This window comes from Rousettus aegyptiacus, unplaced genomic scaffold, assembly GCF_014176215.1.
Source record: "Rousettus aegyptiacus isolate mRouAeg1 unplaced genomic scaffold, mRouAeg1.p scaffold_m13_p_19, whole genome shotgun sequence".
In the NCBI taxonomy this organism is placed as follows: Eukaryota; Metazoa; Chordata; class Mammalia; order Chiroptera; family Pteropodidae; genus Rousettus; species Rousettus aegyptiacus.
Genome location: NW_023416294.1, coordinates 4,629,863 through 4,767,348, shown reverse-complemented (window position 1 = coordinate 4,767,348; position 137,486 = coordinate 4,629,863). Strand labels below are relative to the sequence as shown.

The window sequence follows — 137,486 nt, the reverse complement described above, 5'->3', positions numbered from 1 at the left end:
GGGCCCCTCGCCCCTGCCCCTCTGCCCGGGGTCCAGGCCGCCTGAGGCCGCCACAACAACGCCACCAACCGCATGGCAGGAACGGGGGACCTTCGGGTCTCGCACGAGGACCTAGGGACCCTCCTGCCGATGGGTCCGTGTGGCCGGACTCGGCTCTGATTTCGGAACTGCTAGATCTTTCTCATCTTCGGGACGGAAGCAGAGTTTGGAAGAGGCGGCGTTCATGAGAATGAAAATCAGAACAAAAAAAAGAAGGTTGAAGAGATTCGTCACTCAGTCTCTAACCTCACACAGACCAGTGTCCTTGGAAAACCAGGAAGCTGGCGGAGAAGGGTCCTCATCGGAGAGGGGGGCCTCACATGGAGAGGGGGGTCCTCGCTCGGAGAGGGGGTCCTCGCTCGAAGAGGGGGTCCTCGCTCGGAGAGGGGGTCCTCGCTCGAAGAGGGGGTCCTCGCTCGGAGAGGGGGTCCTCGCACGCAGAGGGGGTCCTCACTCGGAGAGGGGGTCCTCACTCGGAGAGGGGGTCCTCGTCGGAGAGGGGGTCCTCGTCGGAGAAGGGGGCCTCGTCAGAGAGGGGTCCTCGTGGGAGAGGGGTCCTCGCTCGGAGAGGGGGTCCTCGCACGCAGAGGGGGTCCTCGCACGCAGAGGGGGTCCTCGCTCGGAGAAGGGGTCGTCGCTCGGAGAGGGGGGCCTCGTCAGAGAGGGGGTCCTCGTGGGAGAGGGGGTCCTCGCTCGGAGAGGGGGTCCTCGCACAGAAAGGGGGGCCTCTCGCAGAGATGGGGTCCTCACACGGAGAGGGGGTCCTCGTGGGAGAGGGGGTCCTCGTCGGAGAGAGGGTCCTCATGGGAGAGGGGGTCCTCGCTCGGAGAGGGGTCCTCGCTTGGAGAGGGGGTCCTCGTGGGAGAGGGGGTCCTCGCACAGAGACGGGGTCCTCGCACGGAGAGGGGGTCCTCGTGGGAGAGGGGTCCTCGTGGGAGAGGGGGTCCTCGCACGGAGAGGGGGTCCTCGTGGGAGAGGGGTCCTCGTGGGAGAGGGGGTCCTCGTGGGAGAGGGGTCCTCGTGGGAGAGGGGGTCCTCGTACGCACAGGGGGTCCTCGTGGGAGAGGGGTCCTCGTGGGAGAGGGGGTCCTCGTGGGAGAGGGGTCCTCATGGGAGAGGGGTCCTCGTGGGAGAGGGGGTCCTCGTGGGAGAGGGGGGCCTCGTGGGAGAGGGGGTCCTCGTGGGAGAGGGGGTCCTCGCACGCAGAGGGGGTCCTCGCATGCAGAGGGGGTCCTCATGGGAGAGGGGGTCCTCGTGGGAGAGGGGGTCCTCGTGGGAGAGGGGGTCCTCGCACGCACAGGGGGTCCTCGTGGGAGAGGGGTCCTCGTGGGAGAGGGGTCCTCGTGGGAGAGGGGTCCTCGTGGGAGAGGGGGTCCTCGCACGCACAGGGGGTCCTCGTGGGAGAGGGGTCCTCGTGGGAGAGGGGTCCTCGTGGGAGAGGGGTCCTCGTGGGAGAGGGGGTCCTCGCACGCACAGGGGGTCCTCGTGGGAGAGGGGTCCTCGTGGGAGAGGGGTCCTCGTGGGAGAGGGGTCCTCGTGGGAGAGGGGGTCCTCGCACGCACAGGGGGTCCTCGTGGGAGAGGGGGTCCTCGTGGGAGAGGGGTCCTCGTGGGAGAGGGGTCCTCGTGGGAGAGGGGGTCCTCGTGGGAGAGGGGTCCTCGTGGGAGAGGGGTCCTCGTGGGAGAGGGGTCCTCGTGGGAGAGGGGTCCTCGTGGGAGAGGGGGGCCTCGTGGGAGAGGGGTCCTCCCTCTGTCCCCGGCGGCGAGTGTCCAGGCTCTGCCTCCCCGCCCCTCATGACGATCGGCTTCTCACCGCCGCGTGAATGATCTGAGCCCGCCGCCCGGTCATCAGCGGCCCTTTTTCCCCTTTTTTCTTTTTTAATCGAATGCATAAATTATTCATCTGAGCTTATTTCCCATCCTGCCTGTTTTTACGGAGACAGATGAAAGCTAATTTACACAACGGGTCCGGCTCCACACGGCCGACTTCCCAAGGCTCTGCGTCTGGTCAGAGCGGCACGTGCGAGCTCGGCGTTTGCCTCCGTGGACGGAGTTCACGGCCGCTGCTTCGAAACGCTGTGTCTTCGGAAAAAGGAGGAGCGTCACAGGTGTGTTTCTGTCTGAGCCGAGACTCTCACTATGGCGGGGGTTGGTCCACCTCTTCTCTCCTTAAAGGATTTGAGGCACAGAGACGTCCCCCCCCAACCCCCCCCGACCCCCTCCCTCCCCATGCATGGGGAAGAGACAGCCGGCCCCCTTCCCCGGACAATAAACTGCAACATGTTATCATCCAAGGAGGTGCTGCTCGGAAGAGAAACATTTTGTAAAACAAGGTTCCGTTGCTCACGGGGACGCTGCGAAAATATTCTGACGCCCAGAAGGCTGCGTCCTGTGGGGTTCCTCTCCTTCTGTTCAAGAAAAAGGCCAAAAAAAAAAAAGGCGAGTCAGGCTTCGGACCCAGTATCGATTTAGAAACAGCTGCACACGCGCTCGGCTGGTTGGTCTCAGACGAAGCTGCCGGTGCGTCAGGTCCAAGCGAGACTCTCACTTCTGGTAAAAGACCGGACGGAAGGTGCTCCCCGGGGGGTGGAGGTGACGCCTGCAGTCCCATGGGCCTCCCTTGGGGGGCTCCGGACAGCTGGGTCCGGGGAGCAGACGTGTGCGGGAGGGGGGCCTCGGGACCGCGGGACCTCGGGACTCGGACTCTCCCGCACGCAGCGCGGGAGCGAGGAACAGGCCTGTCCGTCGGCCCTGTGCGTCTGGCGGCTCCTTCGCACGTGTGCAGCTGGGGTTCGGCATGTGCTCTTCCAGGGGGCCTTGGCGCCTGCCCCGAGGGGCCGCCGTCTTTGGCAGCAATGGCACGACAAACAGTGCTGGGGGGTCCAGGTGCCACCCTCAAACGGGGAAGAGGAGCCGGCAAGTGCAGGCAATTTTTTTCCCACTTCCTGTCGCCTCTAATTTTTCGAATTGTATCCGTGACCACGCTTTGCATGGAGTGCCCGTCTTTGAGTCACACGGGGCCCCACGTGCGTCCTGTCCCCATCGAGGGTTTGACGAGCAACCCCGCGGTTTGTTTACACGGGGACCCCCCCGGGGACCCCCCCACCCCCACCCCGCCACACACACACACTTCGTCAAGGAAAACCACGGCCCATGGTTTCGGCAGCGGCCCTGACGCGGGCCAATGTGCCCGCCTCCTTGCTGCCGGCGAGCTGTCCTTCTCCGTGACTCAGCGGGGGCCTCGCCACTCCAGGGACGAAGCCCCCAAACCGGCTTCTCTTCTCCGCAGTCCCCAGGAGTTGGGGGCGATGCCCTCTCTTCACCGTCATTGACAGCGGGATGCTGTGCTGCGTGCTGTGGTCACCCGTGAATTTTACGTCTCCCTCTGACGATTGATTTCACATGTGCCGAGGCCGGCCGGGGACAGGCGGCCGATTCCAGAAGCCGCGTTTCCCAGGGTCAGCATCAGAAACTCGACTTGCCTGCTGAGGATGTCCGCAGGCGGCCTCGCCCTGGGAAGCTGGCCACGTGGCCCCCACGGGGCCTGCACGTTTATTATCATTTTTGACACGGTTCTTGCTGTGTGGGGATGGTTTATGATCGTCCCCACACGGGGCTGCAGACGGCGGCGTCTCCACGGGGTTCACGAGCATGGGACGGACAGGTGCAACACCACGTGACTCCGTGCATTCTTTAAAAAGAAAAGAGTCCGGAGTGCGGGACAGGAGGACAGAGTGAGGGCGAAGCTAATTATAGCTCCTTCCGCTCTGCCGACCGGGCTCCGCCCCCGGCGCCTGCTTCTCCCCGGGGCGGGCCCGGCGTCCGGCCTTTGCTGCCCTCACCGCTTGGAGCCCGGCGAGCGACGGGCGAGTCTCCCGTGCGATGCGCTCGCGTCTTTTTCTAAAACTAGACGGGATGCGAGCACGTTTCTTCCTCCCGGTTTCTCCCTCGTTAATGCCCGGAGGAGTCGCTTCAGATGCTGGGGACCTCGGCCTCCGGCCCGGCCCGTGTGGCCTCTGCATTTTCTTCTTCTGGTCCGCTCCTCGCCGTGTTTTGCTCGTGTTTGACATGCTTCGTGGTTTAGGGGTTCCTGTTTCATTAGGGTGTACCCCTTCGAAGCCCCCTCTGCTTTGCCCAGAGAATCTGATGCCTCACGCACCTGCCGACGTGCGGCCGTGCGTGCAGCCCTGGGGCCGGGATGGGGTCGAGCGGCGCCCGCCCCCAGCCCGGGCGCCCCGCCCCCCGCGGCCGGCACCCCGTGTCTGGCTCGGTCTCAGGGCGGCTCCTCCTCTGTTCCAGCTGCAAGTTCCCATCGCGCCTTTTGTTTCCCGTTTGGGGCTGTGCCATGAAGTCCGTCTTTTCTTTCCTTTTTTTTTTTTTTTTATTTCTTCTTCTCTTTTTAATAGAAGAAGCTGCAGAGAACACAGAATTGGGAACGCGGTTGCCGCGGTATAAATATTTGACCTGAATCGATGCAAGGTACAGGGCGGCGGCGGGCGCGGGGGGTGCGGGGGGTGCGGGGGGCGGGGAGGAGTGTTTCTAATTTATTTTTACACTCGGGGAATTCTTTTTTTTTTTTTTTATTCCTTTCCCCCTACGGACGGCCGTGTGAGAAGGAAAAGCAGGAAATCACACGGGGCGCGCGCCGAGGGGGGCCGCGTCGGTTTCCGCCTCTCCGCGTCCGGCCCCCCCCTCCCGTGGAGTCCGGTGACGCTGGCAGGCTAGGTCGCTAGGTCGCCGCCGTGAATGAAGTCTGCGTCCGGGCACAGCGCGCGCTCGGCGGCAGCGGTGGGGCCCCGTCCGGCCCCGCCGTCGGGAGCCGCTGCGGCATGCACGTGCTCGCGGGGTTTCCGCCACGGGCTCTGAGGGGCGCCGCTGGGACGGTCCCCAGCCCTGAGGCCGGGTCCGCAGAGAGGACGCTGCAGAGGGCGGCCGCGTCGCGGTCTCCCGCCGCAGGCTGCCCGCGGCTCAGCACGCGCAGCCGGTGCACGCGGGGCCCGCCGGGTCGTCCTCGTGACTCACACAACGCGGCGAATGTCACACACTGTGGCCTTCACGGTCACGCCGCATCCGGCCCTAATTCAGCCCGGAAGCCACCGGGAAGCCAGCAGCGTGTCGCGTAAAATGAGACCTCGCCAACGTCTCCTGCGGGGACCCCCGCCCGGGCCGACGCGACCGGCATCTGAAGCCGAAGACTGGGCAGAGCCGCGCCCGGATTCGTGGTGTCGCCGATGCGTGTCGGGGGCGTCTCTAGCTTTGGGTGCCCTTTGTCACGCACCCACACATCGTTCAACACAACGGGACGGGTGCTCGGCAGGCAGACACGCGTCTTTGAAAACAATCTGGTTTCTTTTTTGACGTCTGTCACGGAAGTCCGCCGGGGCGCGCGGGCAGGAGCTGGGGGTGTTAGGTGCCCCAGATCACTCTGTGTGGCCGTGGAGAGTTCCACGTCCTCTTCTCTGCTGCATTAAGTCTCCCCCACCCCCCACCCCCAATAAAAAGGCTCCAAAACGTTTGAGCAGGGTGGGCCGTGTGCAACGCTGGCCGGCCCCATGGGCTGCCCTCCCGTATCGGGACACTTTCTGCTGAAAGTCGGTCACCGAAGGCCCAGGCGGAGCCTTAGGCCAAGTGCGTTCCCGTTTGGCCCGAGCGGGTCTCATGTGGTGGAGCCTCTTTCTGGATTTCGGGCCCCGGTTCTGCAGTGCACCTCCCCGGAGACGCGGGGGATGGGGGGCGCCGGTGGCCTGCCCCCCCACACACCCCCTTGCCCATGGACAGGCATGCCCCCGTCCTCTCCTCCCGGGGTGCGTGGGCCCCCCTCAGCCCCACACCCGGCAACACACAGATTTCTCTCTACAGCAGGGAAATTGAACTTGGCATCTCATTAACACTCACGGGGTGGGTTTTTCTTTCTTTTTTTTTTCCTCGGTGGTTGGTGGAAAAAAAGGTTATGAGATGAGGTGGTATATTTTGCAAGTGGAAAAACACCGCACGCACACGCACACGCGCACACACACGCACACACACAGCTCGGAGCTGCAAGCCCAGGTGTGAGGGGGTTTCGTGACGGGTCAGCACACATGGCTCGGTCCCTCTGGCTCCAGAGCACCCCACACTGCAGGTCGGGGGCCACCGAACGCCACCCCCACATGCGGCAGCTCCAAGCTGGGGACCGGGCACCAGCGGGCTGTCTGTGGCCCAGGCGCAAACAGCACCAGGCATAGGAGCCTATAACCCTCGATCCTCGATGTCTCTGCGGTGACCCTGGATGAGGGGGGCTGGAGGGGGCTCCCGGTGACTTCCTAGACATGGGTGGTGGGGGGGAGCAGCCGAGGGTGGGAGGGAGGGAGAAAGAGAGAGAAATAGAGGATGGATTGTGCATGGATATATGGATGGATGGATATTCAGATGCTTGGGCAGATGAATGGATGGATAGCTAACAGGTAGATGGATATGCAGAAGGGGAGAGAGAAAGGGAGGGAGGAAGGGAGGGTCAGGGAGGGACAGGGAGGGAGGGAGGGAGAGCTCCCAGGGCTGGGCAGTGTCTGCAGGAGTCAAGGTCACTCTGCGGCCGCCACGCGGTGGGAAGCGCCCCCTCAAGCTGGTCTTTGGCGCAGAGGCTCAATGTCCGCGGCTGCAGGCCGGACACCAGCACTGGACACTCACGGCGTCTGGCCCCGTGGGAGGGGCCGCAGGCCGGTCACCAAGCCCGCCCAGGGCAGGGCCCGCCAACTTCTTCCCCCGCGGGCTCGTGTGAGCCCCGACCCCCCCCCCGACTCCCCACGGCTGCTTCTGTGCCCCAGGCGCCCGCGCAGCCGCCCACGCTCCGGCCACACCCTTGGGGGCCGGGTCCAGCCAGGTTCTCTGGTCCTGTCCCCCGTGAGCCTGCAGCCAACCGCACCGCGCCATGCGCGGATCGCACGCCGCTCCACGCTGCCCGCCCGGTGCTGCACGGGGTGCTCATCCTCCGCGCCCAGCCACCCATCCCGCACGGGGTGACCCGGAGGGGACGCCAGCCCCAGCGTGGGAGCTCTGACGGGGCTGGACGGACGGAGGCGCATGCGCCCCGCAGGCCGGCGCGTGCGTGTGGCCGCGTTCACCCCTGCGTCTTCCAGCTGCGCCCCGAGGACCAGCGGCCGGCGCCTCCGCCTCGAAGCCAATTAATGGGGAGCAGAAGGCAATCTGCGCCTTGCCCGCAGAGCACCTGCCGCCTCATTCTCTCTCTCTCTCTCTCTCTCTCTCCCCCTCCCCCTCTCTGTCTATCTGTCTGTGTCTGTGTCTGTCTCTGTATCTTTGTCTGTCCGTCTCTCCCCCCTCCCCCCTCCCCCCTCTCCATGCCTGTCTATTGTCCGCTTCCGAAACTACTCCCTTACAATATCTTTCTCACGATTCTGGGTTTGTGGGGTGCCCATTCCGCTGGCGCAGCACCTTCTGCAAACAGATGCGTTTCATCGCATGGGCCCGGCTCACCAACGAGAATCAGCGTGCGCGCATTGCGCGGCCTCCGCGGGCTCCTTCACACACAGGGGATCAGGAAACGCCCACCAGCCGGGGTGCTCCCTGCGTCGTTTGCACCGTAGACATTCAAAAATCGTCCCCGTGCAGTGTTTGGGGCGCATGGCCGTCCTTCTTCTCCAAGCCAGGCTTCGAAAACTGTTTCTAACGCTCGATACATTTCATCAAACCGAAAGCCACGTTGTATCCACTCTCCTACCTTCTGAAAAAAAAATATTTTGGAATAAAAATTGTATTTGTACTCCAAATGTTTGCCCAGATGCATTCATTTTTAGCTGAAAGATTTTTTTTTTTTGGTAGGCCAAAAGAGAAAGAAATTGGACGCAGACCAATGCTCCCACGGGCTGCAGAAGCTCTGTTTTGCTTGATAAGGCGTCCAGGTGTTTGCTAAACATTTGCATTGTGCCAGCGATGGGGAAGCTGGTGACTGTCCCAGAGCGATATTTTTGCACATGGAACTTTTCCGAGCTGACAGCCGCGTGGACGGCGCCTCCGGCTTGAGATTCTCGCCATGCCAGGCCGGCCCCTATGTGGGTCCCCCTGAGAACAGGTGTCCGTCGCCTTCGTACGTTCCCTTTCTTCGTTTTTCCTTTCGGATGCATGCTCAACCCAGTGTCCCCTTCTCTGTTTGGGGGGGGGGGTGTCAGTTAGGACAGCTGTGTGAAGGGAAAGGCTTCCCATGTCACCTTCTGGAAAGGCAGACGCGGGGCTCGGCACTCAAGCCGGTTTCTGTGGTGTACACGGTCCCGCTGTGGTTGACTTCCAGCCGCGAGGCGACGTCATGGAACGTGGATTTGGGGCACAGGTGCAGGAAGCCCTGTGGGTTCACCCCGCCGTCCTCAACTCCACCCACGGGTGAAGGTGGGGACCGAGGCGGCTGGGGACCGAGGGTCTTCCGCAGAACCGCCTGGCCTGTGTGTGTCTCCCCGCCGCTCAGAGCTCCATCTGCAGACCCCGGACCCCGCTCACGGCTCCTTCCTGTGGGGCCGGCCGGGGCGGTGCAGGGACAGCGTCCTGGGTCTCACTGCGTGGCCCGCATCGTGCGTGATTCACGCATCAGTTTGCGGCCACTCCGCCTCGGGCAACTCCACCGCCTCCATCTCTTCTCCTTCATTCCCAGACAGCGTGGGCTACGTTTCGGGGATCCTCCCCCTAGTCCAAACGTCTTCATTTTTCTTCCAGTTGTTATGGTGGCATGTGGCCAGCGACCTTTGACCAATTACGTGTGAAGGGAAGAGTCAGCAGATGCAGCAAAATTCCCCGTCGTCTTATTTGACGACGTCGCCAAGGACACCCCAATCTTCACTGACCTGGTCCCCGATCTACCAGCAGCTGTCAACACCCGCAAAAAGATGATGAGTAGCTCGGGATCAGATGAGGGTTAGCATTTTCCAGCAAGAAGCATTTTTCGTTGAGGTATGTACATTGTACTTTTTTAAAAACACTATTGGACACGTAGTAGCTACAGCATCGTGAAAATGTAGCTTCTCCGTGCACTGAGAAACCAAAAAAAAAAAAAAAAAAAAAAACCACTGTGTGTGACTCTTTATTGCAGTATTTCTTTGTTGCCGTGGTCTGGACCCACAGAGTTCACAAGGTTTACCTGCAGAAGAGTGAAAGTTGGTGACAAGAAGTCTGACCCTCTGTTGTGACATTCAGCTGGCAGGTGTCATCCTATGACCTCAAGCCCTCTCCTCTGCACCCCCTCCCATTTTATTGCATTTTGGGGGCTACCCGGTTCTGTTTGCTGGTGGTGGGGTGCCTTCTTCCTGACGCAAAGGTGTGCTGGCTTCGAAAGGTTCCTGGCACAGACTAGCACGACTTGGGGACAGGAGGCTGGCCGCATTGCGCTTTGCGACAGCCAGAATCGCGTGGAGCCGCCCGTGTGCGAAGCCCCTTTGTCTCCGTAGACGCGCAGGGTGCAGACCGAGGCGTCCTGTCTCGTAGACGCAGGGCACACTCACCCCAGAGTCACCCAGCGCACGGAGCTGTTGCCGCCCCCACCCACGCGTGACCGTCGGCGCGACAGATCCCCTCACTTGCCCGTGGGGCTGAGTGAGAACCTGCAGAGGGTCATGGTCATCGTAGTGGACATGAGCGCGAGGTGGGCAACGGGGTTCCCTGGGCCGCGAGGGCCTCCCAACCCTGGGCTGGGCGGAGATGCCAGCCATGGTCACGACGGCCAGGTGCAGAGGGCACAGCTGGGCTGCGGCCACCTGTGTGCACAGAATACGCCGGAGATACGGGTGGGTGTGTGGAGCGGTAAGTTCCGCCAGGCGGAGGCGGCGGGGCGCCCTGCGCAGGTGGAGACCCCGCTGAGCACGTCTGCGTGGAAGGAAGACGCGTCCAGCTGCATCCCCGACGCAGACCCGGGCGGGGCACAGCGCCCCGCGAGCGGGGCGTCGCCAGCGCGCACGCGTCCTCCGCTCCCTGCGAGGCGCACGTGCAGCGCCCTTGGTCTCTAACGGCGACACCTGGTCGACCAGGTGAGCCGGGTGATTCCATGAGGCCGGCCTGGGAACACAGAGGCTCCTCGCCGTTGTTGGGTCCCACGAAGGCTGCGACCGAGATTTTCATTTATTTTTTTAAACAGCGTTTATTTCTATTGAGAGATGCAGAAACTCTGCCAGACTGCAGAAAAATAAATTCAGAACATCAACCGCGTTTCCAGGATCCCGGGAGACGCGGGTCATGTGCATTGAAGGAGTGTCGGTAAGGGCTGGCCGAGGGGCATGTATGAAAAAGAGAGGGTGTTTATCCATCCCAGGGGTGGACGGAGACGGATCTGACAGTTGTCACATGCGATTTTGTAAGTGAAAATGCAAAGTGACAGAACGCAGGCCGACGGGCCCCGCTGGCCCCGGGAGGCAGCGGACGGGGTGAGCTGCGGGGTCCATGGTGGGGGCTGGGGCAGCGGCGGCCACAGCCGTCGTCACCCCGAGTGTCGGCGCGTGGGGCGCTGCCTGCCTGCCACACGCGGCCCCAGCTTCAAGCTCGGTGCTCTCCAAACTCTGCTGAGCGATCCTTCCAAACGGAAATGACTCAGGACGCTGACCGTAGTGCCCGCAGGGAGCCCGGGCGTGGGGGGAGCTGCAGGGTCAGAGACCCGTGGGGAACCAGGGACCGTGAAGGGCGAGCTGTCCCCGTCGGCAAGATTTCTGAGTCCTTCTTTGCCAAAGGGCGGTTCAGCAGTGGGGGACGTCACTGAGGCGTCTTCCACAAATACAGCAGGTCCCGGAGTTAAAATGTAACATTCACATTATGCAGACACAGATACAGATGCGTTTCTATATGCACATTTATGTATACGTGTTTAAGATTCACATTACATGTACATATGTACGTCTCTACACATACATTTATATCTATGTATATAAGACTTGCATTCATACGCACTTGTATACACTTATATACATATGTAAATTTACGTTGTATACGTGTATACATTTATATATTATGTATATGCACGGATAAGCGTTACATTCCATGTGCATATCTGTAGATACGTGGATATCTACATTGTATCTGTGTATACATTTCTATCACGCACGGACCATCCAAGCAATTTTGGGCAAGAACGAGCTTTTCCCAGGCACATGGCAGTCTTCAGTGATTCACTGTCCTGGAGCATGAAGACCAGAGGCAACTGTGGAGGTCCTCGGAGACCCCGGGGTACAGCGCGGGGGGCGCTTTATAAAAGAGAAAAGCCACCCGGGCTGGAAAGGGTGGAGGATGGAAAGGTCGGACTCCCTGAGCCTGCACACGTGAGCAGCAGCTAACTGCACACGTCCAGGCACGTGACCCCCAAGGAAGACAGGGCGAACGCCCCACCTGCGTCAGCTCTAACGCAGCCCCATGACGAGAAACAAGCAATGGCGTGGCCTCGGGACAGGACGTGGGCACGGCTGCCTCGCCCTCCCCTGGGCTTGCCGTGTGGCTTGTCCCCGAGGCAGAAATGGCTCACGTGACCAAGGGTAGATTCGCTCAATCCAGGGGAGGAAAAATTACAAACAGGGCTTAGTAAATAACGGAGGGAAGAGGAACTTTTATAAAGTCAAAAAAAAAAAAAATTTTGTTTCTAAATAAATTAGTCATATGAACAAGAGCAAATAAAGATACAAAGGGATTCTTTTTTTTTATGATTATTGTTTTAGGATGGTCTCAGAGCTCATTGTTGAAAAAGGCAGACTCGGCGTGCGGTATTCCCTGCGGACGCTCTTGGGGGATGCTGATACCCCCCAGCGTCTAGATGTGAAAAGGCCGGCTCTCGCCGTCTTTCTAGCGGGCATCTGTCTGCCTCCGTGGAATGATTGATTTAATTCAGGATAATTGGCTCCTTAAACTCACATAGCTTGTCCTGGTCAAAGAGGCACCCAAGGGGACCTTCCAACAACAAAGACATGATGATACAAAGATGTCTTTCATTAAAAAAAAGAAAAGGAAAAAGACAAGACACAGGATCTTCTAGGTGTTATGAAAAGAGCAAGGCTCATAAAGTCTGCCGGCCTCGTTCCAATGTCCGCCGACGGGACCCACACGCGTCGTTCCGGATTTCAAGGGCGGAATGCACTGTCATTGCTGGAAACCGAGCTGAGATGAGACAGTGAGAGGCGTTCGGTATCGCAGCCCCGACTTCCAATTTCCTGAACCAGCAGGAGAATGTAAATGCCCTCATAACTGGCGGATCGGTATGACAATTAAACGTGGCCAGCATTTAATCTCTTCTATATAAAGTCGTGGAAACCTTGCAGTCTAGTTGTCTTTCTTTCTTCAATTCAGTCCTTGGTAAAACTAAGACGAGCCAGCTAAAGTGTCTGGCCAATAATCCTGACAGAGCCCATTCATTCATTCATGAGTGCATTCATTCCTTGAATGAATACCGATTGCCTAGGCTATGCCAGGTACTGAGATAGGCCTGTCCAGACATGGATATAAACATCTGATTTCAGATGGGTGGATAAATAGATGGATAGATGTCTGCATGGGTGGGCGGATGGATGGATAGATGAATGGGTGGATGGATAGATGAATGGATGATGGATAGGTGGGTGTATGGATGGGTAGTTGGGTGGATAGATGGATGGATAGATGAATGGATTGGTGGGCGAGTGGGTGCATGAGTGGATAAATGAATCGGTAGGTAGGTAGGTAGAGGGAGGGATAGATAGATAGTTGAGTACATAATTGGATTGATGGGTAGATGGATGGATGGATGGATGGATGGATTGGTAGGCAGGTGGGTGAATGGGTGGATAGATAGATGGATAAGTAGGAAGGTAGATGGAAGGGTAGATAAATAGTTGGGTACATAATTGGATCGATGGGTAGACGGATGAATGGATGGATGAATGGGTAGGTGGATAAGTGGGTGAGTGGATGGATGGATGAATAAATAGGTGCATGGATGAATGGATGGGTGGATGAATGGATAGGTGGGTGTATGGATGGGTAGTTGGGTGGATAGATGGATGGATAGATGGATGGGTGAATGGACTGGTGGGTGGGTGGGTGGACAGCTGGCTGGCTGGCTGGCTAGAGGGATGATAAATGGATGAATGGAAGGATGGATGGATGGATGATGGCTGGATGGATAGATAGGTGGATGGATGGCTGGATGGAGGGATGGATTGGCGGGTGGGTGGATAGATGGATGGATACATGCATAGATAGGAAGGTAGATGGAGGATTAGATAGATACTTTGGTACATAATTGGATTGATGGGTAGATGGATGAATGGATGAATGGGTAGGTGGATGAGTGGATGAGTGGATGGTTACATAGATGGATGGATGAATGGATAGGTGGGTGGATGAATGGATGGACAGACGGATGCATAGGTGGGTGTATGGGTAGTTGAGTGGATAGATGGATGGATATGTGGATGGGTGAATGGATTGGTGGGTGGGTGGGTGGATGGCTGGTTAGATGGATAGGTAGGTAGATGGAGGGATGGATAGATAGTTGAGTACATAATTGGATCAATGGGTAGATGGATGTATGGAAGGATGTATGTATATATGGATGGATGGATGGATGGATGGGTAGGTAGGTAGGTAGATGGAGGGATAGATAGGTCATTGAGTACGTAATTGGATCGATGGGTAGACGAATGGATGGACGGATAGGTGGGTGGACGAATGGACGGATGGACGGATGCAATGATGGATGGAAGATTCTCAGCTTCCTGGCTCGCCACCAACCTGTCTGCATCCTTCAGGCCGTTTGCTGGTCTCGGGGAGACAGAACAGGTGGTCCCATGCAGAGAGAAAGGGCAGGCATTTCGTGGTCAGACGCCCCAGGACTATTTTCCTCAGCGGCCACTCGACCTCTCTAGTCCTTTGCTGTCAGATCTTTGAAGCAGAGATGTCCATTGTGCCTGCCTCACAGGACTGTGGCGAGGATGTTGTGAGGAAATCGGCTCCCGGTGGCATATCGAGGGCTCAGTACCTGACACTACGATCGAGAACGACCCTTAAACACATCCCCTCAGAGGTGCTCGAGGACGTGACTCGAGTGGCTGAAAAGCAATGCATGCCGTTTTTCAACTGAAAACTCGGTAAATTAGCTTAAGGCTTTACACAAAATGACCCTAATTGTAAATTGACATCGCTTCCGAGATAAGAACCTGAGGTGCACCGTCGCGGGAACGAGCCGCGTCACAGAAACAAACACACGCCAACCGAAACGCGAGTCATCCGTGAGAGGCGCCGGGGAGCCGTGTCCAAGCACGAGCGGACGATGAGCCTTCTCTGCTCAGACCGACGAACAAAGCGAGAGTCAACGGCGGGGGCGGGGCCGGGGGGACGCGGGGTCCCGCGGTTGGACCCCCACGATGACGCCTGCCCCTGGCTCGTGCCGACCTGGGCCAGGGCCAGTGGGACGTGGGCAACGTGCGGGGGTGGGAAGAATTCGGCGCGTTCGTGTCCATCGGACGCTTTTATTTGCCTCCGGGTGACGACAGCCCCCGAGCTGGGCGGACGTCTGGGTGCCCGATTCCCGTCTCCCTTTCCTCTCTCTGAATGGAGTCCAGGAAGCGAATTTTTCCAACTTGTTATTTCTAAAGGAAGCGGTGATCTTATTAGCCTGTCTCCTCTTAGGGTTTCCCACCACGTGAGCTTTTTCGAAAGGTACTAGTATTTGTGATGTTAACCCCCCCCCGCCCCCCCCCCCCCCCCCCCCCCCTGCAAACTATCAATATGGGCACCAAATGCTCAACAGTAATCGACTTAACATTCCCGCACCTTTGGTCATTTCTGGACTTTTTGACAGGAACGCTGAGTGTGCTGTAGCCTAGGGGAGGCTGGGGTCCCCAACATGCAGCGTTATTCATTAGGGCTGCCTGTAGAGGAGCGTGGGGACTCTGGAACCCACCGCTCACCTGTGCAGGACTTGCCCTAGGTACAAAGCTATGCATTTTCTGTGTGTTTTCGTGTGAACCTCAAAGAGAACCATTGTCCCATCTTATCAGAGCTAGTGAAGCTCACACGACACCAGCCTCTGGCTGAGTCATTCCAATTTAAAAAGACAAACTCCCCTCTGCGATTCTGAGCCTGAGACAAAATTCAAGGTCTTTTCCTTTTTTTTTTTTTTAAACATAAGGTTGCAAAGAAGAGCCTACAGTCTTATCTTGTGAGCCAGCATCACAGGATACATTTACAGCCTGTGAGTGAATCAGACAACCCTGCCCTCCTCACTCAACGAGGTTGTCACTTGTGGTCACGTACATCCGATTTTTTTTTTCCAGCTTTGCCCCTGGGTGAACTTACCGTATTCAGAGCACCTGTGTCTGGCACGTGTTGAGGGCTTGTTCTGCGCGTAACTGTCAAACCCGTTCTATACATAGTAATGTGTTTATCACCATGGGAGGCATCTCTTTTCAAATTGGACACCCGAGGCTGTCCCACTGAGGAGACACCCAAAACCGGCTTTAGCCAAGGCAGCGTGACTCTAGACCCAGTTCTCCGCTGGAGAGGTCCTGACCCCCTCCAGCAAGGGGGCCGCCCGCCCTGTCCCAGACCGGGAAGTGGGGCGTCTGGTCGGTTTGCTGGCTCTGACGTGAGGGCGCACACTCAGGCCCTTGGTGCCATAAGGGGTCTCGGCGCCATGCACCCCTGTAAGAGCAGAGGGGGCTGGCTGCCTCTGGGGTCCTCCACTGGTTCCTGGGCCCTCAGTCTCTCACAAATCCATATGTCACCACCGGGGACCATCCTCCAGAGGCCCTGAGATAACGCCGGAGGGGGATCTGCCCCCCATCCAGCCCCTCCAAGCACCCAGTCTTTTTTGGAGGGTGTCGATGCTGAAAGGGTCCCTTGGCCCAGCTAGCTCTGTGACTCCTTTATTTTCCTTCTTTGATGTCATATTAAAATAAGTGCATTGTAAACACAAGACTAACTTTGTCCCCTTTTATCTAACTGAAATTGTGCTTATTAAATATGCCTTCTCCGACTCCGTGCCTTCCTCCTCCAACTGCATTCTGGGCCCGGCGGACAGAGTCGTCTCTGTCTCATGGTAGCCGTGCGCCTGCCTAGAGGGACAGCTCGGGAATGGGGCCCCGGCCAGGTGCCCACTGAGACCGGTGAGCCTGCAGCAGGCAGGGCTGGGACCTTCCGTTTGCTGAGACGCAGGGACACCAGACCCCACGTGGGAAGCTGACCTCGGAGCAGCCGTGGCGTGGAAACCGCCGTCAAGCCTCGGGGTTGCTTTTTGGTGTCGCGCGCTGTGGCACAGGTGGCCGGCGCCTCCCTCTGCTGAAGCACAGATAGACAGACGCCTTTCCGCCCGGCCTGTCTGCGGGTCCCCGGATCCCCCGCGTCCCTCCCGGGCTGCTCGGGTTGCAGCGCCTTAGCCTAGGGGGCGGGGGAGCGTCCCCACCGCAATGCAAAGAGCTGCATCCGAGCCATGCGGTTTCAAAAATATTTTATTTTCTGAAATAGCCATAATGTCTCAGCTCTGTCTTTGTTGCCTCTCTCCAGGTGGAGGGGCTGAAGCCATGACAGGACAACATGGAGGCGCCATACAGCACACCTGCGGGACAGGACGACGGCAGCGTTTATGAGTGTGGGTGAGAGGCGCACCTGGCTGACAGACAGGGCGGGTGGGCGTGGCCCGGCGATGTGGGCGTGGCTAGACAGATGGGTGGGCGTGGCTGGACAGGAAGGCTGCACGTGACCAGACAGTGGGCGGATGTAGCTCGACAGAGTGGGCGTGGCTGGACAGGGTGGGCGTAACTGGACAGATAGGTAGGCGTGGCCAGACCTGGGCAGCAGTGCAGGACAGGTGGATGGGACTGACCAGACAGGTTGAGTGGGCGTGGCCAGGCGGATGGGCGTAACCGGGCGAGACGGGTGGGCGTGGCTAGACCTGGGTAGGCGTGTCAGGGCAGGCGGGTGGGCGTGGCCGTATAAGACTGTTGGGTGCGGCTGGACACAGGTGGGCTTGACTAGACAGATGGTGGGCGAGGCCTGTAGGGTGGGCGTGGCTATACCTGCGTGGGGCGTGGATGGGTGGGCCTGGCGGTTCAAGCACTGCTCAGTAAGTTCATCCAGACATGCACACCCCACACTTCAGGGGGCACCCCTGAATTCCCCTCCTGCCCCCCTCAGATTTTAGGCAAAGCAGAGAGCCACACAAACAGCTCATAGGTCCTTCGTGGCTGCCGCACTGGGCAGTGAACGCGACTCTCACACGTGACGCAGCTGAGAACGTGCCCGATGCGTTGCTCGGAGTCCAGGTGTAACTAACGCTAGGTTTGTTTCTAGAATGTTCCGGGACGCTCTTCATCCAGGGACAAAGTCTCTCATGTGCGTGTTACACGGTCATTCCTTTCTTCCACAACACGTGTGTCCTTCTGGCCACAGACCAATAACAATGTTTGGGGTAAGTTGGCCACAGGGTGGATGGGGGTCCTCGTGTACCCCCTCCCAGGGGCAGGAGTGCACCGTAAAGCAGTGGGTGTGGGGGGTCACGGCGTGGGCTGCATCTGAGATGGAGTGACCAGGCCCAGGTGCAGCTCTCTCAACGGCGGTGCGATCCGAAGGTGCCGCTCTTGGCTCCTCCCGCCCGGAGCGAGAGTGAACACTTCCCACGGCCGCCCTACAGGGGTTGGAACCCCAGTGGTTCGCCACGAGGCTCACGGGGACAGCTCACGAAAAGTTCACAGCAGACAACCAGGCGGGCGGGCAGGGACGGCCGGACGGAGCCACGAGGGAGGATGGAGGTCACAGATGCCAGCATGGCCCCGGAGGTGACGCTGCCCACGAGTCCCGGACGCCTGGCGATGGCTTGGCAAGATGAGTGAGGGGCATGGCCTTAATCCTGATGGGTGGCCACACGCCCAGCACCCCCACAGTGCAGCTGGGGTGGCATGCTGGTCCGCAGCCTGCAGTTAGCAGCTGGCCAGGGCTGTCCGGGCGCCTGTGCGTCCGCGTTGGGGTCCTGGCCCGCAGCGGCCCACGCTGGGGATGTTCTCACGACCTCTCGGTGTGCGTCTGGACGAGGGGTGGACAAGGTCTGCACGGCCACCAGAGCACTGTGTCCGTTCGAGGGCCCTGAATTGGTATAAAAACGAAAACAGAAAATAGAACCGTAAGGCGCGGACGAATCGATGGTGAGGTGACGAAAAGTAAACCCTCTGAAACGCCGCGGACGACCCTTCGCCCAGCTCCCGGGGCGCCGTCCCCAACTCCGTGCGCACGTGAAAGGAACACGGGGCCCTCGGGAGGCGGGGCTGGTGCTGGGACGAGGCCTCGGGGGGCGGGGAGGGGGTGCCGCCCAGGCCCGGGGCACCGGGAGGTGCTGGCAACGAAGGAAAACGTCAAAACTCGAACGGCGGAGACCACGCGGGGCGGAGGCGGACGCCGAACTCAGCGCGGCCCCGCGGCCCACCGGTGTGAACCAGGGGGTAAGATCCTAACGGAAGGCGACCCCAGATTCGAGATGAATATTCATCAGTCCACACTGAGGAAAATACATAATTAGATCGATCAGTGCGGGAGGAGGGCGCAAAGGCATCGCCATGCGGGATGACTCCCCAATACGCAAAGGCATCATCCGACCCCAGCAAGGGGCAACTTACGGTCCCACTTCGTTAGTGTGGGCGGCAGGAGGTGACATCCTCCGGCGGAGTGTGGCGAGAAGGGGAAACTAGGTTGGCAATGGAGAAGTGTGACCAGTATCACCTCAGGCGGGGACCGAAGGCCAACAGCCAGAGTGACAAGTCACGAGACAGCACGTCCTCCGTGGAGGAGGCCATTCCCACCCTCCCGGGCCGCCCGACCCTCCGTCTTTGGCACAAAGCGACACGATGTGTCCCCAGTTACGATGTCGTGGGACCGAGGCAGACCCAGCACCGAGGGCCCCCCGCCTTTGTACCAGGCACGGCGGCTCGGAAGCGGACAGCTGGTAGCTCTGAACCCCAGGAGGGAGCCTGGGGGTGGGGGCAGAGCCCTCATCTTTCCTAGTACCTGTTTGCTGACAGGGGCTTTTCCTGCCTTTGCTTTCTCAAATTCCCGTCTGGACACGGCACGCAGCACCCCCCACGTGACCGCAGGTGGTTAGAGATCCGGCATGATCGTCACAAGGTACATGGTGGTTACGCTCTGTGGCACCCCAGGCTGTCAGGCAGGCTGATCGTGTGCAAGGCGTGGGTTTCAAGGTCGCCCTAGGACCTTGGTCTGGCCTGTCCTTCCCTTCCCCCCTCACGGACCCTCGAGGCAGAAGGCGGACGCGGGGGCTCACGAGGCACCCACAGTGGGCGTCTCAACGCAGTGGGGGTGACAGTGCCCAGGCAGAAGGGCCGACGAGTGGACCAGGCCCCTGGAAGCAGAAACCGCAGTGGGATCCGGGGGCACAGCATCGAGACGGAGGTTACGTCTCAGGCCACATGTGCACGTGACCCATAGGGCGCCCAGGGGTGCAGAAGTGTGCGTGCTCACGTGGGCGTGCGTGACTCTCTGCCCCGGACGCGCTGTCTCCCCATCTCAGAGCTCAGTCAAGCCCCCCGTCTCCTGTCACCCCTATCCTACGTGGGTCCGCGCTACGTGGAGACCAGGCCGGCTGTCCACCGGCTGTCCCGTGCCGGCCTGAGCAAACTTCGGTTACGGTGCGACTCGACATGTGTCCCTGTTATCAAATGACCTGGCGGGAGTCCCGCCTGAGAATTTACCAGGCGTGTCTGGCAGATGCTGCAGCTCCTGGGGCGTGAGGGGAGCTCAGAAAAGTGGGGTTCGAAGGGCGTCACGGGCTGAATTGTGTCCCCCGCGAAATTCATATGTTTGAGTGCTAACCCCGGGGCCTCAGCATGAGGCAGGAGGCGGAGATGGGGCTTTGCGGACCAGACGAAGGGACAGTGAGTTCACCAGGGTGGCCCTGACCCCACAGGGCTCTGTCCTTAGAACAAGAGGGGACGAGCCCACAGACACACAGAGGGACGAGCGCGTGAGGAACAGGAGGAGAGAGGCCGGGGGGGGTGGCCAGCCCTGCCCACACCTGGATCGTCCTGCAGCGTGTGACCTGAAACGGGTCTGTGTGGGGCCCTCGTCACGGCCGCCCTAGCGAACTGATCCGAGAAGCGAACATGTCGGCATTTAAGTTCACGTTCGAGCTGTGCAACATGACAGGCACTAGCCAGGTGGCTACTTGAGTCACAAGCAATTAAAAGTCAAAGCCGTGGAACGGCCGGTGGGCGGAGCGTGTCCGGCGTGTCACCGCCCAGCCGTGCTGGTCCCCCTGACACTCCTCTGCTGCCTGTCTCGTCCCCGCGGAGCCCGCGTCAGTGGGTACTCGCGCCCAGGCCCCTGGCTGCACCCCAGGGGCAGGAGAACCAGGCGCCCGTGGGAATCCCAGCCGGCGGCCGGCCACCCCGCGGGGCCCAGCACGTCCCTGCTTTGTCTGGCACAGCGACCCTCCGTCCCCCAGACACCTGCAGGGAGGGACCCCTTCTCTACTCGATGCTTCATTTTTCTGGATGCCATGTTGCTTCCTCTCATTTCCTCCCCTTTCCCGGGACGGCCTGGGTCCCCTGAATGTTTTCTGGGAAAGACCCGAGCCTGCTACCTGGGACCCGCTGCGTCAAATGCCTCGTCATGGCAGGGTGAGCCGCGAGGACTCCCTGACACGCAGCGTCCCTAATGATTGCCACGGCCCGGATGGTGGGGGCAGGGACAGAGCGTTCCGGGGTCTGGCCGAGCAGGGCTGGAACCCCATCGCGGCCCGTGCGCGCGCTCTGTTGGAGGCGACCCTTGGGTGTGGGCTCCCCCGTATGAAGACAGGATGTTGGCGGGACACCGGCCCCGGGTGAGCCTGTGATGTGTGGGACCTGTGAGTATGACCTCACCCGGCAGAAGGGGCCTTGCAGATGTGAGAAGGTTAAGGGTCCTGGCTGGACCCAATGTCATCAACAAGGGTCCTTGCAAGAGGACACAGTGTGGTCACAGAAGCAAGCATCAGAGCGACGTGTGGCCGTGCCCGCAGGGGACCGGCCACCCCCAGAAGCTGGAATCGGCAAGGAAGGTTCTCTCCTGGACATCCCATAAGGATGCGATGCTGCCAAAACGCAGACTTTACTCCCCCGAGACTCACTCTGAACTTGTGGCGTGAACTCCAGGACCGTAAGTGAGTCCGGCGGTGACGTTTCGGGCCAGCACTCCTGGGGCCGGACGTCCCCATCAGCCACAGAGAATAAGTGCTGATTATGTAACCCCAGAGCCGGGTCGGGCCCCGCCCCACGGTGGGCGGCGCCACCCAGACATGCGTTCATCAGTTGATCACCTTCGAGGCGGCGTCACCTCTGAGCCTCTCAGAATCAGAGCGGCCTTTACCACCCGGGCGAGATCTGCCTGCCAACAAGACCCGCCGTGCGGCCGAGAAACGGGCTCCCCGCGGCCCTGCCGGCCCCGCCTTGGGCCCCGGGACCCCAGGGCTGACACGCTGCGGTTCTGCCCCGCCGCGCACACTAGCGCGGCCGCCCTCCTTCCGCACGCGCCGGCCGCTGTTTCCTCCCAAAACGCGGCTCATTCTCCGAGGACACACCCCAGCGCACGTTCGCACACAGCTCCGCCCTGCTCGGCATCCCGCACGATGGGATGGGAGCGCCGAAGACCATGCCCGCGCCTTCCACTCACGCGTGGACCGTGTTCTCGCATTGCTCTCCGCGTGCGGTGCATTTGCCTTCAACGCTGCAAGCCGCAGAATTCCCAGGGCAGGAGGGGCGAAAACGCCCCGTCCGGAGTACGATGCCTTTGCCACAAAGCGGCACCCTACGATTTACTCCTCGAGCCTGTAACGTGACCGCTGGAGACAGACAACGCAGGAAATGCTCGGCGGGGCTCGAGGAAGCCGTTCTGGGATCTAGCTCACCCCGGAAGGTGACGTCCCAGACGATTTCCAGGGTGACCTCTGGGTCTCCCTTGCTTTTCTCTTCTTCCCAAAGAGAGATGCGGGTAGCTGGAAAAAAATAATAAGGAAGTCAAAGCACCGGGGGAAATGACAAGCCCCGAAACAGGTCACCTGACTGTGACCTTAATAGTCCACGGGACTAAGTAATACTTGCAGTGCCGACGAGCAGCCTGGGGACTGTTTTTTTTTTTCTTCTTCTTCTATTTTTTTTTTTAAATTCTAGGAGAAGAATAATTATTTCCTAAATAGCATTCTTTTGGGAAAAGACAGCCCCTCCCAATGGCCTGGAAACGGTCAAAGAGAAAGAGAGAAGAAAAAAAGACGGGAAAGAAAAAAAAAATACCAAACACCCCAGCCGCGTGGAATCTCTGGTTCGTCGCTCCTTTCTCGCACAATGACCTTTTTAGTTTTCCGACCAGCATGGGTATCCTCACCCCCCTCCCACCGGCCCGAAGGAAACACAGACAATTCAAATATAAGCGAGTACAGACAAAGACAGTGTTTAATGACAGTCGGTTCTGGGATCAGCAGAGGTATTTGTTTCTCCACATTGCCGTGCTGTGGCGATCCAGAAGGAAAACTGACGAGTTTACGGGGATGAGGGTCTCGGCACTGGGGAATGTGGTCTCTGACGCACAAAAAGAGAGAGAGAGAGAGAGAGAGAGAGAGAGAGAGACACCACCATGGCAGCACAGGTTTACGAGGAGTCAAAGGAGAAGGTACACACAAGTGCTGCGGTGAATGCGAGTTTAGCTGCAGAGGCGCGTCCGTGCAGCCGGGTACCGGAGGGGTGTTTGCGCGTGCGTATCTGTGGAGGGACGCACGGGTGTCTGCAACTGAACGGACAGCTCTAAGGGCGGCACTATTCACAGCAGCCGGGGTGTGGACGCGGCCGGGGTGCCCAGCAAGGGCGGACTGGATAGAGGAGACGTGGTACCTACACTCGGTGGAATACTCCTCGGCCCTGAAAAGGAAGGAAATCTCACCATCTGCAACAACATGGTGCCCCTGGAGGGTATTACGCTAAGTGAAATAAGTCAGACGGAAGGACAAGTATCTTGGGAGGCCCCTTTTACGTGGAATCTAAAGAATCATGTAAACAAACAAAACAGAGACAGACTCCTAGATGCAGAGGCCAAACACGTGTCACCAGATGGAAGGGGGGTGGGGGCGGGGTGAACAAGGCCACGAGATGCAAGACAAACCGGCAGTCACAGCCTCATTGGAGGGATGCGGAGCACAGCACAGGGAATTCATTTGGTTACATTGTAATAAATCCGTGCCAGGTGGGGACGCGCCTCACCGCGGCGGGGGGTCGGTAGGGGGCGGGGTCACTTCGTAAATGATGCAAACGTCTAACCACTCTGCTGTCCCCCTGACACTGTTATCAAAGAATGTGGAATGCCAACTATCATTGAAGAACAAAAACTTTTTTTAAAGAAACCGGAAGCGATGTGCGCATGCCTCGTTCCCGGGACGCGGGAGCTGGGGGTGCGGGCAGGCGCGTGAGCCGGGTGGGCGTACGGCTGCGCTTGGCGCTGGGCTCGGGGCGGCTCGGGGTGCCCTTCCCGGGGTCCGCGCAGCATTTCTCCCAGATGAAACCCAAACGAGGCCCTGTGCTCGCTTACCCGCCACCCAGAGGGTGGGAACGAACTCGTGTCCCCAAAGCCAGCCAGCGTGACGGCCGAGCGGACTGTCCCAGGACCCTTAGCGCGACTTGTCGCCGAGTTCGCCTCCTCCACGGGCTGTGCAAACGCCACTGCTACGTGTGTTTATTGCAACCTCCCCCCCCTACCCCCCCACCCCCCGAAAGGAGACGCGGCGCCGCGCCGCCGCGGGGACCATCTGCCGCCGCCCCTCTGTCGCGCCGTCTGTGCCGTCTCCGGCACTTGGCCTGCCTTTCTGTTTTCCTGTGTTTTAAAATCTTCTGCTGACAACACGGATCGCTCAGCTCGCACCTGCTGCGGAGCCGCGCGCGCGGCAGCGCCCCCCTCGCCGAGCCGAGATCCTCGCGGGTGACAACAAACGGCCTTGTTTTGTGCGTCATCGGATTCACGCCGCGCAAACCGGGCGCCCACGGAGCGGTGACGCGTCGCGTCGTGTGTGGGCCGCCCCGAGGGGGCGGGCTCCAAGGACGCGCCCCCCTCGTCACTCCGTGGCTCCTGACGTCCCTCCGGGGACCTTCTCGGGTGACAAGCTCAGGCTTCCGTAGCCGTATTTAGGCAAACGCCGTCGCTGCGTGGGGGGCTTGGTCACGGACGACACAGAGAGGAAGGGGCGGGTGGCACGGGAGGCTTAGTCTGGCGAGATGGTGAGTGACCACTGACCCTCGTGGCCTGGCCTTCAGGTCGCCGCTGTCTGACATCTCAGCCACGTGTCTGGACCCGGCTTCGTGCAGAAAACCGGCAGCGGCTCCCAGGGGTGCGTGGGAGTCAGGGGCACCACGTCAGCTCCAAGAGAGGGGCTTGGTCAATGCCGGCTCCTTCCTCGTGAGTCCCAAACGTGCCGCTCTCGAGGGACGCGTGGATGGAGGATGGACAGAGGCAGCCGTGCCCGGCCTCCCCGGCGCCCGAGGGCAGGGAGCCGGTCAGCCCCGAGGCCCCCCGATGCAGAGGACCCGGTCGCATCTCGCTGTTTTCCAAGCTGCCTCCCCGCGCCCCACAAGGCCTCACCTGATGCACGCGCTATTTCGAGCCACGAGCTGCGTTTATGACATTGGCATCCACACTCGTCCCCCGACTCGCTGCCCACGGAGGCTTCGCGACTCCCGGAAGCCCCGGCTTCTGCCCGCAAGGCCCCCGGCGCACCCAGGAGTCCCCGAGGGGGCGGGGACGGGCATGACGGGCTCCCAGGGAGCCACACGTCTGCTAGACAAGTGACGCGGCCGAGACCGCCGCCGGGGACACAAACCCGCGCCCCAGAGTCCCCAGGGGGGCGGTTGCCCCCCGGGACCACGGCGAACACTGCGCAGGCGCACGAGGTCCCCGAGCCTTTCCATGCCCGCATCCTGCGCGTGCCCGTCGCGAGTTGCTACAGTAACTTACGGGAAACGAAGTTTTCACACACGGAACGAGTCACGCGGCGCGGAAGGTGCTGAACTCGGTCCACGGAGCGGCTGGGCTCCGACAGCGTGCCGTGCGCGTCCCACAGCCCGCCGCGCCGGCGTGGGGACGCGGGGACGCGCAAGCCCGCAGCGCCGCCTCGCGTGCCCCGGCCAGTGCCACAGCCGCGTCCCACGTCCCTCTGCAAGGGGGATGGCGCTCGGGGAGGCTGCAGCGCGCGTCACAGAACGAGCGGGCAAGGCTGGGGGTCGGCGCACGCCGCCTGCCTCCTTCCTCTCCCTAAAAAGCTGCAGTTAGCTTTACGAGCAAGAATAGGGTCCCCACCCTGTCCTTCCTGCCCCCGCCCACACGTCTCTTGTGAGCCGAACCGCAGTGCCCAGGAGGCAGACGGGCACCTGCGCCCGGTCCCCAGCAGCCTGCCCGCGGGTCCCGGATTTCCCCTCGCCGTCCTTGGGGGCTTCTCTGCCCGTCCCACGCACTCACTGGCACCCCGTGTCCCGGTCTTCAGACAGATCTGGAGCCAACGCACAGTGCATTCTGGGCTTGGAAACATACTCTCAGGTTCACAGACAGCGACTCAGTCAGGAAAATGTCCCGAACTAAGTGTTCACCACACACGAGGGACATGGGACACCCCGGAAGACCCAAAACCGCTGCCTGGACTTCAGTTCTGAAAATGCACAGCACACGGTCAGCATGAACAAAGGCGTCCAAAGCTTTTCTTTATCAATTGACACCTGCGTGGACACGGCGTCAAAAAAATTTATATATTAAGCAGTTATTTTGTAATCCCTAGAAAAAGTATTCCACATTTAACATACAAAACTGCATTTTAAAAAGTTGTTTAATATCTCGTATCTAAGGAAAATAGTATTCCTCAACCCCAAGGGAGAGCTGATGTCAGAAATATGATTTGAAACTCTTTTTTGCAGTGAAAATGCAAGGGATGTGAGCCCCGAGGCACACGCATGCACACACTCGGCGCGCACACGCGTGTGCGTGCAGGTCTGGGGGTGACAGATGCTTCTTTCCTTGTGCTCCGGGGAAAGTTACGTAACCCTCCCGTGCCAGGCTCTCTTCTCCGTTCTGTGTACGTGGGGTAATGATCGTGTTCTTGCCGTCAGCAGCGTAGCATGCGAGGTAAATAAACTCGCTTTAACTCCGTGTCTGGCACTTAGTAACACGTGCAGCAAATACTAGATACGATTGTGATTTCTAGGGGACCAGGGTTCTTTCGGCAGTGATCTCACGCAGTCCGGGTCCTGTGTAGAAAAAGAGGGAAGTCACAGGACGGACATTTCTGCCTCATCACGCTTTCTGGCCTTTTGAGATTTTCCGTGAACCTTGCTCCAGGGCTCATCCACCGGGCCGCTGGCACTGGGTCTTAGTGGGTGGCACTGTTTTGAGGCCGCTCAGCTGTCCCTTTTCTAGAGATATGAAATGCCCGCAGAGTCAGCACGGCCTGACGGCGGCCTGGGCCAGCCGGCGGGTCCACGCATGCTTCCACGGGCAACAAGGGGAAGCCGGCAGTGACTTCAGAGAAGCAGACACAGGTCTCACGTGTAACAGAAATGTGCCCCGGAGCTTCAAGTGTGACTGTCATTCCCCCGTGACTACTCTGCACTAACCAGCTCTGTGACCTTGGCTAGGAAGCCACCTCTCAGGGGCCCTGGCTGTGCCCTGGCGTGCTGCGGTGTCTGTCTAGCGTGGTGTTTACGGAGTCCCAGAGAGTGCGTGAATTCTCTCCGCCGACTTCACGGGTGCCGTTTGAATCCTGGGTGTTGTTCTGGTTTGGTGACGGGAGACGTGGGAATGACTGTGAACTAGGGACAGCTAATGCCATTGTCCCCAGCACCCACAGACACGTGGCTGACCTCTGAGGGCTGGCAGGGTATCCTCTGGGGAAGCCAATAAACACCGCTCTCTCGGAACCGAAACCGCGTGTGTGACAAACACCCCGGGGAGAGGCCGAGAAGGCGCCTATGCAAGACATCGCCAGAGAGCGAGCAGGCCGTGTGCACGGCCGGCATCGTGAGCCGCGTGCAGGGACCCTCCGGCCAGGCGGGCGCGTCCTGGATGCTATCGGTTCAGTCACGCTGGCCTGTTCGTGGTTTCCTGTCCACCCCAGATACGGCCGCAGGGGAAACCGGGCGCGCATCTGCGTGTTCCGCCGGGCGATCCCCCGAGGACCAGGCACCTAGCCTGGCCGCCTTCCTCTCCCCCAGCGAATAGCCGGCCGGAAATGTACGTGGGATAATTCTGGGTCCTGATTCACACGCCCGGCGGGGGATGCGGGCGTCAGAACCTCCGGCGGCTTTTTTTCTTATTTTTTTTCCCCCTGTGTGGAAAATACTGTTTGAGGCAGAACAATTCGGAGCGTGAGCATCCAGCTCCTGCCTGGCGCCTGCCAAGCCGATTTCACCTGCTACCTGGGGCACCCGGCTCTGGAAACTGATCATGAGCACTAATCCCTTCCTGTCGCCAGGGTGTGTTTTATTTTTGGACTGAGTCAGGCCAATGGCAGGCTCTGGGGCAGGGGATGTCTGGGGGGACCGTGGGCTGGGGCAGGGTCTCTCCACATGGGGGGGTGTTTACTAGTGAGGCCCGCAGAATGCCTTCCGAATGCATTTCCACCGGGAATATTGCGGGGTGGGGGGCGGGTGGCTCCAGAAATGTTCCTGCATTCTCTCAAACAGTGCTTGTGATCTTAAGAATGAGGGTCCCCTTCCCTCCCTCACACGCTGCGTCCAGCACACACACCTTACACGCTGCAGGGTCACTACTGTCCCGTCCCCGATTTTAACCACAGGAAAACAACCGGAAAACAACCACACAGACTCGCCAGCCCTCATCACCCGGAAATCACAGAGCCTCGGGCCCCCTGAGTTTCTTAGGATTCCTGGAGACCCGGAGCCCCTGCCTCGTCTCCTGGCTCCTTAACCCTCCAGCGGCTGGAGACAGAGTCAAGGGCAAGGGGTGAAGGGACCTGGGTGACCCCAACGGGAGCTAGACCTGAGCGCAGGGGCGTCCCCCAGCCGGCCCCGGCGCCGTGCCGCCCTGCCCGGGTCAGAGACCGCGGCAGCCCCGCTGCGGGCAGACAGACGGTCCCGCCGGGGCCAGCCTACGGGAAGGCGGATGCTTCTCCGCCCGGGTGCTCTGCGCAGAAACGTTCGGCGCGGGCATTTTCCTGCTCGCACGGTTTGATTTAAGTCACAAACTTGCTCGGCACAGTTGGAAGACAGCAACGCGTGATTCTTGCTCCATCTGCGCCTCTCCTCTGGGGAGGAGGGGGAGGCAGGAGACCTTGGAGGAAGCCCCCTCCCCACCCCTCCCCACCACAGCCTTTGGGAGTGCGAAGACTGCGCACCAGCTCTTAGCCCTGATTTCCACTGCTCGCCAGAGGTGGCCCTTTGCGGCGGATGGCGGTCGCCGCCCACCCCCCTCCGCGGCGAGCTCGCTTGTCACACTTGTGCGGGGTTCCTGGGGGAGACGGCACCGCCGCGAGGGGTCCTCGGGCACGCAGGCAAGGGGCTGGGGACTGAGAAGGGCGCGGCACGCACCCAGCACCCGGCGCTTGTTCCCACTCGACCTCGGGCCGCTGCGCAGGTGGCGGCTGAAGGCGGGAACGGCTCGCGCCCTGGTCCCCAAAGCGCCTGGCGGGACTGGCCGGAGGGTGGCCGAGCAGGCCAGCTCCCAGCGCCCTGCACACCCACCTGCAGCCGCCCGCCAGCGCCTGCGTCCGGGCGAGGAGCCCAGGGCGCAGCGCCCACCCCGGGGACGGTCCCGCGCCTGGGTCCCGCGCCCTGAGCGAAGTTGTGCCTGCTCAGCCCGCCGCGCAGCACGGCCGCAGGAGAGCACTCACCCCCTCTCCGGTCCGTCCCTGAAGGTCAAGGCCAGGTGGCGGCGGCGGCGGCGGCGGGCGCGCGGCGGGGCCCAGGGCGGGGGGCGCCGGCGCGCCGCGCAGCCCCCATGCCCGGCGCCGGGGCGCGCTCAGCGCGGCGGCCGCCGGGGCCCTGGGCGCTCAGATGCCGTGGTCGCAGTCCACATCGCGGCAGATGTACCAGAGGATCACGTACAGGATGAGCAGGATGGCGAAGATGAACAGGGCCACCAGGATCGCCTTGGTCACCGGCGAGATGAGCGACTGCATGGCCCCGGCGGGGCGCGCGGGCTGGCGGGGGGCGCGCGGGGGCGCGGGGCGCGGCGCTCACGACCCCCGAGCGCGCCCGGAGCCCCGCGCCGGCCCCGCGCCGCATCCGCAATGCTCCGTGCCGGGGACGGGCGCCCGCGCTCGGCCTGCGCTCACCGCGCCCGGCGGCCGCGGGGCTGGGCGCGCGGCGCGGGGGGCGCGGGCGGCCGGCGGGCGGGGGCGGCGGCCATGGGCGAGGACGCGGGCGCGGGCGGGCAGCGAGGAGGCGGCGCGCCCGGCAAGTCTCCGCAAACTTGCGCGGCGGCGAGACGGCGGGCGCGCGGTGACAGGTGGAGGGCCGGCGCCCCGGGGCGCAGCGCGCAGCCGTCCGCGGGCGGCGGGCGGCGGGGGGCGCGGGGCGCGGGAGGGAGCCGCGGGGGCGAGCGCGGGCGGCGCGGCGGAGCAGGGGGGCTCCCTCCGCAGACCCGGCGGGGGCAGGGCGGGCGCGTGGCGCCACCCCCTGCGCCCCCGCGTGACCCTTCCCGCCTCTCCGCTGTGCTGGCCCCTTTCTCGTCGCCGCGGTGGCTGTGTCCACCCCCCCACGCGTCTCCCGCAGGCCCCCGCGTCTCGGGGTCCCCCGTCTTCCCTCTTTGCGGAGCCGCCAGCCCTTGGCTCGCCCTGGACCGCTGCGATTTAATTACAAAGGAGCGTAGGGGGTTGGGGGCGGTGACGGACGCTCTGCCTTCCCTCCGCTCTCCCGCGCGCAGTGGAAGCCGGGAGGGGGCCGCGCAGCGCGCCCCTCGGGCTGGAAGGGGGCGCGGGTGCAGTGGGGCGAGGCAGGGGGAGCTTCAGACCCGGGGTGCCCAGCGTCAGACTTACATACGGGGCGGGGGCCACGGTGCTGTGGAGCACGGGCAGAGATCGTTGGGGCGCCCAGCTCCAGAACTGGGGATCCAGGCTCTGCCCCCGAGACAGGAAGCCGCCCCCCAGCACACGTGTCTCCCACCCTACCTGGCCGGGCCGTGTGGAGGAGGACACGGAGCTGGCACCCCGAGTCCTTCCACGGGCACCTCTCCCGGGCACTGGGCAGTATTCAGGGCACATGGCTGGTGGGCGCCCCAACAAGGTGGGGAGGAAACAGAAGGCCCAGGGAGCCCCCTGAAGCCTTTCCAGGCTGGGACGGGAGTGGGGAGTGGGTGTCGCCCAGCGGGGTGTCCTGAGTGCACTGTGCCGGCGGGGGTGGGGGGGAGGGTGTTGGGGCCAGAAGCCCCCGTGTTGCAGGGACCAGACACCCCCCACCCCACCCGGCGCGCATGACCAGGCACTACACTCTGGTTCTCGTCCGCAGCATGCGCGGGCCTGACAGCGGTGACCCGGGTGTGCGCCAGGCCTGACGCGAGTCCGCGCTCCTGCGGGCACAGCGGGACACGGCGTAGATGCCAGCGAGCCCCCCAACGCTGGTTCCCGGGGCCTGGGCAGGCAGGAGGAGGCAGCGCTGGGGGGGTGGTCCTGGATCTCCCCGCTGCATGGGGCGTCCTTGACCTTCAGACGGCGGCACAGAGCACACACCCGCTGAGCCAGGTGGGAACAGCGTCTCCTCAGACTGCAGCTGAGCGAGGGTGCAGGGGCTTCTCAGGGCCTTGCACCCCCCGCCCCCGGGGTTGTGGGCTGGAGACCGGGTGCCCCCTTCGCGCGGGCGGCAGCGAGGGACCCCACAGCGCATGCTCCCAGCAGCCAGACGCGCACGCGCTGGCCGGGCCCTGAGTCTGTTGTCCGTGGAAGGGCCGGGGCCGCGGTCGGGGCTGCAGGTAGATCCTCACAGGTGACACAGCCCAGCTCAGTCATAGGGACTTGCAGTGGGGGGCCTTCTCGGTGCTGCTCGGGGCGGGGGGAGGACGACGACAGATTTATGCTGAGCACAAGGGCACAGTCCGGCGGTGGCGTCTTCCACGCGGCGTCTGATCCGCGCCAACGCTGCGAGCTTCTCCAGGGCGGCGGCGTCCGCGGCCGAAATGCTTCCTTCTTCCTTCCTTCCTTCCTTCCTTCCTTCCTTCCTTCCTTCCTTCCTTCCTTCCTTCCTTCCTTCCTTCTCTCTCTCTGTCTCTGTCTCTCTCTTTCTCCCTCAGACACACACACGCACACAGGTGTCCGGTTGTCAAGGCAGCCGGAGTCTCGCTGACATTGCTCACCGCCCTTGATTTTGCCCGTGCGACCTCCCAGCACACCCCCGTGCGGCTCGGAGCTGCGAGGCGCGGCAGGTGGGAAGGTCCGAGCGGGCGTCACCGCAGGGGCCGCTCCTTGCCTCCCCCGCCCAGCGGAGTCGCCGTCTGGCGCGCACGCGTGCGGTCAGTCCACGGACCACTGCCCGGCCCGGCGGCGCGAGCGCGGCTGCCTTCGCCACGGCCACCGTGCGTCATGTGCCGTATGCGCGTTTCCCTGAGCCGGACACGCAGAGTCGCCTTGGAAGCAGGGGCAGCTGTGCGTAGCAGGAGGGCCTCGGGGAGCCTCGTCCCTCAATCCGCCTCAAGCCCCCCCCCCCTTAAACACCGCCCGGCCCTGCTCCCAGCACCCGGCGTCATCGGAAGCCCTCTCACAGCGCCGACCTGACTGTCACCTGTGCGTCACGCCGGCAGTCGGTGAGAACATGCGCTTCATGGCCTTCTCACCGAGCCCTGGACCAGGGCTGCCAGGAAGGGGACGCCGCGGTGAGCTGGCTCTTCCCGGAGCGAATTCCCTCGGAGTCAGGTAAACGGCCTGTTCGCGAGTCGGACTCGCAAGGTGCTCCTCAGAGGCCCCTGTTGCATTTGGGCGCGGCGGCGCATGCGTGAGAGGCAGCCCCCCCGACGGATGGCAGTCTGCCGGTCCCCTCCTTCCGCCAAAGCCTTTTACTCCTTCTCAGGTATGAAAAGCCACCTGAACGCGTGTGAACTTGGAGAGGCGGCTCGCGGAAACGCCCGTGCCGCCCGCCGGACCGGCGCCGTCTCCGAAACCACGATCCCACGCCACGCGGAGACCACGGAGGCGCGTGAGTCTGTCGAGCGCGGGCGTGGGCTCGCCGGGGACGGCGCCCCTTGCGTCCAGGGCGTCAGAAGAAATCCACACCGTGAAGCTCAGGCGTGGAAGGGCACAGGGGTGAAGGGACTGGAGACCTACCTCCACCATGCTCGCTGCGGTTTGGCCGCGGGGCGAGAATAAATGTTCTCGAGCGAGCAGAACGCTCGAAGGACATTCTTTCCGTGAGAGCAGGTGCCGGGCGAGCTCGGCGGCCGGGTGTGCATCTCAGTTCCCGGGAGCGTTTAGAAGTTCGCAGACCACAAGATGCACACGCTCGGGTCAGGTGGAGGAGAGAGGGGGCGGCTCCCCAAGGACCTCAGTGCCCCCGTGACTCAGAGAAGCAGGAACACAAAATCCCCTCGTTTCGGACCGGCCCTGGTCAGAGAGACTGGCGTGGACCCCAGGGCAATCGTGGGCGCGAGGTCGGTCGGTCGGTCGCAGAAACGCCCGTGTTTTTCCTGAATGTGCTGCGCGTCTTTAGAGGAAGTTGGGCCAGGTCCAGCGTTTTATATAGAAGATGGAACCTCTTTCCAGAGAGGTTTTGGACCGCGTCTCTCTCTGGCTTGACTCAATTGCCGAAAGTAATCCAATAATGGCTTCTGCCTCTGCCTTGCTTCAAACGCAATATATATATATATATATATATATTTATAAATATATATATATTTCATAGGACACTTGCCCAAATGCTCCCCAGTGTCAACCTCCTGCAGACTATGGTGCTGCAGGCCACTATCCTGGAGCCTCGTCTCAGTCTTGGATCTCCAAGATGTATCAGCAGACGTTAAGCTCATGGAGACTCGACCGGGGGTCCTGGTGCTGGCGTCCTGAGATTCACTCTATGGGTAAACCATGGCTCTTCTCTCCGAATCTGTGGGTCGGCGGTGCATGGCGAAGTGTGCTTGTGCGTTGGAGGGTTGAAATTATGGTGACCTTTCCTTCTTGGTAGGTGTTTGTGATGATGATGATGATGGTGGTGGTGATGATGATGATGATGGTGATGACTGGTTAGCTTAAATTGACACGTCGACTTAGGTAGAAACAGACTTGCTAATTTAAGCATATTTTTGGCAAATGATAAAATCCACAAAAAGCCGATGAACTTAAAACTGCATGTCTTCCTAGTGGCTCGATGTCACCTAGAGGTCGAGGGACCATTCTGACCCCTCCGTTCACGGTTCCTGCTTTGTCTTAGTCTCTCGGCTTCGTCCTCTTTCCGCGATGCCCTTTTGCTGTGTGTTGATATCATTTCGAAGTTGACCCGGGGCGGGTGGTTGCCATGAGGTGTTATGAGATGCTCTTAATACACGTAAGCGCGTATCTTGGGTTTGCCACGTTCTCGTCTGTGAACGGAAACATTACGACTAGATCGACTTTCACATCAAGAAAAGCAGAAGCAACCCACGCGCCTTTTAGAACGGGCTCGTGTCATGAGGAACCCTCCCTCGATCCCTTGAGGTAACTGTGTTGTTCCGGGAGACAGATGCCTTAGGCTCCGTGTGCTGGCCAAGGATGCGTGACTCAGCAGACCGCGTGGCGCGTTTGGCCCTTAGCACATTTCTCTTCTTCTTTATCCCGGAGCTACGGGGCGCCGACATGACCCTGGGAAGTACAGGAAATAACAGAGCGGGTCCGTCGCCATGGCTCCCGGATGATGGACGTACCAGACGGGTGTGGGCAAACCTCACAGCATTTCTTCAGTGACAGTGACCCCGGGACCACTGTTGCAGATTCCAGACGGTCTACACGGCTATGTCTTTATGTTCGGCTTATTTTTCATTTTTATTTAGTTCGTGGGGGAGAAAAATCCAGACCTCGAGGATGCTGGGCCAAATGCACCGAGTGGGACCACGCATTGCAGGCAAGATGTTTCAGTTTAGAAGTCGAATCAGCGGCCCCCCCTTTCCCGTGTTTGCTTAACGGCTGGGGGATGTGTTTTGCAAGTGTGAGGTTCTTGAAACGGGCACCTCAAGCGAGTTCATGTTTCTCCCCGCCTCCGCGTCTCGGACCTAGAAAGGTTTTCCGTGTTGCAAAGGATGGATGAGCATCACCGATTCCGCACTGGGAATCGGAAAACACGGGTGATTTGATCACAGCCGTAAGGCACACCGTTGCCATTGGGTTATTCATCGGAGGAAAGGCTGAGGCTGAGAAGTCACGCTTTCTGAAGAACCATTATCAAGGTCGGTGCAATGATCCATCCTGTTTCTTTCGTGAGGATAACTCTTCCCAGAACATGGAATCTGTCATAAATCTGCACGCGGATCTCTAGTTGCTACATCAACGTTCGAAACGGTCCTCAGTGAAGGACCCACTTTCTGTCTGCGGTGTAGATGTGAGTCTTTGCTCCCCACACAGTGGGTGCTTCGTAGAAGCCCATGATCCGTTTCCGGGAGAAAGGAGGAGAGACAGCTCAGTCCGGGTGGGAGAAATCGCGGTACTTTCTACGAAGACCATGGAAAGTGGTTTTGCAGCATCCTGACACCCAGGAAACCTTGAGAAGTTGCGACCTCCCAGCCCTGAGACGGCTCGTAGACAGATGTGGAGTTGGAGAAGGCAAGTGAACGGTGCCCACTTTCGCGATGAGCTCGCCGCCTGCCGCCCCTCCAAGGAGACGGGAAACGCGGACGAACAGAGAGGAACCCCTGGGTTTGTCAGCCGCATGCTTAGCGAACAATTTCGGAGTTCACTCGTGGGCACGTTTTTCTTCCAGGCACTACGGGTTGCCGGCAGCATTGTAGGATGTAGGCGTCGTACCCCGTGATGTAGGAATGCACCCTTCGGCTCCAGGCTGAATGCGAATGTCCCAGTGTGGGGCGGTGCGGGACCTGAGGACTTTGGGGGCGCAGACGAGGGCGTGGATGAATGCGTCAGGCTTCCAGGGCGTTTCCTGCATTAGCATATACTTCCCGGAAAGCGGGTGCCTTTGACCGAGGTATCAGGGATTCCTTTTACGAACAAGAAGCTGAGGGCGGACAGTCAGAGTGAGGCTCGAACCCCGAAATCGCCTGGTGGACAAGCGGAGAGGTGATTCAGTGTGAACAGAGACTTGTTCTCTTTCTAAAAAGGTATAAGATACCGGTCAAACTGAAGGGTGATTTTCAAAGCCGCCGGCGTCCTCATCACAGACCCTCTGTTTCCAAGTATAAAGGAGAATTTGGGAAATCAGAAAACTCGATTTTGCAGAGTGCTTCTTTATGGTGTCCACGAGCGCGCTGTCAAATCTTAATTCTCTAGCCATGGTGGTATTTTTGCGGCGTGCAGACCTGCGGAGCTCTCAGGCCAGGGCCCGGCAGGTAGCGGCCAGTGCGCGGGCGGCCGCCCCGCCCGCACCGGCTGATTCCCTTGTCCGAGGGCGCCACCTAGTGGCCGCGCGGCTGCAGGTCGCCGGCCCGGCCGCTTTGCGGGGGCAGCTGCTGCCCGGCCGCCCCTCCGCCCCCCCTTGGGGCAGTGTCCACAGCTGCTGGGCGCCGAGGCCACGTGCCCTGGTCCTTCGGGTGTGGGATGAGTGCTCAGAGTGACAGTACCAGCTCGTTTCGGCGGTGCGGTTGCCAGACGTGGCCGGGCCCCGGAGGGCTCCCAGCTTAGCTCCCAAAACAAGCGAAGCTTTTCGGGTTCTTCAATGGGACGAAGGGCGCGGAGGGGCTGGCAGAGAGACGGGCTGGCGGGTGGCAGCCGGAGCTGATGACTTGGCCCCGGCAGCAGGCTGCGGGCATCGTGGTCATGGCCGGGCGGCCGTGCGGCCCACACCCAGGGGGGCCGGCTCCGTGGGCCCGAGCCCGGCCTCGGCCTGCATTCTGCAGCCCGGGGAGTGGCGGGTGCTGGCGGCAGGGGCCGGGGCCCGGGCGGAGCGCAGCTCTGCGTACAGACCGCGATGGGCCAGGGTCCAGCGTGACCCACATGCTCGTAGGACCCTGGGCATGCAGGAGCCGGGCGGGGTCGGAGCTGAGCGGGCATTCCCCGGGCGGGTCGCACCCGGGAGTCAGGTCTCCGTCTGCACATGGACGTGAACTGATGCAGACGCCTGCGCGCCGGGCGGTTTCCCCCCACGGCGAGCTGCGACTCCACCTCGGGACCCGGCAGCTCCGCTGGCCGGAGTGTGCCCAGGAGCAGAGAAGACTCCAGCGCCCTGGAACACACACACGCACGTGTGCACGCGGAATGGCCACGACCCGGCGTCTGCCGGCGGGGCGACGGGTGAAGGAGTGGGGTGCAGCCCCGCGGGGGAGCAGTGCCCGGCCGTGAGGCGCAGGGGGTGCCGACACGCGCTACCACGCGGCTGGGCCTTGGCCCCGCGACGCCCGGTGGCAGACGCCACACACGGAGGGTCACGCAGCGCGAGGTCCCACATTCGCAGGAGACGTCCGGGACACCCCCGGCCGCAGAAGGCGGGTCCGCGGCGGCCGGCGCAGTGGCCGTCCGGAGCTCGCTCACCTCGCATCGCCGAAAGGCTGCGCCCACGACCGGTGCTTCCCGCCCCCGGGGGCTGGCCACCGGCAGGCCGCGCTCCGTGGCCACGAGTCTGACTCTCTCAGGCAGGGCTTTCCTCCGTCTTACGGCCGAGGCGCGTTGCATCGTGTGCGTAGACGATCTTTCATTATCCACTTATCCACTGGCCGCCCTGCTGGGCTTTTCCAAATAGTGTGGGTTTAAGAACCTTTTCTACGGTTAATCCTGGTTTTGTTCCATCGTGACTACGGCTCATCTAGACGAGTCGTACGTCCAGGTGTGTGTGTGAGAGACGACGGAGCAGCCGGCATTGCAGGCGGGGAGTGAGCGCCAGGTGCCCAGCGGCGGGCGCTGCACCTCGTCTCCGGCCGCGTTCACGGCCGCCGAGCCTCCCTCGCCCTACAGCTGGCGTCCGGGGCATCAAGGACGCACTCAGCGCAGAGGGCACGTCGGGTCCCCAGCTGGAGGGTCGGACAGGGGGAGAGGCGGGCAGCTAAGGCTGCACCCGAGATGTGGAAGGACATGCTTGTCCTTCACGCTCACCTTCGGAGTGCACGAAAGACACTTGGTCAGGAAAGCGGATGGCTTGTCAGAGTCGCGCCCTGCTCGGACATGGCTGCGGCTCTCTGGGGACGTTCGTGGTGCCTGCTGATCATTTAGTTTTCAAGATGTGCTCTCACGGGGGTCACAGACAGGGCGGCCCTCCTCCAACGGTTGCGACCCGGGCGAGGCTTCGGATGAGGACGGCAGAGAGGTGTTTAGGCTCTGGCCGCGGCGGCGGCTGCAGTTAACGAGTAAGGGACAGTACGACCCCGAAGTCAGGGGCGTGGAGAGCCGGGCCACCCCAGGGCTCCGTGAGCGCACAGCTGAGTCCGGCGAGCAGGACGGTTATGTTCCCGTGCTCACTGGGGACAGGACCCAAGTTAGATGCCCAGGCCGGGTGGCCCTGGGCAGGTCCCAGCCTCATGTCCCTCTGTGCAAGATGGTCCCTTGAGGCTGCCGTATCACAATGCCACGCACTGGGGGCCTTACAATAGGCAGTCGAATTCATTGCTCACAGCTGCAGAGGCCGGAAGTCCGACTCGGAGGCGGCAGGAGCCTGGGCGTCTTCTCCTGAGGTTCACAGTTGGCGTCTTCCCCTTGTGGGTCCTCGCACAGCGGAGGCTGTGGGGGCTGCCCGGGGTCTCTTCTCACACGGCTGCTCTCATCTTGCCGCCTCCCGTTTGGGATGAGGGCGTCCGTTGGTGGATTCGGGGCAGACGCAGACGTCAGCCTTCATCACGGAGGTGAGGCAGCCCTCGGCCTCGCTCACGCAACGGGTCGGAGGAGCGTCCGAGCTGCCACCCTCCGGAGCGGGACCTTCCTTCCCGGTGTGTCCTTGCTTCGGCTCAGATAAACTCGGACTCGCCTGAAGCCTGTCCGCAGGGCGAACGTTCTCGTGTTCTCGGAGCTGTCTGTCATCACCACACGCTCTCGGGACGCTGCCCCCTGCCCTGGCCCCAGGTGTCCAGGTGACAGAGCTCGCCAGTGGGCAGGAGCCCAGCCGAGGAGGCTCGGGGCCGAACGCTCTCGATGGACGGGCTCGGGACTCGGGTGGCTGCCGACCGGACGCGGTGCTCGGACAAGCTGCACAAAACGGAAGGTTTTCCTAGGCGGAAACGGGCAGGGACGAAAAAAAATTCTTCGGCGAGAGCTGCTTCGGGCACCGGCAACCTCAGGGGTGGCGGGGGCAGGGGGGGGGGCGCTCGTCAGGCAGACGGTCATCTGCCTCACGCCTGCTGCGGGTCAGCACATTCCAGAACCATGGTGTAAGGTCACATTCCTGGGACGGTTGTCACCAAAATCGAGTCTCGTTTGTTGTCCTGGGCCAAAGGTCCTACTTGGAATGACTCACTTTGTTTCTTTGTTTTTCTTTCTTTGTTTCTTTGTTTCTTTGTTTCTCTCTCTCTCTCTCTCTCTTTCTTCCCCTCCCGCCCGCCTTCCTTCCTTCCTTCCTTCCTTCCTTCCTTCCTTCCTTCCTTCCTTCCTTCCTTTTCCTCTCTGTCTCTCTCTCTCTCTCCTTTTCTCGTTTTCTTTTTAAAAACGGAGAACACATCTCAGAGTCTTCCCACGCTCATGCACGCCTTCGGAGGCTGCCTGTCTTCCAAGGCGGTGGGTAGCCTCGCGGAGCAAGGATGTGGCCAGGCGGGCACGCTGCTCCCCGTCACCAGCAACCCTCGCAGGAGGGGCTGTGAGGGACCGCTGTCCTGGCCGCATCTTCTCGTATAATCTCCGCTATCCCGACACGTCCTGGCCTTACAGTGTGTCTGTCACTGGGCTTTCTTCCCTGCTCCCTAAAGGAATCAAAAGGAGTGACAGTCATTCTCTCGTTAGTGGATTCTCCAGAGCAGGTGCCGGAGGGAAGTGTATTCGCCGTATCTTTGCAAGGACAGGGATGCACGCGAGAGCCTGGCCGGGGACACGTCACTAAGTCTGTGCGCTGAGCGGCGAGGTCATTCGAATGCCGCGGGGTCCTTGCGGGCGCCTTGGGAGGGCCAAGTGCGAGAAGGGCGCGGGGAGCACCGTCTGCCGCCCCCGGCTGTGCTGACGGCATCGTCTGGGCTCTCGCCCAAAGTCTCCAAAGTAAAAATGCAGAACGCCGTCTCCCTGCCCTCTCTGTTCCTTGTCCCCCGCGGCCGCCACTGAGGGAAGAGAAGCTGACTCGTGAGAAGGTGAGCGCGGTCGGTTCCGGAAGGAGAGAGACAGAGGCGGCGAGGTCCGGAGCTGCGCCGTGCACTGTGCCGTGACCGCGACCTTCACGGTGCCCTCTGCGGGGCGTCCGCAAACCCCACGTGCAACCGAGCTCCGAGGCTTCTCGTGCAGGTGCCGAGGTGACCCCCTCCCTCTGCAGGCGGCGCCGGGCACGGAGCCCGGCAGGGACGCCATCGGCCGGTCTGCCGGGACCCCCCGGGAGCCTCGCGTCACGACACGGAGGCGACCTCCCCGTGTGCTCCCCGGGGGGGGGGGCACGTGGGCGGACAGCGGAGAGGAAGAAACACGCTGTTTCCTCGAACGCCCGAGTCGCGCCTCGGAGGGGCCGGCGGCGGAGGGCGCGGCTCGGGAAGGAGCGCGGGGCCGGGACGGGTGTGGACGCCCTCTGCGCCTTTCCGGAAAGGGTGCCACAGGGCGGCGTCTCCCAGAAGCAGACCCTGAGGGCGGGAGTCAGTGCGACTGTCTGCGTGTGTGTGTGTGTGTGTGTATACGCGCGCGCGCGCAAACACGTCCCTGGGTCGCCTAGTCCCCGTCCGCCGGTGACTCCGACCCGTTTTGACATCCGCAGGGTCTGAGGATGAGACGCGCAGGCGGCTCCAGCTGCGTTTTCAAGAGGCTCTGCGTGTCACTGTTGTTCATTTATTTTTGTTTTTTTGACAACATCAACAGGAACCCGCGGAGAGGTGGAGCTGGGAACGACACAGCTTCCCAGTGTTCGATTCTCTCGCCGACGTCAGCGTCACAACGTAGCTGGTGACGACGTGGCCGGGGCCTCCGGTGCCGGCAGGCGCCCCGAGTCCCCCGCGCCCCGCACGGACAGGACAGCGGCCCAGCCCCCGCCCCGCTCGGCTGCGCGAGGCCGGGTTCGAGCGTTTACTTAGTCCCCAGACAAGAGGAGGAGCACATGGTCCTTGCAGGGAGCATGAGGAGCAGGCGATGCCACTCAGCCGTGTGCCCCAGGGACCCGGGACGTTCGCGTCCATGTTAAATCATATAAAGCAGAAGCTCCTGACTCCTCACGAGCCCCCGACCGGATCCTGCTGATTGCCATTCTATCAAAAAAAAAAAAAAAGTGCCACCTTTCGTGACACAGCTACGCAGCGGTGAGTGACCGGGGAGGGGACGGGCTCGGCGCGCCTCTCGCCGGGACGGTGGCATCTGACCGCGGTCGGCTTTTGGAGTGTTCGACTACACGGGGAACCGAACGGCGACATTCGCGGGCCGTGTCAAGCACAGGGCAGTCCGTCGAGTGCACGCCGGCTCGGTGTTCTCCCCCGTGAAGGATGCGGTGGGCAGGGGTGGGGGGGCTCGCAAAGGGGCCTCCTGGGGCCCCCGCTTCCCGCCAGCCTAGACTCAGCTTTTCGCTGTGGCCCTTCGAGGATAAAAAGGGTGTGGAGAACGTGGCGCGAACGGCCACCTGCTCGCATCGGTGATTTAAGCAGCTCCTTCTGCCCTAAGGCTCCGCCGCCTCCCCGTCGGCCACGGGCACGTCCTGCTCCCCTCCGGCCCTCGGTCTCGGCTCGCTGCCCCGCAGGGCCGGCCCTGCGGCCCCTCCTCAGAGCAGACGGGGCCCTCCTTCCGGGGCGACAGACCCCCTTTCCTTTCCCGATGCCCACCTGCTGGGAACGACCCGAGATTCGCTCCCAGGAACTTTGTGAGTTAATGTCAACTCTGTGGTCTGTGCTCAGCATATTAACAAACACGGCTAGATGGTCCGATGGACAGTTCCACAGAGAGACGTAGAGATGGGTGGGTGGATAGTAGGTAAGTATATAGACAGATGAGAGAAAGATAAATATACAGATCGTCGGTTGTGTGGATGAATGAATGGATGGTCGATGAGTGGGATGATAGATAGATAGATAGATGGATAGATAGACAGACAGATAGATAGATAGATAGAGGAAGGAAGCAAGGAATGACAGAGGAAAGATATATAAATAGATAATACATGAATGGATAGAGATATGATGATGGAGGAAGGAAGGAAGGAGGATGTGTAGATAGATGATGGATGGATGGATGGATAGACAGATGGATGGATGGATAAGTGGACGGATACACAGACAACACAGGTAGATGATAGATGACAGACAAACACAGAGACAGATGGTAGACAGGTATCTACGTAGATAAACATGGTTAAAGTTAAGACACCTTGTGGATCGCGAGTCCCAGGGGAATTAAATGGCAAGCCTTGAGAAGACATTTTTCAGTGGAACATGTTTAAAAGTTCAGAGACCCGGGCGGCTGCCCCCGGCGGCGGCGAATGCACAAGCCGTTGGGATACGCACCCTGCCCGTGGCCCTCGCGAGCCCGTCGACATGGCCCGGCATCTTCGGGACTCGGGGACGTTCTGGGATGTTCCTTCGGGAAGCCGTCAGGACGATGTTGGCGCCCGGAGGAGGACGCGACGGATCTCGGCCGAGCAGCCCGACTTCGGGGACACACCGGCCGGAACGAGGCGGCCTTCAGCAAGGACGACCCCAGACCCCAGAGGTGGCCGGCTGGGACCCAAGAGCTGGACCAGGTCCTCGGCCGGGCAGGGCTCAACCAAGCGGCACCTCCCAGAAGCCTGGTGCGTGGCCCTCATGGGAAAAGCTCAGAGCCGGGGTTTCACACGACTCCGCTGAACCCTACGCACTCCCCGGGGCGTGGCCACGGCCCCTCCCCACGTCCCCGAGCCGTGCAAATTCATGGGGCCCATGAGCGGCTGGCAGCCGGCCATGCTGCCCTGGTTCCCGGGGACCGTGGGCGGAGAGAGCTGACCCCGGAGAGAGAGAGAGCCCGGGCAGCGGAGAGGACGTGCCCGCCCCGCCGCATGGGGTCACCCCGGGGTTCCGGCTGCTGTGCGTCGTTCTTTTATCCAGTCCGACCTCTACGCTCGTAAAAACGAAATCCCGACCGTGCACGATTTCCTCGGGTTGTTCGCAGAAGACACGGCGGCTCACTGGAAGTGCTTCGCAAACAGCTCTCGATGGCATCCTTCTGAGAGGGATCGCGCCCTCCTCCCCCGCAAAGCCATTCATCACAGCGGGCACACGTCTTAGGAACGCAGAGACGTGCCGAGAAAATGAGCTTTTTCTCCTGCGGCACGTGGAATATGAGTCGGATGAGTCGCCGGGCGAACGCTGCGCTTTCGAGGGCTGCGCAAGCGAAGAGGTTCACCTTCTCCCGGGCGGGTGGACCAGCCTGACACATAACGCTGCTCGCCAGAATTAAACGGGCACCGCGTTTTGGGGCGGGGGGAGGCGGGTGGAAGCTCTCAGCTCCCGTGAAGGAGGGCCTGACGTGCGTCCCGTGGCCGCCGGCCCACGCCCGGGCTCTCTGCTGCCGCTCGACTCTCCTCGCACTGCTGAGGGGCTCTGCACACGGAGCTCGCCCGGGCCTGGTCCCTCCCGGCCCTGCCTGCTCGACGCACTCGCCCTGGAAGCCTGAGCGTCACCAAAGCCGGCCCCCACCCCCCGCCCCGGCCCCGAGGGGCTCAGGCGCTTCGGGCGGCCTGTCGTCCCCGGGGGACAAGCGTGTGCATTTGGGCCTGAGACTCCGGTGACATGCAGCAGCCCGACCCGGTGGCGTCTGGGCGCGACAGCCGTGCACAACTGGCCGGCCACACGCTGCCCGACCGGGACCCGGACGGGCCTTTTGCCACGGAGCTGATGCGCCCAGCCGCGGACGGAGGGCAGAGGTGCGGAGGGCCGGTCGGGGACCTGGGCGCATTCCTGTCCCGCCGCTGCCGCCGCCGGCTGACACCAGATGCACACGGCCACCTTACCTCCCCGGAAGTCAGGACCGTGAGACGGGGGTGACGATCGAGGCGGCAGCCCCCCCTTGCACCGCGGCTGGGAGGGAGGGACCGGCCGCGGCTTTTCCGGCTCCTAAGAGCCACCCTGCCCCTTGACGTGCGGCCCCTCCCTTCCTCCATGTTGAAAACACGGCCTCGGCCTGCGCGTCCCTCGGCCACGCGGACGTCTGTCTGTCTCTTCTGGGGCCAAACGCCCCTCGTTCGAGGACCTTCTTCGGCTCTTCACAAGTGCAGGAAATGATGCAGACTCACCTGCTCCTGCTCACGCCCTCTGCTGAGCACCGCGCCTCGCCCGGGGAGGTGAGCCCCGTAGTCCCCCACGCAGGAGGCTGTGGGCATCTTCGGGGAGCACGGTTCAGGCCAGCATGTGGGGGCTGCACACTTCGCTGAGGGGACCCGGAGCGTGGGGAGGAGGCTGTGCCCGGGCGTTGGGGCCTCGGGGCCAAGCTGCTGGCTCAGGCGGTCCAGGAGGATGCTGTCTCCCGCGGAGATCAGGTTCCCAGACGTGAGGGGTCCGTGCGGGGCGTCAGCGGGCAGGTTTGGGGAGCAGCAGCCGGGGCCCCGAGCAAGAGAGAGTGGCCTCGACAGGCAAAGGGAAACCACGACTCGTGGGGAGTGGTGAAGACTCCAGGGATCGAGGCTGGTCCCAGGGACTCGGGCAGGAGCCCCGCAGGGCGAGAGGTGGCCGGGCGCGGGCGGGGTTCTCGGGGGGCTGGCAGAGGGAAGGGCAGGTGGATGATAGGAAGGGTGGGCCTAGGGGACACACGAGGCGTTTCCCGGACTGGGGACGCCCTGCGCCTCACGGTGCCACGTTCACCCAGCCGCACCCCACATCGCCTGCGGCACTCAGCCCCCCCCCCCCCGCGTCCTCCGCCCAGCCCGCCACAGGCCCTTGGCACGTGCAACTCCCACCTCCCGAGCTCCCCCACCCCCCAGACACGCACGCCTCGTCCTTCGCAGCCGCCCGCCCAGCCGCCCCTGCCGCTGCTGGGGAGCCCCCCGCCCCCCGCCGGGGCCCGGCAGCTCCCCTGGCGTCCGCGTTAGGAGCAGGACGCATCGAGGAGGTTTCAGCGTGGGCAGCTCGAGCAGACGTGCCCGGAGCGTGGGCAGCGGCCGAGATTGACCGCTGGTCTCTGGCCAGCGGGAAGGAGGGGACCAGTTTGCGGACAGGTCGTGAAAGATCAAGAATTCGAATGACTCTGGAAAAAATGTCCTGAAGTCAGCTGTGCCCCGGGGCGGAGGTGGGGGCCGGGGTCCGGCGTCTGCTCCCTGGGGAAGCCGAGAACAAGGGCCCCTGTGTCCGCAGCAGAGTCTGGGGCGGAGTCGCTCGCCTGGGGTGGGCGAGTGCGGGCCTCCGCGGCCGGGAGCTCTGTGAGGGTCCCACCCAGAGGACCCAGGCCCCCTGGGGGCGCCCGCCGATGGGCCCTTTTCCCCCTTTCCCCATCATCCTGGGGGCCGTCTGCGCTTCCCACGGGGTGGGCGGGGACATGCCCCCCTTGGAAGGCGGGTGGTGGCCCTGGCTGGCTGAGGTTCGGAGTAGTGGCCGCGGACCCCGTCGATTCCTGCACTTCCTAGCCGTGCTGGAGGCGCCCCGTGTCCGCCGGTGGTAAGGGGCCCTCCTCCTGGCCGTGTGGGAAAGAGCCTCAGCGTGCGAGGCTGGGGGCTCCTCACGTCTCGGCTTCCGTTGGCTCTCGTCCACACCCCCGCCTGCTGCCCGCGTGACCCGTGACAAGGTTGTTACGCAGGTAACGAACCTCCTGCGGATGTTATCGTAAGCGCTTTCTGCGTGGGACGGGCGGGCGGCCGGCAGGTGCCCCTTCTGCACGCCTCCCGCACCCCAACACGGTCGAAACTCCCCGTTTCTGAGGCCTGGCCGCGTATCAGGGGCGTCAGGGAGCCTCCGGGTGTCACGCACCGACGTGTCCATTAACCCGAAGGATCCGGACACAGGAGTCACAGCCGGGGTCGGTTCTCAGCGACGGTGACGATCGTCAGGGATATTTCCAGACACCCGCGCTGCGAAGGCGTCTCTGCTTCTCACTGCTGAAAATCCCCACAGGTGACACCGCCGTGGCTTGTTACCTGTGTCCCTACGGGTCCGCCACGTCCCCGTTACAGGTGAGCGAACGAACGCATCACGCATGTGCGTTCGCCCGCCCACGTGGGCGGAGCCCCCGACTTCCGTTCCCAGGCTCCCGGGCGTCTCCGTACGGGGCAGGGGTGCTGGGCGCCGGGCACTGAATGCAGACCCACCCCGAGGTCACAGCAGGCGGCGGGGGCCCCTCCGGTCCCGGCCTCCGGTCCGCAGGAACCTCCGAGTCTGAGCACGGAGCTTCTCTCTCGTGTTTGGGGCCCCCGCGTTGGCCCCCCGCGGATGGCTGCACCACGCTGCCGACAGCGGGAGTCGCTCGGCGTGCGCCCCGGCGAAGGACCAAGGACGCCTCTGGCTTCCCGCGCCGCCGCCGGCAGCGCCCCGGACGCACGCGCGCCCCGCCCTGGCTCGCCCGGAACCGGCCTCCCTCACAGCCCAGCGCGGCTCCTGCAGGAAGACTCGGTCCTCGCAGATGGCGAGATCACTGGCCCGGCTCGGAGCCGTCCGCCCAGCCGCACTTGTCCTGTGCCTTCCTCGTGACAGTCCCCCTGCTGCGGGCCAAGGGGGACATTCGAGATCAGAGGGCGGTGAGGGCCGAGATGCGCGCACCCCGGGGCGAGTGCGGGAGGCCCGCGGAAGAGGCCCCTCCAGTCCCGGGCCACCGTCCTGTTCCACATGGTGACACGGTCTGAATTTCCTCTCGTGCTCGCGACGCTGTGTGCTGGGATTCGCAACAAATACACCCCAACGGCTGCGGAAAAACGCACCACGCGTAAGGGCTCTTTCGAGACGTCTTCCGAGGTCCGTGGACAAGCGACTGTGAAGGCCGTGGACGTCACGCAGCTGCGGAGCTGCGGAGGGAGGCGGGCGGGGGCGGGGCGTGACCACGGCGTGACCACCTGGCGGATGGATGTGCGCGCGTGGGCAGCGCGGAGCCGGCATGTGCGCGCGTGATCCGCCCGCGTGCCTCTGCGAGCGTGTGCACGTGCGTGTGCATGCATGTGCGTGCCTGTGCACATGGATGCCCGTGTAGATGTGTGTGAGCATGCACGCACTGTGTGTGCGCGCGTGTGTGCACTGTGCGGGCCGTCCTCACGAGCGGGGCGCCGGGGCGAGGTCGCGGCCTCGCGGGCCGCGACTGTCTCCGGCTCGCGCTGGGTTGGGAGGCGCGTGAAGGGTCCGTCTTCACATCTGAAGGGCGTCTGCGCGTCCGAGGACCCCGCGCCGACAGACGGCCCAGGCTTCTCAGCCATCGCTGGCCCCTCTGCGTGGCCGCCTGCGGCCGGACACACACCCTGCTCTCCTTTGCGCAGGTGGTCTTACCTGCGGCTCCGCGCCCTGTGTTTAAAAACATCCAGTGCCTTCTGCCGAGGGCGGCCTTGCAGTTTTCCAAGCACTACATATGGAAGAGGCTTTCCTTTCTCCACGGCACGTTTTTGGCTTTTTGGTACAAACGCATTCGTGCAGATAAACCTGGGTTTACTTCTGGACTCTCGATGCTGCTCCACTGGTCCGTGCCTCTGTCTGTTTCGCTGCCGATACTGTGCCGTTTCGATGGCTGTCGCTTTGCAGTGTAATTTGAAGTCCGGCAGGGTGAGGCCCCCAGCCTCGTTCTTTTTCCTGGCGACGGCCTTGGCAATTCGGGGTCTTTTGTGCTTCCATACGAATCTGCTGATTTTTTTGTTGAATTCCTTTAGAAAAACACTCATCGCGGTATTGTGGTGGGGACCGTGTTAAATCTGCACAATGCTTTAGGTAACAAGGTCACTCTAACCACGTTGAACAGACTCGTGGCTACGGCAGGGTAGGTGGGGGGGAGGGGGGAGGCAGACGGGGTAAAGGGGGTCGGGTATGTGGTGACAGAAGGAAATGGAACCGGGGGAGGGGAACACACAAGGCCACGTGACTCCGCCTCGCTGTGAAAATGTACGGCTGAAACTTACCTGTTTCGTTAACCAACGTGACCATAAAAAAAAAGCTAATTAATTCCGAAAGTTAAATAAATCATTGCAATGGCAAACAGCACTTAAAACGCCAAGTCGCTCCCTCCACGAGCTAAACCTTTCATTTCCGTCACTTTTTTTTTTTTAAACAAAACAAAACAAAACAAAGCACATCTACAGCAGAGCAGAACTGAGGCGGTTCCCCAGAGCGTCATTCTGTCATTCTCGGTGGTTGGAGAAGCCTGCCCAGGCGGTCAGCGCGTCTCCATGGAGAAACAGCAAACAGAAGAGACACAGACAGGGGCCGGGGGAGGGGCCGCCCGCGGGAACCAGGAGCAGAGCCTAGCGACGGAGCTGGCTGGAGGCGCTGGCGGCAGAGGGGGCTCGGGAGGGGGCGCCCTGCAGGGCCCGCTGGTTTCCCAGTCAGTCCCGAAGCCCTGCCCTCTCGGATTGGAGAGTGGACTTTGGTCCCCTAAGGGACTGTGCGTTCGGGTCTTTCCGAGACAGGCCGTGAGGAAGACGGAGGGAGAGGGTGTTAGAAGCTGCACAGGGCCCGGCACGCTGGCTCGTGCATTCCAGCCCCCACCCCCCGGGGGGGGGGGGGCACCGGTGACTCAGGCCAGCTTGCAGGGAAGAGCATTTCCTCTGGGGCCGGGGGAGCTGTGCACACCCCAACACACGCACACACACACGCACACACGCACGTGCACAGCGGGGTTCTCCGCTGTGAGGAGAGGAAGTGTCTTGGGCTGGGCTCCCCAGAACCATATGCCGGGGCGTATCCCCAAGTGAGAGCGACTTGCGGGCTCTGAGCATGAGTCACTCCTCGCCGGGAACCCACAGGGCACACCTGCAGCAATCCATCCGCCAGCGACTCGGGGCCATCGTCACCACGGCTCGCAGGACCCCAGGGGCGTCCAGCCCGCCACCCAGAACGACTCCTGGGTTCCAGGAGGCCGGCCTTGCAGAACAGTCCCTCGGATCTGGGACCGCGGGGCCTACTGTGAGGCCTTCTGCTGTGACGCCTCTGCTCCTGTCCGCGGACTGCTACATACGCCTGTCGCCTCCAGGCCCACGGCCCCTGACCTGAACTCACGCCTCCCCCTCCCCCCCAGCTCAGCTCACCAGCTGCGGGAACCCGCTCAGTGGCCCCCACCCCTGGGTCCCCCGCCCTGGGTGGCCTCTCTTACTCCCGCCTGCCCCTCGGGGTGCCCGCCGAGCTGCCTTGTCCCCACCCGCGAGGTGACTGAGAGATGCACAGCGTCCCCCCTGGCCCGGCCCCTTGTCGGTGGCAGGGTCTGGCCTCCCGCGCGCACGCGCACGCTGGGCATGGTGCGCGCGCGGCCGATTCGAGCCGCCGATGTTTTGACATGCGCACTTGTTTTGCGATGCTGGTTCTAAGCAAAGCAGCCCGACGTGGAAGCCGTTGTCCGCGCGCAAGAATTCCTGGAAACACAGCCCAGGGACCCCCCGGCCTGAGCGCCGTGGTGAGACCAGACCCCTTCGCGTGAAGCTGGGAGGGCCGGTCCGTCCGCGGGAGTGACCGCGCGGCGCCAGGAACACGTGATACTTCTGCTGCGCGCGTCTCCCAGACCTGGGTTCGGGCGTAGTCGTCCACGAACACGTTTCGCTCGGCCCTAAGTGATGCGCATGCCCCGCGCAACGCTTCCTGCGCCGAGGGTCAGGGTTAGGGTGGTGCCTGGGGGAAACGTGCCAAGTTCAGGGGACTGCGCTCGGTGACCTTGCTCGCTTTCCTGCGGCCTGAGGTGTCACGATCAGGCCGCACCCCGGCTCTCCTGCCGAGCCACGGGGATCCAGAACGATGTCCCCAGGACCGTGAAACATCACCGGGCCCCGGGGCGCTGGTCTGGCATCCCGGCGGCTTTCTGTGACTCGATAATCACTCCAAAACGAAATGTTGTGTGTTGCTTTTTTTTTTTTTTAAGTCACGATTTGTCAAACTCCTCTAGAAAACAGCGACATTTCACGGTCTCTTTCCAGAGCTCCATCTCCTTCGGAATGTCGAAACAATGTGTCCGCACCTCAGAGAGAAACCGCCCCGCGCAGGTCTCAGCCATGGGTTCGGTGGGGTTCTCTGTGACGGGGAGGCGGGTTTCCCACGACAGGTGGCCAATGGCCTGGCTTACCTGAAGTCAGGCTGAGCCATATGCTAGAATCCGTCAAGAGAGTACAGTCACGGATGTGACTGTGCACGCGCATGCACACACATGCACGCGCACACACACATGCACACGTACGTGCACACACATGCGCACACACATGCACATGGACACGTACGCACGCACACACATGCACACACACGCATGCACACACATACACACACGTGCACACGCATATATACACGCACACACGTGTGCCAGCGGACGGGCACCATGTCACAGGGCCGTGCGGCTTATAGTCCGAGCGCGTGTTCACTGAGCCCTGTTGGTGTGTTCCTGCACACGTGTGCGGTCACTAGAAGAACATGCCCCGCACCTGGGGAGCACCTGTAAACCACACACCAGCGCGCTTGACCTTGACCTCCAGGAGATGGGTGGAGGGGGCAATGAAAGCCAGAGAGCCGAACTCAGACGCCTGGCGGCCTCGCCTTCCTGGAGAGCGGAAGGAATCGGAAGCTCCTTGAGGCCGACTTTCCTGAGAATCACCCCCCAGCGCACCCGAAGGCCCCGGGAGGAAGCCGCGGTCTCGATGCACCGTCGGTCTGGTCTGTTAGGTCGGTTACTCCCTCGGGGACAGCGGTGGTGCCCAGCAGGTGCCAGTGTGGGCAGCACGGTCCGCTCTGCCAACAGGACGAACCTGCACCTCTTGGCGTCTGAAACGATATCCTCCGAGGTCGCTCGTGACTCTGCGGCCGGGCCATGCGGGTCGCAGTCAGCGGGAGGCTGCTTCCACTGTCAGCTGGGCCCACCCACGACTCAGAGGCCAGCTGCCGAGCGGGTGGGGAAGTGCTTTTTGATGGCTCAGCTGGGACAGCTCCTGCCTGCGGCACGCGCCTCGTCGGCCTTCAGCGGGTCACCTCGGGCTGTGCACACCGGGGCACCGGCGGGGGGCTCAGCAGCTCAGAGGCGCGGCCATCACTTCTGCCTTCTGTATGGACTCCATAGGCCACGGCAAGGGACGATAGCCATCCAGAGGCGAGCGCGTGGATACCACCTGTCCCTGCAAGGAACCCCACGGTCGCCCTGCAGAAAACCGTGCGCACGTGTGCAAACCATCTTCACGGCGTGGAAGTGACCCCCCCAAATCCCCCGAGCCTGACGGACAAGGGCGGCGCGGGCGGCAACGCTCCCCGCTGTGGACCGGATGCGTGTGTGTCTCCCCAGATCCGTACGTTGAAGCCGAACCCCCGACGGGATGGTGGCATGAGCAGCTGGGATTGGGCTGTGAGGGTGGAGCCCTCACGAAGGGCATCAGGCTTCTCGTGAAGGGGACCCCAGAGAGCTCCGTCAGGCCTCCCGCCCGGTGACGATACGGCGAGCAGACATCGCACGTGAACCAGGAGGGGCTCCTCGCAGAACCTGCTGCTGCCTTGATCCGGGACTGTGACGCCTGCACGCACTGATAGACAGCCGGGCGAATGATAACGGGGAAGCACGCGATAAAGAGGTACAAACCGGCAGTTAGAGAACAGCCACGCTCAGCTCAGGAAGGTAGTAACAGTGTTGCGATGAGCACATGTCGCAATAACCGGGTGCCCAGGCGACTGGCGGAGGGGTCACTTTGTAACGTATATAAATGCCTAACCACTGTGCTGCACGCCTGAACCTTATGTGATACTGAATGTCAGCCGTAACTGGAAAATTAAAAAATGCTGTAAAAAAGCCAGGACGTGTCCTGCACGCCGCCCCTTCAGGCGGCTGCTGTGTGGGAGGAGGTTGGGGACAGTCAGCCTCTTAGGACACCGAGGTCCACAGACATCAGACGGCTCTGCCAGCTCGTGGTTTCAGGACACCCTGGGACCCCTGGGAGAGTTTAGGGTTGCTCCCCCCATCCCCCACCCATCCACTGAGTCGTTTGATAGAGAATCCGGGACATTCCGCAGCGTCCCCAGCAACCATGCTCCTTTCCTAAGGTGTGTCCCCATTCGAGAGTGGCTTCTGCCCCTCAGAAGGCCGCCTGCTCCAGGCTGGCGCCTGGACTGCAGGAATCGGCTCGGCGCGCCAGGCGGGCGCGAGATGAGACGGGCGGGCTCACTGCCAGCCATCGATCCACCTTTCGGGAAACTTTTCAAAAGCGTTCGCTCACCGTTTCTGCTTACATTAAGATTATCAAACAGAACTTAGTTTTTTCTTTTCTTTTTTTTTTTTACCCCCTGCTAACTGCCAGGGAGCCTGAGGGAACAGTGTTTTAGCTGGCATAGTGCCAACATCCATAAACTCAAAGTCCGTTTCTATGGAATAAGGTAGAAGGGAGGGGGGTGGGCGACCGGTCGTCTCCAATACACTGCAGACGGATGAGCAGCTGTACGGATAAACAGACAGACGGATGAGTGGATGGGCGCATGGGACGGGATGCATGTAAGCGTGGATGTGGACATTTACGTACATGAGCACTGTGTGTGCTTCACAGGGAGTACACCCTGCGTGCGTACACACTCATGCAGAGACACACACTCACGCACACACACACTTAACTGGCTTGCAGAGAAGGATACGAATCGCCCCAAATCAAGGGGATTACGCAGTAAGAATGGAGCAGCTCTGCAGAGCGGCCTCGGAGGCTGGGACGGACTTGCACAACGAGCCTGTGGGTCTGTGGGAAATGGTCAGAGGTCGGTCACGTCCTCAGGGTCAACCGGTGTCGGTGTCGTGCACGGGAAGCAAGGAGCCTGGGGGACGACCGGCTCCGGCCCCAACCCACGTGGCTCGCGGCGTGCCCAGACGTGTCCCATGCAGTCCGCCCACCACCCAGGAGGCGTCTTGCATTCATGTTTATTCCGGAAGTCGAACCTTCTGGTCGCCGAAGTGCTTGCGAAATCCTGTGGACGCTTTGTTTCATTCTGAGCCGAGAGGGCAGTGCTTTGTCGGTCGGGACATGGGACATGAATGAAGGCCGGGAAGCCCGGCACTCAGGGGGTGACCCCCTGGGTGATGAGACACTTCTCGCCCCCAGAATCTTCCAGACAAGGGAGAGGAGGGTCCGCCCTTGCCAGAGGCTGGAGGTGGGCCAGGTAGGGAAGCCTCTCACCGGTGACAGGGGTGACCTGGTGGGGGGGACCTACCTCCAGGTGCAAAACTGGCTGCCACAGCTCCAGCAGCCCCGTGCTCCCCAGGAAGCGCCCCCGAGGGGCCACATCCCGCACCCCTTGCCCTGGCTGAGCTTGGTCCCCAGACTGTGGCCACGGACGGGGACTAAGTGAAACGGCAGAGTGAAGGCTGTGTGGGGGAGGGGCGGAGACGGCCGGGAGAGGGTGCCCGGGCGGGGTGGGGTACTCTCTGGCCAAACGCAGGGTGTGGGCCTTAGCCTTGCAGGTCCCGCCACCTCCGGCCAGGTGTGTGTGAGACCCAGGGGTTCAGTCGGGCCTGAGTAGCAGCTTCGGGCCGCTGTGGGGAGGGACGGGGGAGGGGCCCTGACTCAGGCTGGCGGGAGGGGAGGGGAGAGGAGTGCGGGGAGGAGCGGGAGGGCCCGCGAGGCGGGGCGCGGGGTGGGTGACTCAGGGATATCCCCCAGCGCGCCGCCGCTCCGGACCCTGCAGGAACACAGAGAGAATGTAAAGCTAACACCTTAATTAAAAAAGCCGGCCTGGGGCACGGAACACGGCAGGGTGGCCCGTGTGGCTGTCCCCAGAGACGCCGACTAGGCCGCAGCAGCCTAGGGTGGCAGCGGGGAGACATACCCTGCCCCTCGCAGCCGCACCCCGGGCGGGGCAGCTGCCGGCCCCTGCAGGGGCCCCCGCGCTGCGGTGGGCAGAACCGCGGCCTCAGCGCCCCACACGCCCCCAGCGTGCTCCGGGGTCTCTGCGTCAAGGCAGGGCCCTGGGGGTGGTGCGTGGGGAGGTAGCGCCCCCCACTTTCCAAAGCAGGCTGTCGATTTCACTGTGCTCTAACACGCGCTCTTGTTGGGAGGGGGTCCCGTTGGGTCGGTACGGGGTGTGGAGACGAGGGGCCCCACACTTTCCTGGGTAAGCGGTGGTCTTCACTCTGCCACCGAGGGAGAGGCCACGCCGGGGGAGGGGGTCTTGGTGACAGGGTGGGGGCCGGGCGTATTGGGGGGAGGCCCCCCTCACTTTTTCTGAGCAGCGAGGACATTTTTTTTTGCCTTGAGGTTCCCGCTGGGAGGGAGGAGGGAACCGCCCCGCACTTTCCCGGGGCCGGGGTGGGGTGGGGGAGACTCTTCTCCCACGTCCGCGTGGCCCCCGGGCCCGTCCCGCCCGAGACCCGCGCGCCGCACCCCAGGCCTGAGCGCGGTGCTGCAGGCGGGGCGAAGGCGACACCTCCCCGCCCCGTCCCCCCCTCGTCTCCCCTTCTTCCCCCCGTCCCCGCCCCGGCCGCCCGCCCCGCCCCGCCCCCTGGGCACCCGTCCCGCCGCCCCGCCCGCGCGCGCCACTCCGGGGACCGTCTCTGCGCTGTCGCGGGCGCACCATGGCGCGACGGGCGCCTGTCGCGCTGCTGCTGCTGCTGCTGGCCCTGCTGAGCGCTCGGGCGCCCGCCCAGGGTGAGCGCGCGGCGCGGCGCGGCCGCTGGGGACCCCGGGCCGGGCCGGCACCCCGGGGCGGGCGGGGCGTGCGCGGAGCGGCCGCGCTGGGGACGCGGCGCCCACGGGCGGCCCGAGGAGGCGGCCGCGCGCGCCCCTCCAACTTTCCCCCAGGCGCCCGCGTCCCTCTCCCCAATCGGCGGCTCTGAAAGTTGCGGGGTCCCGGGGGGCAGCGGCGACATGCCATCCCTTCGCCCGGGGACCGCAGCCAGTCCTCGGGGTGGCGTTGGCTCCTCTCCCGCGCGGGCCCCCGGCGCGCGCGCCCCGTGGCTGGGCGCCTGGTGGCCTCTGCGGGCCACACCCTGCGCCCCGGCCTAAATTTGGACGCGGCTCAGGCGCCCGACAGCCTGGGGGCGGGGGAGGGGACGAGAGAAAGTCCGACAAAACTCGGCGCCCTGCGCCCCGAGTCGCCGCGCGCCCAGGCGGGCGGGGGCCAGAAACGCGTCCCGGCGCTGCGCCCCGGCAGATAACGCGGGACGCGCGGAGCGGGCGCCGGGGACTGGCGGAGGCGCGGCGACCCGCGCCGCCCACGCCGGCCCTCGCCCGGCAGGCCCGGCCCGCCCGGGGCGCCCCTTTGTTCTTAGCCGGGGACCGTTGGCGTCCCGCTGGGCGTGGCGTGCGGCGGCCTCGTCCCGCGCGCCCGGAGCGTTTCGTGCCGTCCTTAAACCAAGGCCGCGCTCTGGGGCGGCCGGCGGGCCGGCTGCTGCGGGGGCGGGGCTGCTGGGGGGGGGCGGGGGTGCGGGGCGAGTTTAGGGGGCAGGGGAAGCGGGTGGGTGCCCCGAAAATGCAGCCTGACGCATGGCTGGGATCGAGTTGTCTGCGGGGGGGGGGGGGGGCGGGGGCTGGAGAAGCGTTTCCGGTTTTTGTCTTTCTTTCCAAAATGTCCTTCTTTATCCTGGAGGCGTCAGCACAGCAAAATATTTCTTCGTAGGAGTGTGTGTGTGTGTGTGTGTGTGTGTGTGTGTGTGTGTGCACGTTTGCGCGCGCGCACGTGCATGTGTGTGTGCGCGTGCGTGTGCATGCAGCAGTGAAACCGCTCCGCTGAGTGTGCCTTCATTCCTGGGAGGGCGCCTACTGTGCGCTGGGCCCCGGGAAGTGCATCGGAAGTGGTTCCCGTAGCCCCATATTTACCGGCTGCCCGGGAAAGAGAAACATCTAACCAGGCAACTGGGACCCAGGGCCCCAAGTCTGGGGACAGCAGCAAAATTCCGAAACTTCGGGTGGCCAGGGCCCGTGAGGGCCGGCCCGGTCTGCGCGCGGAATCGCGTGCAGTTTGGCCTGCACCTTGGGGTGTGGGCAGACAAGTGAATTTGCATTTTGTGATGAGGAAAAAAAACCCTGTGCCTAGCAACCTCAAAACAGTTGCCGCCTTCAGGAAGCTGGGGGTGACAGTTGTTGGCGGTGGGGTGGGCATGGAGGCGCAGAGCACAGGGTGAGGGTGGTGGACGGAAAGGCACAAAGGAGCCGGGAAGCCCCAGCTTGCGGACCTGGAGGCCGTCCTCTGCTCCTCCAGGGGCTGGGGACAGGAACAGCCTGTTCCCAATATACGAACAGGTGTCACCAGGACGAGGCTTCGGTTTCGGGGGGTGGGGGCGGGAGGGGTGGTGTTGAGGAGACACTTCCCTTCAGAAGTAGGGTTCCTCTCCGTTCGGGGTGCAGCGGACCGGTCGGGTGGCTGCTCACAGCGCCGGCCGGTGCCAGGGCCCTGTGTTTACAGGTTTTGTTTTCAGAGATTCCCGTGGGAGCGTGACCATCTCGTGGGCGGAGACCAGGGTGCAGCTCAGTCCCCGGCGGTGCTCGGGGTGCCCCCACCCACGAGGAGTTCTCGGAACCCACATGTCGCGTCGAGGGTGGGAACCAGGAGTGGAGAGATCGGGAAAGGTCCGTGCCGGCTGGCCCGGTGCGTGCCACACCCCTGCCGCACGCAGACCCGGACAGAGCTGGCCGTCGGGGGCCCCGCGGGGTGCTGGGCGCACGGCCCCCCACGCCCGCATCACAAACGCGGCTCTGTTTTGGGTCTGTGCGTTTCAAAACTCTAACACCTACGTGAGCCCAGGTCTTCCGGCCGCCTGAGGCCTCTGCCGCACCCCGCTTGGCCGGCGGCCTCCTGGGGGGGCCCGCAGGAGCAGACCGCTCGCCGCCCCTCCCGGGGGGCTGTCTCCGAGAGAAAAGTTCCCTGCTTTGCCTTCGCTGCTTCCAAAGTTGTTTTTCGCTGGATCTCGGGATAGTAAAACACTTGCTTTTCCGGGGGGAGGTGGGGACGGCTTTCTTCTTCGGGGTCACCTGCTGCTTGCTCGCTGTCACTTTGGAAGCGAGGCAGCGTGTGGACTCACTTTGACCGGGTGCACACTGACCTGTCACGGCGGGATTTCGTGGACGATCAACTGGATGTGTGTGTGTGTGTGTGTGTGTGTGTGTGTGTGTGTATGTATTTCCAACGGATGTTTTGTTTCCCCAAAGGACAGGGACTAAAGGCCCCGTGACAGCCTGGGACTCCTTCCTGCTGAGGATTTCCAGTCACGGTGGCCTGCCGTAGCGGAAGGCATGATGTGCTCCTGTGACTTAGATACAGGATTGGAGGTGGCCAGACATCAGTCAGCACCCTGGTTCCCGTAGAATTGTTCAGCCACCCAGATATTTGAGGGGGGCCTGACAGGGCTCCCTGGCCTCGGTGGGGCTGGACAGGGCTCGAGACGGCTTCCTGCGTCCTCGCGTGCCCGGTGCTGGCGTCGGGGTCTCTGTCCCTAGCGCAGCCGCGGACACTGCCTTGGCCGAGTCTCGCCGTTGCTTGGCACTGTTTGCTTACAGAGGGACCTCCACACGGCCTTTTAGGGCAATCTGTGCTTTGGGAAATATTTTCTGCAGACAGAGGGGGATTTTCCAAACCCCGGGGAATGACGTGCACACACAAACCCGGAATGCTCTGTGCATCCTGAGACGGAGACCTCGGCCTGCTCTCCGCATGCACCTGCGTGGATTTCAGAGACGCTGGTGGGAAAGGCTTTACACAGACTGGAAGGATTTCCGAGAGGAGACAGGGGAGGAGGCAGGGAACAGAGACTGTCCTTTCTGATTTCACCTTCGCCCGTACACTACAGGAAAAGGTCCTTGTGACAGTCACGCACGTAGCAGTGGCGGTCACGGCTGAGGACTTTTTCGGTACAGCCGGGTCCTCCCGGGATCAGCGCCTGGCCGCGCAGGGCACACAGACTCCGGGTCCCACCGGATGCCACCGCCTTGGTTTTGAATTCCGTCTCACTGTGGTAGACGGTGCTGGGGGGCGGGCACGGAAGACGGGGGGCTCTTGCTTCGCGTGCTCTCCGGGCTGGAGGATGCCGCCTCAGCTGCGCCCCGTTTGCGGCCGCCGGCTGCTGGCCGCGTTCGCGCGTGCAGCGGGCCCCCGTGGGGCTCTCCGGCTGCATTTCCTGCCTTTATTTTTCGCTTAGCTCTTCTGAGGACGGTCTCGGGTGAGCACGGCCTGGGCGTGTTTCGGCTTCGCCTCGGAATGACTCACGGTGGCTGCCGTCCCTCGGGTGGCCTCGCCGGTCCTCTTATTTTTTAAAAAGCCCTTAAACAGGAAACCAGAGACTTCCTTTTTCCTTCTGTCAGAGTAAGGGGCAAGCCCTCCAACCAGGAGTTTTTCCGATGGTGGCTTGAGACCGACCGGCGGCTGCGAATTGACCTGCAGGGTCGGAAGCCGAGAAAAGGAAAGCGATTTCCGTAGGAAACCCACGGGGGGCTGTGCATGCGCCTCGCTTACAGGCTGCCCTGCCCTGGGGCGTTTGTCCCTGTGGCCCCCACAGTCTGCGTAAAGCAAGCTGTGATTTAAATGCGTTTGTTCACGTGGACGACCCTCCAGGAAGCCCCTGGACATCTGAACCCCTCTCAATGAGGTCACGTTCTCCAGGCGGGCGGTTTGGGTAGAATCCCTCTGTTTTTGGAGACGTGCCTTCAAGTCGCGGTGGATCGGCACCTTTGGAAAGAGCAAAGTAATTGTTCCAAGCAACGGTGTTTTTGAGAAAAAAAAATTATGTTAATCTGTGGCCGTAGCGTGCAGGTGCTCGTGGGCATGGTGCCTCGCGGGATGACGTAGCTGGCGCGCCACGAATTCAGCACGAAGTGGACGTCACCACGCACGGGGGCACGGCCAGGGATCCAGCGGGGAGAATCGTTAGGGGTTTGATGTGGCGAAATGCCGGGTGGGTGGATGGGCGGATGGGTGGATGGGCGGGTGGATGGATGGATGGATGGATGGGCGGGTGGGTGGGCGGATGGATGGATGGGTGGATGGATGGGTGGGTGGACGGATGGATGAGTGGGTGGATGGGTGGGCGGATGGATGGATGGGTGGACGGATGGATGGGTGGGTGGACGGATGGGTGGGTGGGTGGGCGAATGGGCGGGTGGGTGGATGGATGGATGGATGGATGGACGGATGGGTGGATGGATGGGTGGGAGGGTGGGTGGATGGATGGATTGATGAATGGGTGGGTGGATGGGTGGGTGGGTGGATGGATGGGCGGATGGATGGATGGATGGATGGCTGGGTGGATGGATGGGTGGATGGGTGGGCGGATGGATGGATGAGTGGATGGATGGGTGGGCGGATGGATGGGTGGATGGGCGGGTGGATGGATGGGCGGATGGATGGATGGATGGACGGATGGATGGACGGATGGATGGATGGTGGACGGGTGGATGGATGGGTGGATGGATGGATGGATGAGTGGCTGGATGGCTGGATGGATAGATGGATTGATGAATGGGTGGGTGGAAATATGGTTTGATGGCAAGTCCTGGGTGCTGGGGCTTCTGGGCCTGGGCAATGATGGCTGCACAGGTACGCAGTCCTGACTTAGCCAGGCAGGGACCGTAGCAGGCGGGACTCCTCCTCCAGCAGGAATGTGGCTTGACCTGGGAGGAGACGGTTCCGTATTTAGTGACTCTAAGCACAGATGAGAACTTGCTGAATCCCGGTAGCAAAGTGACGTGAGGCCCGTCGCTAAGGCCGCCGCCACTCCCGATGGCTTCCACCGTCCATCTGCCTATTGGCTCGTCTGCCCACCGTTTACGCGTTAGCCCGTTCCTCCACTCAGCCATCACCCATCCACCAGCCACCCACCCACCCACCCACCCACTCACCCATCCAACCGTGCTTCAGTCGTGAGGAACGCTGAAGGCTTCCAAGAGGAGGCATCGTCTCCTACGGGCTTTGAATCGTGAGGGGCAGATCTGCTGGTATGGAAAGGAAGCAGGATCAGCATTTATGGGCGAGTAGAGGTTACACGCAAAGTCCCCAGAGGGCAGAGTGACCCAAACCGTGTGACTTCCAGGGCTTCGCCGCTCGTTGACAAGGACCTGCTCTGATGAAGTGGTTCGTACCCACGCACAGTCCACCCTCGGCATTCAGACTCCACGTTTGAACAGGCGCCCGCCTGCTAACATTGATTCGCAACTCAAGTCACTGCCGTCCAAGTTCACACACACGGGAAACGACCGAAAAATGGAGTCGCCTCTCGGCTGGCAGGCCGCAAACAAGTGTCCTCCTTGCGGTCTAGCTGCCACGTTTTTTGAATTGTTGCGTTTCACGCTTGTGATGACGCTGTTTGAAACGGCCCCGGGCGTGCCGAGGGGCCGCCTAGGGTCCCGAAGCGCGAGGTGGCCGCCGTGTGCCACACGGAGGGAAGCCGTGTGTTGGCTGAGCTCCGTGCGGGCGCGAGTCCGTGTGGCCTTGCGTCCCGGGGGCTGGCGTGGTCTGTCGCGGGCACTTCGGACGCCGCCTGCAACTCACACAGTTGCCGGCCGCAGTTTTTTGCTCTAGAACGTTCCTTCTGGCTATGAATCCGTGTGTCTGTGGGTTGGGGACAGGCCCCGCTGTCCAAAACTCGGTGTCCGTCAGGCTGTCTCAGGCAGAGTGTCACATGACGGGTCCCTGGAACACGCCGGCGGGTGTCGGAAGCCATGCCTTCCCTCCTCCCTGCGGAAAGTTCAGGGCGTTTCTCTTGTTTTAAAATAAAACAAACCAAAACAAACGCCAGAGGCCGTTCTCTTGGTTCCTCTCTGCCTGGAGAATTTGGGGCTCCGCCGCCCCCTGGCCTCTGTGTCCGGGTCCTGGACTATGCACTACGGTTGTCCCTGACTTAAGCCTTCGCCCGCCTGGACCCCAGGTTTCCAGCGACAGGCCATGTGACGGGTGCTTTTTTCCGGAAGAGCTTTGCCTGGTGTCCGTCGACAGTGGACGTGCAGTGCACACCTGGCCACTGAGTCCTGTCCTTGTCTCTTTGTGGGGTGTTCTGCAATCTAGATTTTTGGGGGGCTCAGCAAGACCAAACTTCTGGTCTGCACCGGGCAGCAGGCAGCCGGGGCTCAGGGCCGGACCTCTCGCGACAGAGCAGGCGTGACCGCCCCACGCGGTGCAGGGCGGGCATGCAGGTATCTGCCGCTGGCCGCGGTGGCGGGGCCGGGGCGCGGCGTGGGGGTCCCTGCTTCTCCCCACCGTCCGGGCAGCGTCGTGCAGACCAGCCGTGTTATCTACAGAGCTGCGGGACCGCAGCCGGCACAGGAAGCTCAGCCCTGCCGACCCCACTACCGTCGGGTCATTACCGTGTGGTTCTTGTGATTCACGGCGCCGTCTGCAGTCTGAGGGGCCCTCGGACTCCCCGATCCCACTTCTCTTCTGACTTATTTCTGTGCCTTATTTCGGTTTTATTTATTTATACACATATTTATTTACATAATTTGTAGCTTTTGTAATATATTATAAGTTATTTCTATTCTAATTTTATCTCTATAATTCACTTCTTTTTGAATTATGCATTTATTTATAGAGGTTACAAGTTCTATACTTACCCTATATATAAATCATAAAATTTATAATTACATGTAATTATGTAATTTCTATAATTTATTATAAATATTCATATTTCACTCTAACTTATTTTATTTCTATTTATATAACTTATACATTCTATATACATAAATTACATATTTTGTAATTTCTATAATTTGCTGCTATACAGATTATACACATATTTCATTTGTATTGTTTTTACTTTTTATTTTATTTTGTTTATATTTTAGTTTTATATATTTATATAATTTATACACCCTATGTATAAGCAACATAATTTGTAATTTGTATAATTTATGTTGACTATATTTTTTCTACTCTAATTACAATTTTATAATTTGTTTCTATTTTGATTTTATATATTTATTTGTATACTTTATACATTCCGTGTGTAAATTATACACATTCATAACTTATACAACTTATATGTTTGTTTCATTCCAATCCTATGTTTACTTCTTAACCTATATTTTGTTTATATTTATTTACAGTAGCTCCACGTATCTTACGTAATTTATAATTTTTACACTCACGGCGAATGCTTCCGTCTGGTTCCTACCCTGCTTTGATTTCTATCACCTCTGTTTTACTCGTATTTTCTTATGCAAGCTGCATGGATGAATCCGGTCCTTTATAAGTTTTTGAGCTCATTACTACGTGTATTTCTGTCCTAACTTCTGTGCCTAAGCAGTGTGACTTCGGGGCAGAATCTAAGAGAATGGCCGTGGAGCCTGTGTCCAGTGCGGGAGGCTGAGTCACAGGCGCTTGTCCCGGTGCGGGAGGCTGTCACAGGCGCTTGTCCCAGTGCGGGAAGCTGTCACAGGCGCTTGTCCCGGCGTGGGAGGCTGTCACGGGCAGGGCTGCACACACCCTGAGCAGCTAGAATCCAGGGCGGGGTTCTTAGGGCCGCATGCCACCGGCTCCATCTGTGTTTCAGGGTGACTGGGCCCCGTGGAAAAGAGAAGATCGTTGGCATCAGAAGGGAGTGAGCTGGCCGCTGACTCACGGCCTGCTGGGCAGGGCGGTGGCCTGGCCTGTGTGAGTCACTCCGTGTCCCGATCACATCTGCGGCTTTGCGCGGCCAGCTGGCAGCCTCGGCCGGCCGGGCGGGCTTCCACCGAGGGACGGGCCGCCCGCACGTTAGCAGAGATGCTGACGCCTGCATGTCGTCCCCCGGGCTGCCCTCCGGTCCCCCGCCCCAGCCGGCAGTGTCGGAGCCGTGGGCCGAGGGGGTTCCTGCCCCGAGGCCCCTGCCCGTGTGCGTGACCCCACACAGGCCCAGCTGTGGGCGTGGCATGGGGCGGCCAGTGGCCGTGAACGAGCAGATGAGATTTGCAGATTAGAGACAGATCGGGAGGGTTCAGGACCCGCCCGAGCGTAGCCGCAAGGTGCTGAACCGTGCAGTCTCCGCCCACCACGGAGCGTGCGCGCAGGTGTGTGCGCACCTGGGAACGCTGGCCCAGGTGTCAGCAGGACCGGAAGCGCTGCGGCGCAGGTGCGCGATGGGGCCGAGGCCGCCCGCCCCTCGTGCAAGGCGCAGCCGGCCGCCTCCGCCCCCGAGAGTCCGTGGCGCTGTGTTTGGGACGCATCCCCAGGTGGAAGTCACCTGCCTTTTCCGTCACCTGAGCAGCAGGTGCTGAGGGTGGGGCTTGGTGTCCAGGGGCCACCGAGGGGCAGCTGGCGGGCGGGGGTGTCGGGCGTCCGGCCGCACCCCACTCGGGCCCGCTGTGCCTGGGTGTGCGCCAGGGCCGCGTGGGCCGCGGGACGGCAGGTGCGGCTGGGTCGGAGGGCAGCGTTTTGGGGTCACCGGATCCGCGTTGGTGGCAGTGGCAAAGGCCGGGCGCGGGCGGCAGACGGAGGAAGCCGGGGGGCAGGGGGCGCGGGGCGGGCTGCAGAGGCGCCTGGTCCCCAACACGGAGCCACGGGGCGCACAGACCGGCGCGCGCACATGCGCACAGGCTTGCGCGCCCAGGCCGCGTCCTTCCGTCCCGTTTCCTTGGCAACGGTCCCCGTGACCGGCATCTCCTCCGGGGGTGGCGCCGCTGGGATCCCGCCCGGACCGTCAGCTGCGTTTGGGAATCCCCGGGGCCCCCCGCCGCGCGTCCGAGGCCGTCTTTTCCCGACGACCGTGAGAAAACCTGGCCACACGTCGCCCCCACCCCCTTCTTTTATCCTCTTGATCTCCAAGTCGACTTCGATTTCCCTCCTTTCTAATGCTACTTTTTTTCTCCCTAGACGATTTCGATTTATCGGATGCCATTGGCGGTGAGTACCCTTAACGACATTTTTTTGAAAAAAGTACCGCGACTGTTTCGTTGTGAGATGCAGTCGCCACGTGTGAACGTGTGCGCGGTGACCCACGGACTCTCGTCGGGTGAGGGACATCGAGGCGGCCTCTGGGGTTAAGGCAGCCGTTCCCCGGGGGACGATGCGTGCCCTGTGACGGCCACACGCTCCGTCCGGTGGGCGGGGCCTGGGGAACCGGGGTCCCCCTGAGTACGCGGCCCTGGGGGGCCGCCAGCACCAGCATCCTCGGCTTGCGCCTCTGTCATTCCCCGGGTGCCTCTGCGTGCAAACTTTGTCCTTCTTGGGGCCCTGGACGTATAAAGAGCCATGCGGGTCCACCGTGACCTCTAGAATAACGTCAACCTCACCTGCAAAGACTCTCTTTCTAAACAAAGTCGCATTGCGAGGTTCAGGGTGGACGTGAAATTGGGGGCACGGTTGGACACCCTGGAGTCAAAACCCCGGGGACAGCACAGACCCCATCGCCGTGGTCGTGCTGCTGGGGTGCTTTGGGGCTGGTCACAAGAGGAGGGGCCGGAGGCCGCATTAGGGTGTCTGGACCTCAGTGTGTTCGCGTGTGGTTCCTGGGGGGCGGGGCGGCCTGCTAGGGGGCCCTGGGGAGCCGGGAGTGCGTCCCACGCGAGCCGCGTCCCCGGCAGTCCGAGCAGGGGTGCCCGGTCCCTCCGGGTCGTCCTGCCTGTGTGGGTGCTGACCGCCCGTCCTGCTGGTCCGTCAATGCCCCTGCTCCCCACAAAAACTACAGCTGACGTGTGCGGGTCACAGCAGGCTCAGGCCTCATCCGCCCTCTGCTCCTCGGCCGCCGGTGGCCTCAGCGTAGAAAAAGCGGTGCTCGAAACACGCCGGCGCGATTCTTTTTGTTGTTTTTAATGGGACATCCTCGCGACGTCCCCGTTTCTGAGCCACAAGTTTTAACAGCCGAAATCTCTTTTCCCCGTAGACCACGACCGGAAACCCACTGCGCCACCCCCGAGGAGACCGAACGCTGGTAATGTTTCCCGCGGGGCCCTCGTCGCACGGAGGCGCCTGGCATGGGCCCCACGCGCCCCGAGAGCCGGGGAGGCGCGGGCGAGCGGGCGCACGCGCGCTCCAGGGCTTCTGCACGTGGTCCGTGTGACACGCGACGCGCCCCGTGACATTGCACCCCCATCCCGTGCACCGACGACCGTGAGAACGGACGTCGACCCTTGCACGAGACGCTTCCGGGCGCTTTGACTCTATTTCCCCAGATCTTTTCCCTGAGCGTCTGTCACTGTTTGGGGATATTCATTTCTTGTGGGGGGAAATAATTCTAGGGGCCGAGATGTCCCGTGACCCATGAGCGAACTCCGATTTCGGCCTCCAGGACGGATGTGTATTGATTGTCCCGGATCCTTGCTAAGATAAGGCGGAAACTGGGTAGAAATAACGAGATTGCCGAAGGAAACAGTCCGATGTCGGTTGTTCATTCAGTCTGGAATCGATGCCCAAAGTTAAGGAGAGCCTGTGACCTATCCACCTCCCCCCCCAGTGATGATAATAATAATAATAATAATAATAATAATAATCGCTTAACTCTGGGGCTGCCCCGTGGAAGGTCACATCCCTGCGTGAGGGGATCCCAAGTCCTCACCGAGAGCCACGTCCCCGAGCTGAGCGGGCTCACAGAGGATGTCGGATAAATAACGGCGGTCCGGTCACAGATTTCATGCGGCCGTCAGCTTCTAGCGGCTGTCACGCTTCTTACCCATGAATCAATGCATCAGGGGGACTCACGAGCATCTCTGGACGTAGCTGGGATTTGGAAATAGTTCTTAGAACGAAGGAGGCAGCCCTTGAGACTGTCGGGAGTCTTCGGGTCGATCCGGCAGACGTGCCGGGCTCAGGGGAACCGCTTTCGAGGCGCCTTCTCCCCGCATCGGCGCACGGGGCCCCTGTTGGCGGTCCCGCTGGTGGGGAAAGCCGGTGGCGTGGCCAAGGGGCCGCACAGCGTTTTCGCAGGCCGGGCTGGAATTCCGGGACGGGCCGTGTGGCGCGTTCGGCGTCCTGGTGGATAGGTGACTTTTCCCTTAGTCTGAGAGCATGGTCACGGGACCGCGCTGGGCCGTCCGGCTTCTCTGTCGAGACAGAGCCTGGCTGGACCGCGGCCGGAAAGCGTTCATGATGTCACGGCCGCGGGGGACCCCGCCGCCTCCCCTCCATGTGTCACGCCCCACACTCGGATCCTGACGGCCGGTTTCTCTCCGTTAGATGACGACTTCGATTTGCAGGATGCCCTGGGCGGTGGAGGACTCCGTGAGTACTGCTCCCCCACGTCCCGTGTGGCCGGCTTGCTTCCCGTCGCCCCATTATGATCATTTCAAAGAGCCTCAGTCCTTTCGAGTGATCGGGGGAGCTGGGTTTTGTTTGTTTGTTTGTTTGTTTTACCAGGAAAAGCTTAGAAATGGCTGTGCTGTTGAGTTTTTCCATTTTTTTCCCCCACGCGCTTGCTTTTATTTTGAAAACTCAGCCTTTCGGGGGACAGGAGGAGAAATGCATAGCCATGCCAGGGCTGGCCGCGTGGCCACGCGCCCCGTGCAGGGACTCAGTCCGCAGGGACCCCGTGTGGAAATCCCCGGTACAGATCAAGCCGGGAAGCCCGCAGGGTCCCTGTGCCCTGGGGCCCGCGGGGCCGGGCACATGCGTTCGGTTTTGCCCGAATCACGCTGCAGCTGGGAGATGGCGGGGGACGGTTCGCAGGTGCTGGGCGGGGTGTCCGTGACGCCCACCCCGCTCCGATGCCCGACCGTCTGGCACGCCCCGCCGCGCGCTAACGGGCGCTCCGTTTTCTTGACCGCGAAGCGCCCGTGATCGCAACTCTCACCTTTTGCAAACAGCTGAGCCGCAGACGCCCAGGCCGAGACCCAACCCGAGACCGAACCCGCAACCCAACCCGAAACCGAACCCGCAACCTAACCCGAAACCCGAGTCGCCTGGATCTTCCGGTAAGACCCTGCGACTCTGCGCTGTGTGGTTGTGTTTTGTTTTGTTTTGTTTTGTTTTGTTTTGTTTTGTTTTGTTTTTTTCCTGAACGAGCAGCTACGCCCACGTCAGCTGAGCAAGGGAGAATGTCGAATTCGCGTGGGTCGTGTTTGCATCCTCCGAGCGACCTTCTTGCGACTTCCCGGTCGTGGACGACCTTTTCCCAGACGACGATTTCGCCTCGCGTGCGATTTGCACCGCGCGGTTCCCGGATTTTGCGTCCCGGGTTCCACGGGCTCCCTAAAGGGTTGCCTGCGGGTTATTAAGCATCTCGAATCGACGTGACGAAGAGACTCGGCCCATTTTGAATCCTTGTTGCCTCCTCCGACACGTCCCCGTAGACTCGGAGTCACCGCGTGGCCTCCGGTTTCTGAACTGAATGCCCGTCGAGGCTGTAGATTTTCAGTGTTTTTCTCGTTTACATATTAGTTTCATTTTCAACACAGAAAAATCCAAGTATTGTCCCCCTTCTACCACCATTTACATTTTCATGGTCACTTTCTCCAGCATTTCTTGTCATTTTGGGTGAAACAAACGTTAAGCAAAAATGGCGAATTTTTTGCTCATACTGTCTCATCCCATTATTTTTTGTCTGTTACTATTCCATAAACATTTCCTCATGTCATATAAGTTTTTATCATACAATTTTTTATCACAATTACATGCCCTCATAATGAATCTCTAATTTTGAAAACGTTACGTCTCTCCTGATATTGTAGAATGAAGCCGTCTTCATGTCCTTTTCTTTTTTTGTTAATTCCTTAAAGGGGATTCCAGAAGTCAACCTGCTTAGCTCAAGGTGTGTGAGCTACACCTATGGTTTCTGACAGTTTTTTTTTTTTTTAAGTTCCCTCAGAATTCTGCCAATTTACGCCGCTTCCAACCGTGTGTCGAATATCCATTTCTTCAGTACGTTTTCGCCAGAAAACGTGTGTCAAATAGATTGCGAAAAGTGTCTCACTTCTCTCGTCTTTATTTCATGTCTTTATTTCTGAAATGAAACAAAAAATCAATATGTCAGGTGGCAAGATACAGTTTTTCTTTTGATATTGATTGTTTGTGTCCTTTTTTTAAAAAAGCATTTCAGGCTATCTAGTCTCCTTACTGATTTATAATCTTACTGCATTTATTTACAGATACTAATTATCTTCAGTCATTGATTGAGAAGATATTTCGCTCCTTATTTTCACCTTGGAGTATTTTTTGACAGTATTTTTTGACTGTGAAAGCAAGGCGAACTTTCTTCTTCGTAGCGTCTTTTATGCTTGTGTGTTTTTCTCTATTTTTCCTTTTCTTTGTGACTCTATTTTTTCCTTTTAACTTCAGAATCATTTTGTCATCATTCCTCTTCTCTCTCGGGGAAAATAAAGGCCCTGTTTTATTTCCAGTCACATCGTTCAACACCATAAGTGGACGCACAGACTGCAGACACAATCATAAAATGCCGTTTTTCCTTGAGGTTCACTTTTATGGGCTTTTTTCTCATTATTTTTCTAAGTGTATTTCTAAATTGTTTCTCCCCGTTTTTACTTGTTTCTGTAAGTACATTTTTGTGTCCATTATTTTTCTGTTTATTTCTGTGCCATAGAAATGACTTTTGTCAGTATTTCTGAATGAGCCATTTAATGATGGACCTTTAGTTATTTTAATAGTTTCTCTTTATTTCTTAGCTTTTCTGAGGGCTGTCATGTTATTTAGAAATGATTTAAAAAAAAAAGTTCCCCTTTCTAACATGTATATTTTCTCTGTACAAGTTACTGGATTTGTGTCATTTTGCTTTGGCTTCAAAACAGCTTTAAAATAGGTGAGGAGTCCCGCTTGACTTTATAAGAAAAAAATCATGTGTTTTTTTTTTCTTCTCTTTTCTTTTTTCAAGAGAAAGAGATTCATTTCAGGAAACATCATTGTAGTCTAGTTCACTTAGTTTTCCTAAATAGGAATATATATTAGATTTTATTAGATAGGAATATATATTAGATTTTATTAGATGCACGTGGCCATCCATGGAGACGAGCTTTTTTCCCCTCTTTTAACCCATGATATCACGAGTTAGGTCGAAGGGCGTCTACGTGTAAAGTGATTGTTTGTGTTTCTGGAACTAAACTCTGGTTAGTCATGATAAGTTCTGTTAAATGAGTGGATTAAATTCGATGTGTGTCAGCTAGACATGGTCAGCTAACAAATGCAGACGGCCATCCCCAAATCGGGAGGCTTAAAATTTTAAAGCTTGTGTGAGTAAGGAGCCTGGGCTGGGCCGGGCCGGGCCGACCTGGGCTGGGCTCTATCCTGTGTGTGTGGATCCCTTGCCTGGGTGACTTCAGCGGGGACGGCCTGGCTTTTCCTCCTGCGTCCTGCGCACCCTTCCGCTTGCCCGTGTGAGCGCACCCTCGCAGGGCAGGAGGGCCGACCCCGACGGAGGCTGCGTGGACCTTCTCGCTTTCTGCAAACGATGCTGCAGTGAATGTGAAGGCGGAGGCTGTGTCTTTTCTAACATTGGCGTCTTGGGTTTCTTCGGATAAACACGCGGAAAGGGATCCCCGGGTACCTCGTCGTGTCTGGTTCTAGCCTGTGTTTCAAAGTCCCTCAGTAGAATATTACATGGTCATGAAAAAGGCCGCAGTCTCGCCATTCGCGACGGCAGGGGTGGGCCCAGCGGGCATCGTGCTGGGTGCGAGGAGTCAGACCGGGGAAGCCAAACGGGGAATCCCACTGCAGCGCCGTATTCGAAGGTGTCACGGGGCCTGAGGGTGTTTTATTTTCCTCCGAGACATCGAGTCTGGCCGGACGGGTCTGACGTGGCAGGTGACACCCTCGTTTTTCCCTCCCAGGTGGATTTTCGGACGCCGACCTGGCGCACGGGACTTCAGACGGAGGTAGGCCGGCTCGTCTGTCTCTGTCTTCTCTGTCCTCCGTCTGCTGCGTACCTGCTCCTCAGAGTCACGGCGGGGTCTGAAGCCCCGGCCGCCCGCGAGGTCACAGAGGGCCGCTGGTCCCTCTCTCTCTGAGTCGTGGTGTTTGCACACGCGTCACGGGCGCGGGCTGCCATGTCGGTGCTGGTCCCTGGGCGCTCCGTTGGTGGCGGACGGAGCGGGTCCTTCCTGCCCACCGGGGTGGGGCGGGTGGAACTTGTCAGGCACCCGCCGATGGAGCCTTTCGCCGAGGTCGTCCGTGGCGACCTCGTGCGGCTCGTGGCCTGTGCTGTGCGTCGTAGCTGACGCGTGTGCAAAGCAAGGCCCTGCGCGCGAACGCAGGGGACCCAGCCTCGGGTCACTTGGCAGCGTTTTAGGGACACCGGGTTTTCCTGCCGCTGCCTTGGAACTCGGAGGTCAGAGCAGGGTCCAAAACAACAGCGCGGCGGAGCAAGTGAAGAAGGGTGAATACGGGATATGTTCGCAGTACCCAGGACGCGCTCGCACGTGTTTACCGCGTGGACATGTCGTTCGGTGGTGATGTGTGCTACGTGTCTCAGGAGCCTACGGGAGTGCGCCTCGGTTTCCCCGTGGCCCTGCGCACGGTCTCAGGCGGGCTGGCCGGCCCTGTCCTGGGCCGCGTCGGAGCCCAGTGAGAGGGGACGGAGTCCCGGGGAGACCCTCAGCGCCCGGTGTGCGAGGCCGTCCGCGCACGGGGGGGCGTCCCGCTCGGCCCGGCCGTGAGAAGGGTCGCCGTGGGTTCAGTGCCCGTCGCCGGGCCTTGGGGTCTCCCGTGACGGGCCCCTCGCAGGCCGGGGTCCTGGCGGCGGCCCTGGGCGCGGGCGCCTCCTCACCGCAGGTCGTGCAGCCGCGGTGGGTCAGACAGCCTCGTTGTCTTGCAGGGGGAGGCGCCGGGGACGGCGGGCCGGACGGCGGGAGCCCGAGGCACGACGGCGAGGAGCAGGGTGCGTGTGCGCGGGGGGCGGCGCGGGCCGGGCGGGGGGCCGCGGGGGGCGGCGTTGTGGGGCCCCGTCCCGGCTTCCACGGCGCGGCGTGGCCGCTCGCCCGCGAGCTCGGTCCCGGGCTCCCTGCGCTGGTCACGGCAGGGGCAGGGACAGCGTGAGACGCCGCCCTGGGGACCGAGGACGGCCCGGGACCCGGGGGCGCGGGGCGGTGCTGCCCGTGACGGTCGGGGTCCGGGAAGGAGGGACCCCGTGAGCCCAGCAGTGCGGCCGCCTCTGGGCGTCGTGCGGGAGGACTGGAGGCCGCGGCTGGGGGCCCAGGTGCGGCTCAGCCCCGGCCTCCTCCCCGGCCACCGTGCGCCTCAGCCCCGGCGGCTCCCGCGGCTGAGCCCCTCACGCGGCCCGGTGTGTCCCCCCACAGGTGAGGCCCCGGGCGTGGTGCCTGGCATCGTCGGCGCCGTCGTGGTCGCCGTGGCCGGAGCGATCTCCAGCTTCATCGCCTACCAGAAGAAGAAGTTTTGCTTCAAAGAGAACGGTGAGGTTCCCGCCGTCGGCGCTTCCTTTCAGCTGGCGCTTCGCTGCCTTAAAAGCTCTGCTTTCTCTAAAAAAAAACAACAACAGAAAACAAAACCAAAAAAGCAACAAAAACAAACAAAAACCAAAAAACCCACAAAAACCAAAGTAAACAAACAACAAAAAACAAAAACAAACAAAAAACAAAAACAAAACCAAAACACAAAAACGAAAAACAAAAAAGCAAAAAACAAACAAAATAAACAACAAAAAAACAAAAACAAACAAACAAAAAAACAAAGTAAACAAACAACAAAAACAAACAAACACACACACAGACACACACACACAACGCACCGAAAGGGCCGCAGCGCTGAGGTCAGCGCCGTGCCCGGCAGGCGGCCGTCGGGGGCTTCCTGTCTCCGCGGGGCCCGTGCCCGGGTGCGCAGAGCCGGGCCGGGGACCCAGGACTCCGGCCGTGGCTCCGACGTCCGTCGAGGGAGCAGGCGGTTCCTGCGACACCCCGGACGTGCTGTGCGCAGCGTTGACGGCTGCCTGGCGGCTTCTCCGGGTCCTCGCAGGCACAGGGCCCCGGGGCGCTGCGGTCGGCCCTTGCGTCCCTGACGGCCGACGCCGTGGTCTCTGGGCCGCTCCGTGTGGGTCTGGCCTTCGCTCCGCGGGGCTCCCGAGGCTGTGACGTGGTTTGTGGGTCGGGAGTGGGGGGGACAGAGTCCCGGGGTCCGTCTTCCGCGGAGGAGCCTCCTGCTGTCAGATCGGCTTGTCTCGCCCGTGGGCGCGAGTCCTCCCACGTCCGAGGCCCGCAGACATCACCACGCGCCCGTGACGGACCGCCCCGCCCGAAATAACTTCACTCCTGAATCCAGCTGCTGCTTTCAGGCCGCGCCTGGGGTGCCGGGCTCGGAGCCTGAGCACGTCGCGCCCCACGTGCGACGGGGGGGCCTGGCGCCTGGAGGCGTTGGGCCAGCCGCGGTCAGCCAGCGCCGGCCGAGGGCGAGCACACGGTGGTGCCCAGTGCACCCATGACGGGCTTCGGGGGCGAACCCGGCAGAGACCTGCGGGTAGGACGGGGATCGGGACCCGAAGGCAGACGCCCCCCGGGCCACGTCTCGCTTCTCCTGGCCGCAGCGAAGAGGTCACAGAAACTCGCGGGGCCTTTCCGGCGACGTCTGCCTCCCTGGCGGGAGGCGCTCAGCTTGCTCAGAGGACGTCCCCCCGCCGCTGACCCCTCGCGGGCCAACCCAGCGTCAGGGGCGACGTTACCCCTCCATTCCCTTCCCAGTCGTCACGGGGTCCGTGGTCCCGAGCTAAACGCAGCGCGGAAGGCCAGCCGTGGCCAGGAGCGGACGCCGGCCCTTCTGCCTTCGGGTAGTGAGGCGTTTTCATCCCCGGCCACAAAACGCCCAGCGTTTCGGACAAAGGAAACGAGCCGCTGCCTGCGTAGCTGCCCCGGGACCCTCGCGTGGAAGAGCCGGTCGGCATCGGCCTCGCTACGTGCGCAGGGTCAGCCGTGCTCGGCCCCGCGGTATGAAACGAATCCAGTCCGCGTTGCGCCCAGGACTCTCCGGGCCGCGCGGGGCTGCGTCACGGCTGCGTCTTTTACGCCCGCGTGACGGCGAGGCGCACATCGCGTAACGGAGACGCGGCCGCCGCGTGCCTCGGTCCCGACGGAAACCCCGCTGTCGGGGACGCCCTCGGCGCACGAGGCCGGCCGGGCACGAAGCGCGGTTTCCCAGGGTCTCCTCGTTCGACGGACTCCGTCGTGCCGGCTGGATCTGCGTCCAGATTCGTCTCCCGCGAGGGGCCGAAGCGTGTGTGTCTTTCCCCAACGCGGGGCGAGACGCGTCGGTGGAGCACGCTCCGTCACGGCGTACGTCCGTTTAAGGGTTTTCGAGTGTCGCGCGCCGTGCTCGACTCTGAAAAAATACGTATCTACGCGGCCGGGGAAACTGGACAGCTCTGTCCCGGTTTCGTAAAGATTTGTGTTTGTGCGGAGACAGCGATCGAATTCCTGTGCTGGGCTGTTGCGGCTGCTTTGAGCGCGGCTCATTGCGCGTGTGGCTTTGCGTGTGGGCTTCAGGGGCGTGGGTCACACGGTGGTGACGGGGACGAGAAGGACCTGGTTCGAGGAGCGCGGCCTCGGCCGCCGTCCCAGGACGCGAGCTGGGCTGAGCTCTCTGCCCGAGTGGCCGCTTCTCAGTGCGCGTCCGGGCGCTTTGCCCAGCGTCTGCCTGGGGGCCCCTTCTGCAGGCTGCGGTGCCGGGGGCCGCGGGTCTGTTCCTACTTCCTCCTCCCTCCTCCCTCCCTCCTTCCTCCTCCCTCCTTCCTTCCTTCCTTCTCTCTCTCTCCTCCTTCCTCCTCCTATCTCCTTCCTTCCCCTTCCTTCCTCCTTCCTGCGCTTCTTCCTCCCTCCTTCTCCTCCTTCCTCCCCCGCCCTTCTTCCTTCCTCCTTCGCTTGCCTCCTTCCTCTCCTCCTTCCTTCCTTCCGCCCCCGCCCCCCTCTCTGTCCGAGTCCTCCTTCCTTCGCGGTCTTCGTCCTCCTCCCTCCCTCCCTCCTTCCTCCTTCCTCCTTCCTTCCCTTCCTCCCTTCCTCCTTCCTTCCTTCCTCCCTCCCTCCCTCCCTCCTTCCTCCTTCCTTCCTTCCTTCCTTCCTTCCTTCCTTCCTTCCTTCCTTCCTTCTCTCTCTCTCTGTCTCTCTGTCTCTGTCTCTGTCTCTGTCTCTCTCTCTCTCTCTGTCTCTGTCTCTGTCTCTGTCTCTCTCTCTCTCTCCCCCCCTCCCCCTCTCTCCCCGTTCCCTTGCTCTGCACCCCGAGTGCGCCTCACTGTCCCTTCTGGCCCTTCGCCCCCCACCGTTTCACGTCGGAGCCGGGATGCCGCGCCCCTAACAGCGCTCGCCCGCCTTCCTAACAGCTCGCGGTGGCCGCCGGGGACGCAGGCGCCCGCGGGGACGAGCCCGTCACCAGTTTACTTCTGTTCTCTCTCTTTGTCCACCTTGCGTTTCAGACGAACCGAAGGTCTAGGGACGAGCCGAGCAGCCCGGGCGGGCGTCCGATCATCCCGTGGCATCACGGTCTGTCTGTCTGTCTGTCTACTCAGTCGCAGAGCGGAAGCACACCCGGCATTTACCCTCCTCTCCCCCGCGCGAGGGAACTGTCTCGGGGGCGAGAGGGTCCCCGACTCCACGTCGCAGCCCTGGGGTCTCTAGGCTCCCTCCCTCCCCCGCACGCGGACGCTCGGCACGTCATGGGGATGCACGTGTAGCCCCAGAAGACAAGACAAACGCCGACGTCGCCCTTCGACATCAAACGCGACGGGAAGGCACGGGGCGGCGGCTCCCCCGTGAGCGCGAGCCTCGCCACCGGAGCCGGCGAGCGCATCTGTGCCCGCTGCCGGGGCCGCCGGGGCCGCCGGGCGGGGGCCGGCACTGTCCTCCCGGCCGCGTCCGGATGGGACCCGCACCCTCGGCTTCCGCCGGCTGCCGCTTTGGGTGGCGCATTTACTATTTCATTTCCCAAAAGCGGTTCCTGAGTCTCTCTCTCTCTCTGTCTCTCTCTCTCTGTCTCTCTCTCTCTGTCTCTGTCTCTCTCCTTCTATCTCTCTGTCTCTCTGTCTCTCTGTCTCTCTCTCTCTGTCTCTCTCCTTCTATCTCTCTGTCTCTCTGTCTCTCTCTCTCTGTCTCTCTCCTTCTATCTCTCTGTCTCTCTGTCTCTCTCTCTCTGTCTCTCTCCTTCTATCTCTCTGTCTCTCTGCCTGTCTGTCTCTCTCTGTCTCTGTCTCTCTCTGTCTCTCTCAGTCTCTCTCTCTCTCTAATTAGTGTTTACAAACCTGTGAACTTCTCAGTCCGCAGGGAGGGAGAGAACCCACGTGTTTAGGAACAACCTAAGACTCTCACGATTTTGTAATGTCCGCGTCACGTGCGCAGGGGCGGGCGGTGGCGTCTCGCTGGCCCCCGAGGAGTCTCGCGCCCTGGCGTAGCTCCTGTGGGCACGGAACCGGACCTGGGTTTTTCTCCGCTTTCCACGTTTGGTCCCGTCCTTCGTGGGTGTAAACACGCGAGTCCTCGTTTGGACCTTGCGCTGCGGCAAAGCGCGCGTGCGGTGATTTGGGGGCTGAGCTTCAGGTGTCGGGGGGAGGACGGGCGGCTCACGGGGGCGTGGGTGCCGAACGCTACACGGCGTCCCTGCCGGTGGCCGCGGTCACCTGCGCTTGCTGGCTTCCTGGCTGTGACGGCGGCCACGCGACGGCCTTGCTGCATGACATCTCTGCAGCTGTCTCGGTTTTGATCAAACGAACCCTGCAAGCCCGGGGCCGAGTCCCCAGCGCATCTCGCTGCACCCCCAAGAATCAGTCCTCCCTGTGGCCTGGCGGTCAGGCCGTGCTGGCCAGCGTCCTGGGGGCCTGGCCGTGGCTCCAAGCGCGTGCTGCACAGATGCACAAGTCTCCCCCACCCCCGGCTAACGCCACAGCTTCTGTCCCCTCAGTCAGATAACCACACGCAGTTCTGAGACCCCGCCCCCCGCAAATAAACGGTGCGACTGGCTTTAATTATTCCGACATGTGTGCCTGGCCTTCTGCGCGTTGAGGGCTGCAGCAGGGGGCATGGGTGGCCGAGCCGCTGGAGCCCGGCGTCCCGTTCGGGGCGCACGGTGCTGGGGACGGGTGCCGGCGTCTGGAGCCTGCGGAGGTGTCCGTGTGCTCCGTCCCTTCCTCTGCGAAGGGTGGGCCTCGTCGGGGCCGTGGGAGCTGCGGCCGAACGTGATCCCCCCGGGCCCGAGTTAGGGGGTTTCGGAGAATCAGCCTGGTGGCAGCTGCACTCCGAGCACAGCTGACAGGGCACAGGAAGCCGCGGCCGATGCCTGATGCACGTCGACGGGCCGAGTGCCGAGAACCCACTTCCTGCCCCGCCGGGAACACCGGCGGCATCTGCGGCCACCGCCCTGCGGACCCTCCGCGGGCCCCTTCGCGCGGTCTCCTCTGGGGCCGCCTTTGGTTTCCCGTCCTGCTTTTTCAGTCTTCGAAGCCGGGCGCCTTCGCGGGGGTCTCGTTTCGCGGTGGGGGAGTGGGGGGGGGGGGTCCCGGGCGAGGAATTCGCCCCGTGCAGACCGCGAGGCGTTTCCCCGCGGCCCGGGTTAGACGCAGGGCCGTGGGGCCGCTCGCGACGCCGTTCGGGCCGCAGTCGCCGGGCGCCCCGCAGAGGCGGGACCCCGCGCCCGGAGGCGGGTGGCCCCGGGCCCGACGCACTCGCGCGGCTGCCTTGGCCGGCGGAGGTGCCCGGCGTGTGCGAAACGCGGAATACGAATGTGGAATTCTTTTTAAAAAGGAGAAAAAAATAGACCGAAAGAGAAAACGCGGGAGCAAGCGAAGGGGACCCCACGAAGGCCCCGAGGCGCTGGACGGCGGCTCCGGCGGCCTGAGCACCCCGCGTCCTCCGCCTTCGGCGTCGCTTGGCCGTGCGCCTGTCCTGGGCAGGGGCGTGGGGCGGGGCGTGGGGGGGCGGCGGGGACAGGGCCTCGCTCGGCCTGACAGGGACGTCAGGGGGCGCGAGCCGCGTGCTCACCGGCCTCTGTCCTGTGCTTGCTTGCAGCGGACCAGGGCGAGATGAACATGGAGAATCACCACACCACCAACGCGGAGCCTCCCGGTGGGTGAGCAGGGCCGCGACCCCCCGCGGTGCCCCCGCCCCTCCCCCCACCGCTGGCCACCGTCCTGCCTCCCCGTCCACACTGGCCGCGCGCTGTCGGGCGCCCGGGGTCCTTCATGTCCCGTGGCTTTCGGGGGGAGGGGGTGGTTTGTGCACGAGACGACGTTGAAGCTTCGCAGGGCTCGAGGCTCCTCATGAGACCCATATAGGCCTAAGACTCCCTTGAAAATGCCGGTCGCGGTCATTTTCACAGTGACCCGCTGGGTGCACGGCCCTGGACGGCGGCAGTTGGCCGCCGTCCAGCAAAGATCAAAGTGCGTCTCTAGGGACACACTGTCATGTCCCGTTTCGGGGTCACTTTGACAAAGTCCTCCTCCTCCAAGGCAAAGCCAGGGCCGCAGGAAATTGTTTAAATGATGGAAACTATTCGGGTCTCGAGGGAGGAGTTTTACGATGAGCGGCACTTTTGAAAATGGTGGGAAAAAAATTGTGTGTACATTTAGATACGTGTGTCTTTCTTTAATTTATGTATATGTTAGGGGCTGCCCGTTTGCCCCAAACAGGCGACAGTTACTTGAGCGAGACACTTGTTGAATGGAAAACATTTTAAATGAAATGTTAAAGTACTTAGAATTCTAAAAATGGCGACTTTCAGAAAGTTAGTGTTCGCTGCTGTTTGAAACGGAGGAAAGATCTTTAAAACAAGCGACTGTCTTTAACAGCCCAAACCGCAAAAACACATCTCTAAAATGTAAGTGACCTGATCAGAAAATCCGAGCCCCGGATCCTTGTAAATTAACGACACCCTCGGACCCTCGGGAGACAGTAATCTATTCCGAAACGGGGTCAATCACAGCGGGGTTTTTTTGTGTCGTTGTTCTCAGAGTCGCGAGTAGAAAATGCCTCTTTCACTTTCTCTCTCCGTTTCCAGAAGTGTTGATTTTCTCCCCTGACACCTGCATCATGACACTGTCAGGTTTACTGACTTTTTTTTTTCCTAGCCAGTTAGGTGTTCCTGCCCCCGAGCAGTTGGGGGCCCATTTATCTTACGTGGAAACAGAGTCGTCCGCGCTTCCGAGAGAGACTCGGAAGGAGCGGGGCGCACGGGGGACCTGGGGACGCCTCGAGGCATCGTTTCTCGTCTCTCTGTCTTCGGCAGTTCAACAGACTCTTCTGGAGAAATAGCAGCGGGGCAGGCGACTCAGCCGCGGACTCAGAGCAGGACGACGAGGCTCGCAGGCTGCGCCTCCGAAGAATGCCAGGGGAAGCGCAGAGCCCGCCCCGCCTGGAACAGCCCCGCCTGGAACAGCCCCGCCTGGAACAGCCCCGCCTGGAACAGCCCCGCCTGGACCGGCCCCGCCTGGACCGACTCCGCCTCGCCCCGCCGTTGCTCAAGCTGGATTCTGCCCTTTAACCTTCAGATGTGGTTTGCTTGTCCCCCCGCTGGGTAACGTGGCGAGGACTCACAATGGGTTTTGTAGCATCCCCAGGAGAATTGCGACCACTTCCTCCGAGGCCCTGAGAGGTTCCCCCGTGATGCGAAAACCCAGCCATCACAAAGTCCCCGTCATTCAAATGTCACAGGGCCCGAGCCATTTACCAGTGACAGGCCAACCGAACACGCCTGAAGCTTGTCTGGCATCGATCCTTTTTGCAAAGGGAGGCGAGCCTTCAATTAGTGTCTTCAAAGTTTATTTGGTTTGTTAGGATATTTTTACACCAGACTAATAACAATAATAATAATAATAAAAAAAATTAGAAGCCATGTACTTTTTACTGACCTGCTTTTAAAGAAGGCTCCGTCTGCCACGGGACGTTTGGATCCCAGGGCGCCTTTTCTGGGGCTGTAAGACAGGCGATCACCCAAGTGCTTGCTCTGCATCCCGGGGGTGGCTTTCTTAGGCCTTTTGCTGTCACTTGTCACATTTCAGACAAGTGCTCGGCATTCAGATACTCCCTGCATTCAGATACTCCCCTGCACTAGATACTCCCTGCATTCAGATACTCCCCTGTACTAGATACTCCGTGCATTCAGATACTCCCCTGCCTCAGATACTCCCCTGCATTTATATACTGCCTGCACCAGATAGTCCCCCACATTCAGAGAGTCCCCTCAGTTCTGCCTTGCGAGGGCATGCCACAAATTTGCCGAGGGTCTGCACCTTCTCTGCAAAACGTTCTAACTGCCTCGGCGTGAGAGCTCGTTGCCGCCGAGGGGCAGAACCTCTGAGTGGCAGGGAATCCCTGCGCCTCACTGGTCACAGGACCGAAAGCAGACCCTTCCTCCCGCGGCCGGGCAGGGCCGTCCCCCGCCGGAGGCATTGCCCCTCTGGGCAGCGTGCGTCCTGTGAGGCTGGTGTGGACACACCTGGGAAGGGCTTCGCTCACAGTCTTGTGACCACGTGAAGACTGTCGGAGGTCGACGTGGTGGCCGGGGTAGCCCTCAGCCCCACGCCTGTCTCCAGCAGCACGTGGGGCGGTTGTCACGTCCTTCCTCCGGGCCAGGCATGCTCACGATGCTCCCAGCACCTCCGGGGGTGCCTGTCAGGGGGAGACGTCATCCCATCGTGTCGGGAAGAGCCTCTGCTTGTCACCAAAGGCAGAGGCCATGCCGTCTCTCCCCGTGTGAAGGCGGGGGGTTACCACACCTGTGTGGCCAGCCGCCACGCGCCGCCAGGTTTGAAGAAAGGGTTGGGGTGGGGGCGTCCGTGGGCTGTGGGTCTTTCTGGCCCACCCTGAAGCTCGCCAACACCGCCGGCAGTTTCAGGGCGGGCACCGGAGGCGGCCCCAACCCCCCCTCTCACTGGCTGGCTTCCTCTGCTTGTGCGCTTGTCACTCTCAGGACAGCAACAGGGACCGGCATGTGGCTGGCTCTTGGCGTTTCGGTCACCTCCAGTATAATGACCTTGGAGGACGAGAAACGAGGTAAACCAACGATGGAGACGCCCCGGGGCCGTCCTTCGCCTCACGCGGCAAACGCCTCTGCGCTCCGCGTGTGCACACCGGCGGGCGTGACGTTCCGGATTCCGCAGTGCGTGACAGACACGTCGCCCACACCCCCGTCATCCAGCCGGAGACGCGGTCGGCCGCGTGCCAAGGGCTGGGCGCCGCCCACGAGCCCGAGTCCCATCGCCAAGCAGCAGGCGACGCTCGGGATGCCAAGGGAGCAGAGGATCCCTGCCTTCCCCCCAAAGCGGGCACCGAGCAGTGCCGTCGGGGCTCCGCCTGTGCGCGCCGGCTTGCTTTGCAATAACAGCGCGGAAATGCGTGAACATCTTTTGTTACCCTCTGGATAATGTCGGCACTTTTATAAGCATTTCACCTGCACTATAGCCACACCGGTGTCTCTAACAGAAACAAGAGGATAGTGAAAGAATGCGTATTTTTTGGAAGTATGTGGAATTATGACTCATTCAAAAATAAACCTATACGTTTTAAGAAACACGTCAGCCTGGCTTGTTTTTTTTTTTTTTTTATGGAGGGGGCGCGTTCATGTTTCCAGACTCACGTTAACGTCACGCCGCATAAAAAGACATATCACCTTACCCAAAACGCACCTTTTGGAAAGTCGACTTTCATTTAGGTGGTTTGTCGCGGCGTTAAATATCTTGACAAAAGTACGGCTTTGCTTTTTCATCTCGAACATGTAGTATAGAGGAAACAGAGTCCCGTTGCGTTTCGAAATCTGGGGAGAAAAAAAAAAAACACGTTGATTTATGGCGATACCGTGAGGATTCGGTGCAAGTCCAGGTGACCGCGGGGGGGATCTCTCTGCAACCGGCCAGCTGTGGCTGCGGCCACGACTTAGCCACGAAGACTCCGCTGCAACACGCTACCGTGACCCGTGCCCGTGTGCATGTCCCGTGCCCGTGTGCCTGTCCCGTGCCCGTGTGCATGTCCCGTGCCTGTGTGCGTGTCCCGTGCCCGCGTGCGTGTGTGCATGCATGCCCATGACCGGTCCACTCTGCAGAGTGAGGCTGGGACCGTGTGCGCAGCACAGACCTGCATTCATCAGCTGTCTGCACGTGCCCTGCACTCACGGTTCTCTGTGTTACTCGTCCTCTTATTGATCTGCAGGAACTCTTTGCATATTACAGACCGTGCTGTTCGACTGTGGAGTAGGTAATAAATGTGCTTTTCCACTTTACGCCCCGCCCACCTTCGTTCTTTTTATGCAGGAAACTGAGTGACAGGTGCCTGGGTTTCCTCTCACCGAAAACCACTGACCAGACTGATACTACTTTTTTCCTTAGCTACTACTTTCTTTTAATATTTTTTTTCCTCTTTTTTTAAAAAACGTTTCATCCTTAGGAGTGTCTTTTTGTGCAGGGAATGAAAAAAAATTATTGTGTATTAACAGCCTCCCCCCAACACCCCCCCCAGGTCGCGCCAGGGCGTCACCCTGTGACTCCCGAACACTGGGTTGAGCAAGCCCTGTTTTCTCCACTGATCAGAAATGTAATTTACATCGCTCGAAGGACACACAGGAAAACACAGGAAGCAGCCAGAGTCGTTTCTCCTCTGAGGCTGCTTTTTGCCGTCGGTCCGTGCAGCCTCTGGGAGGATGTAGAAATTCTTCCTCAATGCGATTCATCGTTTCCCCCTTTCGGGGAGACATTTCACTGGCGTGGGGTTCAATGCCTTCTGCACATTGGACTTTTAAACCTCCCCCAGCGCTGCAAACTAGTGGCTTCCAATCAATGTGTGGACTTGGATAAATTAGACCCCATCACAGAACCTGGGGAGGGAAAAAAAAAACAAAAACAAAGGCAAGAAACTGAAAAGGTTTTGGAGTCCGACCAGCCAAGTTTCTTCACATGACAGATGTAGACTCTTGGCGGTTACCTAAAACGCTTCCGGCTCACACGGCAGATGCTCATGCATGTTTCCCTGTTTTGTGGGACGGACTCGGAATGCAGCCAAGGAGGGAAGCGTTTCCCTAAGTCAGGTGGACCCTGACGGGCACCGGGGTGTCAGCGGGCGCCCACGCCGGGTCCTGGCCGTTGATTATTTCGACTCGCACCTCTGACCGCGTCACCCGCTGCTGAGTGGCCGAGCGGCGGTGACGAGCCTCGCGATTCCGGCATCTACCTGTGTGACAGCCACCTGTCCCTGCCCACGTCCGCGTGGCCACTGGGAAGCCGCCCCTCGGTGACCACCATCGCCCTTCGGAGGAATGCGGGCACGATCCGGGCGGGGTAGCCGCTCAGGACGGTGCCTGGGGAGGCCCGTGGGCGGGGACCGTCCCCTAGGCTCAGGGCTGGCATCTGCCACGGCCACACCTCCACGCCCACGGGCCGCCCGGGGAGCCAGCGGGCGGGCGTGCCTGCCTCCTGCGCCCATTGGTGCTCGGGGCCCGCCTGCCTCCCCGCCATCCCCGGGCTTGGCCTCTGCAGCACCGGGTGCCTCGCTGAGGGCCGGAGTCCGGCGTGCACACTTGTCCCCGGAGGCCCTGGCTGTGGCGTTTGGAATCCCGGCGCCGAGCCCTTGGGGACCGCAGCCGTTTCCGCTGGAAGCCACGGTCCCGAGCTCCTTTCCAAGCTGGGAAAGGAGAAGTCAACAGGTCCAGGGCGGGGTGGCCGCTGCCCCGAGTCGCTCGGCGGAGGCGCGCGCTGAGGTCCTCCGCGCCCGACGCACACGATGGCGACGGCCCGCTGCTGGGGGCCCCTGTGGCTCGCGGTCCTGTGTCTCCTGCTCCCCGTCCGAGGTAAGGCCAGGTTGCGCGGGGCCGCGTTTCCGTCTGGTGCCTTCTGGAGGACGCCCCGCGAGGAAGTGCCTGTTGCTGGCCTCCCGGGCTGGGTTAGACCGAGGGCGCGGGTGGGGGGGCCCGGAGGGGGCGGGCGGCAGGCGAGAGGTGGGCGGCAACGCGGGGGGTCTGGACCTGGCGGCTGGAGGCGCCAGGGGGGTGCGGCTGGCAGCCGCTGAACCCCTCGGTCTCCCGCCTTCGGCCTGGGTGTGTCCCCCGCCTGTGAGAAGCGGCCCGTCCTGCTCCGCGAGCTAGGGCGGCAGGATGGGACTCGCAGTGTTTGGGACCCTCCCCGCCTGTAGCTTGCTGTGCGGGTCTCACCGCAGAGCAGCCAGGGAACTAGCTCCATGCGTTTTTGTTTTTGTTCGTTTTCGTTTTTGTTTTTCGGCGGGGGAGGGGCTGCCTGGCCCAGACGGGTTTTTCTCTCGCATGTTTAAGCGTTTCCCCAGCTTCGTGGTAGCAGGTTGCAGTCGTCAGAGTTGCCGACGCCCCAAGTCCCCGAGCGCAGGGGGCTGTGGCGAGCTCTCTGCGGAGGGACTTGGGGTTCGGGGCGGGGGCGGGGAGGGAGGGGTTGGGGTTCGGGGCGGGGGCGGGGAGGGAGGGGACCTCGCCCAGCTGCTGCTGCCACGCACCCCTGGGGCGCGTAGGATTTAAAGGGCAAGCCGGGGGTGGATGAGGCACTCTGTTTGGGGCGTTTCAGTGTTTTAACTCCAGGCGAGGAGGGCTCGGGGAGGCGGGGGAGTGGAGCGGAGGGGGCAGGAATTTCGGGGCGGGCAGCGGGAGGAAGTCACGCTCCCTTCGGAGGCCAGGATTGGGGCGTTTCCTCTTCATCCTGCTTCGGGCTGTGCCGGGATGAGGGGTCGGGTGCAGGGCTGCTCGGGGCAGACGGGGCGACGCAGCCTGCTGCCCAGAGTGGGGGTCCTCGGCGAGACCCCGGCACTGATCACGGTCACGTGGACACCGCCCCCCCGCCCCCCCCGCCCGTGGGGACCCCCCTGAGACGCCTGCAGCGGCTTCTGCCTCCAGGGCGATCGCAGGCCCTGCGAGAAGCAGGGCGCAGAGCTGTGGTTTGCGAGAGATGGGGAGACGGGGCCCCCTGCCCGCCCCGCCCCGCCCCCACGAAGCTCTGCGCAGAGCCGAATCCTGGTGGTCAGCGCCCGGGGGTCGCTGCGCCGCGCGGCCCGCTCGGCCTCTGGGGTCCACTCCGTCCCTTATCAGGAACTGGATGGCGAGAGAGGAGGGAAAAAACGGAGGCGCTGGGGGCCCCCCGCCTGCGAGGTATCTGAACGTGCCAGGCCCGGGCTCCGCGCGCCCCGCCCGGCCTGCTCCGCGCGTGGGCGTGGGCTTCCCGGCGGCCGCCCCACGGCCCCCGGGGGTGACAGGCTGGGCGCCGCAAGGTGCAGGGGCGCGCCGAGGCACCCAGGGCATCGGTCCTGGGCCAGAGGTCGCCCTGCCCCACCCACCCCGGGAAGACGTAGACCCTCGAGGCATTCCAGGGCCCATCATCGACTGGGCCGTGGGCGTCTTCGTGCGGGGAGGGGCCGCGTTGTCCAGCGCGTGCGTGGTTAGTTGGAACCATAGACAGTCCCTCCTCCACCCTGCACTCCCAACCCCCACCAGCTGTGGGGTTGAGTGAGGTCACCAAGTCCCCAAAACATCCCGCGCGCCTGCCAAGATGCTTATTGCGAACGTCCCCGAGAGGCAGAGTGTTTTGTTTTGTTTTTCCATCGACATAATTTAAATCATTCTTATAATTATTCAATATTCATCTGATATGAAGGATCGAATGATTTACACAAATAAATTGAAACCCTAAAATATATTCGTATAAAATAATGAGAACATGGTCCTATTTCTGTCCTAGACTTATTGGGGGGGGTTCCCTTTGTGAGTTATGTAAATGTCTCACCACGTGAAACTAAGATCATATCAAGTGTCAACTACAATTTTTAAAAAATTAAAATGAAATCGACTGGAATGAGACGGCACCCCCCCCCCAAAACAAAAGGAGGTTCCCCACTCGGCGGCTTCCCATTCGCTCCGACATCGGGGCGCGTGAGGGAGCGAGGCGCAGAACCGGCTGTTCTAGAAGCTGGAAAAATGAGAAACGGGGAGGCAGAAATAAGGGGAGCTCGGAGGGCTGCTCGTGGCACGTGGTTCGCTGAGAAAAAAATAAAACTCGCTCCCAGACACACGCGCACGCGCGCACGCGTCCACGCGAGCTGTCCATCCCGCCCTCGGGGGCGCGGCTCAAACTCTGTGCTTCGGACGCAGCCGACTTTCCACATGCAGAGTTTTTTTTAAAAAAATCATAAAGACGGGAGGGACATTCTTTGGTTTTCAAACAGCAGCTCACGGCGTTTCCGGCCGCAGCCGCGCCGTGGACACGAAGCCGGGGCGGCCCGGGGCGTCTCCCACGCGGTTTCCTTCGGCACCTGCTCTAAATGTCGCGTTTCGTTTGTCCTGCTAAGCTTATTTTAGCAACGCGGCATGCAAGACCCACAGCGGTCGGAATCCGCGTTTGACCGTTCGCGGGATCCGCAAGGCGTCCGGCCAGCCGCGGGCTACGTGAGCGGTGAGGGTTCGGGGAGTCGGACGCTCTGTGCGGGTGTTTGGCTGCGGGGCACGTGGTATCCGTAGTTGCCAAGGCAACGCGCTGGCCCCGGCGCCCACTTCCGTCGCGGGAGCCGCTCTCAGATCTGACGCCTTCGCCATGGCCTCTCAGCCACCCTCTGGTGGCAGCAATCGTGGGATGTGGGAGGGGGTCCCAGCACCAACGGGTCATCGAGCCCAACTGCTGGCACCTGCCCCGTCGTGGGGCTGCACCTGCCCAGGTATGCGGGCCACAGGTGCTCAGGGGTGGACGGGCTCGGCAGTCATCCGGGAGGGAGCCCGTCGTAAGGCTCCACCTCGGTCCCCACCCCCATGTCTTCATCGGATAGGTGGGTGGGGACCTGGGGACACCCGTTTTAAGAAGCACCCTGGGTGACGATGCCCTGTGATGGGTGACGACGCCCCTGTGAGGGGCGACCACCCGGCAACCGGCTTCACCCTTGGCCGAGCCTCACGTAGTCCAGCCCGGGGCAGGGCAGCTCTCGTCGCCCACCATATACAGGACACACGTGACACCCCTAGGCAGGGGGGCTGCAGCCGGCCATTGCCACCCAGGGGGGGCTTTGCCCCCAGGGAACGTTTGAGGGTATGTGGAGTCGGTGCGGGTGGTCACAGGTGGAATGGGGGCACCGTCATCAAATGGGCGGGGATCGGAGATTCTGCTCTCAGTCCTACAAGGCGCTGGATGGGCCCCGGGAAACTGGCCAGCTCCAAGTGTCCCTGGGCTCGGGGTGAGAGCCCTGCCTTAGCCTGAGACACGCGGTGTGGCATCCTTATCATCTACGTATCCATCTATGTAGTTATGTGTATCTATGTATCTATATGTATCTATGTATCATCTATATATCTGTATGTATCTATGTATCTATTTATCATCTATCCATGTCTATCTATCTATGTATCTATTTATGTATCTATGTATCTATCTATGTATATCTATCTATCTCTATTTATCTATCATCTATCATCTATCTTTCTATCTATCTATCAGTCATCATCATCGATCTATCGTGTATCATCTATCCTTCTAGAAAGTGAAATTTATTTTAAGAGGTTGACTCGCAAGGTTGTGGGGCCGGCAAGTCCAGCATTGGTAGGGCAGGCGGAAAGCCAGGCAGGGTTCGACGCTGCCATTTTGAGTCAGAATCCCTTATTATCGAGCAAATCCCAGTCTCGGCCCCGAAGGCCACCGACAGGACCCGTGGGAACACACGCCTTACGCGTCCTCTGCTTTACGTGCAGTTCGCTGGTGGTGGTGTGAATCCCTCTGACACAACGCCCTGACAGCTGCATGTAGAGTGCTGTCTGACCGAGCGGCTGGCCGCGTGTCTGGCCAAGGAGACACACACACGAGTCAGCGCCCGGGATGTTCTCATTGTCGCGCTTTGCCCCCTCGAGAGGTTGCTTTTCTAGACGACATGCATCACGGCTCCGCGTCCATTGCAAATCGCAGCCTCCTCCGGGCTGTGTCTTCGTGCCCGCTGCCGCTGGCGGACCCCGGGCAGGGCCAGTGCCGGTGCCGTGAAGGCTTCGGCGTCCCCAGACTCCCGGTCACCGGGAGTGCGGGCGTGGGAGCCGCGGCTTTGCAGGGAGCGCGGAGGCTTTGCACAGGGCGTGAGAGCTGCGGCTGCTGCAAAGCGCCCCGCTCGGGCCGTAGAGCCGACGCCCTGAGCAGGAGGCTGTCCCAGGGGACCGCGAGCCGCCCAGAGAAGATTTTAAAGAATGAGAACGAGAACACGCCCTTGACAGCAGAGGAGAAGCCTTTAAATTATTCAGAGTGATGTGTTCCGGTTATTCCTGTCTGTTATCCTCGAGATATGCTTGTTCCCTCCGTGGGGGTCCCCAAGGTCGGTCCCGAAGGCCACCTTCCCTCCTGCCTATGGCAAGAAGCAGATGCTGATGTCACGGACCTGCCTGTGGCTGAGGCTTTAGGGAGCTCGGGGGGCGGGGGGACCTCCTGGACCCTGTGGGGAGAGAGAGGGTGGGGGCCTCATGAACGCCCAGCCTGCAGGACGCAGTCAGCAGCACCGGCATTCCTGGGGGCTGGCAGCCTCGCCCAGACCTGCTGAGCCGGAATCCGCAGGTCCCGGCCGGGCAGAGGCCCCGACGCTGACGGGGACAGGTATCACGCTGGCCTGTGTTCAAACAGCTCTGCCACAGGCCCCTCCTTTTCCTCCTGGTCCCCCCGGGGTACGTGGCTGCCGCCCCCCGCCAGGCCGCCCGAGGGGCTCAGCGGGCGTTGGTTGAGCAGCTCCCCGAGTTTAAGTCTGTTCTGGGTTGAACCGTGTCCCACCCCCACATTCGCACGTGGAGGCGCCTCACCCCAGGACCTCGGCACGTGGCTGGACGTGCACACGGCGCTTTACAGAGAGGGGAGGAATGAACAACGAGGTCCCCAGGGCGGCCCTGACCCCGCAGGACTGTGCCCTCATGAGGAGAGGACATGAGGACTCAGACGCACACAGAGGGACGAGTGCGTGAGGTCACGGGGAGGGGACGCGTCCACACGCCCAGGAGGGACCGGCCCTGCCCACAGCTCGTCCCGGACATCCAGCCCCCGGACGGGGACAAATCGGTGTCTGTGGTTTAAACCCCAGTCAGCGGTGTTTTGTGATGTCAACCCCGGAAATGCATACGAGGTGTTTCTACTGCAAACCGAAGTCCCCGGAAACTCAGGCTCCCTGTCCCCAGGAGCTGTCGGAGACGCCACCTCCCAGGCCCCCGCAGAGCGACCGTGGCGGGACCGTGTGTCAGCCCTGTGCTCGGGGGCCGTGTGTGCACACGTCACTTCTGGACGGGCAGAGGGTTCTCCTCCATGCATACTGCACAAGAGGCATCTTGCCTTTTCTGATGCAGGATCTTTTATTTCTTACTCGTTTCTGACTAATGGCGTCTCATCCTGGAGACCCTAGTCGTGTGGGGGGCTTCCATCTCCAAAGCGTCTAAAAGGGCCCCATGATGCCAGGAACCGGGGTCCCTGGTAGACCTCCTGGGAAGGCGTTCGGTGGCTCTCAGGAGCTTGCTGAGAGCAAGGCGCCCTCAGGAGTCCGGGGAGCAGCCTGGGTCCTGGAGTGCGCCTGCGCCACCCGAGGGCCCGCAGCCCCCGAGACAATGTCAGCCGTGACGTCCCTGGGCAACGAGAAGCCAGCCGTTCTGCAGAGCGAGTGCCGTCCCACTGGAGATGACCCCTGAGCTGGACGCTGGACGCTGGCGTGGACTCAGTCCCGGGCTGTGACAGACGGAGGAAGCCCCCGCTCCCCCGACACGCAGACCCCGCCTGCACCAGCGCCTGCTCCGCGGTCTCCCTTAAACCCAAGATGCTTTCTCAACGTCGTTTTCCTTATTTTTCATTTTTATTTTTTTCCCACTGTTGAGCTACAGTCAAAAGGGCACTTTGCAATTTGCCTGACCCGCCAGGGTTTAAACGAATGCAGCTGTCGGCGGGAAAATCTCATGTAAAGAAACAAAACAAAAGAAAAATTCCCCTGGCGGGGAGCAGAGGCCAGCGTGCACCCAGAGTCACACTGCCTAAAGCACTGCTCAGCATCCAAAGTCGGTTCCGCGGCCACAGCCCACATGGGGCAGGGCGGTGACCGCGGCCAGCGGCCAGCGTTTCAGATTTAATGCTTTTCCTTTTCCTTCTCCCCAGAGGTCGCCTGGTGCCTCTTTTCTCTTTTCGAATGGGGGAGGGGGGAATAAGCCAGAGTCCCCGCATCTGGGAGGGACCCTCCGTGGGCGGCTGGTCTTCTGCCTGGAAGGCTTCGCTGCGGCTGGTGATGCCGACCCCCCCGCTCTGCTCTTTGCTTGGCGAAGTCACCATTGGCGGGTGGGCGGGCAGGTCTTACCGACGTGCGCCCCCAGGAGGCAGCCTCGGACCCCTGGGCAGGGTCGACTGCGAAACGGGGGACGAGCTGTCCCTGGCGTTAGTCACTAGCCACCCAGCCTTTATTCAAGTGCCACTCAGGGCGGCTTTCTCTTAAAGGCCCTCGAAATAGCTTTTGTTGCTGTTGTCCGGGAAGTGCTGAAAAACGCTGACCTCCCGCCCAGCAACGGAGTTCCCCTGAGAGCCGGTCTGCGGGACGCTGGTGGCCGACGGTGCCGGTGGCCGACGGCCAGCGTCGTGATCCCAGCTCACACAAGCTGCTTCCTCCTGGGGCGTTTCTGCCCCCGCCCCACATGTGCACTTGATTATGTGCGGCAGAGCTGAGTAAGCAGAACTAAAGGAAATGAGTAACAGACCCTGTGTTCGGTCTCGAGCTGGGAGTGCGAACTCTGGCTAACGGGAGGCATCGCCTTGGGACCGGGAGCCGCCCCACTTCCCTGGGGTTGCCCCCCCCCCCAGAATCAAGCACCTCCGCCCATGATATCTCCAACAGCGGTGCCGGCTTGAAGCCCACGGGGACCCCCGTGGGGGACGGGGATGTGCAGGGCTGGGCTGCAGCCCCTCTGCAGATGTGGGGGAGGCAACGCCCGCCCGCCCGCTGCTGGCCGCAGTCTGCCCGGGCGAGGCCAGCGGACACGCCGCCGCCCCACGTGCCTGAGTCACCCTGGCACGCGCCTCACGCGAGGGAAGCCCCACGCCCCCCAGGGGCGGCTTCGTGCCCGACCCCCGCTGTTCCTGTCAGCCCCAGGGGAGCCATCGCAAGCCCCTCCAAGCCTGAGGGGGCAGCTGGGAAGGGGACCCGCAGGGCTGTCAGCGATGCGGGGAGACCGGCTGCCTGCGAGGCTGCTGCCCAGGACCCCGCATCCCGCTCGCCACCCCCACCCCAGCCAGAGGCGGCCCCGTGCCCTTTGGGGCGACACACGCAGGGGGCGGCCGGTGTCTCCTGCACAGACGTCGCAGAGAGGCCCGTGCAGGGTGCGTGGCACAGGCCGTGTGAGTAAGCGGGTCGGGACGGCGGCCGGCACGCGGGCAGCGCAGCTCGGAAGGCGTGTGTTTGCCGGACGCCGGGGGCGCGCGGGGGCGCGCGGGGGCGCGCGGGGGCGCGCGGGGGCGCGCGGGCCGGCCTCGTTCGTGCGGCGGAAGCTTTGTGTGACCGTGCAGGGCGTTTGCAGGGCGGAAAAACAAAAAACAAAAAACAAAGCATCGTCCAGGGCCGGGACTGCGGCAGGGGGGGGCCGACCCCCAATTCTCACTCCCGGAAACACAGGCCCCGGCGTGCGTGAACCCCACTCCGTGCAGGCTGACGATTCCTTACTGAGACGTACTACGGTGCACCCCAAATCACGGGCCCGGCTGGCAGACGCCAGACGCAGGAGCTCACGCGGTGCGTGATTCCATCCACGCGTGATCAGGCCGGGCCAGGGGCGGGAAGGCGTGAGGGGGGCCGGGGGCGGGGCGGTGGCTCATGGGGACGGCTCTGCTTTTGGGGGGCTGAGAAGGAGCCGGAACTAGTTAGAGGTGCGGGTCACATGACAGCGAATGCGCTGAGCGGGGCCCGGGACGTCGCTGAACTGTGCGCTCTGCAAATTGCGTCTCAGTAAACGAGCCGACGTGGTATCAGTTGGAAAAGGTGCGTCCCGGCTGCTCGGCGAGGCGCAGGGTTTTTCTGCTCCACGTCTGCCGCGGGGCCGCGGGGCGGTGCGGGGGGCCGCGGGGCGGCGCGGGGGGCCGGAAGCTGCGGAACCCGCAGGAGCGGAAGTTGGCCCCGCCCCGCCAGCTGCAGCTTGTTAAAAACACACGTTTGTAATAAATTGAGACTAAAGGGACACGCACGAAAGTCAGCACGTTTGGCGTTTTAAAATGGGCAGCGCGGGGAGGTTTGGCTGTGCGCACGATGCGGCCGCCCCCGGCAGAGCGCGTGGCCCGCAGCCCCAGTCCCTGTCAGCGGCCCCTCCCGGCGCGTGACCCACCTGCCGCCCCGACCCGCGCCCGCAGGGAGGCCAGAGCGAGTCCCCGCGTCTCCGTTTCTCACGGTCATCAAGTCAGAAGCGGACGCGAGGACCGAAGCTCTGCGCCCCGCAAGGCCCGCTGCGCACTGGGCGGCCGGGTGTCCACGGCGACGCACGGGGAGGGGCCGCGGCGGGCAGCGGGGCGTCCACCCTCCGTCCGTCGTGACCGGGCGATGAAAGGAACTGCGCAGGCTTCCGGCCACCCCACACCGCCCGCGCCCCGTTCCCCGTGAGCTCAATGAGGGGCTGGGGAGCAGGCGTCTCCCCAGAATCGGCGCGTGCATCGCCTCCTCCAGGGAGACCTCCTGGACTGCCATCGCCAACCGTCTTTGCGTCTTGCTGGGGGCAGAGGCAGCTGGCGTGCTCGGGGGTGGGGGGCTCCCAACTGCGATGCCATCATGTTCCTTCAGGGGCTGCGCGGGGAGCAGCTGGAGGGGGAGGAGGAGACGCCGCTCTGGCAAAAGCTCGGGGTTGGGGGGCACGGGGACTTGGGGCAAACGCTTAGGTTCGCGGGGGGGGGGGGAGCACGTTTGCACCTTGGGGCGTCCTGCAGCTCGGGGCGCCGCCTGCAGAAGGATGCCGGGGGGCGGACTGGCCCGTCTTCCCGTGTGACCTTTGTCCTCTGTGTCCCCAACAGGTCAGGGCGACTTCGATTTGGCCGACGCGCTCGACGACCCCGGTGAGTGGCCGCGATTCGCGGGGGGCTGGGCTCCCGCCGCCCGGGGCCTTGCAGCGTCCTCATCCGCGTGGCTCTTGGGGACGTGGGCGGGCGTGGCCGGCGACAGCGCTTCCGGGCCATGAGGTCTGTTTCCCGGGGTCCCACGGGGTCCCCCAACAGTCCCTTTCTGAAGGACGCTTGTATCACTCACTGCGTCTGAGCGACCCCGGGCGGGGGCGGGGTCTGCGCACGCGCTGGGCTGGCGGCTTCTGCTCTCAGTCCTTGTCGCCTCGGTGACGGAGCCGCCCAGTCAGCGGAGGGGCCTGGAGGACCCCGCGCATTGAGTCCGCAGCCCAGTCGGGCGGGAGCGCTGTGTAGAGCCTCGCGGGGGGGGGGGGGGCACAAAGAGAGCGTCCTGCACTTGGGGACAGGGGTCTGGGGGTGTCTTTTGGGAGAAGTACACGGGCTTTTGTCCGCTCAGAGGACGGTCGCTGTTTGCGGCCTGGGCAGCGAGCGCGGGTCCCTCAGGGCGGGTGAGCGAAGCCGCGGGGGAGGAAGCTACGAAGGCAGCCGGACCGTGCAGGACAGCGCGGCCCTCCACGCCTGTCCCCGCTCGCCGAGGCCGCTGTAATCCCGGCCACGGGGGGGGGGGGGCAGGGGGCACATTCGTGCCCGCGCAGCGGGAACCCCGAAACAAGCCCGGGACGGCGGAGACGCGGCTCCCCGCCAGGCTGCCACGGCGGACGGCCCCGGTTCACCCCGTCTGCTCGGCCGTGGGGTCACTGTGGCAGGAGGGCACGGGATGGCGTCCAGTGGGGTCCCCCGAACCCGGGTGTGAGCGCGCGGCGCGGGGCGCGGCCGGGCAAGGAAGGATGCGGTGGGGGCGGAGCCCCGCACTGAGCCGGACCCCCCGGCCGCGGGCTCAGGGCGCATCGCCACGGCGGCCTCCTCATGGGCAGTGGTCGCGGGCGCACGGAGGAGCCGGGCCCCGGCCGGGAAGACGACAGAGCATCGACGGAGGGGACTCGAGCGCGTCCTCGTCCGCCCACGACCGCAGCAGCTCCTCTCACGCGCCCCGAGAGCGCCGGGCAGCCCCGCGCCCAGCAAGGAATGACCAACACGTGAACCGCGGTCCAGCCGCTCGCGGAATGTGCCGCAGCCCTGCAGTGGGGCGAGGCCGGGTGTCCGCCCGCCACGGCGCGCATGGACCTCGAACACGCGACGCCAGCACACAGAGGGCAGGCAGCGCCCCCCCCGCTTGGGGGGGCCGTGGCCGCTGTGTGGCCCGGGCAGTCCCCGCGGTCCACGGCCCGGCAACGGAGCCGCTGGCCTGCTCTGCTCCCCAAGCCCTGTCCGCACGACGCCCACACGCAGGGGCACCGCCCCCGCCGTACTGCGGTCACTCGAGAGGCCGCGGGGGTCCCGTGTGCGCGCAGCCCGGCTCTGGCAGCCCCTCCGTGGACGGATACAGCGATGCAAGCGACAGACGCCTCGCCCCGGAGCACGGTCCCCTCTGCACATCTCGGCCTGAGGCGTCCGTGGCGCCCCGGACCCGCGGCTGCTCGGCCGCCGGCCCTCGCTGCTCTCCGCCCCGTCCAGGTCCAGCCGACGTCCGCGGTCTCTTTCCCCGCCTCCCGGGAGTCGCCGCTCATACCACGAGCTGCGTGGACAAGCCCGTCGGGGCTCCATCTGGCCTCCGACCCCCCGCAGCTCCCGCAAACAGTGCCCGGCAGGCGTTTTAAGGGCGCCGCTTCCATTTCGACCCGTCCCCCGAGTTCAAAAGGAAACACGCGTGGCTGCCCATTTTCAGGGCCCCAGAATCATCGCTTTGGGGACGGCTTCTGGGCTCCTCCCCTCCACGTTCGCTGAATGTGTTTTCTCTCCTTGTTCACAGAACCCACGAAGAAGCCGGGCTCAGGTGAGTGCGGGGCCCTGCGCGGATCCGAGGCCCCTGCCCTGGAGGGGTGGTGTCTCCGGAGGGGTGTGTGCGGGGCTCCCAGGGCCGGGGTGCGTGTGGAGGAGGAAAAAGGGTGGCCACTTGGCAGAGGTTAGAAGTGCACCCTGGTCATCGGGGACACACAGGGCAGAATCACAGGGCCAGGTCGCCACGTTCCTGCGAGGGTGGCCGGTGTCAAAGAAGTGACAAGCGTTGGCAGGGTCGTGGAGAACCGGGAGCCCTCACGCCGTGCGGGCGGGCGTGAAAACCGGGCGGCGGAAAAGGAAAACACAGTGACTTCGTGTTCACGGTCCGGTCACTGTCGCCCACGGGGACGGAGCTGTGCCGAGGACGCTCGCTGGACGCGCCTCGGAAGGAAAACGCCTCGAAAACGTGGAGAAAGAGGGGTCCGTCCCCGTGGACGGTGCTCTGACGAGTTCCCGTCACGAGTCTCTCTCACACACACACACACACACACACACTCGTCACTGTGTGTGGTCAGCAAGGGAACTGCACTCGCTCTGGTGGCCACTGCACGACGCAGACAAACGTCGCGTCGCCGTGTCACGGGGCCCAGGACAGACGCGGTGCCCGACGTCACTTGCGTCTCCACGGAAAATGCAATCGGCCGTCGAAGTCAAAACACAGAGGGGCAGAGCGAGGGCGTGTGCCGAGGGCGACGGCATCGATTCAATTTAAAAAAAAAAAAAAGAAACGCACCGAAGGCATGGGAAACCAGGTAGCGATGTGGACGCACGCGGTGAAGTTTTTAACAAATCACGGAGGACAGACAGACACCGCGCGAAGAGAAAACGGGGCTTCTGTCGTGTTCTGTGGGGGGCAGGTAGGGCCACGGGCTGACGGGGGGCCAGGCGTTAGTGACAGTTATAGAAACAACAGGTTCTTATTATCCTTTTTTTTTTTTTTTTACTTCCATGTGTTTCTGTTTTAACGTGGAAGCTCAGCGTGTTCGTTTAACCTGGCAGTGGGTACGAGGGCGGGAAGCCAGGGAGTTTGCGACAGGCGTGGGGACTCAGGGCTGGATGAGACGCCATGTGGAATTAGCGGCTCGGGACAGGCGTCGGGGCTGCTGACGCATGAGTTTCGGATCAAAAAGGAGTTGAGTTTCCCCTGTGTTTCCCTTCGGGGTCACCAGCCAGTGTCGCAGGCAGCTCTACCGCGTTCTTACCGCGAAAAGGAGATTCTAGGAATAAAAATGAAAGGTGTGTGTGTGTGTGTGTGTGTGCGCGCGCATGTCTGGGCACATGTGTACCCGTGTGCACATGTGTGTGCGTACGTGCACAGTGTGTGCATGCATGTCTGCATGTGTGTGCATGCTCATATGTGTGTGCATGCCCGTGCACATGTGTGCAGATGTGCACTGTGAGTATATGCATGTGTGGGTGTGTGCGCATGTGCGTGCATGTATGCATGTGTGTGTGCATGCGTGTGTGCGCGCGGATGTGTTCTTTAGGTTTTGACGCGCATCTTCCAGTGATTTTCAGCCGGAGGCGGGCAAGCCGCAGCACTGTCCGTTTGTAAACTGTAAATCCGACGGTCACGGCGACGAGTGGGCTTTCCAGGCTGCCCCTAACGGGAAGACAGTTTCCTCATCTGAACACAGCGTCTCCTTCCCCGCAGGTCTGTACCCCAAGCTGAAACCCCATCAGCCGGAGCCCGGAAACCCCGACGGCGGAAGTAAGTCTGCCCCGCGCTCGGCCCCTGCCCTCCCTGCGGGGTGGGCCACGCCCGCCTTTTATTTACTGGTGTTCGGCTGACATCAGCCGCTGCCGGGCGGGTCCTGTGGCCTCTGTCCCCTGTCAATCTCACACCCAGAAAGCACGGAGCCGGCCGGGGTCGGGGACGGGGACGAGGTGCTCTGTCACAAGCCTATCTGTTCCCATCCTTTGCCCGGCATCCAGTTTGGAAAAACACTGTGTTTCGACGCTCAGTTTCCTTGGGAAGTTGGGGACAAACTTCAGAACCACGAGGAGGGTGCACGGGAGGCCGGGGCAGGCTGGCCTCAGATCGCCTCCTGAGAGATGCGCGCTCCGTGTCCCGATTCGGACGATGCCCATGTCCTAGGCGTCTCGGAGAAGGATTTGGGGCAAAAGGTCTTGCTCTGAAACGCTGCCGGCCCCCCTGGGAAGTCACGCCGGTGGGGGCGCCAGCTGTGGCCAGGAAGGTCACGCAGGCGGGCTGCGGTCAGTCTCAGAGCACGCCGACCTCACGGGGACACACCGAGCTGCCACGTCGTTGGGTGTGTGGGTGTTCTCTGTGGGTCGGACTCAGTTTCCCTAAGATCACGGTGGGATTTCCCTGCAGATATCTACCCCCCGCCGAAGCCACCCGCCCCGCGCCCACAGCCCGGGCATTCAGACCACGGAGGAGGTAAGGCTGCCGCACGCTGGGTGGGTGTCCTCCCGGGGTGGGTGCCCTCCCGGAGTCCCCTCCTGGTTCCGGGATGCTGACACACCTGACCGACCGCTGCAAAATGCTCACGGGTTCTCCTCTGAGGGGTCTGCACCCCCAAACCCCCGGAGCACGGGATGGCGACAGTGAGGTCGTCTTAGCTCCTCCCACCTTGACGGCCCGAAAAACACACCGCGCCCCGAACACATTTTCCGCTCTTGCCCGGGGAGGCGCGTCTTCGACCTTGGTCACCCGCTTTTGTGTGGGTGTCGTGTTCGGGTTATTTTTCCTTAAGTGTAGTTGACGTTGGATATTATATTTGTGTCCGGTGCACAGCACGGCGGTCGGACATTTGTGTAAATGACGAAGTGACCCCCCCTCCCCCGCCCCCGACGGACCTCAGCCTCCCTGCACCACAGGGGGTTGTTACAATGTTACAATGTCACAATGTCACAATGTCACAATGTCACAATGCTCCCCGAGACTGCTCGGTGACGGTCTCTTTGTCCTCCCTTCCCGTGTCACCGGCCCCAGCCCCCTCCCACCTGGGCTCCGTCAGCTTCTCTCTGCTTCCCCCGACAGGCTACTTCGGCGACACCGACCGCGATGACGGCCGCTACCCGCCCAGGCCCCGGCCGCCGGCAGGTACGTGCGGCTCCTCTGGGGGGTGGGGGGCCGCGGTCCCCCGTACATGCTCGGCCAGTGGCTCGGCTGCCACCGAAAACTGGTGGCTGTGTCTCTGTGAACGTGTGCGTGCGAGTGCGTGTCCATGTGTGGACACACTCCTTCATACACACACTGACACACACACCTCACACACACGTGTGTGCACACCTGTCCTTACAGGCGCGTGTGCGTATACACCTTTATATAGGTGTGTCTTATATTTTCTTGCTAAAATCGTATTTTTATTGCGAGGTATGGCTGACGCACACCATTGTGTAAGTTTAAGGCGCACGAAGCGTTCGTTTGGTCCGTGTGTAGGTTTCACGATGCGCTAACCCCTCCGTCACGTCGCATAGTCACAAATATTTTTTTCTGGTAGAACAATTAAGATCTAGTCTCTCGATACACTTCTGTATGTCTACCTTTATATATATCCTTCCGTAAGTATATATATGAACATTTGTGTTTCTATATCTTTATATGTACATATGTATGTACCTCACACAGGTTCATATTTAATAATATAAGTAAAATTATATAAATAATATCAAGTAAAGCATGTAAGGTTTATACACATGTATCTAGGCAATGCTATATCTTGATACGTGTTTACATGTGCTTAACATATATACAAACGTATCTTTACTTGTGTATGTATATTTCTTTATAAATGCACGTTTCCATTATATCTTTATATTGATGTATATGTATCTTTATATATATACATATTCCTTTATAGATGTGTGTGTATATTTGTATGTGTGTGTACATATACTTTTATGAAACGATGGCGGTATACGCCTTTAGATATTTGTATATTTGTGTATCTATGTCACTATTTGTAGACCTTTATATGTATGTATGTATGTATGCATGTGTTCATATACATACATATCTCAATATATTATGATACATTTCACATGAGTCTATACACACTTTTCTGTATGCGTTTATGTACATTTTAAATATGTGTGCATGCATTTGTATATTTTATATACATTTATGTATATTTACATATGCATGTACATCTTTGTAGACGTAAATATGTACTTCCGCATATTTTGTATATCTCTTGACATATAGATATATCCGTCTATATACATATCCATATCCTTACCCGCACATGTACACATATACCTGCTCCTTTAAGTATAACTTCTTCTCTGCGCTCGGACCGTGAAAAGCTGCAAAGGATCTTTGCACGTGAATGAAAGCGCCGGCCGCCGGGAGACCGAGGCGCACGGGGCCGGCTCCGCGTGCGACAGGCCCCGGGGCCTGTCCCGTCTCTTGAGCTCCGCGATTTTATTCTCGGAGGGTTGAAGGCGTGGTCGCTGAAGGCACAGAATTTCCTGCAGGGCTGCAGCTCGATGCGACTCTTCCCATGGGGGACCCGTGACTTGGGGTGGCCCCCCGAGTGTCCCCAGGGGCCCCCTGGGGTGTTCTTTGAGGCGGCTCTTGGGCATGGCCAAGGTGCCGCCGTCCATCTCTGACGCAGGCAACACCTGCTGGAGGGCCGGGCTCTGCACCTGCGGTGACCCCCAACTCCACCTTCTGTCCCACAGGAGGCGGCGGAGGTGGCTACCGCCCCGGAAACGACGGCTACGGGAACGCACACGGTACACCCAGCACCCGGCCCCTGCGGGCGGCGGGCGGTGCAGGGGGCGGGGACCTTTTTGGGCTCCTACGTGGCTTCCTCACCATCCTCCCTCTCTGGGGTCTCGGGCGCCGGCATCGGCTTCCCGCACCCCATCTGCCCTGGCCGTCTGCTCCCCGTCCACCCGCTTGGCGGGAACCCAGGTGCTGCACCCACACACCTTCGTCCAGGTGCAAGGAAGCGGCAGTGGGTGGTGACACTCAGCGGGGCGCGAGCAGCCGGCACCCCGGGGATCCGGCGAGGCAGCTCGTGTCTTCCCAACGAGAGAGGGAGGCGCTTCGGGGCCGGGGGTTACGCACGCCGGGAAAGCACATACCGGAACCATTCTTACCCTCATGGGATTTGCACGTGCATTCTGCCGGGGCCGGCTGTGCGGAGGGTCTCTGGACGGTTGTACAGATTGCAGAGTGACCGTCCCAGTGAGTGTAGTGACATCCAGTTACTATGTAACTAGAAAGAAATGGTCACATCATTGCAACTGTAAAGAAATGGTTACATAGTCATAACCATGAAGGAAATGGTTACATAGTTGTAACCGTAAAGAAATAGTCACATAGCGGCAACGATGGATAAACAGTTACAATGTTTTCTTTCCCGGTGGTGACGACGTTCAAGGTCGACTGTCTCGGAAGCTTTGAAGCGTGCACGGCAGTGTCATTAGGTGCAGAAAACGATATGGGGTCAGCTGTGGTCCCCGGGCCGTGGATTACAGCCCCGCCCAGCGACCAATGCACGGATCGATTTCAAGGCATTGTGACGATGGAGACGACACTCATTTGCTGTTTGTCGTTGATTAAGAGCTTTGAGCGTCTTAAAATGAATGTGATTGGTCGAAACCAGAATGTGCGTGGAGCTTTTCCGAGGCGTGCAGTCCCCGTGAGTCCGTCCACGCAGGGTGCCCGAGGTCAGGAAGGACGAGAGGACCTGCGGAAGGTGGTGGCTGAGTCGGGCCACGTGTATGCCTGGGAAATAATTCAGGTCTCTCGTCACTTGGGGACCGGCTGCCCGGGGGATAAAAGCTCACCCGTCAGGATCGTCTGGGATTCTGGGGGCGAGGCTCCCACAGGACGTGCAGGGTGGCGCAGGGCCGGGCGAGGCTGCGAGCCAGCCGGCGCTCAGCCCCGAGGTTGGGCTCAGGCGGCAGGCAGCTGGCTGAGTCGCCCAGCCTGACCCTTCAGGTGACAGAAGGTGTCTGGCGTGTGCCCTCGTCGTGCGGAATGCGTGCCGAGGGCGGGGACAGCCAAGCAAGGGCGTGTCCTGTGTCGGTGCCCCGGGCTGGTGACGGGGAAATCGTTTCACGCAACGTTTTTGGAGCTGGCTTTTCGTGAGCAGCTGTCTCTACGAGCCACCAGTTGAGGGTGCTCAGGCTGACGTAGCAGTGTGGCGACCTGGGCGGCTCGCAGAACAGAGCTTTGTGTGTCCCCGTCCTGCAGGCCGGACATCCGAGGTGCGGCCGTGGGCAGGGCCGGTCCCTCCCGGGGCCTCTCTCCTGGGCGTGCGGACGCCTTCCCCTCCCCGTGTCCTCACGCGGTCCCTCTGTGTGTCTTATAAGGACATCGTCCTGTGGAATCAGGTCCACCCTCGTGACCTCGTTATAACTTCGCCCCCTCTGTAAACACCCATCTCCACATCCAGCCATGTTCTGAGGTCCTGGGGGTGAGGACCCCAACGTGCTGCATTGAAGGGCCACAAGTAAGCCCGTTGACGGGCCATCGTCCTGCTGACAGGGGCTGAACGTCCACCTCCCCCCCCCATACGTAAGCAACCGCGGCCCACGCCGCTCCCCGGTGAACTGGGCAAAGTCGGCCCCGGGCACGTCTCGGGAGGAGATCGCAAGTGTTCCCCATGCCTGCTGTCCGGACGTGGCCAGGCATCGCGGGCATTTCCGCTCCGTCCCCGGCGAGGTGATGCTTGGGGCTACGCGTCCGTCTGGCTCGGCCACGTCCTCTTCTGAGGGCACAGAAGGGGGGCTGCACCCCACTGTCGGCCGGTGGGCACTCGATGCGCTCCGGTACACACGTGCTCCCGAGGCCGTGAGCAGGACACATCCCCACGGGGATGGCCCCTCCGCTCCCCACGGGGACAGTTTCCAGCCTCCCGCTGGGGCTTGGCCCGTCCTCCCCGGGGGTCCTCGCCGGACGTCACCGCAGCCCCTGGGCGTGAGCCTCCCCTTCACATGCTCTTTCTGTCCCGCAGGAGGAGGGCGCTATAGACCCAACTCGGGCGGATACGGCCACGGTAAAGCGGTTCTTTCTGAGAGGCTGCGCGGGCAGCGTGTGCCCTGCTGGGCGACTAACCGCCGTGCGGCCGCCGGGGGGGGGGCTCGTCCCGTGTCCCGCATGGCGCCTAACTGACCGCGGGGCCTCCCGTGTGTGTCCTCGTCGGCCGCAAGGCTGCAGGTGGCGTGTGGCATGTGCTCAGGCCTTGCTGTCTTGAAAGGCACAAAGACCTGTTTACAGCTGTCACGGGGACCGTGTGGGCACACATAGCTGTGTATGTGTGCACATGTGTGTGCACACGTGTTCACAGCTATGCATGCACATACGTGTGGCCGTGTGCACGTGCTGTGTGTGAACATCTGTCCGCAGGTGCCTGCGCTTGTACGTGCCCGTATACGTGTGCATATGTGTGCACACGCATTTTATGTGCTGGTGTGCATGCATGTGCCCGCGTACACATATGTGCGAAGCTCCTGTGTGCGCCCCGTGCGCGCAGAAATGCACGTGTCTCCACGTGTGCGCTGCATGCATGTGGAGGCGTGCACGTGTGCCCCTCTTCACCTCTGCAAGCGTGGAAGCTCGCGCGTGTCTGCACGTGTGTGCATGCAGCCGTGTGCTTGCGTGTGTTGCGCTTCCGTGCGCACGTGTGTGTATCCCGTGACCCCGGACGGAAAAGCCGCTTCCCCGTCCCTCCGCGACCCCATGTAACGCCTGTCCGCAGCCGCCCCCCCGTCCGCAGCCGCCCCCCCGTCCGCTGAGCGTCGGCCCTTCCCGCCGGCCGCCGCGCTCCAGGGAACCCGCGCCTGCGCCTGCTCTGCTCCTCGCTGCCCCCCCCCCGCAGTGGGGCGCCCACACGCCCCGCGGGAGCCCCGTCTGACTCTGTGCTTGTCCCCGACAGGTGCAGGCGGGTACACGACCTACGGCGACCCTCACGGTAACAGACGCCGGCGTCCCCCCTGACCTCTGCCGCCCCGTGCCGGGGGGCAGGGCCCGTGGAGGCCGTGCCCCCCGCGGTGCCCGCTGCGGCCACAGGGCACGCACCGGGCATGTCCACAGGGGCTCCCGGGCTCGGCGTCTGCCGCCCGGGAGGGACCAGCTCCGTGGGCTCGGGGAACGGGAGCCGAGGGCAGCCTCAGGCCGGACGGCCCCTCGTGGCCGCGGGAGCAGCGCTGGGGTCTGGGACATGCCGCGGGGCAGCGTCACCCCCGTTTCTCTGAGCAGTGCTCACGTGAAGCCGAGCAGGGCAGGAGGAAGGAAGTTAGGGGCCCTCCGTCTGAGGGGAGCCCCCCCAGGGCAGCGCCAGCCCCTGTGCGGGTCACAGAATGCAGGGCACCGCTCGGGAGGGGGCTGGGCTCTCGCCCTGCGGGGAGTCTGTGTCCCAGCCTTGTATCAAGGTGGCGGCTCCGTCAACGATGAGAGGAGCCTGTCCGCCCGGGTGGAGAGTGACCGCGAGGCAGGAGAAGCAAAGCCCCAGCGTGGCGTCCAGCCGGCTCACGGCCTGGGTCTCGGCGTCGCTGTCCGCGGGGCGTCTGGCTTCCCAGAGACGCCGGGGGTTCTGGGTCCTCTAGGGCGCCAGGTGGAGGGGGGAGGGGTGAACAGGGGACCAGAGCCCGGCTCTGACACGGGGTCGGAGGGCACATTCGGGGTCTCGCGGCAGGATGCGGGGAGCCAGGCGGGAGAGGCTCGCTGGCGGCCGGAGCAGCTCAGCCGTCGCCGCGGGAAGGACGAGAGGCGGGCGGGCAGCACGGGCCGGGGCGGGGGCAGGGAACGCGGCATGCGAGGGGCCCGAGAGGCCGGGGTGTGCCGTGGGACGCGGCTTCGCGGCGGCCGGGTAAGCCGGGGGCCCGTCCGCCCCGCGAGCAGCCGCCGGGAGACAGAGCCCGGCCCGCTCCGAGAGCCGCGTGCGGCGTGAGTCACGGCGGCCAGCGTGCGGTGAGGGACACCGGGCTCAGGAGCCACCTAGCGCCCACGCTGCGTGCAGGCGACAGACGCCGCATTGGGGTGCGAGCGTCCAGGGCTGTTGGCGGATTGTGGCGACAGAGTCCCCGCCCCGCGGCGGGCGGAGGAGGCACAGGCCCGCGCTGTGCGGCGTGAGGAGACGCCGCGAGTCACAGCGGCTCCGAGGGGCGGCCGTGCCCCGGGACGACGGCCGTGCGCCTCGGCCGCCGGGCTCGCATGGGCCCCATGCTCGACGGGCCCGTGGCCGAGGGCGTGGTGTCGGGGCGCAGGGCCCGCGGGCGAGGGCGGGGGGCCGTCACCGCGGCGTTGTATTCCCTCCCGTCTCTGAGCGAGCCGCGCGCTGGACGCGCAGGGCGCCCGAGGCTCAGCCGCGTCCCTCGAGGCCGCCGCGTCGCTGCCGCTGGGTCCCCAGGGCTGCGGGGGTGACGCACGCCCGGCCGCGTCCCGGCCGCTCACCCGGCCTTCCTTCCCTCCGGCAGGCAACACGGTGGCGAAGATCGTGTCCCCCATCGTGTCCGTCGTGGTGGTGACGCTGGTGGGGGCCGCGGTCAGCTACTTCCAGCGCAACCGGAGGAGAGGCTGTTTCCGGACCCACGGCAAGTAGCGCTCTAAACGGTCACGGCCCTAGCGGTAAAGCCTGAGAAAGGTGCTTCCTGGGGCCTCCACCTGGGGCGGCCGGCTCGGCTGGAGACCCGCTTCCGTCGTAAAGGGAGCTTGGGAGGAAGTCAGAGGGACCTCGCAGGGACCCTCGCGGGACGTGGGCGTTTCCAAAGCGGTTTTCTGATCCGCACGGTTCGGCTGAGCTTCCCTACACCTGAGCAGTACCATTGCGTGCGGCACTCTGAGTGGGGGGCGGGGGGGTGGGTGCGTTCAGCTAGGTCAGCACGGGTTTGTGTCCCTTTGTTTTCAGCGATGTTTTCCTCACGAGGGCTTCACGGGGAGGGGGGGATATTGGGGGTCGGACCTGAAATGGGTCCAGCCGCCTCCCCAAAGGGAGAGTGGAAGGCAGTGAGTCGTGAACCGTTCTGTGCAGTTCACAGGCTGCGCAGACCTCAGGAGACAGGGTTGGGGGCCCCTGTGGGTTCACGGTTCTGTTTCGGGGGTCCGGCCTCCCCGGTCGGGATAGTCACCCCCTGTTATCCGCCCTTAGGCCCACGGATTCCAGCTGCTCATATGTGAATTCCCTACAGACCTCTCTAGAGGGGGGACAGGGAGCATGTTCCAGCCTCAAGCGCAGCTGGAAGCTTAGCTCGGGGTGTCCCCGGGGTCAGTCCTCAGTCCAGGCCTGCAGCGCTCTGCAGTTTGGGGGGGCTGGGCCCGCACGTCCCTCGTGGCGGGCGCAGGGAGCTGCCAAACACAGCGTTCTGCTGCTGCTCTGCCTCTCTCTGTTTTTATAAAGAGTTTGTGCCACTTTGGAATGGCAAAGGTGCCGTGGCCGCCCTCTGCTGGCGGGAGGCTGGTACTGACCACGCACCCCGGGGCCCAAGCCTGGTCTCCATGACCCCTCCCTCACCCGAGAGTTTACAAGAAGAGAGAATGTATGAGAAAAACGATCGCCCATCACCGTAATGATACGTGGGCCAGCTGCAGCCTGCAGGCGGGACCTTGTTCCTCTAAATAAAGGTTTATTGGAACCGGGGGCCGGGTTTAAGGCGACACAGCCTCACACACTGAAGGCGTTCACGCAGACTTTGCCCTGGAGGCGTGGCGAGGTCCTCGGCCGTCGCAAGGCATCCGGAACCGTGAACACGTAGCCGCCGGTCGGAAAACCAGAAAAGGGGACAGCGCTTTGCGCCCCGCCCGGGGCTTTTCGCGCTCAGCTGTGACGTTTCTCCCACCCTCTTTCCTCACAGAACCGGAGAACGTGTGAGCGGCCCGGGGCCCAGCGACCCCTCTGAGCCACGTCCGGTCCAGACGGGAGCCCCACACGCCACGCCCGCGGAACGCCCCCTTGTCCCCCGGCGTGACGCACCTCCTCGAACTGTCTGTCTGTCTTCTCTCCCGCGGGGCGCCCGTGAGCCCCGCGAGGCATCTCCAAACCTCTGGCCGTGCCGCGGTGACACAGGGGACTTCGCTGGACCCACGGTGCTCGCGAGCTGGCCTGGCATGTCGCTTTGTGCGGAGAGACGCGGACTCTGCCCTCGGCTCTGAATCTACCTCCTGGTGCGCGACCTGGCCAGTGTGTGACCCCGATGGCTTCGTCCCGAGCACGGTGGCCGCGGCATGGCCCAGCGGCCTGGGGGGAGGGGGCGGCGGGCAGCGAGCATCTCCTGCGGCTGGGAGGGAGCCGCTGCGGGCTTTCGAGCCGGTGCCGCTGGGCAGCATGGGGGACACCACGGCCTCCGCGCATGTCACCCGGCACGGCGTCCGGCGTTTCGAGAGCGATGAACCTTTCCGTGCGAACTCCAGCCTCCGGCGCCGGGCACGTGCCGGTCGTCGAGGCGACAGCCTGGCTTCCCCAGGTTTCTTCTCCGCGTCTGTCCCGCGGGCAGCGCTTGACGTCCGCCAACGCCTAAGCGTTCCTGTGGCTCTTTGCTTGGCTTTAACTCGCACTTTGGGAGGGAGGACGAGGGACGGGTCGGCGGCTCGCGGCTCCGCTGTGAGGACGGCAGCCGAGGCGAAAGGCGGTCGAGGACGTGTGTCGGGAACGGCGACCCCACATCCCGACGCTGGCGCCGCGAGCCCTGCGACCCGCAGCGGGGAGGGGGCCGGGTCTCCGCACACGGAGCCGCTGGAGAAGCACCCGGCAGGGGTGGGTGCCTGTCGGCGGAGGCCAGCGCCCCTCGGCGGCGTCCGCGCCCGGTGTGACCAGCTCGCCCGGTCCCCGCCCCCACACGCCCCCACGCCCGCGGGGCATCCCCACTCGGTGTGGTTTAAGCATTCCATTCCTTCGTTTTCTGTAACTCTCATCAGCGACGGCTCGTCCATGAAAATAAAGGGAAAAGGAAAAAATTGGCCTTGGGCGCCTCGTTCCCCTCTCTCTATTCTGCAGGGTAGAACCGTGGTGCAGCCATGGCGGGGTGTCAAGCCACGAAGCCACGTGGCTCGGCGTGTCCCGGGTGACCCCTCCCCGGCTCGGCTGCCTGTCATACCAGGGGGCCCTTCTGTTTCTCCAAGGAAAAGATATATATCTTTTTTTTTTTTTACCAGTATCACCTGGAACTAGATGAATTATGATGCTGTGACATAAATATAGTTAGAGGCTCATGGGGCAAAAGAATCAGCCAGACAGCAAGAGGAGAGAGAGGCTAAGGGTGTCCCCAAAACCATGCACTTACTCACTTACGCAGGACGGCTTTGTCCCCCAAGGGTGACTGGCTACGGGCAGGTTTTCCCGGCCGTAAGAAAGAGCAAATGAGGTTCAGGCTGATTTAGTTCAGAGCCCAAGAGTTGGTAGGTCAAATCTCACACACACACACACACACCTGTGTTATTTAGCACATTGTTATGGGCCGAACCCTGTTCCCCTCCCAAGGTCAGACGCTGGCACCTTCACCCCCAATGTCAAGGTGCCTTCCGCAAAATGGGGTCTTCGCCCTTAGCTGGGATACGGTCACCCTGGAGTAAGCGGGACCCTCATCCGATACAACCTGTTTCTGCAAACGAGAGGACAGTGGGCCCAGGCCACGCACGCAGGGCGAATACCACGTAGCTATGGGCGTGGGGAGGCCCTACGCTGAGGGGCCAGCAAAGCCGGGAGAAGCCTGGGACAGCCCGCCCCGCACGCTGTCACCGCCAGAGGGAGTGCGGGCCCCTCACACGCTCATCTCAGACACGTAGCCCGCCAGGACGGACTGAGGACACATGTGTTTGGTTTCGGTCACCCACCCAGCTTTGGGGACTGTCATACGGCCGGCCGAAGACACGCGGTGTTCGTGACTACACCTCGGGTGCGTACTTCTTCCTCGAGGGACATGAGTGGTGGGGACGGGCCAGGCTGTCCGCCCCGGCCGTCCTCTCTCTGCCCCCCGCGTGAACCGTGCCGGGCCCTGGGGTCTTGGCCCATGCCTTCGGACACGTGCCGTGGGACCTCGCTTCGGCGTGGCGTCAGCAGAGGCTGAACGCGGAGAAACGGGAGTGTGCTGGCTGCCCCGGGCCGGGAGCCGGGGGACAGGGACAGACCTCCGGCCATTAGGTGGGGTCTGGGGTACGGCACGTCGGTCACACTGGGTCGTGTACTTGGAAGTTGCTTAGACGGTAAATGTTACGTGTTCTCAGCAGGGGGCGGGAAAAAAACGGCAACTACGTAGCACGGTGGACGTGTATCAAATCGTCCTTAAACGGATACAATGTTACCTGGCGACCGCATCTCCCGAAGCTGGAAATAGCAGCTCTGTGCGGTCCCGCCGCGGGCGTATTCGCGTGCATCCTGCAGGCGCCCCGCACCCCAGAGGCACGGGCGGCCCGTGCCGCGCTGTGTGAACGTCCCCCTGCTTTTCTGCGTGGTTAATTTGTTGCACGTTTCATATTCAGTGACAATTCTCCCGCTATATATATATATATATATAGATACATGTATCTATTCATGCATATGTATAAAATGAATACGGGCATGTTCTTTTCGGCGCTGTTCACTGATGATTACGTCTCCGCAGACAGTTTGCGATCTGACTTTCAAATTGTGTTTGGGTGGTTTTTTTTTTGTTTTTTGGATGGCAGCGCAGTTTGCTCCTTTTGGAGGCTTGTTCGTGGGATGTGGAGCTGTTCCCGTGTCTTCTCTGAGCCGCCTTACTGTGGACTCGCTCGCCTTTCCTCGCGGAGACGCCGAAGTCTCGTCCTTCTGAGCACAGACGTCAGTTGCCCCGAAAGTCCCGTGAGTCATGTCGGGACGTCCCCGGGTTCCCATGCCGTGGTCCCCAGCCTCGAGGTCCGGCCTTCTTCTTGTGCCCGTTCACAAACAGAAGCCCGAGCTGTGTCCTCGGGCCGCGGTTTCCGAAATCCTATTTGGTCATTAAGTGCGCTCCTGATCTGCATCCTTCGGCTTCTTAAAACCAGCCTCCCGCATGCCGGGGAGACGGAATCACTGAGCACGCCGGCTTCGACTTCCGACTCTGTGTCACTGTCTGACGCGACACACCCGCTCCTGAATCTCACAGGCCTTTTTTCCCTTGTAGGTTTTTTTTGTTGTTGTTTGACAAATGTGTTGAAGTGTCTGTGGCTCAGCAGATGGGGTTTCAGATCTCGTCAAACAGTTTTTTTTTTTTCCCACCGAGTGTTTCAAAATAGCGATGGCACGTCTTCCCCGGGCGAGTCACAGATGGGCCCCTGCTCATTCTGACAGCTCGTCTTCCGCCTTCAAAAGGCAACGGCGGTCTCAGCAAAGCGTGCGATTCTCTCCTCCCGGCTGCCCTTTCGAGTACCTATTAATCTATTCTCACGGAGCCCTTGTTGTGTTTCTTGTTGTTTTTTTTTCAATTAAGCTCATTGAGAAACACACTTCAGGAAGTCACTGGAATCTAGCATGTACCGTCCCCAAAGTGGCAGCCCTGGCATCGTTGTTGGGCAAATTATCCCATTCTTCTCTTCCCTCACGCGCTGACGACGAGGCTGCCTGTCCATCCCTTAGCTGAAAACGGGCCCCGCAGTGCTGTGTGGCATTTCTGTCCGTCCGTCCACCCGGGCACCGTTTCTGCGTCCCCAGTGGCTCACGGACGAGCAGCCGTGCACGATGCTCACCGGTGTGAGGTGCGGCGTGTGCCTGTGATGGGGAGAGAGACAGTGGCCCACCACGGACGTGACCATGGCTGGACCCCGGGAGACATGCCGCATTGATGTTTGGGACTGCAGGGGACACACGGCTTGGCCGAGGAGGACAGTGCCCAGCTGGGGTTCCACACCCCACGTTGCCTTGTGTGGCATCAAAAATCCTGCAGCTGTGTGAAAAGGCTCTGCCCGGTTCTAAACCCACAGCCGTGGGAGGCTGGACTGTGCTCTTTATTTCGACCTCGACCGTGTCTGGCAGCAGAATGGAGTCAGGAGCAGGTGTGACCCCTCGGCCGCCTTCTAATAAGCCGCAGAATCAAACAGATTCGCAAATGCGTAAAAATAATAATAATAATAAAAAAAGCTATTCCTCCCCTCCCCTCCCCAATTTTTCTTTGGGGGGTGAAAATATACATATCTTTTCCATTAAAATATGTTATTTACGTAAAGTGCAATGGGTTTGTTATTGTTGTTATCTTAAACTTATCGAATAAATGTCTAAAATGTCCCGTTTTAATTTCTAGTGCAGAAAACATGGATGTTTATCACCCACATAAACACAAGCTCTCTAGGTTCCCCCATATTTTTTATTTTTTCCCAGGCATGTCAAGGACTCTTGTGACCTAAATATGTTTGAGAACTTGTGCTCGATTGTGTAGATGAAGATGTTCTGATGTTAAACTAACAGCAAGCTCAAATCAAAATGTCTTAAAACCATTAAGAGAGCATCACGTAAGACCGACTGAGGTTTGGGGCCTCTGGGGTGGGGTGATTTGAGGGTTCCACGGGGTCGTCTGGCGGCGGGGTTCTCTGCATCTTGTGACCCTGCCTTTGACAGGACACCGACTGGGGTCACTCATGCTGGAAGAGGGCTGCCGTAGCTCCGGACATCACAACCCCATCCCCCAATGTCCAGAGCCGGAATTCGGACCGTGTTCCTGCGGATTTCTTCTGTAAAGAATAACGATGTCCTTCTAGACGTCACCAGACAACTTCTCCTCTCTCGTTAGCACAGAACGGGACACACGGCTGCAAACTAATATCGATCGGGCGAGGCGTCATGAAAATTCAAGGGAAATTTTAGCTCTGTCAAGACCGAACGACAGAAAAACGGAGGTTGAGTGCTGGCTGTTAACCGGTAGCATGCCTTATACCTTCCTTGCTATTTTTGTAACAAGTTGCTTACAATTGTAGCACTTTATATATTACGAGGTTTATATTTCTTGAAATATAACATTGGGTGCTTAATTGCGACCGTGATACACACGTATATGTGTCTGTATAGATTGTAAATATTTGCCCTCATTCTTTGCTTGTCTTTCAAGTTCGTTCCTAGGGCCTTTGTCACAAAAACGTGTCGCACAAATCGGTTGGCGTCCATCTCTGTGGCTTCTGGGTTCAAAGGCTCCCCCCGAAAGGTCTTATAACTCTGCAATGATACCGTCTTTCTTGTACCGAGAGAGTCGTTTTCTCTGAATGTGTCTTCACGACGGTGCAGAGTCCCTGCTGCAGTTGGTGAACGTCTTTTGACAGGTGACACAGCTTTCCGATGGCCGTGCCCACGGCGGAGCTCAGCAGCCGGCTTCCTGGGGACCGGCACCCATGGGAGCCCAGCCACGCCCACGGCAGGCTGCTGGCTCTGGGTTTATAGACGGAGACGCCCTTTGCCCCGGGACCAGGGACGATGGCCTGTCGCTCACTGCCTTCTGCCCCGGGAGGGGACGGCGGGTGGTGTGTGGGGCGGGGAATTCTGTCACGTCTGCAGACTGTCGTGCGGGGAGACACAGGCTCCTGCCGGGGCGTCCTAAACCTTCTCCTTACCCATCTGTGCAGTGGCCCCCAGCTGCCCCGCTGGGGGCCACCCGCTTCCCACCCTCTCTAGCTGGCCCACCCTGCTGCCCGCTGCCCGCCTGGTCAACAGTCACAGCCCTGCCTCCCAGCTTGGGGGAGCATCAGGAGATCCCTGCGGTCAGGGTTCCTGCCCCCCCCACTCTGCTTCCTGATGTGGGGGAGCAGGGAGTCTGGGGGACACCATGGATTTGCATGTCCTCGGAATGTCCCAAAGGATCTTGATGCTGCTGTCGCCAGCTCAGGGCTGACCCTTGGCTCGCTTTTCCCAAAATAGAACATGGGGAATGGCTGGCCGCCAAGCGCGGCTTCGGGTGACAGGCTGGCGTGACCAGCCGCAGCGGGTGGGCGGTGAGGAGAGGGGCGGGGACGGGGGCGGCGCTTGCGTCTGTCACGCCCGTCAATCACCGGGTCCGGGGCCCACGCTGCAGGGAGCTGGAGAGCAGCAAACCCCCATTTCCAGCGGGCTCCGTCCTCAGGGGGGCCCACGGTGGCGCGGGAGCTTGCGGGGCGGGTGTTTGGGGACGCGGCCTGCGTGCAAGTTGTGCGTTTTCCTCTCTCCCCAACCCCGTCCCGCGAGGACGCGCCGGTAACCCCCAAACCCCGCACGCGGCGCGGCGCGGCCACGACGTCACCCCTTCCCTTAGCCGCCGTCTCTGGTCTGCACATCCCGTCAAAACCGGGGAGGGGGTGCTGCTGGCGTCCGCTGGGCGCCCCACAGTGCTCAGGGCGCCCCACCCAGCGAGGACTTCGGCCCTCTTCAGAAGCGTGTCCCCACGGGGAGCCAGCCGGACCTCAGCTTTGCTCCTGGTAAGACGCGTGAGAGGAACAGAGGGGAGACGGGGCCGCCTAGAGGGATCGAGAGAATCCATAACCTACGCCGGAATCGATCCATCAGTATCTAGCTATCAGTATCTATCTACCTATCTGTCCATCAATCATCCATCTACATAGCTACATATGTATCCATCTTCCTATCATCCATCTATCTAGCTGCCTGTACCTATGTATCAATGCCGATCTATCATGTGTTAATGTCTATCTATACTTATCCATTAATATCTGTCTATAATCCATCAGTATCTATCATCCATCTATCTATCTATCTATCTATCTAAATATCTATCTAAATATCATCTATCATCTATCTAAATATCTATCTAAATATCTATCTATCTAATATCTATCTATCTATCATCTATCTAAATATCTAAGTATCTATCTATCTGTCATCTATCTATCATCTATCTATCTATCTATCCATCTATCTATGTATCAATCTATCATCATCATCATCTATCTATCTATAACTCTATCTACCTACCTACGTAGCATCTATCTGTGGCAGGGATTTCTAGTTGCAGGTGATTCTGCCCATAAGGGACACTTAAGACTATCTGGACACATTTCTGTTGTCACACGGGGGTGGGGTGAGGGGGGTGCGGGTGGGGATGCTCCTGGCACCTGGTGGGCCATGACCAGGGGGGCTGCTGAATGCCCTGCAGTGCCCAGGGCGCCCGAGGTCAGAGGCATCCTCCCTGAACGTCCCCAGCAGGGTTCCTAGCTGGGAACCCTGCTGGTACGTCACTTCTAACCCATGGAGAGGGGACGAATTGGGATCCCGCCTCCCACCCCCAGCCCAGTGAAGGAAGCAAGGCATGCCTGCGTCATTTCTGCGCAGATGGCCTGGCGTCGGGAGACTGTCCTGGGACCCAGTCCCCAGAGAGGGGCCGCACACGTGTCACACGCTGAGCCCTGAGCGGCGGGCCGGGGCCACACAGAACGTCCCGGTGGCATAAACGTGCAGGACACTCGGTACGTAGGGGGCCGGGGCCAGGCGAGCACAGAGGCCGGAGAACGCCCACGCCGCGTGGCCGCGAGGGGCCGTGGGGGCCGCGAGGGCGCGGACAGCAGCGAGCATTCCCGGAAGGGCCCCACATCGTCGCGTCTGTCGGTTTTGCTGCGAGGGGGCGGGAACCCAGGCCGGGCTGCGGAGGCGGCCCGGTTACAGATTCCTCGGACAAGGTGCCTTCCCCGATGGCTGAGAGGCTGCAGGGGCTTCCCGGAGCCTAGAGGGGCTTGCCGCGCCCAGGCCATCTCCTCACGCCCCAAGGGCGTCACGGCCGAGTGCAGGACCCACAGGGGACCAGACAGGTGCACGCCCTTCCCCGGTGACACCTTCCTCGCCCGTGAGGTGCGCGCTGACAATTATGGTTTCAGGGCACCTTCTCCATGGACAGGTGCCTCAAGAACCCAGGCTCCTTCGTCCTGTGCCTGTCCTCGTCACCGTCACCGTGGAAGCCCTTGTTCCGCAAGGCAAGTAAGCCCCGCCCCTCGCCAGGGCGAGCGAGAACGCAGGTGACGAGGACAGGCACGCGGGGTGGGGGGTGGGGAGCACATCCGGGCCCCGCCGGGGCGATTGCCAACGAGCTTCCGCCAGGGGACGCCCTCTGTGCACTTTCCAAGGCCCTTCTGTCCACGCTGAGCATCCTTTTTTTGTTTTGTTTCATAAAAATTTTACAGTTCTTCCATTTCCATGTTTCTGAACACAGAGGGCTGCGCTCTCATGTTTTCAAAACCGGAACAAGGCGAAATAAAAGCAAAATGCAACGAAATGACATCCCTCGCTTCTTGCAGCCTCCTGGGGTCGGTTCTCACGGCGCGACCCGCGGAACCCTGGGCGGGGGGTCGTGTGGGGCCCGGAAGCCCGCAAGGAGGTCAAAGTCATTTTCACCGTGACCCGAACGCGTCGTCTGTGTTTTCAGACCATGTCGGTGTGTGCAGACGGGGTGGAAGCGAGGCGACACGGGGTGGTCGTTTTGGGGGGGCCATTGGCTGGTTCGGTGGGGACGAGATCCACCTCTGCATTTCTGCCCCCGCCCCGCCCCGCCCCGGGCCCCCCGCCCCTGGGTGACGTCCGCAGGGCGGGAAGCGCATCCACGCAGCGCGCACCACGGGCCGCGGACTCAGTGCCGACACTCGCGTGTGGAAACGAGGGTGACCTGCTGGACCCCGGCGGTCCGCGGAGGTCCGCAGAGGCCCGAGAGCCCCTGAAGCCGCCGCCTGCCTTCCCGCGGGCTTTGTCAGCCGCCCCGCAGCGTGGGCCACACGCGCCTCCGCCCTGAGGCGTTTTCTGGCCCACAGGCCGGCTCCCTGCTCCCTCTATCGCTCCCCGTGGCGCACGTGTCCCCTGCCCGGAGCGCAGCGTGACCTCTGACCTTGCGTCTTCTCCAAGGCCGCACCGCTGGGTCCCCTCCGCACCCCGGTCCGTGCGCCTGTCCCGTGCTGCAGCTGGGCATTTCGAACCGGCCGCCCCGGGGGCCACACCTGAGCAGTGGGGGCCTCCTCGCCCCGCGCACTTCTGACCTGTGGACTTGAACCCCTGACCGAGGACAGCGCGACACCTGCATCCACCACCCAACTCGCCGTCTGCCGCCCGCATCCGCTGCGCTGGCCCGAGTGCCCGTGGTCACCTGCCCGGCCACGCGCGGCCTCGTGTGCGGGGCCAGGCCCGCCCGCCCGCACGCACCTGCTCACGCGCAGCCGCTCACGCATTCGTGCCGGGGCTCTGCTTCCCGCGGCAGCCTCGCGCGCATGCGCGCTCGTGCCCTCGGGGGCGCAGGCCCGACCCCTTTATTCCCTCATTCGTTCATTCGTTCATTCGTTCGTGCGTGCGTTCGCTCACGCGTGCGCTCACTGGCCCCCGCCTTCTCGCCCTCGTGCGCGCAGCCGCCCCTGACCCGCGCGTTCATTCACTGCCGCAGGCATTCATTAACTCGGGCGCATCGGAGCGCTCCTTTATTTACTTCATTCGTTCTCCCGGGCGTTCGGCCCTCATTCATTCGTTCCCGCGCCCCGGCCCGCGTTGCTCTGTCGTCGGCGCACCCTCTGCCTGCGGGACCCTCACGTCCTGCGCGTCTGGCGGGGCCGTGTCCAGCGCGCCCCGGGCGGCCGGCCGGCCGGGCTGGCCTTGGGCCCGGGCGCTCTGAGGCCTGCGCAAACATTTGCTTTGGGGCGGGCTGGGTAAAGGTTACTGCCCGAGCTGCCCGAGCTGGCCGCGGCGCTCGGCGGGGAGGGGGCCGCGCGGGGCGGGGCCGGCGGGCCGGGGAGACCCGGGCCGGCGGGGCTGTGCACGGGCGGGACCCGGCTTCCGGCGCGCGGCCAATCGCTGGGCGCGGGCGGCGGGGCCTCCCAGCGCGGGTGCGGGCCAGCGGCGGCCCGGCGCGGCGCGCTCGCAGGGGGTGCGGGTCTCCGGGCCCGGGCGGCGCGGAGGAGAGCGAGGTGCGCAGAGGGGGCGCAGAGGGGGACCCCAGCGAGGGGAGGGAGCGGGGAGCCGGGCCCGGGTGCGGGCCGAGGCCGCGGGGGCCGGGGGGGGGCGCACAGAGGCGGGGCGCGGCGCGGCGGCCGCCCAGGGCTCGGAGCGCCTGGCTGGGGGTGGGGCGGCTGCCCCGGAGCCGGGAGGGAGCGCTGGGCGCGTGCGGCTGGGACGCAGGGCGGGCCGGGGCGCGGGGGACACGCGGGCCGCAGCGGAGGCGCAGGTGACGAGCGGAGCCTGGCCAGAGGACCGCGTCAGAGGTGCGGGGCGCAGCGGAGGCGCGGGACGCGGACACAGTGGCAGGCGCTGCGCCCGGGGCTGCAGCCACGCTTGTCTCCCGCAGGCCCTGAACTCGGCGCCGGTTCCCTGGAGGCGACGCTTCTGCTGCCGCGGCTGGAGGAGGGACAGCTCACGCCGCACGCCCAGGCGCACGCCGGCCGCTTGCAGCGCGCGGCGCGCGGAGCCTCGCACCATGCCCGGTGAGTCGGCCGCGAGCCCCTGAGTGCTGCTGGCGTGCGTGACGCGAGTCTGCGCTGCAGAGACCCCCGCAAGGGCACCCCGAGCCCCCCGTGTCTCGTTATCGAAGCCGATGCCGCCCCAGGGCTGGCGGGGGTCGCAGGGCCCGGTTCAGCCGCTGAGGGAGGAAGGAACCGGCCACTTGCAGCGCCGTCCAGGGGCGCTAGGATTTCACAATGTTCCTCCTGTCCAAAGTAGCTCTGAGGGTTTCCTTGGGGTCTGAACTGTCTGAGTTTCTAAGCGACTGGAAGGCTTCATGCCACCAAAACTTTGGGGAGGCTGGTTCTTGGGGTCCTCCGGAGTCAGACCCTGGTGTGATCCGTGACCCCGATAAAGACCCGGGGGCCACCCCGCAGCAGGGAGGCTGGTGTGCTGGGCGAGGCCTGGTGGCTTGGCTCTTGGCAAGGCCTGGCCCCCAAGGACTGAGACTCGGTCCCACGTGCCTGTCCCGGGGTTTCGTGGACACGCGATCTGGACAGCTGACCTCGGAGGCTAGAGGTGTGGACTTAGACGTGTCACATTGAGCAGTGAGAAAGACGGGGGGCTGTGTGCACGCTTCGGAGGCGCCCCTCCTGGGCCAGATCACACGCGGTCATTCACGAGCACATTATTTTAAAAAATAAAACAACTCCAAACAGTGTGCCATTTGTCCGGAGGGGGATTTGATACACCGCGGACCGGCTTCCCCGCGGGGTCCCTCCTCTCGGGGCAGGAAGCACCCTCCCCAGGGGCGAGGTCCTGCCCCCGCCGAGCAGAAAAGGCCGTCTGTGCGCCGGCGGGGTGCCCGTCTCTGGCGAGAACACCTCACGCCCCGAAGCCGGAGCCCCCCCTATAAAGGCAGCATTCAAGCCCAGAGGCTCCCCGAGAGCGCCATCCCCCGGGGACAGGCTGGACGACCCCACGTGGGTTCTCAGCGCTCTGCGGCAAACAAGAACCCCTTTGAGCACGGGGAGGAGAGGGGGGAGCCGCCTGTTCCTTCAGGGGGTGGCGGGGACGTGGGCTGACTGCGGGACGGGCAAGGAGCGGAGGTAAACACCGCTTGCGGATTCACCTCGGAGGCGTCCGTCACCACCATCTGCGGGCCGAAGCGGCTTTGCTGACCTGTGCTTTGTCGGCCTGTGTTTGGCATGTAGCGCCGAGCGTCCCGTGCGATTTCTCGCGCGGCGTTCACGCCGAAGCCCCCGGTGCCACGGCGGCTGGGGGGCCACGCTTCGCACGCGGTGGCCTCGGCTCGTCGCGGCTGCTCTCTGATGCCACAGCAAAGCTCGGCTGTGGGCGGTTTCTCGGAAGGAAGGCCGCAGGTTGTCCTCACGCACCGGGACTGGCGCCCCCTGTGGCCTGAGTCTGGTCGCCAGGCACGTCCCCGGAGGAAGGGCTCCTCTGCGGCCTCGTCGTCCTCGGCGGGTCAGGACGGTCTCCTTGCGTCAAAACAGATGCGGCCAATCGTGTGTGAGTGTTCGTAGGCGCGGTGCGCGGCGGCCCCGGACGGCTCCAACGAGGCGCTTTGTGGGCATCGTTCGTGGCTCCAGACACTTCGGGGCTGTGTCCGAGGACTCGCCGCTGACGGTGACGGTGACGGTGGCGAGGTGCACCCTGCAGCCCCGTCGGGCGCCTCCCTTCTCTCTGAGGAAGGGCCACGGCCAGCGGCCTTCGCCGTGCACTTTGCGGGCCGGGACGATGATGCAAAGGTGGCCACTGGGGGAGGGGTGCCGAGCCGGGGTGACGCGGGCCGTGCAGTGTGGCGTGAAGCCCCCGGCGCCGGCAGGGGGCCGCCCTGCGCCCCGAGCCCCGGGCAGCGTGGGCTCCGCAGGGCGAGGCCCGGCGCGCCGTTTCCCTGCAGCTGCTGCAACTCACGCCGTCGACGAGGCCGCCCCAGCACCCCAGCAGTGTGTGTACATGTGTGCGTGTGCATGTGCGCATGTGCATCTGCGTGTGCGTGTGTGCGCGAATGTGTGTATGTGTGCATGTGCGCCTGTGTGCGTGTGTGCACCGTGCGTGCATGTGTGCATATGTGTCTGTGTGCACACATGTGTGTGCGTGTACATGTGCGCATGTGCATCTGCGTGTGCACGTGTGCATGAATGTGTGTATGTGTGCATGTGCGCCTGTGTGCGTATGTGTGTGCACATGCATGCATGTGCTCACATGTGTGCATGTGTGTACATGTGTGCCCGTGCATGTTTGTGTGTGCCTGTGTGCATCTGTGTGTGCACATGTGCGTGTATGTGCATATGCATGTGCACATGTGTGCATGTGTGTACATGTGTGCCTGTGTGTGTTTGTGTGTGCCTGTGTGCATCTGTGTGTGCACATGTGCGTGTATGTGCATATGCATGTGCACATGTGTGCATGTGTGTACATGTGTGCCTGTGTGTGTTTGTGTGCGCCTGTGTGCATCTGTGTGTGCATTCCTGTGTGCACGTGTGTGCATATGTTTGTGTATGTGTGCACGTGTGTGCATGTGTGCATATGTGTGTGCACGTGAGTGCATATGTGTGTATGTGTCCATGTGTGTGCGTCCGTGTGTGCGTGCACATGTGCGTGTATGTGCATATGCACGTGCACATGTGTGCATGTGTGTACATGTGTGCCTGTGTGTGTTTGTGTGTGCCTGTGTGCATCTGTGTGTGCATTCCTGTGTGCACGTGTGTGCATATGTATGTGCATGTGTGCGCATGTGTGCATGTATGCGTCTGTGCGCCCATGTGTGCGTGCATGTGTGTGTGTGCATGCATGTGCGTGTGTCCATGACAGGCCGGACGCGGACTGTCACCCATGAGCACTGTAGAGCCGACGGCCCCCGCAGCGCGTGCGCGGCTGGGAGAGGAGCCGGGATGAGCAGGAATGGACCCCGCGGGGCCCGAGACCCCCCGGGAGCGTCGCCCTGAGTCTCTCTCTGTGTCCACAGTGTCCGACCAGGCGTTCGTCACGCTGGCCACCAACGACCTGTACTGCCAGGGGGCCCTGGTGCTGGGCCAGTCCCTGCGGAACCACAGGGCGACCAGGATGCTGGTGGTGCTGATCACCCCTCAGGTGTCCGGCCTGCTCAGGTAAGGCTCGGAGACGTCAGCCCAAAGTGCGGCCGTGTGCTCGGTGCTCGGTGCTCGGTGCTCGGCGAGCCTCGGCAGCCCGGTCGTCATGCTGACCGGATTCGCGGGGTCCCCGGAGCTGAAACTCCTGGGACGGCGTGACCGCAGTGTGCGCGGACACTTGCCCGTTCGGAGCTCACGGCCCGTCCGCGTGCGGCGCTGCTGTGACAAGCGACTTCTTCCCTCGCCCGAGGCCCCGCGGGCAGCGGCCGTGCGGCTCAGAGCCCAGCTCGCTCTGCCGCCTCTGCCCCTCTCAGCTCTGCAACCTCCTCCCCACGGTGACGGACTGTGAGTTGCCTCAGGGTGTGCGGTCATCGAGGCTGGGGCTACAGTCTGAGGAAGGATGGGGGCCACTCCGCCGTGGGGGACACTTCGGGGACACAGCACGGGTCCAGGCTCAGTGGCACTCCCCGTTGGCAGCTGGCCGCTTCACGCTGCAGGGGACCCAGCGTCGTGGAGGGACGTGCTTGGTGGACGGGTGGCCTTGCTCCCTGCTGGGGGCTCAGGACATGGCGGCTGGAGTCAGGGGCTGGGGATTTTTTGGGCATTGACAACAAACAGCATCTGAGGACATGAGGGTGCCCAGAATTTGAAGGAGGCTGCAGGCGGTGGTCACAGGCACGTTGGAAGGTCCGGTCCCAGTTAGTGGTGGCTCCGGGGGCTTCCTGCCCTCTCGTGTGCTAAATCGTTAAGGGACAGAAATCAGGTTACCTTATCTAGCTCTCAGGGTTCCGATTTGAAAAGGGGAATTCTGGTCCTAAGTGCGTACTGACTCGGGGGACCAGGGGACCCACCGCTTCCCGAGGGACCATCAGCCGGGAGAGCCACCTCCCCCCGTCCTGCAGGAGAAGCGAAATCAGCACAGAGCCCGAGAGAAGCGTCTCCAGCTCCAGGCCGGCTCGTCACACTCAAGTCCACGAGAAGAGCGTGCTCGCGACGGACGGAAACGGAGGAGAGTTTGGGGGCCACCCACGCGGTGGCTTCAGAGAAAGACGGGCTCGTCGAGAAGAAGTGGGGTTCGGCGACAGACTGAGCGGAGGAGGAAGCGGCCGTGAGAACAGGCAGAGACGGACGGGGGGCCATGTGAGGAGTGAAGGACGGTTACTAACGGGTTACACTGTGAGAGACAGCAGGACGCCCGATCACGTGCCGCCCGATCACGTGACACCCGATCACGTGGCATCCCGGCAGCGCCGCGGGCAAGGTTCGTAGCGACGGGGTCTCTGACACGGATACAAGGCTCAGAGCCCACGGTCTCGTCTCCGTAGGCAAAGCCGCGTCCGCAGAACGTGCCCCGAATTTCTGTTTTGCAAACGACGAAGCCGCATTCAGCGGAGCAGCAGAGGCAGGCGGGCACCGGCGGGGGCGAGCACGTCCTCGTAGGAGGCCAGGACCCAGGCGAACGCCGGGGAATGTCTAACGCTGCGGCGGCAACGCCGTCTGTGTGTCTCCGAGGCGGATCGAAGCAGGTTTGTCCGCACGGAGGACGAAACAAATCCAGATGCCGTCGGACTCGCTCACTACGGCGTCCGCGGACGCAAGGAAGGGGGCTCGGCGTTGCCGACGGACCTCGTGTGTCACGGGACACGTTACGTCTTTCGCGGTCCTTGCGAGGGTCGACGGCTTGTGGGCTTTGCTCCGGCCGGGACCGTAGGAGCCAGCGACCATGACGAAAACCCACCAGCAGACCACCGCCCTTCCAGGCTGCGAGGTGCATGTGCGGAGTCGTGGGGTTGAGCCTTCCGCGGGGACAGGAACCCGGGGGCCGGCGCGCATGGCGTCCAGCAAACTGCATTCGAAAGACTTAATCCCGCCGCTAGGACTTTGCTTGCGGGAAGCAGGCAGCGCTGATCCAAAGCGTTTGAGAACGTAACTTGCAATGCTCTTTGTGGCAACGTAGAGCGCGGCTCCCCGGCCCACCCCATTGTCTTTGCACAGCCGCGAGCACGCCACGAATCCCAGAAATGGCCGGGCAGACAGCAGAGGGGAGAAGGAGTTGGTGATGCGCTGGTACTTTCTTCCAGAAAAAGCGGCTTCGAATAATGGTGTCCGACGAGAAAGCACGAACACACATACAGGAAGAAACCACCGAGGGGTAGGAAGAGGTAGACCAGGAGCGCCGACGGCTGTGCGATACCAAGAGTTTCCTCACGAAAAGGAAAAGCGACTATTTTTACACGCGGAGGGAATAAATAGCTCACGTCAGCTCCGAGGAGGGGTTTCCGCTGCACTGTTCCGTGAGTATCGCTCTGGTCGACATGGTCGATGCACAAGACTCGAGACAAAATAATCTCGAAAGGAGATGTCCGTATTCAGCCCAGTGAGTGTGACTCGCAAGAAAGAAAGAAGGATGCTTCAAATATTTGAAATTCCAATGATTTTATTCCTCGGGACTTTTGGGAAAAACGTTTGCTCGATGATTTCCTCGCGCGAAGTGGAATGTGACTCTAAGAGCAAATGGCATGCGGGAGGCCGTGCCAAATGTACCATGGAAACCCAAGAGTCTGGCGTCCGATGATGAAAATAACCTCGCGACAACTCCACACACGGCAGCCGATCGGGGAGCAGAGCGCGGGTAGAGAGGGGAACTTCCGGCAACACCACGGTCCTGTCTGGCGCGAGGCTATCAACGACTATTTTTACGTGCGTTCGGAGCTAGAAGTTTCCGTGTGTCTGCTGACAGCTTAAAAGGAGGAAAGAAGGAATGTACGACTTTCACAGCATCGACGGGAAATGCACCGCATGGGGAAATCGTCGAATCCTTGCAATGCAAAGCGGCGGGGGAAACTATGGTAAATACAACGGGGAAAAAAATCCCCGTAGGACTCGGGTTAAGTATGTCCGTGATCGTGGTACACGCGAAAAGATTTAAAAGTCTTTTCTGAAGGAGAGGCTCTCTTGGCTCGGGAAGACGAGGACGAGCGCCAGCCGTCGACGGAGCGCGGCCGGGGGGCGGCGCACGCAGCAAGGGCGCGTCTGGGCCGCGCCCGGCTCTCCCCGCCCGTCCCGCGCGGGGCGGGTCTTGCTTCTCCGTCCACGCGTCGTAACCGCGACGCGTTTTCGGGGAACCGGTTCGCGGTTTCACAGAACGTCTTTCCCTGTGGCTCTATCCGGTGCGGGCTCATGATTAGACGGAGCGTAAACATTTTTGGCTTAAAAAAGAGAAAAAAAGAGTCCCGAGCGGGTGACCCTTCCTCGGGGCGTCGAATCTTGGAGATCAAGATGTTTCCATGTCTTCTTGTTGCTGACGTCGACTTCGGGCCCTCGGCTCGGTCCGTGGGGTGTGTTTCTCCACTGTGAAGTTATGATTTTTTTTCCCCCTCTTTTTAACCCATTTCTCGTTTAGGAAAAAATTTTTAAAAAGCGCGCTCGCTGCCGGCGTTCATTTAATTTTAAACAAACATGTGTCTTTGAGGCGGAAGCAAATCTGACTGGCTTTTGAGGTGGAAATACAATAAATATGAGAGGAATTCTTGGAGTTCTTTCTAAGCGGAAGTTGTCTCTATCCCGACATCGCAGAAATGCACGGATCTGTCAGATTCTCGAGATGCGTCTTCAGCTGTCGACCCTTCGAGAACAATGGTCAGGTCACGTGTAGGAATGCTGCGTTTTCCAGGAATTTGACATTTTGCAGCGATCCAGAATTACTCTATTTTATAAGTGAAGGTACCGCTACTGAAAACAGAATGCTATAAAAAAAAAAAAAAGATGTCATTTCTCCTTAAAGACGATCGATAGACCAGAGCGATGCAGAACTAAGAACAAAAGTGAGGTGTCCCGCGGCAGCCGTCGGGGGCGAGGGTAGGACCGTGACCTCACGGGGCTCGCTGCAGCCGGACGCGCCCGGCGAGGGCTCTCGGGGCCGACGGGGAAGGGCTTGACTGAGAACCGTCTCGGGGCACAGACCACTCGACGCTGAGAACACGCTGTCTCTCCTCGAAACCTTTAGCTCTGCGGTGACCTGCCGTTGCCGAGTCTGGTGCGGAGGGGTTATCAGCGGTGATCGAGCCCCCGAGAACGGTGCTTTTCGGTTTTTCCTTCCGTGTTTCTGACTTAGAATTCTTCCTTAGGGAACAGCTGCTTTTTCTTCCCCGTTTACGTCCTCATTTGACTATGATATCGGCGCCGACCTGTGAATCGTCACTGTACTTACCCGCTGGGTTTCTTGTTTCTTTTCTCGTTCACCTTCGTTCGGCGTTGGGGACGGGGACCTCTCGGGACAGTCTCCCCGTATCCCAGCATTTTTTTTCCCGGCCCTTCCTACGTTTTCTATCATCGCAAGGTGTTCTAGGCGATGCCGAGGTATCCTTTATGCTAAGCCGATCGATCGATCGACGGGAGAGCGGCCGTTTTGTCCTGCTCGAAGGCAGCCTCTCGCGACGGGACCTCAGCCGCGTAGACAGCCACCAGCATGGCTTTTTGCAGAGGAAACGTCGATAGAGAAGTGAGCGAGTGTGGCTTGCTTTCGGCTCTGCGTTCACTCCTCGCGGCCGAGGCACTGTGGAAAAAATCATCACGATAGAATGAAAACGCGGCGGCACCTCCGTCCGCAGAGCGAGGCCGAGCGAGGTCTGCTGAGATGCGCCCAGACGCCGCCGCCTGCTCCCCGAGTGTGCGCAAGTCCCAGGGGGGGTGCCAGGCGCCGACCGCTCTGACACCAAGGGGCACGGCCTCCTCCCGGCGCCGCGCCCCACCTTCGCAAGCCCCGAAGGGCGTTCCCTCTGCGAGGGCCGCGTCCCCCACGGTCCTCCGAGCGCCGGGCGCGTGTCTTTGCAGGGTCGTCCTGTCGCGGGTGTTCGACGAGGTCGTGGAGGTGAACCTGGCGGACTCGGCGGACGCCATGCGCCTGGCCTTGCTCCGGAGGCCAGAGCTGGGGGTCACGCTCACCAAGCTGCACTGCTGGACCCTCACGCGGTACAGCAAGTGCGTCTTCCTGGATGCGGACACTCTGGTGAGTATGCCGGGCGGGGGGCGCCGAGGCTCCGGGCGACGACCCCGCCGGCCGCCGGCCCCTGCCGGCGGACGCGCGCCAGGTCCCGGGCACATGTCGCCAGCCTCCACACAGTCAGCCCGTCGAAGTCAAGCGGGGCCTCGCGGCGGGTCACAATCCTCCCCCAAGTGGCGTTTGCGATAACGCCATGTGCCCGACGCACAGTAGAACAGTCACCCGCCAACGAGGGCTCGTCCCCTGATTGGACGTGGAGCCTCGCGGTCCGCACTGGGCTGCTGCCCCGGCTCGCTGAGCTCCGGCCCCCCAATCGTCATATGGGGGCGTGGCCCGAAGCCCCCGTGCCCGCCGCGGGGGGCTCTGCAAGACACCCATGGGCGCTCCGGAATGCATGCGAGGCCGCTGCGTGGGCATGCGGTGCAGGGGGTGCGGAGGGCCGTGTGCGGGGAAGGGCCAGGGCCGGGAGGCGGACAGGGCCGGGAGCGGAGTCACGGCGCCGGCTCTGTGCCTCCTACGCCCCGAACGGCACGGTGCGGGGAGCCGACCGGCGTGGCTGGGGTCGCCCGCCGCCGCGGCCCGGCTCCCCAGGCGTTGACGGGCGACGCCCCGTCGCTCTGCGCAGCCCCGTGGCCGGGCGTCCTGTCCGTCACACGCAGTCACCTGCCCCCTGACGCCGGGGACGCCCCGAGCTCGCTTAGGCGTCCACGCCGGCGTAGCCCGCTGCGCCCCCCGTTACGGTGGCTGTGGCTTCCGAAGCCCACAACGCCACCACGCTTTGGGGTCCATTACACTCTCATGGGACCGTCGCCGGGCCCTGGGCCCAGCGTCGCGCGAAACGTCCCGACGTGGCCCCCGCCCGTGCGAGCCCAAGACGAAAGACTCGCTCAGAAGTCCGGGCGGGCTGGGTCGTGCGTCCCGGACGCCGTCGCCCGTCCTCGCGCCCGCGCTGAGCTCCTCGCGGGGGCCCCGGGCGTCCCCGAGCTGCGCCCCAGGCCCCGCTGCCGCCCCTCGCCAGGTGCTGAGCAACATCGACGAGCTGTTCGAGCGCGGCGAGTTCTCGGCCGCCCCGGACCCCGGCTGGCCCGACTGCTTCAACAGCGGGGTCTTCGTCTTCCGACCCTCGCTGCAGACGCACGGGCTGCTGCTGCGGCATGCCGGCGAGCACGGCAGCTTCGACGGTACGTGCCGCGCCGAGAGCCGCGGGGCGTGGGGCGCCCCGCCCCGTGCCCCGCCCAGTGCCCCGCCCCGCGCCCCGCCCAGTGCCCCACCCCGTGCCCCGCGGCCCCACCCCGTGCCCCGCCCCGCGCCCCGCGGCCCGCCCCCCGCCCCGTGCCCCCATGCCCCTCCCCCGTGCCCCCACCCCGCGCCCCCATGCCCCTCCCCCGCGCCCCACCCTGTGCCCCCGCCCTGCGCCCCCGCCCCGCGGCCCTCCCCCGCCCCCCCCCCGCTCCCCCCCCCCCCCACCCGTTCCCCTCCCCCGCACCCCCCCCCTCCCCGCACCCCCCTCCCCTTTCCCCGCCCCTTGCCCCGCCCCTTTGCCCCTCCCCCGACCCCCGCGCCCCCGCCTGCGCCCCGCCCCCCCCCCGCCCCCCCCCTCCCCCCCCTCCCTCCCCCTCCCCTCCCCGTGCCCCTCCCCCGCGCCCCTGCCCCGTGCCCGGCACCTCAGGGTGGGGGGCAGCGTGACGGAAAGGCGCCAAGACGCGGTGAGCAGGCGCGCCACGAGGCGGCCCCTGGCAACGCCCTCCGCGGGCAGAAGGGACGGCCCCCCGAATCTGCTCGCGGGGCGCGCCTTGGCCACGACTCCCCCCTAAAACGCCGGGCCATCCGTTTTGAGCGCGGCGGGCCCCGTGGCATCCCTCGCGAATAGCCCGCCCCGCGGTTGTAGAGTGGACGTAGCCAGGGACGGGGCGCGAGCCCGAGAGCGAGGCCGTGTCCTGGGTCGGCCGCCGGCCGCCCCGGCTGCGGGAGGAAGTGGGGATCAGAGTGAGGGGCGCGGAAGGGAACTAGTCCCCGAGACGAGCGCGGGTAGACAGACAGGGAGGCCGCTATGGAAGGCAGAGCGGGCGCTCGGGAAGGTGGGGAGGTCACGGAGGATTTGGGGGGCGCCATCTGGCTTCAGCATCGACCGCTTGGGTCGTTGGCGGGGGATTTGGGGGCAACCGCGCACTGCCTCGGCGAATGGCCTTGGTCGGGGGCGTCCGTGAGCGGCATCGGGGGTTCTCATCAGCGCTGCCGCCGCACGCGGTAGGAATGCATCGCCTGCAGCGTGCGCCCTAGACGGTGATTCGGAGCCGGCGACCGGGAGAGATCACGATCGCGGGAAGGAAGGTCCAAGGGCGAGGCGCGGGTGGCGGTTTCGTGGGCAGAGACGCCCCGTCAGGACGGACCTCGGCCTGCCCCGCGCCTCGCCCGCGCCCGGGGCCTCGAGGGTCACGGCTGCCATTGCGTCCTCAGGGGCCGACCAGGGCTTACTGAACAGTTTCTTCAGCAGCTGGCCGACGGCCGACATCCGGAAACACCTGCCCTTCACCTACAACCTGAGCAGCAGCGTGGCGTACACCTACAGCCCGGCCTTCAAGCGGTGAGTGCACGGCCGCACCCCGCACCCCCCACCCCACCCCTGCACCCCCCAAATCCTCCGGGGGCCGCCGCCGAGGAGCTAGCTCGTCTACCGCAGTCTGCGTCCGCTTCGGGGATGCTCAACAGAAAAAAAATGAATGAGGGTCGGTCATTCCCGGGCTCGTGGACCGCTTCGAACGATGGGTGGTCAAGGCGGCCAGGCGCACGGGGAGTGGTCCCCAAAGCGGTGCCCAGGGAACCCCCGGGGTTCCCCCGCAGCTCCTTCAAGTGTCTGGGCGTCAACATGACGGAAAGAAATTACTTCTAAGATTTTTTTTTCCCCGTCTTTTCATTCTCGCTCTCTGTTTTTGTTTTTTTTTTCGTGCGCAAATAGAGGGGTTTCACCGCCACCGTCTCCGACGGCGGGCGCAGAGCCTCACACAAGCAACCGGCCGTCTCCGTGGCGATGGGCGCTCCCGTTATCTCGTTAGGATTCTTTGAACACGGGGTTATTTTCCCATAGCGCTGCTGTCGGTCGTTCATGACGACGGCGACCGTTACGGCAGAACGTTCCTGAACCAACGTTCGCGTCTCGCGGGCGGGTTGTTTTTTTTTCACACTTCGATGACGACGTTTTCTCACGCCTCGGTTTTCATTTCCGCTGCCACGAATGTGTGTAGCCTCTCGGTCCCCGGCGGTTTCGAGGGTGTCGGGAGGTCCCGCTGCCCAAGCATCCGAGGTCTGCCGTGGGTGGCGTCGTCGTGGCCGGAAACCCACGGGAGACTCACGAGGATGCCGTGGGCGTCTTCCACGGCAGCCGCCGAAAGAGGCGGAGACGGGCTTTTACGGAAGTCCACACACGGGACGTAGATCTGCAGTGTGGACGTGCTGTTATGATTTCACGGGAAACCGAGCGCAGGAGAGAAAAAAAAATGTCCAGAAACGTGGAGGGCGAGGGGGGCGGCACGCCGGCTCGTAGCAGAAGCCAGTGCTGTGGTTTGAGCCCCCCTTACCGGCCGTCGAGGGCAGCGTTACTATCTTCTGGTCACTCTTCCTAAGGAGGTGGTGATTTCGCCTCTTTATGAGGCTTTATGAGGCTCCCGACTCGTTTTTCCCGTGTCGAGGACGGTCCCGGAGGGTCACCGTTATGTCCCTCGGTCTCCAGAAAGTGAAAGGATACCAATGTCGATTATTATTATTATTATTATTTTTTAAGTATGTTTAAGCGAAATAACGGTCGGGCAAAGTCGTAGCGCCCCGCCGACCGTCACCCACACGTGGGACGCAGGTCCGCACGCCGCCGTCTGTGACGCGGCGGCCCGCGGTGGCCGGACATTCCCGTGCGTGCCGCGGCCCTTCCGAGCGGCACAGCAGAGTCTCCGTCCCGTGTCCTCCGCAGGTTCGGGTCCAGCGCGAAGGTGGTCCACTTCTTGGGCGCCACGAAGCCCTGGCAGTATAAGTACAACCCTCAGACCGGCTCGGTCCTGGAGCAGAGCTGCGGGCCGGTCCCGCTGCACGAGCTGTCCTTCCTGAACCAGTGGTGGGCCACCTACCACCGCGGCGTTCTCCCGCTCTACGGCGGCGTCCGTCCGCAGGACCAGCGCCCGCCGCCCGCCCGCACGGTAAGGACCGCGCTCCGCGGGGGGCCGGGGGGCCGGGCACGGAGTCGGGAGTGTGGCCGCTTCGCACGGGGGACCCGGGCACAGCGTGGGTGACGACCGGGCCAGTGCGTCACGCACGTGGATCCGACGCCGCGTGGATACGAACTAGACCGCGATGGAAAACTACAACGGAAAAAAGTAGACGTGGAGAAACGCAGATGAACACTCCTTTAGGCTCTTTAAACGCTGCCTTTGTCTTTACCGCATTCCACGCAGAAGGAGGCCGCGGAGACAGGCGGCTCGTTTCTTGTGTGTTTGTTTGTTTTTCGCTTCAAATAGCGACTGTTTCATGAGCAGAAACAGGCTCTCGTTTCTTGTCTGTCTGTTTGTTTTTCACTTCAAATAGCGACTGTTTCATGAGCAGAAACGGTGAGAGGCAGAGGGCGGACACATCCATCATGCAAAACTCTTAAATTCCTTAAACTAGCCGCCCTCATGCGGGAAAGAGCCCCCCGGAGGCAAACGGGGACGGTGACTGATCGCTGCGTCGTCAGAGGGACGTGTCCCACGTCCGGCCGTGGGAGGGAGCATCCGCGGAGGGCTTCGAAACGCTGTCGATGGACAGGGACTCGCTGCTCTGAGACACGGAGCGATAAGCCTGCGCCGCGGAGTGTCCGCCCTCGGTTTGATCCGCGTGCGGTCACCTCGCAGGAGATCTTTTGAAGTCAGGACTCGGGGAAGTGTTCCCTTTTTATTTTTTATTTTTTAACGACTAGAGTTACTGACAAACGGCAGCAATCGTGTAGCTCGGAGCACCGAGAGGCGGCCGCGTTTCCGTGCCGTCCGGTTTCGGCCCGGTGGCGCTAGCGAGCGCTTTTCTGGGAGGGCGCAGCGTACCTCGGGTCCCGCGACACGCGTGACTAGGCGTGACTTGCGTTGACGTCGCCGACTTTGCGCGGTGTTCCGCCGGGCGGTTCGCAGGCGTGGGGTCGTACGGGGAAGACAGTGAGAGCTGCAGTCAGGAACTATGGCCCGGGGGGTCTTGTCCCCAGAGTGGCCGCATTTCTAGGGTATGAATAGGTTTTCGGGGGCCATGTCGCAGATCCGCGTGGCATTCATCGATGACCTTACATTTGGACAGCATGGACGGCAGGGTTGGGGGGCGCTGGCCGCACACACAGGATGGGGTGGGTCCTGGGGCCCCGAGGGCAGCCGGAGAGGTGCAGAGGAGTGAAGAGGACTCACTGAGCATGTCCCCTTTCCATCCAGGCGTACCTCAGTGGCCTTGAGGAGCCGCGTGCAAATCCAGCAGCCAGAGCCGAGGAGCCGTGTGCAAATTCGGTGCCTGGTGTCGGGGAGCCGTGTGCAAATTCAGCGGCAGACCCCGGCCAGGCTTGGCCCGCTGCGGACCCTTCGGAGCTGCCCGTGGCCGTGGATGGGACCCCACCCTCGCCTGAGAGAGGCCATTCGGAAGACGTAAGTACCCGCACTGCCCGCAGGTGTGACGGAGAGTCTTTCCCGTCGTCAGGGGCCGTGTGTCTCCTCAGACGGTGCTGCGGCCGCCCTGGCCCCCGAACCCGCAAACGCTGCCCGGTCTGGGAACGCGGACTCGGCACAGTGCTTCGGGCCCGGGCGACGTGCATGGGGTGGGGGCCGCGGCTCCTCAAGGTCTGCCGGTGCGCCGTCTCGAGGTCGCACAGCTGGGACCCACCGACGCCACATGGGCTTTGAAACACACGTTCCCAGCGCGTGAAGGACCCTGCGACGGGCAAGGGTCCCGCCTTCTGCAGGCGGCACCTGCAGCCGGATCGCAGGTCGGCCGACGCCTGGACGTGAGCCCCGGGGCGCACATGACGGAGGTGTGGCCGGCCACACCCGCACACCTCACCCTGCAGGGTTCGAAGCCACCCCCCTGCGAGCACTCGTCACGCGAGACTCCGACGCATGCCGAGAACCGGTGACGAGTCCCATCTCCCTACTGGGGGAGCCCAGAACCTTCAGGTGTGACGGGCCAACCTTCTGTGCCCCTCGAGCCCGGCTTCCAGAGCGCCGTCCCCGGAACCCCAGGCCTGGGACGGCTTGCGCCGGTTAAGGCCGCCCCGTCTGCTCAGCTCCGCTGAGGCCGCCCCTGCAGCGCTCGGCGCTCGGAGGGCAGAAGTCGCCAGCTTTGCCGGATCGAAGCAACAAACGTTAAACGAGGCGCCGTCCTTCCGTGCCGACCTCCGCGCAGGTGCGCGCCGTTGAGGGATTGCCCGCGTTCCGTCCTCACGGCGAGGGGCACGCCGCCCGTTCGCGTCTCCCCGGAGCGAGTTATCCTCAGCCGTCGGCCGCCGGGCGCGTGCGGGCCCCGCGCCGGAGGCGGTTCTCAGCTCTTGCCGTGTGGCCGGTGTTTCCCTTCACCTCTGAACCGCCGACCGCGTTTCGACTCCCGCCGGCGTGGCCGGTGCGCGGCAGGCTGCCTGGAAGTGTCCCTCGGGGCAGATCACGTCCAGGCAACTCCGCGCGAGACTCGATGTCGAGTCGTGATGTCGCAGCGTCGTGGACGTCTCGCGAAGCCCGTCGGCCTTGGAGGCCGAGGCCCGGGGCGGAGAGAGGGCGCTTTCCCGAGCTTTTCGCTCCCCTGATGGACAGCGGGCTCTGCGGAGCCGGAGGCGGCCCCCCCGAGCGCCCGCCCGCGCGGGTCAAACGCGGGTCACACACGGGACGCTGCTACTTCCAGGAACGTGCTGAGTTCCCGTCAAACCCTTGTGCTGAGGACGCGGCTGCTCCCGGCTCCGTCACGAGGGGCCCCCAGGAGCCGCTCGGAGCCGCAGGCAGCACACGGCTCAGGGGCGCTCAGCGCGGGGCGAGGGCTGGGGGCGAAATGGGAGCCCCCGAAGTGAGTAACCGCAGCGTCGCCCTGACCAGCCCGGGAGGCCGGTGTGCGGCCCGCCGCCCGGCGTTTCGAGCCGGGGAGGGACAGACAGAAAGGATACGGACAAGAGAAGGCGTCTCCGACCGCCGGTGTCCGTCTCTCCCATTGCTTAGTCACTCTTCCCCTGCGTCCTCGTCCCAGCCGGCCGCACTGGGCTGGGCTGGTGGACGAAAAACAACCGAAAACAAGCACAAACCCAACTCTCTCTCTCGCCCGGCCGTTTCTCGATGAGCAGGTCACTCCCCGGCCGCGTCTGCAGGTCACCGTGCAGTGACACTGCGCCCCCTGCCGGCCGATCTTTCAACTCTCAAGTCTAGTTATTTGTTTTTAATTTTGGGGGCGCTGGAACCCAGTGCGGAAAACGGAAACGAGACCTCGTCTTCTCATTCCTGCTTCGAGGGCGCGTCCGGGGTGTGGGGCCGTGGCACCCTGAAATGTCTGCCCAAGTCCTCGGCTCTAGGACGCATTTATCCTGCACAGGAAAGCCATGAGTATATATTTTATACAAATTTTTATGCTTATTTACAAGATATGTTTATATATTATATATGATATATTTATTTTATATTTACATATAAAGATTTTGTAGGATTCTAACGTCTCCCCGGAGACCGGCGGGGAAGTCGCACCGTTATTTTATCATTTCTTAGCAAACATAGAACCCGAGTTAAATCCTTTCAGAGCGAGTGTTGGCCCAGGTGGAATTTATTGACGGCTCCTCCGTTGAGAGAAACTGAGCTGATCGTGTTGACGTTTCCCCATATCCTATCTGACGACTCTTTTTTTGGTGGAGTGCCTACTGTGTGCTAGGCTGAGGGCTCCATTTGTCCAGCACAGCAAATGTCTGTGCTGCATAGCAGTGAAGAAAGTGAGTCTCAGCGGGAGGAAGTGAGTCACCCAGCTCCTTTTTCTTGCGGGCATCGGGATCCGAATCTCGCCCCGTGCCCTACCCTGCCATGCTTCGGTAAGGAAGTCGTCCATGTTTTGCGGGGTGCGTGCATTTGGGTGTGATGCTACATCCGTCCGGTTCGTCTTTAAGGTGAGTCCACGTTGTTCCCGTGGCTCGCGCATCGCGGATAAATTGCTGGCATCGCTGGTGTTGGCTGCAGAGGGCTAGGGTTTTCGGAGGGACGTGAGTTCAAGTCTCCGTGTCTCACTCATGACCGGCGGTGTTGGTGACGGGGATCGCCGCCTGAGAATGGAACGTCTCGCCGGGAAGGGCAGGGCTCAGGCGAGGAGTAAGAGGAACTCACAGCATGCCTCCGAGCGTCGCTCGGGGAGCAGCGAGGGGCGCCCGACGCCCCAGCTCCACGTCGCGGGGAGAACCTCACTCTGCTTGTGGAGTCTACGCGCCGCCTTGACCTCCGGAAGAAAGCGCTCACGTTTTCACGTGCGCTTTCGAATTTATGAGATAGGAAAAAAAATTAAAGTTTAGAAAACTTTAATCTGCGTCACTGGGTGGTGAACCCACACAGACGGTGACCTCTCGCTGAGGGCACGCCTTAGCGACCTGTGCCGTCGGGCATAAGCTCGTCGAGTTCCTCCCCGAAAAGTCGATCCCGATCTCTCAGGGGAGAGCCCGTCGCGTCTGCCTCGTGAGAGGAATGGCGGGCGGCGAGGCTGGGGGCTGGGGACACACAGCGTCCGGAGCCTCTGCAGAAGGCGGCAGAGTCGCCCATAAAATCTCATCTTATTTCTTCCGGGGGTAAAAAGAGTCTCATTCTGGTTAAGGCGACGGACTGTTTCCGACGCTCGCCTCGGACTAACGATGCGATGGTTGTGTTTCCAGAAGCCGGCGGATACACGGGGAGGTGGCCCGACGGACGAATCTGCGGACCTGAGGCAGGAGCCCGCCGTGGCAGCGACCCCGGACGCCGGCCCGCAGGACGCCCTGGAGGTGGTATCCCGCTCGATCGCGCCCCTGCGCGGCTGTCCCACCTCGCCGGGCGGGGGGACAGTGCGCCTACCTTCCATCCGTCCGTCCGTCCGTCCGTCTTCTCTGCCTCCGGCGTGGTCCTGGGCACCCGCCCCACTTTCTCTCCCTCCTGCATAGTCTCGTCCTTCCTCACGTCTTTCCTCTTGGTCAAAGCGGCGCTGCAGGCGGTGGTCCAGGAGGAGGGGCCGCGCCGGCCTCTCTTCCCAGAGAGCGTGGGAACTCAGCCCGCGACGCCTTGTCCAGCACGGGGCAGGGCATGGCGGGGCATGCGGGGCAGGGCGCACAAGCTGCAGAATGCGGGCGTGGACGCTGCGGGGGCAGGGCAGGAGCACCCGCCCCCTCCTTAGGGACCAAACGGAAGCCGGATACTTCCGGAGACTTCGCGGTCAGACGTTAGCGCTCGGGACGCACGGCTCTGTCCGGGGATGCAGTTCATGAGAGCAATCGCGTTTTTTTTGGTTTGTTGTTTTGTTTTGTTTTGTTTTGTTTTGTTTCTGTTTTTTTTTGTTTCATTTTGTTTTTTTCTGTTTTTTGTTTCATTTTGTTTTTTTGTTTTTTGTTTCGTTTTGTTTTTTGTTTTTCCTCTTTGTTTTTGTTTTGATTTTTCATTTTGTTTCATTGCTTTTTTGTTTTTTGTTTTGTTTTGTTTTTTCTGTTTTTTGTTTCATTTTGTTTTTTGTTTTTTGTTTTGTTTTTTGTTTTTTCTCTTTTTGTTTTTGTTTTGATTATTTGTTTTGTTTTTTTTCTGTTTTTTTGTTTCATTTTGTTTTTTTCTGTTTTTTGTTTCATTTTGTTTTTTGTTTTTTGTTTCGTTTTGTTTTTTGTTTTTTCTCTTTGTTATTGTTTTGATTATTTGTTTTGTTTTATTTTGTTTTTGTTTTTGTTTTGTTTTTTGTTTGTTTTGTTTTTTGTTTTTTCTATTTTTTGTTTTATTTGTTGTTTTGTTTTGTTTTTGTTTTTTTTCTGTTTTCTTTTTGTTTTTGTTTGACTTTTTGTTTTCTTTTATTTTGTTTTGCTTTTTTCTTTGTTTTTCCCTGAGGATGCTCTCTCGACACCTTCGGTCTCTAAGTAGCAGGAAGCACAGGTCGGCAGCCGTGCGCTGGGCTCGCACTGAGAAGCAGAGCTGGACTTTTGTCCTTGTGCGAGTTCGGCGTCGGGCGGGGGGGCCCGGAAGCAACAGGAACTTACTCCTCACAGTGGATGAGGCGGCTCGTCCGGGCTCGAGGGCCCCCCGGATTCGGGGTGTGGCGAGGGCCCCTTCCCGGGTCAGAGGCGGCGTCTTCCCCCCGTTCCCCACGTGGGCGAGGCGCGAGGGGACTTCCCGCGGTGTCCCCTACGACGCACACGCTCCTTTAATCTGTCTTCTGTCACTTTAATTTGCAGGCGCCGAGCCCAGAAGGGCTCTGCCCACCCCCCCTCGTGCCCCGCCCGCCTCCCAAGGCCCCGCCTGCTGGCACGGCACTTAGGGCTCGGGACTCAGTCTGGGGAGACACGAGCCCTCAGTGGGTAGCGACATCTGTGGGAAGAAGGCCCGGCAGCCGACGCACCCAGCGCCGACCCTGGAGATGCTGTGATTTCTTGGCTCCTCATTGCGGAGTCGGGGTCGGGGAGGCCGGCCGCAGGGCCTCGCGGAGCTGTCAGGGCCGGGGCGCCCTCACGGGGCCGCCGTGGGAACGGTTGTTCCTCCTTCTCGCCTCGTCCCTGCCCCACGGGATGGCTCCGTGCGGAGGAAATGGGCGGGGAGGCGCGTGGGGAGCAGAACCCCCCGCGTGGACGGGCCCCCTTGAAACCCACTGTGGCGGATGAGCAGGAGACGGCGTGTAACCCAAGTGTCCGGGGCCCACCGCTGTGTCCCGCACACTCGGCCTCCGGGCAATGCGCGGGTCAGCTCGGCGTCCGTGCGTGCACGTGTGTGTGTGTGTGTGTGTATGTGTGTCTGCTCGCACGCTGAATCACCATTCCGCAGCTGTATTTTTAACTGTTCTTCGAAGCGGGCGTCTTCATCACCTTCATGGGCCCACGTGAGTCGCTAACGGAAGTGAGGTGTGTGTTTGTGGCCACACACTCGTGAGTCTGTGTGTCTTCTCACGCACATCCCTGACGATGGAAAGGCCTCTGTTGCAAGGAGAAACGTAGTTAAATCGCTATTGTAAATGGGCTTTGCCAGATAGGCTCTATTTATAGAGGGAGACTATTTTTTTCATTTCACTGCTTGGAAGAATATATATATTTTTCCGATTGCTTGATTATGTACGGCGGTACGAAACACTGCGGTTTTGGTGAAAGTAACCAGTGTGCCTGTCTGTAAAACGGTTCAGTGGCTGAAAATGAAATCAGTCCTTGAGGGAAAAAGGGAATGTGTGCACGATTCCCTTCTACGGCATTTCCAGAAACAGGCCAGCCACACCGGCGTCTGAGAATATTCTATCGGACGCCAAAGAGAAACGATGTTTTCCTTCTCTGTTTTCTTGCTGTGACGTCGACAGTTGCGATTTGTCCCCGGGCCGCGCGTCCACGATGAGCAGCTCCCTCGGTGGGGGCCGGGCCGCTGGCCGACGTGGACGGCCGGCCGGCCGGGGCGTCGGGCCCGCTGTTCGTGAGCAGTGGCTGAAGCCGCCTCCGGCCCGCTTGTCTTCCGCAGGTGGACCTAGCCATCTCCGTCGCCGAGCTCTCCATCGAGGAGAAGGCGGTGGAGCTGAGCCCCGAGGAGGAGAGGAGGCAGTGGGAGGAGGGCCGCATCGACTACCTAGGCAAGGACGCCTTCGCCCGCATCCAGGAGAAGCTGGACCGCTTCCTGCAGTGAGCCGGGCGGCCCCCCGGGGTCCGCCGCCTCCGGCCCCGACGCGGGCAGACGCTGTCCCACCACGTGCCTCTATTTATGGTTATTTATGGCTCGCCCACCCGAGTGCCTCCCCGATGTCACGGGGACCCTGAGGAACGCGGCCCCGAGTCCCCAGCTGACCCGAGTCCCCTGCGTGGCCCCCGCCTCCCACGGGGCCCCCTGGAGGCGGCGGAGCTGCCGGTAGACCCGCGATGCTGGTTTGGCTCCGGGGCGCCCGGAACGGAACCTGGGACGGGGGCTCCCACGGCGTGCGTCCTCCGTGGGGTTAGGGTCCCAGCACGTCTCCTCCTGTCCCCAAGCTCGCGGCGCTGCTGCGTGTACTCAGGACCTGCGCATCCCGTAGCCGTAAGTGCTCACACAGCGAAACCGTGACGTCCCTCGGACGTGGCGAAGCGCGTGGCGGAAATGCGACAGCCGTCCCCCGTCTGCCGCGAAGCCCCGCCTGACGCGCGGCCGCCGTTGACAGACACGTGGTCCGGGACGCGCCGCAGAATGCAGACGGAAGGTTCTAGCTGGCGTGGGCAGGGCAGCCGCCTCGAAACTGGTCGACCTGCTGGTTTAGAAGAAGCGAGGGTTTAATTCGAGGGACTTCCGGCGACAAGTCGATCGTGTATGACGACGCTCTGTCCTTGGGGGCCAAAGCATGGACGGATGGATGGACGGACAGATGGATGGTGGATGGATGGACGGACGGATGGGTGGATGGATGGATGGATGTTGGATGGATGGACGGACGGATGGGCAGATGGATGGATACGTGGATGATTGGATGGATGGATGGATGGATGGATGGATGACTGGATGGATGAATGTACAGACGGACAGATGGATGGATGCATGCATGCATGATGGATGGATGGATGGACGGACGGACGGATGCAAAAATCGAACCTGCTCTTCCCTGACGAGGCTGCGTCTCGCTACCTCAGCCCCCGAGCGCGTGTTGAGTCACGGTGCTGCCCTCGCCATGTCAACGCGGCCCTTTTGGGAGACTTCTGCGTTTCGTGAGACTGGACCCTTTCAGCCACGAGAAAGCCTCGTCCTCAGCAGGATGCTCATTCTGCGATCTCATGGGGGGCGGGGACAGCTCACGGGGCCTGTCCTTTGTGGCCACCACGGTCATAATTAAAAGCGGACATCGCTGTGCCAAAAAGAAGGAAACGTGGGTTTATTGGCTTTTTTCAATGTTTGAATGGCGATCGATCAGGCGTGTATGATTGAAAACAAAGAGCTAAGTAGACAGGTCTGGGAGAAGGTGTGAGAGCTCCGTGAACACTGGGGGTGGGGGGGGACGGGCCACACCCCCGTCGCCTGGGGCAGCTTAGCTTGGCTGGGAGAGGCTGGCTGAGTGGGCGGCGTCAGCCGGGAGAAGCTGTGTGCCGCCCCCGCCTCTCCGGGGGGACCGTCCGTGGGGGGCGGGCGCTGGCTCGGTGGCTTCAGGCGCACGCTGGGCTCGGCGCCCGCTCTGCATCCCGCCGTGTGCCGCCCCCTCCGGGTGGACGCCGCCGCGCCCCGGGGAGGACCTACGGCAGCGGGGCGGCCTCGCTCGGCCGTGTGCGCCAGACGGTCCTCGCCGTCAGAGGAATATTCCGGATTTAACGGGGAGACGGAGTGTGGGCGTCATTGCGCTTCACGAAATTTAAATCACCAGGTGGGGTTTCCAGAATTCCTAGTAGTAGGCAAACGCGTACACGCAGGGACGAGGCACGTTTCCCCAGCATCGGCCTCGAGATCACTCAGCCCCCCACCCACACGCCCATCCATCCATTCACACGTAGACCCCGATACCCATCCGGCCAGCCCCCCCACCCGGCCAGCCCCCCACCCATCTGTCCATCCTTCAGTGCAGCCAGCCACCACCCCCATCCACCCATCCATCCGTCCACCCACCCATCCATCCATCCATCTGCCCATCTGTCCATCCCCCCACCCATCCACCCATCCATCCATCCATCCATCTGCCCATCTGTCCATCCCCCCACCCATCTGTCCATCCATCCATCCTTCCGTCCATCTGTCCAGCCGTCCTCCGCCTGCCCGGTCACCCGCCCACCCATTTGTCCGTCAGCACCTCAGCTGAGTTGGGCCATCGGTTCCCGCCATTCCAGTGGCTGCCACCTTTAACCCCAGGCACACGTCCACTCACGTGCTCTCGGGGCGGGGGGTGGGGGGGGTGAAGAAGTCCGGCCAGTGCGCGGAGGGGTCCCCGGCTCCCGCTGTGCGAACCCGACGGTTGGGTGCGCGGGCTCAGCTTCGTAAGGGAACAGGGCGCTTGATGTTCGCATCGCCGATAGACCAGTGGGGGTGTCCTTCCGATGCCAGGCCCGGGATCCGTTTGCCGGCAACGGAGACCCGCCTGGGTCGCTTCGGCGAAACGGCCGGCCCGTGCTGAGCGCGTGCGGGCAGCGGCGCGTGAAGGAGGCGAGCCCAGGGCCGGCCGCGGGTCCGGGGGGCGGGCGGCCGGCAGCCGAGTCCGGGAGCAGGACGCACACAGGGCCCTCGGTGGGGCGCGACACCTTGACCGGCTGTCCTGCCTTGTACCTTGCGGGGACGGGAGACCCAAAGTGGTGTTGGGGGCCCGTAGCCAAAGCTCAGGCGGGGGCCGCAGGGCGAGAAGGAGCGCAGGCCATGCCTGTCCTTTGCCCAGAGGCCACGTGGCTCTTTTTCCACATGCCACTGGCAAAACGCCCCAAGCGACTGACTCAGTCCAGTTCCGTCCGGGCTGAGCGGGTCACAGGGCACAGACCAGTGACTTATGCAGACACCGCCTGGAACGTGTCCAGGATCCAGGTGTGCCTAGAAAGCTGGACCCCCGTCGGCGAAGTCCGGCCGGAGCGGGCTGGGGCGGGGGCAGGGACGGCCGTGCGTGGGACCCTTGTCGCGGCCACATTCGGAGGCCTCTCCCGGCACGGCACGCCTCGGCACCCCGACCGGCAGCTCCAGGGCGTCTGCGGATGCGTCAAGACCACCCGCAGGGGAAAAGCAGACGCCGTTTGGTCCGAGCTGGTGACTAACGGGCTCCCGGCAGCTGGACGACATCCGCACGAGGTTCGCGACGTGGCCGGGTCGGCCTTCGCAGAGGGACGCCCACGGGGGTCGTGGGGTGAGCAGTGGGGGTGGGTCGGGTGCGAGGCTGCCTTACGTGGGTCGACGTAACGGCGAGGCGGTGTCGCTGGGTGTGGAGCATTCGCTGTGCGTGGGCGGGCTCGGTCCAGCCCGCTGCCGTCCTCCACACGGGTGGGCCTTGTCTAATCAGTTGAAGACCTGGGTAGCAGAAAAGGCTGAGCAGGAAAGTGTTGTGTCTCTCCGCCCGACG

The 137,486-nt window shown here is 61.9% G+C and overlaps 4 protein-coding genes across 7 annotated transcripts; 3 read left to right on the top strand and 1 right to left on the bottom strand.

Annotated features, from left to right (window-relative positions):
• Positions 1-16,453: 16,453 nt before the first annotated feature.
• Positions 16,454-38,583, bottom strand: LOC118613546 (basic proline-rich protein-like). Its single transcript, XM_036235723.1, has 2 exons — positions 32,293-38,583; positions 16,454-18,101 (listed from the first exon to the last, which is right to left on the bottom strand). The coding sequence occupies exon 1, from the start codon at positions 36,766-36,768 to the stop codon at positions 35,419-35,421; it is 1,350 nt and encodes a 449-aa protein (XP_036091616.1). The 5' UTR covers positions 36,769-38,583; the 3' UTR covers positions 16,454-18,101; positions 32,293-35,418.
• Positions 38,584-53,768: 15,185 nt separating this feature from the next.
• Positions 53,769-79,588, top strand: CD99 (CD99 molecule (Xg blood group)). 2 transcript variants are annotated; one of them, XM_036235721.1, is made up of 10 exons: positions 53,769-53,908; positions 63,033-63,062; positions 64,042-64,089; positions 65,331-65,375; positions 65,957-66,064; positions 68,930-68,974; positions 69,913-69,975; positions 70,394-70,507; positions 76,088-76,144; positions 77,304-79,588. In XM_036235721.1, exons 1-10 carry the CDS (start codon positions 53,836-53,838, stop codon positions 77,327-77,329), a joined length of 609 nt encoding a protein of 202 aa, XP_036091614.1. In that variant the 5' UTR covers positions 53,769-53,835; the 3' UTR covers positions 77,330-79,588. The 2 variants fall into 2 exon arrangements, with proteins under 2 accessions (XP_036091614.1, XP_036091615.1); XM_036235722.1 differs by lacking the exons at positions 76,088-76,144; positions 77,304-79,588 and adding an exon at positions 73,507-73,650.
• A 1,891-nt stretch (positions 79,589-81,479) lies between these two features.
• On the top strand, positions 81,480-104,854 carry XG (Xg glycoprotein (Xg blood group)). Its single transcript, XM_016159329.2, has 11 exons — positions 81,480-81,851; positions 91,033-91,074; positions 92,948-92,971; positions 94,631-94,687; positions 95,315-95,380; positions 95,984-96,046; positions 97,630-97,683; positions 99,918-99,959; positions 100,839-100,874; positions 102,379-102,495; positions 103,753-104,854. The coding sequence occupies exons 1-11, from the start codon at positions 81,785-81,787 to the stop codon at positions 103,767-103,769; spliced, it is 585 nt and encodes a 194-aa protein (XP_016014815.2). The 5' UTR covers positions 81,480-81,784; the 3' UTR covers positions 103,770-104,854.
• Positions 104,855-113,674: 8,820 nt separating this feature from the next.
• On the top strand, positions 113,675-134,881 carry GYG2 (glycogenin 2). 3 transcript variants are annotated; one of them, XM_036235720.1, is made up of 9 exons: positions 113,675-113,731; positions 114,109-114,244; positions 122,147-122,321; positions 123,334-123,496; positions 124,773-124,899; positions 126,277-126,499; positions 127,748-127,954; positions 131,182-131,289; positions 133,970-134,881. In XM_036235720.1, the coding sequence occupies exons 3-9, from the start codon at positions 122,211-122,213 to the stop codon at positions 134,129-134,131; spliced, it is 1,101 nt and encodes a 366-aa protein (XP_036091613.1). In that variant the 5' UTR covers positions 113,675-113,731; positions 114,109-114,244; positions 122,147-122,210; the 3' UTR covers positions 134,132-134,881. The 3 variants fall into 3 exon arrangements, with proteins under 3 accessions (XP_036091613.1, XP_036091612.1, XP_016014802.2); XM_036235719.1 differs by lacking the exon at positions 113,675-113,731 and adding an exon at positions 117,190-117,331 and having other exon boundaries at positions 114,118-114,244; positions 131,185-131,289; XM_016159316.2 differs by lacking the exon at positions 113,675-113,731 and adding an exon at positions 117,190-117,331 and having other exon boundaries at positions 114,118-114,244.
• Positions 134,882-137,486: the final 2,605 nt, after the last annotated feature.

What these genes read in the sequence shown, in the direction of transcription:
- XG (XM_016159329.2), top strand. Translation starts at nt 81,785, where the DNA reads ATGGCGACGGCCCGCTGCTGGGGGCCCCTGTGGCTCGCGGTCCTGTGT. An exon ending in CAGGCCCCGGCCGCCGGCAG is followed by an intron (nt 96,047 to 97,629) that starts GTACGTGCGGCT and finishes TCTGTCCCACAG; the next exon opens with GAGGCGGCGGAGGTGGCTAC. An exon ending in GACCTACGGCGACCCTCACG is followed by an intron (nt 100,875 to 102,378) that starts GTAACAGACGCC and finishes TCCCTCCGGCAG; the next exon opens with GCAACACGGTGGCGAAGATC.
- GYG2 (XM_016159316.2), top strand. An exon ending in TACAGCCCGGCCTTCAAGCG is followed by an intron (nt 124,900 to 126,276) that starts GTGAGTGCACGG and finishes TGTCCTCCGCAG; the next exon opens with GTTCGGGTCCAGCGCGAAGG. An exon ending in GCCCGCCGCCCGCCCGCACG is followed by an intron (nt 126,500 to 127,747) that starts GTAAGGACCGCG and finishes CTTTCCATCCAG; the next exon opens with GCGTACCTCAGTGGCCTTGA.
- CD99 (XM_036235721.1), top strand. Translation starts at nt 53,836, where the DNA reads ATGGCGCGACGGGCGCCTGTCGCGCTGCTGCTGCTGCTGCTGGCCCTG. An exon ending in CGCTCGGGCGCCCGCCCAGG is followed by an intron (nt 53,909 to 63,032) that starts GTGAGCGCGCGG and finishes TTTTCTCCCTAG; the next exon opens with ACGATTTCGATTTATCGGAT. An exon ending in GCACGGGACTTCAGACGGAG is followed by an intron (nt 68,975 to 69,912) that starts GTAGGCCGGCTC and finishes GTTGTCTTGCAG; the next exon opens with GGGGAGGCGCCGGGGACGGC.
- LOC118613546 (XM_036235723.1), bottom strand. Translation starts at nt 36,768, where the DNA reads ATGCAACGCGCCTCGGCCGTAAGACGGAGGAAAGCCCTGCCTGAGAGA.